The sequence below is a fragment of the Pleurodeles waltl genome, chromosome 5, assembly GCF_031143425.1.
Source record: "Pleurodeles waltl isolate 20211129_DDA chromosome 5, aPleWal1.hap1.20221129, whole genome shotgun sequence".
NCBI lineage: Eukaryota > Metazoa > Chordata > Amphibia > Caudata > Salamandridae > Pleurodeles > Pleurodeles waltl.
In genome coordinates this window covers 946,790,858-946,935,036 of record NC_090444.1, presented here as the reverse complement: position 1 = coordinate 946,935,036, position 144,179 = coordinate 946,790,858, and positions in this window count along the sequence as shown.

Sequence of the window (144,179 nt, the reverse complement as noted above, 5' to 3'; positions counted from 1 at the left end):
GCAGATCGCATTGCACCCTCATTGTGGTATGACAATGAGTTGTGTTTTGTGTCAATGTTCATCACCCTCATTCAGACTAGCTAGATGGCAGGTCACTTGGTCAGTAAAAAATAAAGTACAGACAAGATACTTATTTCAAGGAGGCGGGAGAACATCCCGTCTGGCTGAGGGGCCGGGCACAGAGGGCACAGCAGGGCTCGGAGCGCATAATGCGCAGAATGCAATTTTGAACAATAGCCACTTACCGGGGGGTCGGAGGAGGCGGCGTGACTGTAATTTCGACTGATGTTTTTTTCTTGTTTCTGAAGGCGGTGGGGGCACAGTGCATTTACAATCAGAAAGCGGGCGGTGCCCCTGCTGAGAGCTGGCTCGGAGGTGTTCAGGGGTAGGGAGGCAGTAGCAAGGATCCCATTCCAGGGGAGGTGTGGCAGAGTCAGCACCAGCTGCATTTGCAAAGGGAAAGGAAAAGACTTAGGGGAAGGTGAGAAGGTGTTTTCTACATTTGGGGCTGCAAGAAGTGAACAAGAACGCCAAAGGAGTGTGGGAGGTACTTTTTGTTTTATAGATATCAGACTGCAAGTAAGGAATAACGTTATTTCTCCGGCATTTCTAGGTCCCATGGTGGATAAGGCATAGGGGGTGGCTCTGACCCCGACCAGAAGAGGAGAAGGGAAGATAGGAGTTAGGGGTGGCAGAGGTGGGGTAGTCTATTCCCTACGGAGCGTGAAGGCGACGAAAAAGCAGATAGAAGTGGAAACCGGCTTCTCAAAGCAGACTATGGGGAGGAGTAAGGAAGAGCAAATTAATAATTTAGGTAAGAAGAAAAGTATTCTAAGTAACTTAGGTTCCGCTTAAATAGGAAAATAAAGGTCACCCCCTCATTAAGAATGTATTTTAGGGTGTTACCTGGAACCCTGAAAATGTCAAGTGTGCAAGGGACAGAGGCAGGACTGCCTGTGTTAGGAAGGGGGGAAATATCTATCTCAACAGTTAATGGGGACTCGACACAACAAAATATCCCTGGAACCCGCTTTGGGGAAGACTGATTTACTGGAGGAGGACAGGGGGTCAGTCAAGCTGACATACAGGCCGGAGGTGATCTCGATCCCTTGAATGGGGGTGGGGATGTAAATCTACCCAGTGACTCTGTTACAGATATGTTGAAGGCCCTAGCCATGGAATTGAAGGACGGTTTTAAAACGTCTAAATCTAATCAGAAGGAGATCAGGTATTTGTGTGAAGATCTTGGCAACAAAATAGACGATTTGGCAGGTCGGACAGCTGCCTTGGAGGAAGAGGTTGGCGATTTGAGGGCTGTTGTGGAGGAAAATAAACAGCAGATAAGAGGTTTGAAATCAGGAGAGACAGGGGTGTTGGCTAAGCTGGAATCCTTGGAAAAGAATCGATATATTGAGAAGACTTGGGGCAACAGCCCAATTAAGGTTCCCGGCATCCTTAAGAGTAATGGCAAATAATAAAATGTATAATTTCAATGATTGTAATGATGTTGATGACTTGATCAAGAAATTAGAGCAAGATTCTGGTGTAGTATAGGCCTCCTCCTCTAGCATTGGTTGGCTGGTTATGGTGCTATGAGGCTCTGAGCCCTGCATGATGACCCTTCATAGGCAGTAATGCTGGTCTATGAAGATAGGGAGGGTTCTCCTGGGGTTGGGAGGATGGGGGTGGGTTGGGGTGTGATGGGGACCACTGGGTGGAGTGTAGTATAGGGAAAAGGGAAAAAAAGGTCCTGGGTGTTGTGATGGATAGAGAGGAAGGTGGGGAAATACGAGGTCTAATAGGGGCAGTGGGTCCTTTGAGGGAGGAGGTCGAGGACTGATTTGAAGTTCCTGTCCTGGAACGTTAATGGCCTCCGAGTGAAGAGCAGGCAAAAGAGGATGGTACAATATTTGAAGGATGCTCAATTTGATGTGCTGATCTTGCAGGAAACCCATCTTTCTAAGGATGAGTGTGTGGAAGTTTTTTGACCATGTAGATGGGTGCAGCAGATAGCTAGTTCTAATCATGCGAGGATAGTAAGGGGATAGCCATCTTAATAAAACACCATGCTAATATATCTTTTGTTGAGGGTCTGGTGGATAAGTCTGGGAGATGGGTGGTGGGGAGATTAACGGTGCATGATTTTGCATTTACTCTAGTGGGGTATTACGGTCCTAATCGGGATGATATAGCTCCGTTGAGAGAAATTTCACTTTTTTTGCTCCAATATTGGGACCCTATTATAAGGGTGGGGGACTTCAATGTAGTGCTGAATTATGAGTTGGATAGGTCTTCACAGAGTAGGTCGAGAATGAACGAGAAAATGCATGCTCAGGTTCGGTTAATGATGTTACAATTTGGCTCATATGATGTTTGGAGAGAAAAGAATGGGCGTGCAAGAGGCTACACTTATAACAACAAAAAATATAGACATCAATCTAGGATTGATTATTTTCTAATTGATGAAAGTTTAAAAGAGGCTGTGGAAGAAGTTTTACACATTGGGGCTCATCTTCCGGATCATTCAGCAGTGACCTTAAAGCTCAATTGGTTTGGGGATAAAAGAGAGAGAAGGTGGACTCTGGATAGAACACTATTATTGGAAGATGAGGTTGTAGCAGAACTACGGAGAGGGACTGAAGAATACTTCTATCTTAATAAAGGGTCAGCCTCACTTGCAGTAGTTTGGGATGTGTTCAAAGCCTTTTTGAGGGAGAAGTTGATAAGCACAGCTGCATATAGAAGGAAAAAGTACTAAGAAGAAATAAGTAGGCTAGAAAATGTGATTCGGCTGGTTGAGCAGAGATTGGCAGCTATGGATTTGGAGGAGGAAGAAGTTAATCAGCTACATAAACAAGATCAAGAGGCTCGTTTGGATTTAGCAGCAGTTATAGATAATCAAATCAGAATGAGATGTGAGGCCAACAGGGTGTCTCCTTTTGAAAACGGTGAGAACAGCGGCAAACTGTTGGCCTGGAAGATTAAAACTGGTATATTTAGGAACCGGGTGGGAGAAATCCGGGATGGAATTTTGGGGGAGGTTAGGAAGAGTAAGAAAGAGGTGGAAGACACTTTCTTAAACATTTTTAAGGAGTTATACACTGAGGATTTAGAAGTTTCAGCAGACTCGGGGAAGGGATGGTAAGAGGGATTGGATTCGGCATCTCTAAGTGAGGAGGAGAATAAGGCGATAAATTAGCCAATTGATATGGTAGAGCTTGAGCATGCGATAAACTTGGGTAAATTAGGTAAGGCGGCAGGGCCTGATGGGTTGCCCGTCGAAGTTTATAGGGCTTTGGGCAGTAGTATTATGTTTTTTTTAGAGAACTTTTCAATAACATTCTTGTGACTGATGGGAGACCTCCCACCCCCCCTTGGGGGGAAGCTATTATCACACTAATTTTAAAACCAGGAAAGGACCCCAGGTGTTGTGAATAATATCGTTCAATATCCATCCTAAACTGTGACTATAAGATCTTTGCAAAAATTCTGGCAGACAGATTAGGGGGTGTTTTGGGGAAGCTGATACACATTGATCAGAAAGGGTTTTTGAAAGGACGACATATGCAGGATTTGACGCATGGGTTGGTAGCCTCGGTCGATTTGGCCACCACATGTCATTCCCCTCTAGCAGTTGTGATGGTTGATGCAACCAAAGCTTTTGATAGAGTTAACTGGGAATATTTAAAGATGGTATGTGAAGGTTATAATCTTGGGGGACACTTTATTAGGACGTTACAAAAAATTTATCTTGATCCCTGTGCAAGAATTCTGGTTAATGGTGATCTCACTTCCTCAATTAAGTTAGGAAAGGGCAAGCGGCAGGGGTGTCCGTTATCCCCGCTACTGTTTGACTTGTATATCGAGCCAGTTGATAGTAGAATTAGGAATGATCAGTGAATTCTCCCTTTTGTGCGTGGGAATTTTTCTATGAAAGTGTCCTTGTATGCAGATGACCTGATGATTTATACTTCTAATCTAACCCAGACTGATTTGGTATTGGAAGATCTGATGAGAGACTTTGGGAGTATTTCGGGGTATGCAGTTAATAATCGAAAGACAGAGGTGATGGTTTGGAATATGGATGTAGGTAGCCCTGTAATTAAGAAGGAGGAGGTTAAATATTTAGGGATTAATATTACACAGGATATAAATAAACTCGCAGAAACACATTTTAGGAAGGTAATGAGGGAGGTGGATATCCTATTGAAGAGATGGTTAAATTGACCTTTAACTATTATTGGTCGGGTTAATTTAATTAAGATGGTGATTGTCCCCAAGTTTACGTTTATTTTCAATTCGATACCATTAATGTTTAGCAAGGATTCTTTAAGGAAACTTCAAGGAAAAATTAGCAGCTTTATTTGGGCATCTACAGGTGTAAGTATTTCTTGGAAAAAACTGAGATGGAGGAAAGAAAAAGGAGGGTTGGCTGTGCCAGATATGCAATACTTCTTTTTGAAGAATGCTAGGGAGTTACAGGATTTATCGAGGATGTGGTATGCGATCAGGAGAGCCACGAAACTGTCGTATTATAGTAATAAGGCCCCTATTTGGGATTCCCCAGGGTCACCGGAGTGGACCAAGGATGCATTGGCAACCCCCTTAAAGGCTGCTCGGCGAAGGATTTAAAAGTGGAGCTGGGAGGCGCGAATGAGTTGGAAAATCAGTGGCACCTGGAAATCCTGTTGAAGAAGGAGGAGGCCAGATGGTATTGGCTAATTGTGGATATCGTGGATGGTGATTTCACCTTACCAGAGGAGTTGTGGGGAGAGTGCTTGCCGGAGCACCAGCACAAAGATTTATGGCAAGTATCTACTACACTTTTATATAATATTGTCAAGCCTGCCGCATTTGTTTTCAATTCACAGAGTTTTCTGGACACCAGCAACGCTTTCTAGAATGGATCAGGACAATATGGTCAGATGCATAAAGTGTGGGACCCTGGTGGTAGACGAGGTCCATATGTTCCTGGAATGCCCCAAGCTCAGCAAATTTTGGGTAGAGGTTGGTGATGCTATTAGTGAAATACTCTCTATAAGACTCAAGGTAAGCACCTTGCTTGTGTTTTTTGGATGTTTGATAGGACCTCAGCGGATAAGTAGGGATGGCTCTAAGCTGTTGTTTTATATGATGCTTGTGGCAAGGAGAGCGATTTAAAAAAAAATGATTTATGCCTCACCCCCAACGCTTACGGATTGGAAAGATGCTTTGATGTATAATTAAAAGTTGTACACGAGTAAGATTTGTAAAAAAAACAGATTTTGGAATCAATCGAAGCAGTGGTGGCGTTTGTCAGAGATGGGGGGAGGATAAGGGAGCACATTTTGATTTGGCACGGTCCAATGATTAAATATGCCTCCAACGTACTACCACTGGCCGTTGTTGGTAAGTGGAGTGGGTATAGCGAGGACATACTCCCAGGCAGGTAAAGGTCTGGCGGAGTTGGGCAGCGTTTGTTTATAGCACACTCTGTATTATTGACCACCCCGCCTTATTTCCTCTTGCGGTGAGGAAGGATGGTTTGAAATGAGGACCAAAAAAAAAAGATACTTATTTCAAAGGTGTTTGTCTTTGAGAATGTTGTACATAATGTCACAAGACAGGGTAACACCTAAAGGTTGGGAATGAGAAACAATTATTTGGCTTCCCAGTGCCTGAGTGCAACCACTGCTTGGTAGCAACAAAACCAATGAGTAAACTAAAACATTATTCACTGTTATTTTGCTGCTATTAAAAAGGACTGAACAGATTTACACTCACAACTTAACCCCTACTGCACCAATTCTATCATTGCCTGTGTGCAGGGAAATGTTGTGAACCCCCGTATGCCAGAGGATGGGCTGCTGTGAAGTGAGGATGACTGTTGCTGCACTGAATGGGTCATAGCCCATGTGCGGTATCAAGTTAATGACCTCTTATGCCAGGTGGGCCAGCCATTAAGCTTAATGATGATTGGGCCATAGACAGTGCACAGAGGAGGAACAGTGACCCCGTAAGCCAGGGGTCCATCAGGACAAAGCAAGAAATGTGGTCTAGTCGAGACCAACAATGGAGGCAGGAGGCTGCAGTGGTGACCTGCGTGGGCCCAAGCCATTATAAGGAACAGCAACCCCCATCCCTATCCTTGGGAAGGAACTTACCAAGCATCAGAGGAGCATCAAGAACTGCCCGGCTACTGCAGAACCGCATTTAAGGAACTTGAGAACACAGTCCTCCTGGGTGTGAGTTACTTACTAGAGGCAGCTGCTACAGCTTGAGTGCCCACTATAGAGGTGCTTAGAGACTTTGGTCGCTAGGATCCTGTTAGTGCTGGCAAGAACTATTTTTGAGTCAGACGGCTCCAGAAGAACTTGCAACAGCACTGCAACACATTTGACTTTAATCGAGAGTCAGAGTGGGACTTCTAAGGCTTTGGCTATTAGTGGATATTAACCTAAAAATCTTCTATAGTGAATGAGGAATTACTGCTACTGCAAGTTGAAGGGGACCCACCTATAAAATACTAGAGCCCTGACCTCAGGAGACTGTGTGTATTGTCTGTGAATGTCATATTTTACTTTGTTGTTTATTGTTAGACTTGTCAGCCAAGGGTGGTCTTCCCCCAAATGTTTGCCTGCATGTCTCCAATTTTTCTGAATTTGTTTTTGTTGGCCTCAGGACTCTGTGCACTTTACCACTACTAATTAGTGCCAAAGTGCTTGTACTCTCTCCCTAAAACACGGTTTGATTGGCATATACCCATTTGACATATTTAATTTACTTATAAGACCCTAGTAAAGTGCACTACATGTTCCCAGGGCCTGTAAATTAACTGCTACTAGTATGCCTGCAGTACTGACTGTGTCAACCACTTACGTAGCCGTTTAAATATGTCTCAGGCCTGAAATTGCAGAGCCTGTGGGTGCAGATTAAACTGCCATGTTGATCTGCCAAAATACCCATTTTGCAAGGAGTAAAACCTGCACACCAAGTTGTACTATAATACAAAAAAACTTTTGACACTGGTTTACAAAATATTGTTTGCTGCACAGGTAAGTGCCCTGCCAAATGCACGTGTCAATAGTGCAAACTGAATTTCTGACTACAATCGTGGTTAGGACCCAAAGTGCACAGCAGAAATGAAGGATTCTCAATTTTTAACAAAGTTTATAAAAAAGACATCAACATGCAATCACAAATCAGAAGTATATTCATAACCACACAATGTCTAACAAATTTACACAAATACATTAAATGTATACAAGTGTTGTTTCATCAACAATACAGTATGCTAAATGCTTGAATGTCCAATAATGTAAATTTCATCAGAAGAGCAGCATTCATGGTGAACAATGATATCCAATACATTTTGGGACACAAAGTCACTTTTTTGTGGGTAATCCTTCACAACATATAGATAAAGAAAGAAAACAAAAAGAGAGAAACAAAAAAGAAACAGGGGACAGAGAGAATTGTTAATCACAATGTCATCCATCCAACTGAGAAACCTCACCTAACCAACTTGTGACCCAACCAGATGCATGCAGTATTCATCATTGTGTTAGTTCCAAACCGCTAAGTGACTAACATTAATGCCCAAGAGCCAGTGGTACCACAACAGACTATGGCCCTCATTCTGACCCTGGCGGTCGGTGATAAAGCGGCGGCCAAGCCGCCAACAGGCCGGCGGTCTAAAATATGCAATTCTGACCCTGGCGGGAACCGCCAACACAGCCCGCCAACTTAACACTCCGACCGCCACAGCGGTACAAACAAACAGCGCGGCGGTTCCCGCAAACAGCCCGGCGGCAGACAAAGTACCGCCCACCCTATTACGACCCACCAATCTGCCACCTTTTCCGGGGCGGGAGCACCGCCGATAAGAACACGGCGGAAACAGACTACGAACGGGAAAACGCTCACCTCTACGCACTCCACGCGAGATTCCGGCAGTATGGAGCCAGAGTTGCAGGTCATCCCCGCACTCCTATTCCTCCTCATATACCAGGAGCACGCCCGGCGGCGCGGAAGACATCGGTGAGTACGGCACCTACGACACAGGGGAGGGAAAAGATTACCGGCACACACCCACCCACCCACACCCACTACAACACACACATCAATGCATTCCCACAGATCACTGTCACAACCCACAAACCACCCCCCTCCGAAATAATGCAAAGACCAAAAGAAGAGATCATAAACGGGCAGATATATTGAAATATGTACACCATTAGTCCCAATAAATAAATAAACTATGTACAAAATATATACAGCTACTAAATGTAGTCCAACCACTGTCCGTGGATCACAGGGGTCCTGTGCAAAGGGGCAAGGCCCAGTCCCACGACAAGAACTCCACGGAGAGAACACTGCAGGGGCATCAGAAAGAAAATAGGACAGGCACCTCAGGGGGAAGGGAAGGGGGGGCACCTCAGCCACTTGAGTACACGACGCCAGATCCACGAGGGGACTCCATGACCACTGGCCCATCCTGGGGAGAGCAAAGCCACAGTCCAAACAGTCCATACAGTGGGTGGCCTGCCCACTGGGCCATCCTGGGGAGAGCAAAGCCACAGTCCATACAGTGGGTGGCCTGCCCACTGGGCCATCCTGGGGAGAGCAAAGCCACAGTCCATACAGTGGGTGGCCTGCCCACTGGGCCATCCTGGGGAGAGCAAAGCCACAGTCCATACAGTCCATACAGTGGGTGGCCTGCCCACTGGGCCATCCTGGGGAGAGCAAAGCCACAGTCCATACAGTCCATACAGTGGGTGGCCTGCCCACTGGGCCATCCTGGGGAGAGCAAAGCCACAGTCCATACAGTCCATAACAGACCCCACTGCCACTGGAGGAGGCAAGTTGGCCAGAGGACATCCTGCAGCCCTGCCCGAGATAGATCCTGCCCTGCCACGTCTGCCAAAGGGCCAGCGGTTCTTGCCCTGAAGGGCCCAGTTCAGCGGTTCTTGAGACGGCGGGGCCCAGTTCAGCGGTTCTTGAGACGGCGGGGCCCAGTTCAGCGGTTCTTGAGACGGCGGGGCCCAGTTCAGCGCTTCTTGCCTTGAAGGGCCCAGTTCAGCGGTTCTTGAGACGGCGGGGCCCAGTTCAGCGGTTCTTGAGACGGCGGGGCCCAGTTCAGCGGTTCTTGAGACGGCGGGGCCCAGTTCAGCGGTTCTTGAGACGGCGGGGCCCAGTTCAGCGGTTCTTGAGACGGCGGGGCCCAGTTCAGCGCTTCTTGCCTTGAAGGGCCCAGTTCAGCGGTTCTTGAGACGGCGGGGCCCAGTTCAGCGGTTCTTGAGACGGCGGGGCCCAGTTCAGCGGTTCTTGAGACGGCGGGGCCCAGTTCAGCGGTTCTTGAGACGGCGGGGCCCAGTTCAGCGCTTCTTGAGACGGCGGGGCCCAGTTCAGCGGTTCTTGAGACGGCGGGGCCCAGTTCAGCGGTTCTTGAGACGGCGGACGGTCTATGGCCAACTGCTAATTGCCTGGTGGTGCCCTCCTGGGCAGCGGGGATGGTGCTCCTTCACTGCCCACCTGGGCTGTGGGTGGTGGGGCCCTCCTGGCCAGCTGGGCTGGGTCCTCCCTGGGCAGCGGCTATGGGGGTGGTGGGCTCTCCCGGGGCAGCTGTGCCGGTTCCTCCCGGGGCAGCGGCTATGGGGGTTGTGGGCTCCTCCTGGGCAGCAGGCCTGCTGCCTGACCTCTCCAACTTGCTGCCCTTGCCCTCCTTAGTCGTCGGCCTGTGGCCCTTTCCTCCCTTTGGAGCTGTGGCTGGTGACTGTCTCTGGGTGGTGTCCGGGGGGGATGTAGAAGGCGGGCTCCTGCGGCGCCCCTTCCGCCTTCTGCTCCTCTTCCCAGGGGGTGGGCTGGCTGTCCCCTTGCTGCTGGGCGAAGATCCAGACATGCGGGCTGGCGGGCTCCAATACCCCTGCACCCTTGTCAAGGGGGCTGCAGGGCTGGTGGTGGCTGAGGTGCTCTTCTTACCCCAACGAGAAGGAGGGGGGGGCTCAGGGTCAGGAAAGAAGTTAGTAGTGGCGAGGAAGAGCTTCTTGGGACAATGGAGAGTGGTAGGTACAGTGGGAATGGGAGTGGAGGGAGAGGATGTGGTTGTAGGTGAGTCACGTTTGCTGTCTTTGGGTGCAGGTGCAGGAGGGATAGGCTGTCGTGAGGTGGATGGCTGTTGGGTGGGTGGGTGGCTGCGTTTGTGTGGTGTGGAAGAGGGGGTGACAGACACAGTGGGAGAGGACACAGGGGACGTGTAAATGGCAGTGGGGGTGGTGACTGCACGTGTGCGGACTGGAGTGGAGGGTGTGCTGGTGATAGAAACACTGGCTGATGGTGAGGTGAATGGAGGTGTGAGTGTAGACGTCACAGGGAGGGAGGAGGGAGACGAGGAGGTGGTGGTCACAGAGGTGGTAGTGACTGTTGGCATGTCTGCATCGGAATGTTGCGTGTGTGAATGTCTGCGTGATCTGTGGTGCTTATGTTTGGATGAGCTTCTCTTGGGTGTTGAGGTGTGTGCAGGCTGGTCTGATGGTGTGGGTGGGACAGGCAGAGGAACAGGAGACTGGGAGGAGGGAGTTAGTAGAGGCAGGCAGGTGACAGGGACAATGGCTGCCGTCAGTGCTGAGGCCAGAGCCTGGAACGATCGCTGATGGGCAGCCTGACCCGAATGAATGCCCTCCAGGTACGCATTGCTGCGATGAACCTCCCTCTCCACCCCCTGGATGGCATTCAAAAGGGTAGTCTGCCCAACAATGAGCGTTCGGAGGAGGTCAATGACCTCCTCACTGAGGGCAGCGGGGGTAACAGGGGCAGGGCCTGAGGTGCCTGGGGCGAAGGAGATGCCCGGCTTCCTGGCAGAGCGGGCACGGGGCGAACGCGGAGGGGCTGCTGGGAGGGCGGAGATGGTGCGCTGGGTGGCGGCTGTACCTGTAATGGCGGGGGGCACGGATGGTGCCACCCCCGCAAGGGAGCCCCCTTCCGAGGACGTGTCCGTGTCGCTGCAGGCTCCAGTCGTCCCCGTCGTGGAGCTCCCCTCGCCCTCCGTCTCACTGGTCCAGTCTGACTCTGTGGCATGGCCCTCCTGGGCCATGTGAGATGCAGCTCCCTCCTGCCCCGATGCCACTTCTCCTCCGCCTGATGATGCTGATGCACACAAGCACAGAAAGACAAACAAAAAGGGGGGGGGGAGAGAGAAATAAAGGGATATTGAGTACATGGATCTCCGGTACAGTTAGCGGACATGACAGACACAGATGCCCCCTGCACTAAGTTGCGCACTTGGGGTACGCTACGCATTCCGTGGAACATGGCCTACACGCCTAGAGTTGACAACTGCACCCATGGATGACACGGCCCAGGGATGGCTGTACTGACAAACTACTGAGGGTGGTGGCTGGGGACACAGGGGCTTACGGGGGTGCCCAGCCTACAGATATCGCCCTGGCCTAGGGGGACCCCCAGCCCTCCTCCCCCACCCAGACACCTCCACTGCGCGACAACAGAGTAGATAATGCTTGTACTCACCCCCTTGTGTCTGCTGTGCTGCCCTCACGCGCCCATCCAATTCAGGGTAGGCCACCGCCAGGATCCGGAACATCAGGGGGCTCAGTTGACGGCAGGCACCCCGCCTACGTTGGGAGGCCATCCCCAGCAGAGACTCGGCGGTCTTCTTGGTCCCGCGGCGGATGTCCTCCCACCTCTTGCGGCAGTGGGTGCCCCGTCGATGGTGGACCCCCAGGGCCCGGACTTCCTTGGCGATGGCACGCCAAATCCCGATCTTCTCATGGGCGCGGACCTATGTGACACGTACAGGGAGGGAGAAATACCACGTTCAAGTTTCTCAGCATTTTCCTTTCCAGTGGCCCAACGCCCCCCATCCCCGCCAGGCCCCCCCCCATGCCCAACATGCCCCCCATCCCCGCCATGCCCCCCGCCATGCCCAACATGCCCCCCATCCCCGCCAGGCCCCCCGCCATGCCCAACATGCCCCCCATCCCCGCCATGCCCCCCGCCATGCCCAACATGCCCCTCATCCCCGCCATGCCCCCCGCCATGCCCAACATGCCCCCCATCCCCGCCAGGCCCCCCGCCAGGCCCCCCGCCATGCCCCCCGCCATGCCCAACATGCCCCCCATTCCCGCCAGGCCCCCAAGCCAGCCAGTGGCCCCAAATCCATACTGAATTAAACTCACTTGTTGGTCTGGAGGACCGTAGAGTAGCGCATACTGGGGGAGGACCCCATCCACAAGTTTCTCCAACTCCTCTCCAGTGAAGGCAGGGGCCCTTTCCCCAGTCGCAGCAGCCATTGTCCCTTCCAGACCGAGGTCACAGCAACACTTGCAGTATAGGTCCTCTCCTGTGAAAGTTCAAGTCGCAAGTGGATAAGTAGATAGAAAATGGCGGTCACGTCCGCGGCGGTGCGTACCGCGGCGGTGCGTCCCGCCACCGGCGGCGCCCTTCGCCATTGGCTCCTGAAACCCATAGGCTTCAATGTTAACCAATGCGGCTTCGCGCCGCGGTCTTCGCCCGCCGCCCGCCGCGGTGTGCCACGCCAGCGCATTGACCTCACATCCCATTGTCACACTTCACAGGTCAGGCAGCCGCCATTTCCAGGGCCCACATGGCTCAATTTCAACTGCGTCACACAGGCCTAGGCCTTGCATAGCCACTCAGACACGGCATTCACTGCATAGAGAATCGTATACTGTGCTAGCTGTGAGTACGTACCTGTGGGTTGCCTGACTGTGTGCTCCATGTTGTCCTTCCTAGGCACCGTCCGCTGGGTTGGGCGAGGAGACGGATGAATCCTCCCGTGTACCGACCGCTGGTGGACCTGTCGACAATGGAAGAACGCCACATTATCCTGACCTACCGTCTTAACCGTGCCACTATCCATGAACTGTGTGCCCAGCTGGAGCCCGACCTGATGTCCCCCATCCGCCAACCCACAGGGATTCCCCCTCTGGTGCAGGTCATGTCAGTACTACATTTCTTGGCAAGTGGGTCATTTCAGACAACCGTGGGAATTGCTTCCGGGATGTCTCAGCCCATGTTTTCGAAGGTGTTATCCAGAGTGTTGTCTGCCCTGATGAAATCCGTGAGGAACTATATCATTTTCCCTGAGGTGGGCGAATTGGCTACAGTGAAGGGTGATTTCTACGCCCTTGGACATATTCCCAACGTAATTGGTGCCATTGATGGGACCCATGTGGCTTTGGTTCCCCCAAGAGACAGGGAGCAGGTGTACAGGAACAGAAAAAGTTACCATTCAATGAACATCCAGGTGGTGTGTTTGGCTGACCAGTACATCTCGCATGTAAATGCCAAATTCCCAGGGTCAGTGCATGACGCCTACATCCTCAGGAATAGCAGCATCCCTTACGTGATGGAACAGCTACAGAGACACTGTGTATGGCTAGTGGGGGACTCTGGGTACCCCAACCTGTCGTGGCTACTGACCCCAGTAAGGAATCCCCGGACCAGGGCAGAGGAACGGTACAATGAGGCCCATGGGCGTACTAGGAGGGTGATCTAACGCACCTTTGGCCTCCTAAAGGCCAGGTTTAGGTGCCTGCATATGACCGGTGGATCCCTAATGTACTCACCTAAGAAGGTGTGTCACATCATCGTGGCCTGCTGCATGCTTCACAACCTGGCTTTGCGCCGCCAGGTGCCTTTCCTGCAGGAGGATGGTCGAGACGGTGGTGTTGTGGCAGCGGTGGAACCTGAGGAGAGTGACGAGGAGGAAGACGACGGGGCTGAAACAGACAACAGGGACAGAATCATTGAACAGTACTTCCAATAGGACACAGGTAACATTTCAAAGATAATTTAGTAAATGTTAACTACTCTGCAGCATCTCTGCTGCCTGTCTATTTGCCCCAGTGTATGATGACTGAGTTTTGGCTTTTCCCTCCCTATTTCAGATCTGGGGTCCCCACTACGAGTCCTGTGCTTCGTTTCCCCATGGACTACAGCTTTGTGGCAGCTGTTTGTTGACTTCACCATGTACAAGGACATATTTGCACTGTCATGTCAATTACAATCTATTGAAATCACAGCCAGACTCCTGATATTTTGGTGCAAAATAGGTGTTTATTGAAGTGCTCAAAATGGGATGGGTGGTTTCAAGTGGGTGGGGGCTATGGTGAAGGAATGTCCATGGCAGAGTCCAGAGTAACAGTCACACAGGTGCATTGTCCAGAGGCCTGTGGAGAGATGGAGCATGGGCAGTTCAAGGATGGACAGGGTGACAATGTGGGACAGTGGGATGACATCAGGTGGTATCCTTTGCTGGCGGGGGTCTTGACATCCTACTCTGTCTTCTTGCGAGATCTCAGGGCCCTCTTGCGGGGTGGTTCTTCTCCTGCAGGAGGTGGGGGTCTGGTGGGCTGCTGCTGTGCGGGGGCCTCCTGTCCACTAGCGCCGGCGGAGGTGGATGGCTGTTCTTGGTCCAGGCTAGTGGCAGGGGCCCTTGGGTGTTGTTCAGTGTCCGCCCTGCTGTTTACGAGGTCCTGCAGCAGCCCTACCATGGTAACCAGGGTGGTGTTGATGGCTCTGATGTCCTCCCTGTACCCCCGATAGTGTTCCTCCTGCAGCACCTGGATCTCCTGGAACCGGGCCAGTACCGTCGCCATCGTCTCCTGGGAGCGGTTGTATGCTCCCATGATGGTGGTGAGGACCTCGTGGAGAGTGGGTTCCCTGGGCCTCTCCTCCCCCCCCTGTCGCACAGCTGCCCGCCGAGTTGCCCTGTTTCCCTGGGCCTCTGCCCCCTGGCCGGTGTGCCCACTACCACTGCCCCCAGGTCCCTGTTGTTGTTGGGGTGGTGGGTTATCCTGGGTGCCCTGTAGTGGTAGACACACCGCAGATTGACGCGCCCTGGAGACAGAGGCATGGGCCCGCTGGGTGGGAGCTGTGCTGGTGTTCCCAGAGGGGTTAGGGTCTGTAGTGGCCTGTGCCTGTGTGAGGGGAACCGACTGTCCAGAGGTCCCCGATGGTCCGGGCTGGTCATCGGTGTCCAGATCGACAGAGCTGCTGTCATCGCTGACGGCCTCTTGGGTGGGGGGTGTGGATAATTCTGGCCCCTCCGCCGCGGTGTGTTGACGGTCGGGTCCTGCAGGGGTATAGAGGTATGGTTATAGTTTCAATGTGTGGCATATGGGTGTATCTGTGGGTTCTCGTGTCCCCAAGTGCTGGCATTCGTGTGTGGGGGTTTTGGTGAGGGTGGCTTGTGGGGGGGATGTGTATATGCATTGGGCATGCTTTGGTGATGGGTGTCCATGCTTAGTGGACGCATGCAGGCCTAGGTTTTGGGATGTGTGGGTTGTGATGGTGAGACATTGGCGGGGAATAGGTGTGCTGGGGGTGGGGGTGAGGATGGTGGTGGGGGTGAGGATGGTGGTGGGGGTGAGGGTGGGGGTGAGGATGGGGGTGGGGGTGAGGGTGGGGTTCGAGGATGGGGGTGAGGGTTGGGGTATGATTTGGCATGCAGGTGGGGGGGAAGCAGTGGTGAAGCTTCAACTTACCAGTATCCATTCCTCCGCCGACTCCTGCGAGGCCGTCAGGATGCAGGATGTTCAAGACTTCCTCCTCCCATGATGTGAATTGTGGGGGTTGAGGTGGGGGTCCTCCGCCAGTCTTCTGCACGGCGATGTTGTGCCTGGATACCATGGAACGCACCTTCCCCCGTAGGTCGTTCCATCGCTTCCTGATGTCTTCCCGATTTCTGGGGTGCTGTCCCACTGCGTTCACCCTGTCGACAATCCTCTGCCATAGCTCCGTCCTCCGGGCAATGCTGGTGTATTGTATCTGTGTGCCGAACAGCTGGGGCTCTACCCGAACGATTTCCTCCACCATGACCCTGAGTTCTTCGTCTGTGAAGCGGGGTTGTCTTTGGGGTGCCATGGGGTGGTGTGTATGATGTGTGGGGTGGAGTATGTGTATTTAAGTGAGTTGAGTGTGGTGGTGTGTGTTGTTTTGTGTGTGGATAGTGTGTGGGTGATGGTGTTGAGTGGCTGTGGCTGTTATGTTTTGGATGCTGGTGTCTCGCTCTTGTCTTCTTTACGAATTTTTAAGCGTAGGGGTTTGTGGGTGATGTGGGTGTGTGTTTTATATTGTATTGTGTGTGTGGGAGTGGTGTGTGTATGTGTATCAGGTGTGTGGGATTCAAATCGTCCAATGTGGCTGAGTTTTGTTCGTTTGTGTGTATTCTGACCGCGCCGGTGTGTCCCGCCAATGGAATACCGCGTTTGAATGACCGCCGCGTGGATTCGTTGGTCGTAATGGCATGGGCGTATTTCTGTTGGCGTGATGGTGGAGGTTTGGTCACCTCCACCTTTCCGCCGACCAGCGGTCTGTTGTGGCGGTCGGATTTTCGGAGGTTTGCCTTCTGCGGGTCAGAATGACCGTGGCGGGTTTCCGCGACCGCGGCGGGATTATGGAGGATTTCTGACCGGCGGTAGGCGCCTTTTACCGCCGAGGTCAGAATGACCACCTATGAGTGCCCTCTATGTGAGCACCCGCGTGCAACTACGTGATTAAAAGGAAGAATAACAGTGCTCAAAACAACCTGCTGTGCATAGCTACAACCAAACTAATGTGTATAAAAAACAGCATGCACAAAGGAGCTTACTTGCTCACTGTAGAAAAAAAATCTAACAACAGCATCAACAACCATCCAAAAGTGTTACGGTCCGACCTAACGAGAGAGCGAATAATACAAAAATGACCATAAAAACCAGTGAGTAAAGAAATTAAATAGTGAGCTAATCCAGGTACCTGATAGTCAGTCAGTCCAAATACGAGCGGTGTCGGCAAGGGAACCGGCTGACGATGCAGCAAAAAGCTAAACCACAAAATACCAAACCAGAGCTACACAGGCTGTCGAGCAAAACTCTCTTACGAGTACCAATGTAAAAATACATTTCCAAACTTACCCAGAGCAGCCACTTGTTGCTCCTCCACACCCAAACTCACGAACAACAACCGGCCGCCTTTCCTGGTATTGCATTTAAAGCCACCCGGCGGCCAGTCCCGCCGCTGGTTTCGAGAGTACGCAAACATATTTGATGGACTACCAGTGCCCGAGAAACAACTATACCATATCTCATGCACCCCAAATAGCCCTCACAAGTCCGAAACTTAAGAGCACACAAACTAGGTGACATAACAAGAATGATAGTGACCAGTGGTGGCTTGTTATTTTAGGAGGGAAGGGGCAGACGGAAAGCACACTCACACTCATTCATTCACACACACACACACACACACGCATATCCATTCACATCACTCATCAACATTCAAATATACACGCATCCACCAAACATTAATTTTTTTAAAAAACACACACACACACTTACCTTTAGCTCAGAGGCTCCAAGAGGGATGGGACTGCTGCCTTCCCCCACTGGCTGATGAGGGAAGGCAGCAGTCCCAACTTCGACCCAGAGTGGGATGGGGTCAGTGAGACTTCTGACTCCATCTCACTCTGTGATGAGGTGTCACTGATTGACACTCACCCTAGGCGCTTCAGGGCTTAAACCTGAAGCGCCCAGACTGGAGTCAATGGGTGACGCTTCCCCTCATCACTGAGGGGGAGGACCTCGAGGCACTTTTGCTGAGCCGAGGAAGTCACGCCCATAGGAGCTGTGACTTCTTCAGCCCAGAAATGTTCAGCTCAGGCAGACAGGAGGCTCTGCAAATCATGCATTTCTGACTCCTGGCTGCCTGAGCTGAACATGAAGAGTGTCTGTCAGGCTGAGCAAAGGTCAGCCTGACAGGCACTCTTCATGAGGGGCAAAAGGTAGGGGGGCACGTGGCCCCTCCGCCCTAAAGGACGGGCTGAAGCTGGTAGTGACCCATATCAAATGCATATCTTAAGCGCACCCGGAAACGATTAATTAGAAATATAAAAATCAAGAAGGAAACATGAAAAACACAAACACGCTTACATGCCACTTTTACTAATGCGACATTGACTTTGAGTAATTACAAACACTTTTAGATTTAAAAAAAAAGTCACATTTCATTGACTTAAAAACATCGACTTCCATGTAATTGTTAAATATTACCTCAAAAAGAAAACATACACACTAAAAAACCTGTATCTGTGCGGTGGAGAAAAACCCTAGTGAGATGACATACAGTCAGAAGTGGTCAATGGATGTTCAGAAGGTCAACAAAGGAAAAAAGGAAGAGTCCCTACCACTGCTGAATGTGTCAGAGAAAACACGATAATTCTAATTTATGGAGACCCCGTGAGGTCATGATTTCAAACCGTCTTATTCAAAATGATTCATGTTGTGATAACAATTTAGCGGCATCCTCTTCTGGGGTGGGTTTCACCACATCTACCACTTGGAAGCGCAACTGGGAAGTTTTATGCTTTGATTCTAAATAATGAGCTGCTAAGTTAGAGGTGATGTTTCTGCTTTGTATCACGCTTTTGTGTTCTGTAATGCAAATTTTAACCTTTATTTCTGTTTTTTCATTATAAGCCAAGCCACAAGGGTATTGATACAATGTATCAAACAAGAAGAATTACAGTCCACCGCATATTGCAATCTCACAGGTTTTCCTGTGATGGGATGGTTAATGGTATTCCCTGTGATCACGTTATTGCAGTGGATGCAATTATGACACTTCCTAGTCCCAGACCATGCAGTGGTGGAAATGTTAAGGGAAGTCAAAATTTCTTTCAGGTTTTATATGCAAACAATGGCTTTTCCTTGAAAATACCTTTTGAATTCAGTTCTGTTTGTAATATTCCCTATCGTTTACATATAATTGTTATGATCATTGCCAATTCTGTGAAGAATTTGGACAGAAAGATGTTTCGATCCATTTTCAAAGGTTGCTGTTTCTGCAATAGGATTTGGCATTCTTCAGAGTTAGCTTTGATCCCCATGTCCTCAAGAATATCATTGGGATGACCCCTCTCTAAAAAATCTGATTTGCATACTGCTAAAGCTTTGGTGCATGTGACTGGATTAGACGTGATTCTTTTAATTCTGAGAAATTATGAATATGGTAAATGATTTTTGAGAGAAGATGGATGTAATTTGTCAAATAACAGAGCGGTATTAGGATCAGTAGGTTTCCTGCAAATGCTGGTGCTAAGCCCCATTCATCCAAATTTAGCCAGACATCCAAAAAATGAAATGCTCCAGTCACTGATGGTACATGCAAAATGGCTATTAGTATTCCTGCTATTCAACTGCACTATCAGGTTCTCAAGGTTGTCTCTGGTGCTGCGCCATGGGAGAAAAATATAATCTATGTACGGAATGGACATCACCAAATTGTCACTCCAACTGACATCAGTGAGAATAAATTCCTCCTCAAATTTGGCTATGAAAAGGTTTACATACGAAGGTGCATCTGAAAAACCCATCGAGGTCTCTGACCTTTGTAAATTAAATTGATCATCCCACTTGAAAGAACTGTGACAGAGGCAAACATGAAGAATTTCCAATAGAAAAACTTTGTTTGCACGAACCTCTGGTGATTGCAACAAGGCCCTTTTTTACCGCTTCCAGGGCCTCTTGATGTGGGATGGAGGTCTACAGAGCAGTAACATCTATCATACACAACCATGAAGGAGAGTTAGCAACAAAAGCAAGATTCTGCAATGTTCTTAAAAGATAACCCTTTTGGCAGGCCCAAGCCTTCCTTTTTAAAGCATAAGTTACCCTTAACATAGGTCATAGACAGCTCCAAGGGCAGGATGCAGTGTATTTAAAGAGTTGCACATGTACTTTTAAGTTTATGTAAATTTGTTTCTCACTACTGCAAGGCCTTTCTCTTCTATAGGATAACATTGAAAGTACCTTATTATATGCCTATTTCCCAATCTGAAAGAGGTAAGTTTTTCGAGTCTGGTGTCTCTGGAATCAAACTTTTAAATCACAGCTTCTGACGAAGTCAGATTTTAAATTTTAAAATGTAATTCTGAAAATTACACTTTTAGAAAGTTGGTATTGTCTTACTTTAGCCATTTGGTGCCTGCTGTCTGTCTCTGATCGCTTGCCCGGGGTGGGTGACAGCTGATCTTTGCATTTTCCTTCTAGGCACCGCATACAACTGGTCTCCTAATATGAAGCCTCAGGGACATAAAAGACTTTCAAGCAACCCAAAGCTGCAACTGAATTCTGCCAGCTGTGATCCTGACCTGCCAAGTGGTGCCACCCAAGTCCGGGGCCTATGGAAGTAGATCTCATGGTGCTACTCCAGCAGAACCACTGCAGCTCCTCTCTTCCATGAATGAGACCCGTGCATCTCTGCCAAGGTTGGATAAAAACAGTGCATTCCTTTTGGAACCAGCGTTGCAGTGTTTCCCTTGGTGCAAGGCCATCTCCTTAAATGACAGCTTTGATGACGCTGCCAAACTCTGCATCACAGCCACTGTGTTCATCTGAATCAGCGCATTGCCTTGACATCGATGAAGCCAGCATCCGCACCAGAACTCGATCACACAGCTGCGTAGGGAACTTTGGTGGAAGGTCTTGACTGTGTGGGAAATATCAATGCATCTCCAGGACAGCATGGTTCTGAATCAGTGCAATGTTCCTGCAGTAGGATTTTAAGTACTTTGGTTCAGCGGGCCCGATGATGTCCCTGCATCTGGCACACGCTCCATCGAGGTATGCCTGAACTTTTGTCTTTGTCCCGGTCTGGCGAGATCAGACAGTCCCGGTTGGTGCTTTTTGCTTCTAATTGCTTTTCTGCAGTTTATTCTTTAAAAAATTCATAACTCAAGTTCTACTTATTTGTTTTTTTGTCGTTTTTGTCTTGTTTTATCCATTAAATGAATGATTTCTCTAATTAGGTATGGTCTCTTTTTGTATGGTGTTTACACTGTTTTAGTGTTGCACCAATATGCCTCTTAAGTTAAGCCTGACTGCTCTGAACCAAAGCTACTAGAGGGTGAGCACAGGTTAATTAGGGTATGTTTGTCACTTACCCTGACTAGGATTGTAGTTCCTGCTTGATCAGGGTGCATACCTCTGTCAACCAGAAACCCCGTTTCTAACATATACAAATATTTATTTTTCAGAAAAGCAGGTTTTTGGATCATCATTTATTGCTGCTGCTCATACTTTGTGTTATCAGCCTGTGTTTACTCCCTGTGGCTACCTCCCACAAGAGACGCCGTCTGCTGCTCGACCCACGCTACCACTGAGAGCCAAGTGCTGAATGGCCCAGTAGATCAAACTCCAAAGTAGGTCACACCCTGGGACATCAGGAGTAAAATGCCTCAACCCCAATGGTTGGGCTCAATCACTTCTGCCTTCCCCATGATCCTCTGTGAGAGGTTCCGACAGTCTTATTGCTGGTGGCCTAGTAAGAATAGCTGAAGATGTAACACAGAAAAGTGTATGGTCCCTTGTTGCACACCAGATAATTCAGTAAGTTATGGAAGATTCAATGGGCACAGTTTAGCACAAAGATCAATGAGTGAGCAATTTTCGAATCAGAGGGTGACATTGGGCAATTAACTATTCTAGATAAGTGCTTTCCAAGCGTTTTAAAACAACTGCCTTAATTTTTTGAACAACAATCTTTTGCCACCCACCTAGGTTTAATGTACATGATGTGGGTGATTTTTTTTAATGTAACTAAGTCATCGAGTGGTAGTGCACTGTCATGTACAGGCAACACATTTTCCATCAAAATCACCACTAAATTTGCACCGACATATAGTATTACTGATAGAACTATATTGTACACAAAGTGTGGGTATCTGGTTTCAGTGAATAGTTATCATTTGTGCATCACCAAGTAAAGTATCTTGATTGTTTTGCTCCTGCTAAAATCTTTGTTTCCATCACACTTCAGAATTAAAATGCCCTTCCTTTTCCTTTCCTAACTGCTGAATGTGTGCAGTTCATTTACAGACATTTACACTTTGTTGTGCATTACAAAAAATGACATCCTACAACCTTTCCTTTCACACTCCTTGTACTCAGCATGATTGCCACATAGTTCAGTTTATTTCCTTTCACTGACTGCAAAATGAGAGAAGATTGTGAGCACCAATGTCCATGTTAAAAAACGTAAGCAGCAATTTGTCAGAAGACATAGCCTGACATTTGACCTCTGTCTTTGAAGTGCAGCAAATGTGACAAGATAAATACAGAAAACACAAAATTTAAAGACATCTTTAATTTTTTCATGGGCTTTTGCGACCCACCACAAATTGGCTGGTTGCAGGGAAACGCTGTTCTAGATAATCCATCTAGTTATGGAGCCCCTATGTTGGACAGGAAAGCAGTTTTACATGGGCAAGTTTCCCGAATGTGTTAGAATACGTTATGTTTCCACAGCATCTTGCAAGCTTACCACAGTTTAAAGTGGGGTTTGGGTTATTAGTTGAGGGTGTTGGAAGCCCCACTCAGACAACAACCACAGTTCTTGTCAGGTTGAACCACAAGATGGCACTTATTTAATCTGTGCTTAACCCTCTGGTAGCTTTCCCCAAATCAGTCAGGCTTAACTTAAGACCAATGTGTAACATATTTATGCAGCACTCAAACAGTAATAAATTGAAAATATGATGCACAAAAAATCCCAAACTAATACAGAAGAGTTGAAAACATTTTAATAAATAAAATGATACCAGAATGACACAAATCCAATCGGTAGAAGTGAAGCTGTGCAATTTTAATTTAGCGAAAATAGCTCATAAAAACACAAAGTGTCATCTGGTCATGCTAGACCAGGAGCAAGTCACAAGTTCAGAACGCCCACAGTGGTGCACAGGGCGGACTTGGAAACCAGGTTAGTCCAGCTGAAAAATTACCTTTTAAGTTTGGCCCAAAGAGTTCTGTTTGTGTGGGAGGAGGCCATGAGGAGTAGGCAGGCAGCAGAGTCTAGGCTCAAACATGCACATTCAAGCCCAGACTTCAAAATGTTCACCTTTTGTTTTGAAGGGAGTGCACAGCGATGCCAACCAAGGGCCCAGGCCTGGGAAGGCACGTCTTGGGGAAATAGGCAAGTCCAATTGCAGGTCCATGCAGGTATGGTTTCAGCAGGTCAGCATGGCAGTTGTAAGAAAGCCCCTGGAGCTTGATATATCCCTGTGGCTACAACTGGAATTCAGACTAGGCAAGGTGCTTGAGTCTTTCTTCCCGGACGGTGTGGCAGTCCTCCAAGCAGCAAGACAGTCTTCTGGCAGCTGGGCAGCCTTTTTTGTGCAACTTCCAGAGGTCCAGAAATAATCTGAAGTGTGACTCTGGAGTTTCAATATTTATACCTGGTGTCAGCCTTTGTCTGGGGGAACTTCTTGTCCTATCTCCACATCTGGTTATGGAAATGTTTTCCCTTCTCCTGCCTAGGCTCCAAACTGTCTGGGGTGACAAAAGTCCGACAGGCCTGGTGTCAGGTTCCTTTGTGCATGCAGGAGGCAAAACATTTTGATATATAAGTGGGGCTGTGTACAGCTCCTCCCTCCAAGCATCCTGCCAGTATGCCCATCCTGTCCACACCTAAGCCCCCTTTGTGTTATATACACAAACATCAACAGCTGAGTCTTTCAGAGTCAAGTGACCTAGGCCCTGGCAGAAGGCAAATTGTTGAGACAAGGAAATACCAACTTTCTTAAAGTGGCATTTTCAGACATGTGACTTAAAATCTGAGTTTATCAGTAAAGAGGATTTTAAAGTACAATTCATTTAAGTGTAAATAGACTATCTCTGTCTGCTCCCAATTCAAAGTTAGCACTTTTGTAATGCAAGAAGATATCCAAGTGTTAGTCAATGGGCTAGATATGTCTTATAACAGTGAATAACAAACTTTAGGAATTTTTCACTGCTAGGACATCAATAACTAAGTAGACATGTACTTTTTAAATACTGTGTACGCTGCCCTATGAACCTTAAGGCCTACTTTAGAGATGACATATAAGTATTAAAAAGTAAGGTTTAGGCCTAACAAAATGTTTATTTTGTCAAGTTGAACCTGCAGTTTAAAACTTCACTGCAGGCTTTTGCAGAGTTGATGCCTTGCTCTTGAATGCGTAGAAAACTCATTTTGTGGGTGGAAGAACTGCAAGAAATCGAGAAATGGCCAGTTTTATAAGAAACCTATTCACAAAGCAGCCTGCTCTAAGTAGTTGGGAGCATGGTTTCAAGGTAATAGAGATTCATCAAGCTTCAATAAAACCTTAAAATATAACTCCAAATGTAGGTTTTCACCAGCTTTTTAAAAGACATCTGGCTCTTAACGTAAAACTACCGCTGGATGCACTGAAGGCAAAAAAGGTTTGCTGTTATTAACTGAGAGCAGTGAGTCGTTTCATGGAAATTGCATCCACGGTATGATTTAATGCAATACAACTTATTTAGACTGCTATTTCATCTCCTGAGTTCTCCATCAAAGGAGCAATAAATGCATTTCACTGATGGATGTGACCGTGTTCCGTATTCGGCCTGCTAACAAAACACTGAGGAAAGTTTCTTGGAGGGCTTTCTGTGGCTGAAATTGCAAAGTTTGTGCATTTCCAATAGTCCTCGGACAGGGATGGTGTTTAGGACAATGGCAACACTGGCCATGCGCCCATTTTGGCAGGGATTAATCGAGTTTTTATTATTTTTCTGACAAAACATCAGGAGATGTGAAGGTACGACAGTAAATCTATGCTTATTTATATGCATTACTATTGTAATAGTGGATACTTTGCCCATAGCATTTTGATAGGACGATATTTTTCTCTGTTTTCGGATAGGCAGCCTCGTGTGCATCATTCAAAGATTTATTGAATAAACAGATGAAATGAGTGAAAAAGTGTTATAGAAACGGAGAATTGCCTTGACGGGCATTAGTACTTTTATGCATGAAATTAAAAATCTTAAGTGTGAAAATCTACTCAAAATGAGGAATTACTGGGGAAAACCCAGAATTACCGATGATGCCAGTGAATCCTCATCTCTTAGTGGACCATCACTTGAATTTATCCAACCCTTAGAACTACTGGTAGTCCAGGATTTGGATTCATGAGGGGTGAGGAAATACCAGCTCATATGCCAGGTCTACTGGGACACGCGTCGGATGGGTAGATTCATTAACCTACGAACAGGACACTGATAATGTCAGTTCCATGTCCTGACATGCGATCCCTTTGAGCTCTATCCTGATATCGGGGATGGGCTACCTTTTTGACTTAGCAAGTAGATCAAAGTAAGTGACTGTTTTTTATCTTCCCATATTAGGGTTCCCTTTTGCTTAGAGTTTGGAGAAGTTTTTTCCTTTGGTCCTGATGAAGCGTCATTGGATCCAGCTGGACCACCAGACGCGAAACATGTAGACCTGATATCTAGAGGTACCATAATTGGCTTTATCCTCTTGTGCCCATATTGAGAGTAGGTGAACATTATCAATCACCCTTCTACTCCCATTCTGTTTTTAACCTTGGTCTCCATCACACTAACACTGATTAAATTCATGATTAACATGTTTTGATGGATAACCAATTTTAGCATTCTATTCTCTCCATCTTTTGCTCGGGTACTTGCAATTGGGTACCTTATCAACATGATTTGATTCTCATCTGCTACTATTTGAGCAATACGGTTAAGAGCCCCCCCTTGGGGAGCCCGTTAGGCATTGCAGCACCGGCCTGACGAGGAGCCTTCCCAATGATGAAGCCAGTCATCCAGTGTGATGCGTGAGGGTTCTCGCTCCTGTAGAATTAGGTTCGCTCTTGTTCTTTTTCCTTGGAACAGTGTACCTCTTTGTCTTTAAACATATTCCAGGCCAACCATATTAAGGACTTGAGAGGATAAGTATTAACTCACACAATTAGCTTTGTGGCCTTGTATTATGCTTTTAATAAATAAATAGTATTGTTCAGTAGAACTGTTATGGTGTTATATTTTATGTAGAAAAGTTGTGATGGTTTAAAATAATTCGACAATAATGTTATTTATTCAGATATTCATTCATGGAGGTTTTGGTCAAGGGTGTGTTTCATCTCTGAATGGTTCATGGGTTTTAAGCACGCAGTGTTCATTTCAATGTTTTTCATCCTTATATGTTAGATTGTGTTATGGTAAATCAATTTGTATGGCGCAATTTATCACCCTTGAGGGTATTAAAGTGCTGGAGCAGAAACGTAGGCAGGGCGAAGCTCCTAGCTGAACCTTAAGAATTTGAGGCAAGTGTCAAGTAATTATTTTAAATGTGCATGATGTTTAGATTATGAACCCCCGTGATTACAATTGAGGGAGTGTGATAGTGAATTTTAAATGAGTATATTATACATGTGAACCTAATTAAAGGGGTAAACCCAGGCACAGTTGACTTACTATGATTTAAAAAAAAAATAAACAATGGCCCACTACGCGGTCACTTTCAAGGTGCTAGATTAAGAATGAAGGTCTACGTTGAAAATTGTCCATATGGTTTCTAATTTACTGGTTGCTTTAAAATATTACATATATGACATGAGGGTATCAAAACCTAGGGCCATACCGATACAATAAAAAATATAAAATTCCTAGCCTGAAAACACCCATTTTCTAATACTTTGAAAATATGTAAGTGGAGTGGATTCTACAAAGTTTCACTTAAAGTCAGATTCAGGAATACTAGAACTGAACTGTAGGTGTAAAAAACTTATCTTACTAAATGCTGGTAATGTCCTATGATGTTTCCCCTTTCAACTAGTGGGCAATAGCTTTTTCTGGTTGTGGAGATGACTGTTCTGCATGTGCTCAATTCAATTGCATGGAGGACTATCCACACCAAAATCCACGGTTCTCTCTGAAAGGGAGTGGAATTGTGAAGTTTTGTCTTCTGCAGATGGTGGCACTCCACAGATTCAGTACCTACCAGTGATAGCAGGCAGGAGCTAAAGTAGATGGTGCACTTGTGCTAAGCATCTAATCACAAATGCATTTTGGAATTACGTGGAAGAAAGGACTCAGTGGTCTGTGAGTGAGCTGAGGATTGCACACTCACCTTCCCTCACCTTTATAATAGAGCCCTGGGTAAAAACCACGCTTCTCTGGCATACACGCAGTGTTACTGTGGGGTTTGCAATCCACGAACAATTACCACATTTCTTATGGTAAACTGCTAGGTGAGTAGCAAAGAACCACCTCATTAATATTAATGAGGTGGGTCGCAAATTGCGGCCCCATACCGACTATGGGTACTCGCAAACATGGAGGCCTGCTGTAGTCAGCAGACCTCCATGTTCGTGACTGCTTCTAAATAAAGCATTTTTTTTTTTTTTTAAGTGTAGCCCGTTTTCCTTAAAAGAAAACGAGCTGCACTTAAAAAAAAATCCGAAACCTTTAGTTTCGGTATTTTTTCAGGGCAGGTAGTGGCCCCTTGGACCACTACCTACCCTGAAAAAATAATTTGTGGTCCATTCACAAAGGGGAAGGGGTCCCATGGGGACCCCTTCCAATTTGCGAGTGGGTTACCATCCATTTCAAGTGGGTGGTAACTGCGACACAATTTGCGACCGCATATGCGGTCGCAAATGGTATTGCATACCACTGCGAATCGCAAATAGGAAGGGAACACCCCTTCCTATTTGCGATTCGGAAATGCATTTTGCGAGTCGGTCCCGACTCGCAAAATGCATTTCTGCATAGGAAAATGCAATTTGCGAGCCGCAAACGGCAAATTTTGCTGTTTGCGACTCGCAAATCCTTTCCTACATCTGGCCCTTAGTGTACAATCTAGGCATTATGTTGTACCTAGTACAAAGGGAACACCATTGGCATTTTCTTGTATTGTAGATATCAAAGTCATATGGTGACCCTGGCAATTGGAGGCCATACTTGGCATTCAGTGGGCATTCTATACGTTATTGTGAACAGAGAAGTTCCTGGCAAAAAGTGGCATCATTGGCGCATGCACTGTTCTTAGGCATTGTGTTACCATCATTGGCATATGCTTACCACTGATGTCTTTTAATGGGCATCTTACCAGTAAGTGAGAGTATGTTAGGGATCTTTTTTTGCACACAGTATGGCTGCAAGTGGGAACTCCACTTTAATGAGCATTAACCCAACACAAACTCCATCCCAAGATGACCACCAACATAAGGTACATTGCTAATTGACCACGCCCTTAACAGGGTCGAACTGGGACAGAATATAAGCCTACCCACCAAAATAAAAGTAGCCCCATTAGTGAATTAGAAAGCTAAAAAAGTCAAAGTGGGGCAGTTTTAAGTTTTAAACTTTTAACATATGCTGTATATGTGGTTTGCAAGGTATGGATGACTGCATCGATTTGCGGGTTGCTGCAGGCAGTGGATATTTTAATAGTAGGGAAATCAATAGCAAAAACAGCAGAGCTAACTACATAACAGGCTCACAAACATCAAAAAAATAGCCATACACTGACCTATCAGATCAGCCTGTTGGGCACTGCCTGTAAGCCCCATAGGCTAGTCTGACCCTGGTCCTTAATGTCACATAGATTCTTCTTGTTAGTTGGTTCCCTTTTCAGGGAACATCCTCTTCCTCTCAAGTGTTTCATTTCTGAGAACTGCCCGTCCTGTTCTGAGACCTGCCCTTTCTAGTCAGGTGGTTCTGTTCTCAAAGTATATGAAGGACTTTTTAGCAGTGCTGTGGTGTGCCATAAGTCCCCAGGTGTGCTCCTACAGTTGGATTCTCAATTCCTGCTCAAGCTCTTTCAGCTCTGCCCAAACCTTGTCAGCTATAGTGCTGCTCAATTCCTGCCAATTCCAGCTCTGCAGCAGGCCTGCTAGCTCTAGCTCTGCTCAAATTCAGCCAGATCTAGATCTACTCCTGCCCTTCCAGCTGCAGCTGTGTCTCAGTAGAGCTTGTACTATGTCTGCTCGATTTCAGCAAGCACCAGCTTTGCTCCAGTCCTGCCAGTATAGCTCTGCCCAGCTTCTGACGTCAACACTTCTGCCCAGGTTCTGCGAGCTACAGATCTGTGCCAGTGCTTCCATTTCCACCTCTGCTTTAGGACTGTCAGCTCCATCCTGCTGAACTACAAGCAGCTCCAGCTCTACTACAGTTCTGCCAGCTCCAGCACTGCCCCAGCCCTTTTAGATCCAGCTATGTTCCAGTGCATGTTTTTCCCCAATATTCTCCAGATCCAAAAGTTACAGTATTTCCCCAGTCCAGTCAGCTTGCTCCACTCCAGTTCAGTGTTCGCCAACGGTGCACTTATCCCAACATCTCCTGCACTGCGACAGTTGTGCCACCAATAGTCTTGCTCCAGGCCTTCTATCTTTCGCTCTGCAGCAGGCCTGCCAGATTCAACCCTGTTCAAGTTCAGAACTTTCCTACTTTCCTGCTCCAGCTCTGTTCCAATGCAGCTGGTGTCAGATCCGCCTCAGGTCTATATGCGCCTGTTCATCTCCAGTCCCAATGTTCATCTCCAGTCCTGACATTTCCTGCACTGCTGAAGTCCTGCCAGTAACATCTCTGCTTCACTCATTGCACCTTCAGCTCTGCGGCAATTCTGCCACCTACAGCCCCGCTCAAGTTCTGCAAGCTTCATCGCTACCCCTGTTCTACCAACTCTTGCTCTTCTCCAGCCCTTCCAGCTCTGATCCAGTTCAGATTTTCACAGATCAGCTCCAGAACTGTAATTCCAGCATTGTTCGTCGATCCAGTCATCTCACTCTACTTCAGTTGAACCTCAAGCAGCTCTGCTCCAGTTCGGCCTGCAACATTTCTGCTCCATTCAGATCGCTTTCTGATCCTCTTATGCCAGATATAGTCTACTGCTGTCCTAGTATTGCTCAAATCCAAACTTCAGCCTGGCAGTAACTGTCTTGCAAGTGGGACCCAGCATTTTGGAGGGGCATGTGTCTTTTGTTTTTTCCCTTCTATTGCTATCAGCCACTACTTTCCAGATTGTGGGGCAGATTTATGGAAAGTGGCGCTGCACTGAGTGCAGTGCCACTTTCCTCGGTGCAGCACCTCTTTCCCTGCGTCTCTTAGCACTCCCCAACAATCACCATGTGTGCGCCGTATTTAAAATACGGCGCACCATGGCGCAGAGTAGGGGGCAATAGCATAATGTCTTAAGGAGCTATTGATGTACTCTGCAGGAGTAGTGGCAAAATATTGGCGCTAATCCTGCAGAGCAAATAGGGCCCCATTCTAAAGAATGGAAGCCCCCTTTTAATGCCTGCTCCTGAGGAGGCGTTAAAAGTGCCTTAAAAAATAGTGCAAGAAAATCTCATAGATTTCCTTACGCCATTTTTCCAGCTCCCCTAAATGGGGAACACCCCCTTTGCATACATTATGCCTGGTGCAGGCATAATATAGTGCAAAGGGTTACAGCAGTGGTTCCCAAACTTTTTTGACCTGTGGCTCCCTTTATTTATTGGCTCCCAATTATGTTACTTTTATTTGGTGGGTGGGGGGATGTAATTCCGGCCTCAGGAGTACTTTCATTTTTCTCCCTGAAAATAACTGGGGGGAAGCCTGTGTTCTTGACCCCTGTCTGTGTACCCATACCTACCGTCTGTGTATTCCTGCCTACTGTCTTAGTGTCCTTGCCGCTTTTGTCCCGATGCCTCCTGTCTGTGTGTTCTTGCATCTTTCAGTGACCTGCCTCATCTGTGTATCTGAGTTGGCGAGAGGAAACAACAGAGACTCGAGGAGAAGGCTGTCTGGGTGTAAAATAGTTGCCTGCAATTTACGTGGAGGTTTGAAAATGCACATTGAGGAAGATGAATGTCCCCGAGTGACATGAATATATAATAAGTTTTAGGGTGGCCAAAAAGAATGGGGCGAGATAAAAGTTCATAGAAACATATGTATTGCCAGTTGACTATCCACGATTGGTATGAATATGATAAAGATGAGTGTGTGCCAGCTGTAGGTTTTACAGTACAGGAGGGTAGAGAAGTGTATGGAGCCAGGAGATTTTAGGGTTAGTAAATAGCGGCATTGGTATGTTCAAGGAAGTGGCTGAAGTGGTCGGGATCTGTAATGAACCACTTTCCTAATTTTTTATTTTATTTTACAGTAACAATTCCAATAGTTTTGTTGCAAAAAACAACTGTTTCAGAGATGTTAATGCCAACCTTCATTGCTGCACCCCAGAACACAGTTCCTATGTTTTTTAATCCACTTCAACCCCTGGTTTGGGCAGAGGAGCATGTGACCTTTAAATAGGAGAACCTGGCATAGGTTTATGTAGGTGGGAGGGGGTTGTGAATGCTTGGTGTGTGTGAATGCTTACATGTGTGAGTGCTGCAAGTAGTGTATTAATTTAAGTGCACAATGCCACTTCAACAACTGGGGTAGAGGGGCCAATGACAGTGACTCTCCGCAGTGGTTCCCGAACTCTGTCTTGTTTTAATGGCGCACAGTTTGTGAAACACTGGGTTACAGAGTGGCGCAATGCGTGCATTGCGCCGCCCTGTAAATATGGTGGGGGGATTTTGACCTTGTTGGGCCACATTAACGTAAAAAATAATAACGTTAATGTGGTGTAAAGTGGCACTAGTGATAGCGCGTCCAGTCTTTATAAATTACTTGTACCTGGACACGCCGGAGGTCGGTGAACCTTTTGACCGAGTTGGGTTCCCCTCATCCAAGAATAGTCAGATCACTCTAATCAATCATCAACAACCATTTATAATCAATGACCAATACTTAATTTATAGATCAAACAACAAATTAGTTAAACAGAAAATCAGTAATTAGACACACCATGACCTTTCAGTCATGAAAAACCACACCTGTTTATTATAGGTTAATGAGTTTATTTCCCTATATTAACAAAGCTAGCACAATATGCGTAAGTCTCAAAATCAAATGGTATACATATACGAACATTACTAGCTGACCATAGCGACGGAAGAAGCGCAATCTACGCAAAATCTGGATTATAATGCACTCGGTTATAGCAATACAAATCACTAATATAAGCAACTGAATTTGACTAATTGCATACATCGGTCAGCATAACAAGATTTCTATTTAGCATGGTGCATCAAATGAATACCTCAACTAACCTCTAATTAGCATTGGCATGTGGGGCTGCATGCAAAACCAATTTAGTCAACATAAATTTAGAAAAACTTCTAGCTTGGGCTCTGTCAAAATAAGCAGTTGGTACCTAAGAAGGAAAACACAATGCATAATACAATTATCCTTTTATAATTCCCAAATTCAATCAGCATTCAAGGAAACTCTTCGTCCTTCAGGTACCGGTTCGATCACCATGGGGCAGATTTCAAAGGGCAAAGTTAAAGCAAGTTTCCTTGCGGCAGCAAGGAAATTGGGACAAAAGTTATTGCATGGACAAGACGGGGGTAAAATTAAAGTTAAAGTCTCTAGGGTGAGAATTCTTAAAGTCTCTCTCTGCGACAGAGAAAAGGCATCAAAGTGTCATTTAAAATGGTGTCTTGAATCTGGCTTCAAAATGGCATCAAAGAAAATGTCTGACTTCTCTTTTTCTGATGGGTTTAAGTAAGAAACGTTCCAAATTCTTCAGGGTCTTCCATTGGAGGGTTCATAGGGTGGCTTCCTTTTGACCAATGAATAGGGTCTTTCTCTTAGTACTCATTTATGCATAAGGTGTCCTTGGAGCCTTGGAACACAAGTAGCAACAAAGTTTGCCAATTATTTCTGTATCAGAGTCTTTATTGTCTGCACCTGCAGAAACTGACCTTGCTTCAAAGGGGATGAACTAGCCTAGCACGAAACCTTGAGATAAGTGTATTAGTAATTTCTACTGGAAAAACATTTTTGTTAATACAAGTGAAAACCACACAGTTAAATTTGAGACCAGGCAAACTAGGCCAAAGCCTCTGCTAAATTTAAGCTAAGCATATAACAGTTTCAACAAGAAAATCATAGAATACATTTGCAATTATGACGGATTACTACATTGTCAATTCTTCATGATTAATTAAGCTAGTTTATAATAATGGCGAACTACCTCGTGGGCACAATTTCCCACGTACATTATTTTTCTTTGCTAAAATCAAACTACCTTATACGATTTTGTTACATGATATATGAATATTTGTTTCTTTCTTTTTCTGCTTCATCAATCCCTCCTCTGATGACTAATTATGTCATCACATTAAATCTTCCATCACAAATTTTATTTCATTAAAATTCTGTTTTAGTAATTTGGCACTTCAGTCAATTCTCTCTTCCTTTTTGTTCCCTTTGATTTTTCCCTGTATATTTCTACTATTTTATTTTGTTCTTTCTCTTCTCTTCTCCTTTTGCTTCTTGATTTCAATATTTTAATAGCTTTCCATATTCCCTAAATACCTAATAAGCAAATTAATATTATTAATATTCCTTTTACTATTTTCAGTAATATTCCGTTCCAAATGTTGCTGAGCCAATTTCCCACGGAATCAAATCCTTTTCCAACCTTTTCCCATACTCCTGGTTCTTTCAATTCTTTCAAGTCTGCACTCTCGTTAGTTAAATTTGTAAGCATTTTCCTAATTTGCCCACTGTTGTCCGGTATATAAGAACAACAGTGACGTGCACTAAGCATTTTGCAAACGCCGCCACTCTTTGCTAAAAGAATGTCTAAAGCAAGCCGATTTTGAAGAGTCATAGCTATTTCTGCAGCAAGTTCAACATCAATCAGGATCATGGCTCCTGAGAATTTTGTCAGCATGTTATCCACAATAGTAGACAACTTTCGTATTTTAATTGAATTCAATATAACTCTACGGAAGGAATCATTGCTCCAAATATATCTCCTACCACACCAGAAGCTGTCTCCCTTTTCTGAATACGATGTAATTCAGACAGCTTTGGAAATTTCTTTAAGTCGTCTAGTTGAAACATCTTTGGAAATACTATTCCCAAGTAACATCTCCCATACCATCCTTTTGGAAAGCGATAATAGGCATTGAGCCCACAAATATAGTATACTCCTGGAGTAGCTGGATCTAGGCCATTTAGCATGAACGTCCATTTAGCCTGAAATAAAAATGCATGTTCACATTCACTCGTTCCCACAAAGATTGTGTCATAATATGATTTAGGTCTATATATGCAAAGCTTTCCTACGTGTATTACATCTAAAGCTAATTTCCCTTGTGTCTTTATTGCAGCAAAAGCATTGTTATCTACAGATGTCCTTTTGTGTAATTCTCTTTCTAATTTCTCCTTTACCACTTTCCTTCTATCTTCAGTGTGATCTAAAAAACTTTTCTCTACCGGCGAAAGCAAGCATGTAAGGTTTTCTCTATGAGCTTGAGCTGTGGAAAAAGGTGATAGTGGTTCAAAGAAACCCCTAACTATTTTTATATAATAATCTCTTGCTACTTTACTCAAGTACTCTATTATGGGGACTTATGAAAACATGACATCATGATTGGAATAGAAGTATTGAATAGTCTCCTGGCCATAAAATCTGGTCAGTAACAAGCTACATGATATTCCATACGTAAGAAGCATGCTATGATATGTCACCCCTTCTATTACTTTCGCATCCATTGTCTCAACATACTCATTCAGCAAGCGATAGAAGACGTTGGAAGAAAGTTCTTTCTTGTCGTGTAAATATTTCTCGTCTTGCTCGAGTTTCTGCAAAGGAGTTAATTCAGTAGTAATTTTAGAAGTAGAAGCATCATTTGCGTCTCTCTCATTCTCTCCATGCATTCCAAGAACTATTGCTATAATTATTAGTACACATGCAGTTATTAGACCTATACACATATATTTACAACATTTCATTTTATGTGCCTTTGTAGTACTGCCTGGCATGATCTATATAGAATCAGAGAGTTGAAGACACCTTATCAAATCAGATTCGCAGATATATATATATATATATAAAGCTGAACGTGTTCAATGTTCACACGGTTTTCTTTAGCAGCTTGGTCGTTTATCGGTTTAGCAGCTTTGTCTCAAAATCGGTTTCAAAGTCAATCAAGTTATCAATGTCTTATCCGGTTCAAAAGTCTATCAGGTTGTCAATATCTTATTCGGAAATGTTCATGGAATTTCACTTTTCAAGTACCAAAGTGTTGTTCTGCTTCTTCGTTTTCAAGACTGAGAGATAGATATTTGTCTTACCAATCGTTAGTGGCTGTGTATGCCCACTCTGGACCAGAATATCTTCTGCTCGGTATTCTTTTCCTTTTCAATTTTGCATCTCCTTTTGATTCTCTCTCGCTTATGTCTTGTTCTTTGGCTGTGTCTTTTTCTTCACTCGGTGTTGTTATTAGGATAGACACTTCTTTTCTTTTCTCCTTCAATTTTGGCCCTTCATTTTCTTTTAATGTTTCTTTAGTCTTTGATTTCACTGGTGATATGCTTTGTCTCCGTTTCGCGCTGCTTTCACCTGATGGACCTGCAACCGGTTCTGGAAGAATTTGAACGATTTCACTCTGTTTTGTCTTATCTCCTTCCCCTAGGAGGTCAATCAGGTTTTCTCTTTCTTTTCCTGTATTGTCTGCTTCTGGGAAAGCCCTCCTCTGATTAGGCTCTCCTGCTTCTTCACCTGAGATAGGATCTTTGTCACCTAGAGGATCTTTGTCACTTCCTGAGGCCTCTTCTCTGTTATCCTCAAAAGGATCGACTGCGTCTTCCTCAGAGAATATTTCTTCTGCCTCTATTTCTTCCCGTTCGCTTTCAGTCTCTCTTCGTTCTGTCTTAGTGCCTGGTACTTTCCTGTCAGTTGCTGGTAATTTCAGCGCTTCAATTTTCTCTTCTGTGGGACACGTCACCCTTTTCGTGTGACTGGCGTGAATCCAGTTGGGAACTCCTGCACACTTCACAGCGGTGGTAGTTGTCAGAATCACTTGAAAAGGTCCTTTCCAACGGGGTTCCAGACACAACTTCCTCACATGCTTCTTTATCATGACCTAGTCACCTGCTTTCAGGGCGTGTCCTGGACCTTGGATCGGTGGCAAGGTGGTTGCCTCCACCTGGTGAGAAAAAGAGCGGACCACATCAGCCAGACCTTTGCAGTAGTCCAATACCATATCATCTGTAACATTTACAAGAGCATTTGCAGGAACTGCTGGAAGTCTCATGGCTCTGCCCATGAGGATTTCATGCGGTGATAGTCCAGTTTTTCTATCAGGTGTGTTTCTCATTGACATAAACACCAAGGGCAATGCGTCAGGCCATTTCAAGTTTGTGGATGCGCATATTTTCGCCATCCTTGATTTCAATGTGCCATTCATTTGCTCCACTAGTCCTGATGCTTCAGGGCAGTAGCTACAATGCAATTTTTGTTCAATGTTCAGTGCTGCACACAATAATTTGATTACTTCATTATTGAAGTGACTTCCCTTATCTGATTCTAAAGAGATCGGGAATCCGAAGCGTGGTATTAGTTCTCTCAAGAGTAGTTTTGCAACTGTGAGACTGTCATTTCTGCGTGTAGGGTAGGCTTCAATCCAGTGACTAAAAATACACACAATCACCAACACATATTTCAAGCCTCCATGCATAGGCATCTCAATTAAATCCATTTGCATCCTGCAAAATGGCCCACCTGCTCTTCCAATGTGGCTCAAATTTACTACTGTTCCCTTCCCTGCGTTCATTTGTTGGCAAATGACGCAACAATGGCAAACTGCTTCAGCAATTTGCTTCAGCAAATTGATGGAATTTGGGGTTAAACCAATCAATTTTGAATAGTCTAATCATGGCATACCTTCCAAGGCGGGCTTGTCCATGATACAACCTGGCTAATTGCGTCAAAAGACTGTCTGGCAAAACCAATTTCCCTTCGCTTGAAACCCACAAATCATCTGGTTTCTTTACGCATTGTAATTTACTCCATGAGAGTTTTTCATCCTTGCTAACATTATTTTGCAAGAACTTCAATTCTTCGAATGTATCTACAACTTTTAGAGCAAAGGCTTCACATGGTTCAAGTTCTGGCTCATTTATCAGGTTCCATTCGTCTCTGAGCAATATACAGTTCAGTGCGCAAAACCTTGCGACTTGATCTTCATATCCATTTCCCAAAGAAACGAAGTCTTGTGATTTCGAGTGTGCACTGCATTTTACCACTGCTACTTCTCCTGGTAACTGGATGGCATGTAACAATTCTCTTATTCTTTCACCATTTTTCACTGGCGATCCTGAAGAGGTCATGAAGCCTCTCTGTGACCACAATTGTCAAAAATCATGCACTATTCCAAATCTGTACTGACTGTCAGTGTAAATGGTGACTTTCATTAATGCGGAAAGTTGGCAAGCTCTAGTAAGGGCTACTAGTTCCGCCACCTGTGAAGAGTAAACTCCCTGAAGCCAAGATGCTTCCAGAACACCGGTTATTGTACATACAGCATATCCTGCTTTCAATATTCCTAGTGCATCTCTCAAACATGAACCATCAACAAAAATAATTTTATAATTTTCTTCCAATTGGGTGTCTTTGATATCAGGTCTTGGCTTAGTACAAAATTCAGTCACCTGAAGACAGTCTTGCTCGATGTCTTCAGCATTCTCAATTTCGACATTTTCACTGGGAAACAAAGTTGCTGGATTCAATGTAGTGCACCTTTTCAGCTGCACATTAGGTGATCCCAAAATTATTGTCTCGTACCTTGTAAGCCTAGCACCGGTCATGTGCTGTGTTCGGGAACGTGTCAAAAGTATTTCGACTGAGTGAGGGACCATAACTGTTAAAGGATGTCCCATCACTATTCCTTCACTCTGATTTAGGCTTATACCAACTGCTGCTACAGCACGCAAGCACCCTGTAAGGCTGCTGCAACTGGATCCAAAGTAGCTGAAAAATATGCTACTGGTCTGTTTACGCCACCATGGGCTTGAGTCAAGACAGACAAGGAACATGCATTACGTTTATGACAAAACAATGTGAACGGCTTTGTGTAATCAGGCATACCTAAAGCTGGAGCTCTGCACATGCATTCCTTTAATTCAATAAAGGCATCCATTTCATCTCTTTTCAACACTATTTCATCCGGTGCATCTTTCTGGGTCAGTTTCAATAAAGGTTTGGCTAGAGTTGAGAAATTGGGAATCCATTGGCGACAGTAGCTCACCATTCCCAAAAACTTTCTCACCTCTCTCCCCGTTTTGGGTGGACTCATTTAAAGTACACTCGTTATTCTTTCTTTCATTATTCTTCTCAACCCTTTTTCTATTTGGTGACCCAAATATTTAACTTTCTTCTGGCAGAATTGCAGTTTTGAAGGAGACACTTTGGGGGTCATTCTGACCCCGGCGGGTGGCGGATGCCGCCCGCCTGGCGGGAACCGCATTTTGGCCGTACCGCGGTCAAAAGACCGCTGCCGCCATTCCGACCTTCCCGCCGGCCCAGCGGGAAGGGGGCCTGCAACATTGAAGCCGGCTCCGAATGGAGCCGGCGGTGTTGCAGGTGTGCGACGGGTGCAGTTGCACCCGTCGCTTTTTTTACTGTCTGCTAGGCAGACAGTGAAAAGCAGGCTGGGGCCCTGTTAGGGGGCCCCTAGACGCCCGTTACCGCCAGCCTCTTCCTGGCGGTGTAAACCGCCAGAAACAGGCTGGCGGTAAGGGGGTCAGAATCCCAGCGCCGCCATGGAGGATTTGCCCAGCCGGGGTTTTCTGACCGCGGCTTTACCGCCGCGGTCAGAATGGGCAGGGAACCACCGCCAGCCTGTTGGCGGTGCTTCCGTCATTTTAGCCCTGGCGGTCTCGGACCGCCAGGGTTAGAATGACCCCCTTTGTGTCCATTCCTTCCCAAGTGGTTCAATAGGGCAATAGTGTCAACCGTACAGTCATTCTCTGTTTTGGATGCGATCAGCAAATTGTCAATATACTGTACTAAGGTTGATTCGAATGGCAATTCCAATGATTCCAAATCTTTCTTTAGAATCTGATTGAAAATTGATGGTGACTGCGAAAACCCTTGAGGAATTCGAAACCAACTGTAGACTCTCTCCAAGAATTTGAAGCAAAAGAGAAATTGTCTGTCCTCATGAAGAGGCACAGAAAAGAAAGCTTGAGTCGATGACTGAGCCTGATGATTCTGATGAGCCTGATGATGATTCTGCCTCACAGGGAATTTTAAACATTATCACAGCTGAATTTGGTACTACGGGACAACATTTGACTATTATGTCATTTATTTTTCTCAAATCTTGAACAATTCGGTCCCTTCCACTTGGTTTTATTAGTCCCATGATTGGTGAATTACATGGACTACTTAGTACTTCTTTCAGTACCCCCTGTTTCACAAACTCATCAATGAGTTGAGCGACTTTCATGAGAGTGTCTTGTGACATATGGTATTGTGGTGTCTGAGGAAAATTTACATTAGGTTTTACAGTCACTTTCACTGGTTCTGCTCCTTTAACCAACCCTACTTCTTTCCCTGTCATATCCCACACTTCTTTTTCAACTGTTTCCTGTAACTCAGCAGGAATATCTGCTTCAGTGAGCATTGGATAAAGAGTAATCAGGGGATACTCTTCATCGACAGTTTCCACTTCGTCCCCTCCTAAACTGTCCTCTTCTTCCTCATCACTGTCTGTCTGAATTTTAATTCCATTATTTGAGCACATAATCGAGCATCCCAATTTGCACAATAAATCTCTCCCTATTAGGGATATCAGACTTGAGTCACACACCACAAATTTATGTGACCCTTGAAAGTTGCCAATTCTGACTTGCACTGGATCTGTGATTGGGTTTGTCAGATACCTATTTGCTACTCCCACTACTTGAACTGTTCTCCCTGAAAGTGGCAAATTTGGTACTTCGATACTTCTGACTGTAGAGCGTGTAGCTCCTGTGTCAACCAAGAATGAAACGCTGTGACCCATAACTCTTCCTTTCACATACGGTCCCTTTTGATCAACTTCCAAAGATGCTGCAAGCATACAATTTCCCTCCTCATCTGAACTTTCACTCTCCCATACATCGTTTATTCCATTCTCACTGTGTAACGGTAATTGGTGTACTGTGTCATTTTGATTCATTCCTTGACCCGGGACCTGTTGAGGAAGCATTACTTGTTGCTGATTCATTGGTGCTAAGGGTATTTGCATTTGCTGATTAGGTACCATAGGAAACTGCTGTTGCATTGGCTGCGATTGTACCATTTGTACACAGGGCATTTGCACCTGCTGTTGTTGTATAGGTTGTAAACCCTGCATCTGATTCACATTATTTTGGAAATTTGGATTTGGACCTCTCAATTTTGGTCCTCTCATATTCTGAAATGTATTGACATCATTGTTTTGCTGACCTACACCTTCCTGCACCAACATTGGGCACTCCCGTTTCCAATGGCCGACAATTCCGCACCTGTGACATAGCATCACCTTCTTCATTGCCTGTATACCATTTGGAATCACAACAGTATTTAAATCAGGACCATTATTCACAAAACCTCCTCGGCCTCTGCCTCTCATCTGTGGCTGAAACATAGCATTTCCGTGCTGTTGCTGCTGCAGCAACTGTTGTTGGAAACCTTGCAAACCTTGCAAACCTGTCTGAGCTGCTCTAATCTGCATCACCATCACTTTTTCTTTCAACCTTTTCTGTTTTGTCTCAATCTCATCACTGCAGTATTTTGCATAGTTCAACACTTCATCGATCGATTTTGAGTGCCAACAAATCAAATGCATTTTAATCATCTGACTGATTTCGGGTCTCAATCCTTCCACAAATCTGAACACAAAATGGAGCATTTCCTTTGCCTCAATTGTTTCCGTGCCACTGTAATTTTTAAATGCTTTCAACAATCTCTCATAGTATGCATGTATCGACTCTTTAACTTCTTGTGCTGTTCTGTCAATTCTCTGCCAATCCAAATTTTTCGACGCAACTTTTGTTTTTAAATGCTCAATCACCTTATGGTATAAACTCTACCGTAGTCAATGGTGCACCTGTGTCCCTATCTCTTTCTGGTTCACTTGTTGGCCAACCTACAGCCCTTTTACAATCTTCCCACAAATCTGCCGGAACTACAATTTCGAATAAAGTATTCAGGTCTTCCCAAAGACATTTTGCGAGTTTCACAAATCTATCTGTTTGTTGATACCACTCGATCGGTTTCTCTCTTAACTTAGGGTAATCATCCGTAAAGGATTGAATATCGCACCTGTGCCATGGTGCCTGGATCAAGTATTCCCCCTGTCGTTTCTCTCATTGGTAACATGGTTATCAGATCATCATTCTGTTGTACTTTCTCGTTCCGGTCTGGGGTACTTTCTTTCTTCTTGTCCTTCTTCTTAACCCACCTTCTCTCCCATTTGTCTAGACATCTCCAAACCTGCGTGCTTTGCAGTATCTCTTTAAGGTGTGTTTTCATTCCTGCAGACCTCATGTGTTCAAAATCTTTTGTTTCAAAGTCTAACTTGTAACTTCTGCTCAAGTGTTTGGTTTTACTTATGTCTACTTTGTTTCTGTCTGCAATTTCTTGTAACCTCTTATGTATGCTGCTTACTTCTCTTATAATTCTAGGGCAAATGTGTCTCAGCTCTTCTTCTGTGTATGATTCTAACCTGTTCAGACCCATCGTTCCCTCTACTAGTTCATCTGCTTCCATGCCCAGTCTTATTCTATTCAAATATTCTTCTCCTTTCCCGCTGGGTGTACTCTGTGGGGAGTTCAGGCTGTTCAACCATTGTGTTAACTGTTGTTCAGTCCCATTAATGTGGCACTTACGTCTACTGCTACTGATGGTTTCTGTAACATTTCTGCTTTTGAAGTTAGCGGTACTATTAGTGGTGGACTTAACATTACCACAGTTGACGGAGCACAAATTGGAACTGGACTAAATTCCAACAAAGACCCAGATCTATTTGGCAGTGTTCCTACCGGAGTTGTTTCTTGAGTATTTTCTATGTATAGAAATGTCTAATTTTGTGTCATTACACCTTGATCGCATACATTTGGCTTTGCCTGTATATTTAATGGTACTGGCGGACCTACAGTGATAGGCAAAGATATTGCGTCCGGATTCTGTCTGTTCCCCAAGTTCTGTGGCATGTTAATTCCCACATTATGGTTCAGCTTTTTTTTTTTTTTTAATATTTATAACATCAGTACACAACAAGATACATTGTCACTTTCAGAAAATAAAACAAAAGAAAAAAAAGGATCAACCAAGCTTGTCTAAGAAATAATTTCCCCAGATTAGAGAGAACTTTTTAACATTACCTATTCTCCTAGCATATCTCATCTCCTGAAGTCTAACTTGAAGCTTCCTGTTATACCATCCTTGACTAGTAGGAGATAATTCAGACCGCCAGTTTCTCAGCAACAGTGACCTTGCCACCGCAGTGGCTATAAATACGAGCTTCTCCAATCGAGGGGAGAGTCTTGCCTCAGGATCATAGCCCAAGCTCAACAGGCGAATACTCGGAGATATGGGTACCAACACACTGGATGTTAAAATTGCAAAAACCCCTTCCCAGTATCTCTGTATACATCGGCATGTCGCCATCGTATGTATCCAGCCTGCCACCCCTATTTCCTTGCACCGAAAACACATATTTGGGTGGCCGATCCCCATACGAGATAGGGCTTGTGGGGTTCGATACAGCAAGCATTTACTAAAAAATATCATTCGATGTCAATTAGCCCCTCGTAGCACAGAGAGATTTAGGCGGTTAATAGTCTCCCAGTAATCACTTGAGACCACCATGCCCTCCTGACTATCCCATTTCTTCTGAGCTCTTATCCCCAGATCCACTTTAATCCTTTCTGCCAAGAGCCTTCTCCATGCCCCTGCATTCCCTATCCGCGAAGGTGTGACTAATTCTGATACCAATGATTGGGTATTAATGATAGAATTAATATCTAAGTCTTTAAAAACCTGCAGCAAAATATTATAGGATCTGAGCAGCAAAAGATCATTGTTGACTGTGATCATGATTTTCCATGGGGCTTCCCAGTTACCCTCAACACGAAAATCTCCAATTTTGCTAAATCCAGCGCGCTCCCACCTTTTCACCATGACTTCGTTAAGCTGAGTCCCTGAACCTAGAGAAATCTGTGAGAGTGGAGTGTCAAAATGTACAGAGGGGATTGAATATTTTCTAAAAAAATCCACTCTTCTCTTGAGAAACCATTTAAGAATTTTATAACAAACTTTTTTAGGCGATTTGGTCAACAAAAGGGCTGGGTTCCGAATATTATGCTCTCTGCATATTAGTACCCAAAAATCAGTAAAAAACTTGGAGCCCACGGAGTATTCTAATTTAAAGCTAGCATAATAGTGTGCAAAAAATGCATAATAATAATCTTTGAAATTGGGTAAGGCCAGTCCCCCCTTCTCCTTATCGGCGTACAGTATACTCAAGTGGCTCGAGCATTTCGGTTCTGCCAGATAAAGGAGTGAAATAGGGATTCCAGTTTTTAAAAAAAAGGTTGCGTTAAAAACACACGGAATAGCCGCAAACAAGAAATTGAAAAGTGGTAAAATTGACATTTTAATTAATGCAATGCGGCCTAATATAGAGAGAGGGAGGGGCCTCCAACGAGTCAGTAAAGCCTGAGTTTTCTGAAGTAAAGGAGCGAAATTCAGCTCATAGAGATCACTTATATTGGCCGAAAAATAAGCCCCCAAGTATCTTTTTGGGTTGGGATTTACGCATTCTCTTAATTCAGGAAGAAGACAATTAGGAGTAGTGCCACAAAGAATGATGTCGGTCTTGGTTCTATTAATCTTATAGCCACCGATTTGCTGAAATTCTTCAAATAAATTGAAGGCCGCTTCCTGATAAGAGTGTTTTATGTCCAAAAACAAAATAATATCATCTGCATAAAGTTTAATCTTTCCCATTGATTTTAACGGTGCCTGAATCTGACTATTCTGTCTAATTTTAATGGCAAGTGGTGCAATAAAGAGGGAAAATAAAATAGGGGATAACGGGCACCCTTGTCTAGTCCCTCGTTGTATTTGAAGCTGTCCAACAGACTTTGAGTTTATAATAATATTAGCCTCAGCGTTTGAGTACAGCCTTTGAATTAAAGAAATAACTTGAGTGGGTACCTTATAACTAGATAAAATTAAATAAAGCGTGTCCCAAACAACCAAATCAAAGGCTTCCTCTGCGTCCAGCAAAAGAATAATAGCAGGGATTTTATTAGTCGTGAAATAATCAAGAGCCTCTGCTAAATAGTGCGTGTTTGTAGCCAGTTGTCGACCAGCCACGAAACCGGTTCGATCGGGATGCACCAATTTATTATTTACCCCATTGAGCCTATTAGCCAATAGTTTTGTCATTATTTTATAGTCTGTGTTTAACAATGAAATTGGACGGTAAGCATTTGGATCCTCCCTATCTTTATTTTTCTTAGGAAAGCTAACCACATTCCCTGTGTGCCAAGTTCTGGCGATTTCCTCGCCCTATAATAAACCATTTAAAAGGGCTAAGAACTCCTCAGCAAATGCACTTATGAAAGTCTTATAGAACTCAGCCGGAAAGCCATCCGGACAGCAGGTTTTCCCTGTGGGGAGATTCTTAACTACGTCTAGAAGTTCCGGCTTTGCAAATGGTTGAGACAATTCCATACGGTCCTCATCTGAAAGAGAAGGAATATTAAGGCCCGTCAGGAACATCTCAATGGTCCTGGAATCTATAACTGAAGCGTCACTATAGATTTGTTTATAATGCTCCAGCATAATTTGGTCAAGGTCTCGGGGGTCAGTGTGCCTAACCCCAGTAATCGGGCATCTTAAAGCGTGTATAACATTCCCAGCGATACGATCTCTAGCTTGCCATGCCAAGAATTTTCCCGTAAAATTGCTTTCTTCATAACTTTTCTGTTTATAAGACCCATATTCTATATCAACTTTTTTTTTTTAAATCCCGCCAGCGCTTTCTTGGCAGCTTCAAAAGCCTTCCTATTAATATCCGAAGGGGCATTCAAATAGGTGACTAAACACTTATGAACTACGTCTTCCAATACCGCAGTTTGTTGTTTCAGAGCCCGTTTATCAGCTACTTCTTTAACGATTACCCAGCCCCTGAAGTAGGCCTTAAATGCATCCAAGACTATTGCTGGGGTTGAAGACCCCTGATTGCGTTGAAAAAAATCCCTTACTTCAACCTGTGAAGTTTGTATCCACCCTTCTTCCGATAAAAGGCGGAGATTAAAAATCCACCTTCTAATCTGAGGTAGTTGAACTGTAGAGTGGAGTGAAATTTCCAGCAGCAAAAGGGCATGGTCTGAGAGACCAGAATGCTGGACCGATTGAGATCGATAGCACAATGTTTCAGAGATCAAAAAAAAATCTATACGCGAGGAACTTTTATACCGTGAAGAGATACAGGTATATTCCCTCACATCAGGGGTATTTGTCCTCCAAGGATCACATAGTGCCAGCACCTTAACATAATCTCGAAATGTTTTTGCTACTGTCTCTTGCCTTTTACGGTAGTGTCTAGAGCTGGGTCCTGGAGAAAGTTGAAATCCCCCCCAATAATAATTTTCCCTGTCAGCTGCAAAAGAGAGTGAAACAAATCTATATACGGGGCCGGATCATCCGTCAGAGGGGCATATAAACTAACAAGAATGAATCTCTCCATTGCGACTGTACACTGAACCCAGCACCAACGCCCTTCAGGGTCGGAGAGAAAGTCCAGTGGTTGTGCATTCAGGGTTTTAGCTAAAAAAACTGCCACCCCTCTATGAGCCGCTGAGGCTGCCGCAAGTACTTTAAAATCAGCCATTTTTTAGAAACATTTGAAAACCCGAAACTTTATGAAATGGAATACGGGTTTCTTGAAGAAATATAACTGAGGGATTAAGATCAATTACCCTCTTTTCGATAGCTGACTTTTTCCTATGATTATTAATATTCCAGGATAGAAATCTTAATGGCAAAAGCGATTGTGTCATTTAATTAAATTTTGAGCTAGTGTGCCTGTAGCCTCCCTAAGTCTGGAGAAAAATACCCTAATCAATCGTAACGATCCTTTGCATTGACAAAACAGATCCTAATATCCATGGCTCTCCCCCCTCCCCCCCCTCCTCCCTTCAGTGGCCCACACCTGGAGCCCTCCTGCCTGGACGACCTGGGGCCACATCCCTCCCCCACCGTTTGTCCCACTTCTTCCCTAACAAGGTGCTTTGTCATAGCACCCTAGGCTAGAGGCTAGAGAGAGAAAATTAGAATAGTCTGTCCATACGCTGCAGCAAAAATAAATAAAAGGGGGGGCGGGCCTCTACTATGATACTGTCATTTCTAGTATTCAATATATCACCTTATAGTCTTTATTACGTTCTTCCCCCGCCCCCCCTTTCTCGTGCCGACTGTTCGGAGTTTTGAATTACATGCAACAAAGTTTTAGCAGCATCAACCGTATAAATGAAATTTGAATGACCCTGAAAGAAAACTTTAAGTTTTGATTGTTGCACGAGGCCTGCCTGCGCCCCTGCTCTTTGGAAAGCTGGAATCATGTCTTTTAGCTCTCTCCTTCGATGTGCTGCCACCACTGACATATTTGAGAAAATCTTGAATGCATAGTCCCCGGGAATCTGAAAAGTTTTGGTTCTGATTGCTTTCTGGAAAATCTGTTCTTTGATACGAAAGTCACCAAAATTCACTAGTATAGTTTGAAGATATTTAGAGTTTGACGGTTGGACTGCCGGGACCCGATGGGCCCTCATGATTGTTAGATCCGGATACTTATCCTCAGACCCTGTTAGAACATGACTTTTAATAAGATCTGTTACCAACTCCGTGACTGTCTGATCATTTTCACACCCTTCAGGGACTCCCGTAAATCGCAAATTGGATCTACGTGATCGATATTCAGCATCGTCCAGACGGATTTGTAGATCTAGCAGGTCAGCTTGGCACTTTGCCAGAGAATGTTCTACCATCACCCGAGTATCTTCAAGAACAGAGACTCGTTGTTCGATAACTGTAATTCGTGAGTTAAGTTGCTGGATGTTACTACAAATCAGGTTCAATTGAGATTCTGTTCTCTGATTTGCATCGTCCTGGGAGACTTTTAATGCTTTCAACTCACTTAGAATCTGCAGAAGTAAGTTGTCCGCAGGAACACTGGCATCTGCCATAACTATCACACCCTGTGTAGAGGCTTCACTTAGCACCTTAGGCCCGGCCGAATCAACAGAAGAAGCAATAGAGGAGAAAATGTGGGTAGAAGACTCAGTTACTGCGTTTGCCCCGTCTCTGTTGATCAGTTCTTGTGCAGACAGTGAAGCTGAGTCAACCAGCTGCGGAGAGGGAGTGTGGCTGATGCTTGAGACCGGATGATCTTCCTTACGATTCCTCCCACTTCCAAACAAAGGAAAAAGGGGTCTAGAAGCAGATCCAATGTTCACTGTTGGATCGCAGGCAGTCTCAGAGCTGCTGCCAGCGATTGGCCGAGTCAGTAATGGCGAACCCTTAAATAACCCCGGACTAGGATCCAGATCAGATGGGGGGGCCCTTGAATCATCAGATGGACAATCCAGGCTAAGGGAGGAGCTGGACGAATTGGCTTCTACGGGCAGAGGGCTGAGAGGGAAAGGTGAAACAAGACTAAAGACTGAATCCGTACCTAAGATTAAAGGAGGGGGGGCAGAATCCGGAGCTTTGTGCAAGTGATTATCCGAAGGTGCTGGTCGCTTCTGTTTGGTAGTACGAGTTGCCCATGGAACTCTGGCAGCAGAGCGACCTGCAAAATGTGGAGACCGCCGCATTTTTCCTCTTAAAAAAAAAAGAGGAATCGGATTACAATAGCAAAATTAAGTGTCCAGATAGGGAGTCTGCCAAGAACCCCACCTCTAGGTTCGTTTTTTTGCCATGTTTACGAAAGCCCCCCAAAAAAAAAAAAAGAGGATGAGACCTCGTTAAAAAAAAAAAAAAAAAGAGTCCTTTGCCAGCCTAAATACAGTCCTTTTTCCGAGCCCTTTCAACCCCAAATACTCTTTTGGGTAGCGCTGAATACCGCAAGAGAGAAAAAATAAATAAATTCAGGAACATTTTATAATCAGAACCACCAATGTTCTTCTTAACAAAAAACAAAAAAATAAAAAAAATAAAAAGATAAAGAAAAAGGGAGAAACAAAAGAAAATCTTGAATCAAAGACAAACGGAATTATGACTCTCTGCTTCACCGCACCTTAAAAAATGTCTTGGGCCGTTACCTCTCCCCTGAGAAAAAAAGTCCTGGAAAACCACCTCTGCTCCGTGCCTCCGATGTAGGTTTCTTGTAGTTTTCTTTCCAAGACTGGCCAGGACTCCCCCGATAGAGCTACACGTCTGTGCCTCCAGCAGCCCGGAATTCGACAAAGGAGTCACTTGGCAGGGCCTCCGCGTTGATGCAGCGAGAAACGCCTGGCTCAGCGTCCCTAGCAACCTTGCCCGGCTTCATTTTCAGCTCCGGGGCGGCTTCCGCATTCTGACATGAATGTCGGAGTTAATCCGGCAAGGAACGCCTGACTCAGCGCCCCTAGCAACCTAGCCCGGCTTCAATTACAGCTCCGGGGTGGCTTCCGCATTCCTCCAGCAAGCCGCAGCACGTCTTGTCTTGGCGTGCTCTCCCACCTACTGTCTCACAGCCTCAGCCGCAGAGCGTGATGGGAGCTCTCGCGGCCATCATCTACCGCCCGAACCTCACATTATGGTCCATCATAGCTGGCATGTCTGACTGGTTTTCTGCTGTTTGAATGTATTTTGGCACTTTTTGCATCTGCTTTTGAGGCATCAAAATTTGTGTTGATTCGGTTTGAATCAATGTCGGGCTTTGGTAATTCTGTCCTCCCTGCACCATTAAGTTAGAAGTCATTTCCAAATGATGCTCATCATAACAGCGCCTTTGAACCTGTGGCTGATAATCATTGACAGGTTTCAGTTTAGGCACATCAGGATATATTCTCTGAACTTGTGGTATTTCTGGTGTAAAAGGCACATCGGGACTACTTTGCCTCTGCAATATTCTCAAATTCGGGGCTACAGTATCCTGTATTGGTTCTGGAGGGGCAGTACTAGTGCTTGGGCCATTCTCGTTTTCCACATATGGTGGTGGACGGTCATTTAACAGCTGCAGAATGAATTCCTCATCGTCTGATTCATCTGACCTTTTTGAGTTTCTATTGTTTTCTCTATCTCTGGACTGACTCCTGTTTGTTTTATAGGTAGCTTTCCTTCCTTCCATCTCTGCTTCGTCAGTAATTGCTGGACACAATTTAATGCCCTGCAATACGTCTGAGCTCCAAACCTTTTGAGTACTTTCCCATCTAGCATCTGATAGTGTCTTTTCTACTTTTCTCACTCTTGTCTCAAATTTCTTTTGTAGTTGCCTTCTAGCCACTTGTTCCCAAATTGCTAATGCTTCAAACTGTGCTGGTCTTGGAGGTACTTTCATGTCATATAGCGCAAATCTTAGATTCTCCAAGATTCTTAGGTTAAATGTCCCATGGATGGGAAACGCTACGCTTCCATGCTTTTCTGTCAATTTACACCATTGCTTTAACCAAAGACATGGTGCAACACCCTTTTCTTCAATCATGATGTAAGCTGGTGTACCCTCAGGCGGTGTTTCTTCTCCCACATTTGCTTTAATATATACATCTCCCCTCAAGGCACTCTTAAGTGCTTTGAAAAATGTCATCTTTCCCTCTTTTATTTTCTTAAAAATGTAATCAATAAGTGACTTTAATTCGCGGAACACTCTTCGCTTGCCTTTCCCCACCAATTGCGCTTCACGGACTGCGTCCAATCCGTGCGCGACCCTTCTCACCAACCAACCTATCCCAGCGCGGCTCCTAGTGACGTCACACCCACACACTGCGGCTGACAAAGTCTTGCGGCTTGTCCTCCTTCATTCTGCTTCACTCAAAACTCATTTCTGCAATATATCGCGAGCACTAACCAAAAGAAGAAAACAAATCTGTCGGTTTTCTACAGGAAGGGTAATACAATCGCTTCAGAAACCTTAGGGATTTTTCACTAGCCTCTGCAGTTATTCCATCTTTCTCGGTTTCCCACTTTCCCAAGCAAAATTTGACCCGCAAACTTTACTCTCAACTGATCAATGAAATATTCTAGCGCGCCTTAGAATTTGTCAAACCTCAAAGTCGAAATTTTTCTTTTATTCCTCAACAATCTTTCTGGCAGAGTTGACCCTTATGCAGTCCCATTTGACCCAATCCACATTCAAATATCTGGATGTGCAGATGTATAGAGACCCTGGAGAATCTGTGAGGGCAATCTGGGCAGGGTGGTGTCCTCTCTTTGTTCATTGTCGGTGTTCTGGCTGAGGCATCCACTGTCACCTAAGGGTTGCATTGCACTGGCAAAGATGGTGGTCCTGCCACGACTTGTGCATTTGTATTCTAATGTCTCTTTGCAGCTGCCCCTCAGAGTGTTCTGAGATCTCCATGGCTGATTGGAACACGTGATGTACCCTGAGTATGTCCCGTATGTCATGATCCATTGTCTGACACTTTACCTCTTACACACAGTTTTTGTATGGAAGTGATTGATCATGTCCCCTCTGGACCCCAGCCTACTGTTTTTACGGTACATCATGCTATGAAACACTGTGCACTGCATTTCATATCCTAATTGCTGTTGTTCCTGGTACGCAAAACTTTCAATGGAGAGTAATTTAAAAAAAAAGTTCTGATGTTATTATAAATATAAAACTGCCTCCCAGTAAAGATAGTGAAGTAACAAATATTTTTGTTTCACAACTCAAAAAAAGTCCCTTTTGGTTTCTATGCATATGGTGTGAAAACAGCTTTTATTCGCAAAATTGAAGATATTCACGTAGCAAAAAATCTCTTGACATATATTTGCTCTTTGTATTTTTTTCACATGGAAGGGAAATGGAGCTGGAACTCAGTTGACTTCAACTAGCCTTGTTGGAGATCCATTCACTCCTCCAGCTAAGGACGATTGGTTCTGAAGTGAGTGATGCAACCCGTCATGCACTTCCCATAGGCAGGAAAATGCCACCTTTCATGTGATCACCCCCACTTTCTGCTAAGCTTCATTGCTGGTTTGGCTCCAAACTGTCTAGAGTGACAAAGACAAGGACATTTTTTGTGTCAGATTCCTTTATGTGTGCTGTAGGCAGGGTAATATGAAGTGTATTCAGGGCAGGGCATAGCTCCTCTGAACCACTGTGTCAGAAAGACCCACTCCTGCTACACCCAGGTCCATTTTATGTTATGTTACTGAATTAGTAAAGCGCGTGTACATTAAACGGTTTTATGGTGGCACCCACGTCTGAAAATAATACAGAATCCACATCAGGAGAGTCATTCACAGTCATGTGACCCTGGACCCTAGCAGAGATGCACACTTGGTTTAGGCAGAAAAAAAACAACTTTGTAAAAGTAACCTTTTCAGAATAGTAACTTAAAATTGGACTTTGCTATTGAATCCAAATCCACATCGATTTGTAGAGCCTGGCGTGTCACTCCAGGGGATTTCCAGGCACTGGGAGTCAAAGCTGTGAGCTGGTATGGTTATTCCTTAAAGAGCCATGCCTTGAGTTTTCTCCTGAATTCTTTGAGGGTGGGTGTGGTTCATAGGTGGGTGGGTAGGTCGTTCAAGTTCTTGGGGGCAATGTAGAAGAAGGCAGGGCCTCTGCTTTGGGTGTTACGATTTCTCAGGATTTGGGTAAAGTTAGCTGATGGAGCTCTCTGGTGGGTTTGTGGAAGGAAAGTCTGTGGTTGATGAGGTTGGATTCGGTATTGTGGGTGGCTTTGTAGGCAATAGTGAGCACCCTGAACTTTCATCTCTTGTGTATGGGCAGCCAGTGCAGGTCTTTGAGGTGCGGGGTCATGTGGGTTCTTCAGAGAAGATCCAGGCTGTTCTGGGTGGTCTGAATTCTGCAGAGGAGTTGTGTGAGGGGTCCCAGGTGTAGGGTGTTTCTGTAGTCCAGTCTGCTGGTGACGGTGGCCTGGGTTACTGCCTTTCTTGTCCCAGTGGAGATTTTAAAATTACAATTCAAACGAGAAGAAGCAATACTCTATCTGTTGCCAACCTGAAATTAGCAAGCATTAAGTGTAATATGGTAACCCGTTGTTAGTCTAGAGGAGAGACAGTCTTTTCACAGTGAAAAAAAGTATTTTGTATTTTTTCACTCTTAGTACATGTAAAACGTAAACAGACGTCCTACTTTTTAGAGCACCAGGCACACTACTCTAAGAGCCTTTAGAACCTAACTTTGAGGTAAGTATTAAGTATTAAAGACACGTTTTGTATTTGCAAAAGGTTTATTTTGCCAGGTGAAAATGGCAGTTCAAAATTGCACTACAAACTGCAGTAGTAGGCCTAACACATGTTTCAGAATGCTACTTTAGTGGATGCCCGGATGAGTGCTGCTGACCTCTTATAACATATATTATACAGGCCCGGGGTACATGTGATACCACTTACTAGAAGCATATAAATACATTATAAGTAAATTAAATGTGCCACTTGATGCACACAAATTTTACCATGTTTAAGGGAGAGAGCACAAGTCCTTCACCACTGGTTAGTAGGGGGAAAGAGCACTGAGTCCTAATGCCAACAAAAACAAGTTCGTCAAAAATGGGCTGTGGAGGAAAAACGTCTGGGGGGGATTTTAGGCTTCAAAGGTTAGTTGCTAAAAGGTGTCAATTAACTGTGACTTATTATCAAAAAGTACACATTTAACATCTATCAACTCATATCTGTGCGTGTGGTTAGTAATCATGTATTATTCAGATGGTGTTATTTTGGCAGCATGCATACCTGCAGTCTTCGAGCTAACTGAAAAGCAAACAATTCCACTGATGTTTTTCTCATTATTTCTTCTTCCACTGACCAAATTCCGCGTCTAGCTGCAGGAACCAAGCTTCAATTCCTATAAAGCCAAGTTGCTGATATATGCAGGAAGAGTGATCGTTTTTTAAAGAGTCTCTATAAACGTAATGACCGAACTTAAACCAATCAATCCGAATATGATAGACATAGCTGCCCTTCCCTATTTAACTAATACAGGCTTCCGCAAAGGGGCTACAAATTGCCCTCAACTTACTGTAATGAAGGTTTAAACACGATTTTAAAATAGCATAAAAGCAATCAAGGAGGCATGAAGATAATATGGCAGAATATACTGAAATAAGTGGGAACATGTATCGAATGGTCTATTATGGCATTATGAGACAATTTAAAGAGAAATAAATAATTTCTAACACTCATCTCTTCTAATGACTTTTCACGTATGATGATCCTGCCCATTGATGTGTTTCATTTATCGACAATTAGAAGGGCCATTTAAGTTAAAAGTGCACAATTTCCATTTAAATAACTAGATCAATATTAGATTTTTCAATACTTCATCTGTGCAAAGTGTCGCAAATGGGAACAGAGTGTTGATCAAGTGTATACTTTCCTCCACAAAACATTGTATGTACTGCAAAATAGTCTTAAAGTAAAGGAAAGAGTGTTTGTTTCTATTTTGTATCAAGGTAGCATTCCTTAAGCGGCACATAGGCATTTCCAATCTATCACCCATAGTTTTTGATGCACAGCAATACGCGCTAACATTAGTAAATATAGTTTTGCGCAAAAAATAAGTTCTCCTTGAGGGAGGCGCTAACACAGAGAAATGTTTTTATTTCTCCTAACATTTCAAACATTGAATGACGACTGCATTGTACAATGCACATAAAATGTTGAAAAAGTTTTAAAGGTAGTGTTAACCATAATATTTTGTACTTGAATATTATTATTCCAGTGAAAAAGCCTATGCCTGTAATCAAGCACACACCTTTGCAATATGTTGCAAAGGTATGTGCATGGCACTTTGCAGCTTGATTGTGTATGCTGCTCTGGGGAAGAGACCAGCACGGTCATATCATAGTAGACATGTAGCTATGTTAATAACTATCATAATCGGTAGAGGTGCGCAAAATTTAAGATGTATGTGCAAATTGTCTACACCTGTGCAAAAAAGCTTTACTAGGGGGTGCAGGACGTTTATCATGCCTAGGTGAATTGTTTTATGTCTACATAGAAAGTGTGAAATTTATCATTCCAAAATTATTGGTGACATTTTTTTATACAAAAGATTACTACATTTCGTGAGTGGACCTCATAGTGTGACCACCCCTATTTGTAATTAATAGATATACCACCACACCAACTGGTAAGACTAAGAACTGTTGGAGGCTGGCCTGGTTTGTAGTGGGTACCTTGGCACACCTTATTCCAGGTCCAGTTATCCCTTATTAGTGAAGTAGTAGTGTTCTAGCAGCTTAGGCTGATAGAGGTAGCTACAGCAGAGCAGCTTAGGCTGAACTAGGAGACATGCAAAGCTCATGCAATACCACTTATAGTTACACAGTACTCATACACAAGTAAAGACAATACTCAGTGTTACCAAAAATAAAGGTATTTATTTGGGTGACACAGTACCAAAACTATCTTAGAGACAATACTCCTTCTGGAGGTAAGTATTATACACAATATAAACACTAGACAACAAAAATAGACGAGTAAATAGTCATAGAACAGTGCAAACAGTAGGAAATCCTATAGCATACAAAGGGAGAGAATAGGTCTGGGGCAACACAATCCATATACTAAAAAAGTGGAATGTGAATCACAATTTCCCCCTAGACAAGTGCAGTGTGTGCAGAATTGCTGGGAGAGTAAGAATACAGTAAAGGTAAGTAAATTACCCCACCCCAGAGCCCAGAAAAGCAGGAGTAAAATACTGCAAGTTTCCTTAGGACACACTACACCTCGTTTTTGGGATGTTGCAGCAGCCAACCAAGTCTGCAAAGAACAACTGCTGGGTTATTGGACCTGAAGACCTGCAAAGGAAGGGGACCAAGTCTAGAAGTCGAAAGAAGTTCCAGGAAGGACAGGAGCCCCTACCAACCCAGAAGAGGGTGCAAAAGAAGAGTCCCCAGTTAGTAGAAGACTGCAGAAATGCACCCTAGGAAGATGCCAACAGGTTCCTGCATGATACAAAAGATGTTCCACAGTGTGAAGATCATTGCAGATGAGATTTTGTGTTGGAAGATGCCAACAAGCCTTGGCTACAGCAAAAGTGAATTTTTCATCAAAATGGCGCTGGATGGACCCAGGAGGGACCTGTGGGCGTCAACTCTGTGTGAGGAGGAAGAGGGGGCTCTCAGCACTTAAGAGAGCCCTTAGGATGCCAGCCAGCACCCCCAGAAGCCATAGGATCTGGGTTCAAAGGAGGTGAAAAATGCAGTTGATGCAGCACAACAAAAGAAGGTCCCACGTTGCCAGAGAACAACTCAGCAAGTTGAGCATCACAGGGTTGAGCGATGGGGACCTGGGCAAGGCTGTGCATGAAGGAATTTTGCAAAGAGTGCACAGAGTCCTCAGGAGGTGATGAAGACACAATACACAGGGGTACTGTTGTTCTCCAGGAAGGCAAGGTCTTACCTCCTCAAAATTGCGTCAACAGGACCTCAGGACAGTCTATGTTGATGATGTACACAGTCTGTATCCTTAAGAGCATGCTCGTTGCTGTGAGAGGAGTCCCACAGTACCGGTCATCACCTTGGAACGTGCCTGCTTGGAGCAGGGGAGTGATTCCATCACTCCACAGGAGATTTCTTTTGTTCTTCTGGTGCAGGATGAAGACGGGGAGTCCCTAGAGCATGCACACCATGGAAACTGTTGCAGTTGCTGACTTGAAGCTGAGGTTGCTGAAGAAAAGTGTCTCTTGTAGACACTTTGTTGCAGTTTCAGCATTTCTTGGAGCAGGCTTGGGTAGATCCGTGGTCAAAAGAGCCTGAAGTGGTTGCAGAGGATTCCTGAAGGAAACGTGCAAGCAGAATCTGAAGAGAACTCACATGAGAGACCCTAAATAGCCCTGAGACGGGGATTGGCTACCTTATCAGGTATGGACCTATCAGGAGGGGTCTCTGATGTCACCTGATGGGACTGGCCACTCAGAGCCCCCCGGAGTGCAGCCACATTTTGCAAAGCAAGATGGCTAAAGTCTGGGACACACTGGAGGAGCTCTGGGCACCACCCCTGGGGTGGTGATGGACAGGGGAGTGGTCACTCCCCTTTGTCCAGTTTCTCGCCAGAGCAGAGGAGAAAGGGTCCCTGAATCGGTGTAGACTGGTTTATGCAAGGAGGGCACTATCTGTGCCCTTAAAAGCATTTCCAGAGGCTGGGGGAGGCTACCCCTCCCCAGCCTGTAACACCTATTTCCAACGGTAGAGGGTGTAACACCCTGCTCTCAGAGGAAATGCTTTGTTCTGCCTTCCTGGGACTGGGCTGCCCAGACCCCAGGAGGGCAGAACCCTGCCTGTGAGGTGGCAGCGGTTGTAGCTGCAGTGCAAGCCTCAGTGAGCTGGTTTGGCAGAACTGGGGGTCCAAGGTGGAGCCCCCAGGATGCATGGAATTGGCTCCTCAATACCAAATTTGTAATGGGGGGACCATTCCATGATCTTAGACATGTTACATGGCCATATTTGGAGTTACCATTGTGAAGCTACATATAGGTATTGACCTGCATGTAGTGCATGTGTGTAATAGCGTCCCCACACTCACAAAGTCTGGGGAAATGGCCCTGAACTACCTGGTGGTACCTTGGCTAGTGCAAGGGTGCCCTCACACTTAGTAACTTTGAACCTAACCTTCAGCAAATGAAGGTTAGACAAATAGGTGACTACTAAGTTACTTAGGTGCAGTGAAAATGGCTGTGAAGTAGTGTGTGCACTATTTCAGGCAGGCTGCAATGGCAGTCCTGTGTAAGGGTTTTTCTGAGCTCCTTATGGGTGGCAAAAGAAATGCTGCAGCCCATATGGGTTTCCTGGAACCCCAATGCCCTGGGTACCTGTCTCACTGGGATCCTGCTAGCAAGGACACCAGTGCTCATAGTTTGTGGCCTAATATGTATGCCTGTGTAGTGCCTTACTGTGTCACTGAGGCTCTGCTAATCAGAACCTCAGTGCTTATGCTCTCTCTGCTTTTAAATTTGTCACTGTAGGCCAGTGACTTCATTTACCAATTTCCATTGGCACACTGGACCCCCCTTCGTGAGTGGACCTCATAGTGTGACCACCCCTATTTGTAATGAATAGATACACCACCATACCAACTGGTAAGACTAAGACCAGCATTGTGGTCTGGCATGCTGTTCCAGTGAGGGCTCATTTGAAATGTTTTCAGTTCCAGGACACCATAAGAGGGGATGCCTAAGAAGCGCCCTTCTGTCACTCTGGGTACCTAGGTTACAAGAAAGCCTAGTCATCTTCCCCCAATTACTTATAGTTATTGCTTCAGCTGGGCCCCCAAGCAGGGACCCCAAAACCAGTCTCTGTGCTTCAATCCTTGGCATCCCACAGCACCCAGAACGGATTTTAGCAAGCACAGCTTGGATTCCTGTATTTACACAAGATGGGAATATCTGATTAGGACCCAATCAGAGCTTCTTCTTGGGTCCCTGTACCTGTTAGAAGCCTGATTCCATGGTCAGGATCCAGATATTAGCCTGCATGTCCCTTTGTGCCTTGCTTGCCTCCCCCCACCCACCAAGTGCAAGCAGCAACTCCCCCTCATCTAACATTGGAATGTATAGTAAAGCCAGATGTCCAAATTTTGAGAATGACTAGCAATATGTGTGTCATGGGAAATTAATGGTATGACCAGATTGCTGGGCTGTTTTGGAAGCCAAAATGAGGGTTCTTCTGAGGTTTTTGCCCAGCCAGGGCTCCTGATACTTGGATACAGACACTCAAAAGCCTCAGTTAACCACGGATGGTACACAAATTTCACAAAAGCTTGGATATCCACCTCCAGTATAGTAGGAACAAAGTGCTCTGGCTCTGTTTGTATTCTGATTGCCATGCCTGTGCTGTGTATAGACTCTCACTACTCATGCAAGGGCCCAAAGTGTCCACTTCTTTGGCCAGCATCAAACCTTGTCCCAAGGTCTCAGGCTAATTACCATTCTATGAGCTTGCCGTCCTAGATAACAGGCAGGGTGGATGTCAAGGGGCCTGCTCTGGGGTGTTGCGCCGCGTGGTGCGGCGCGAGCCGAGCATTCGGCTCGCGCCGCGCAGCGCGTTCTCAAGACGCGGCGCGCCCCGAGTCTTCTTTGTACAGCGCGAGGCCCCAGATATTATTTTGGGCCTCGCTCTGCCTTCTGTTGTGTCCCTGTTCTCCCCTGACCCCTCCTTACCTGTTTCTTTTTCTTTCTTCTTCTTCTTTTTCTTCTTTACTTTTTCGAGGCATTTTTCTGTCCTTTCTTTATGTCTTTCCCCCTTCCCATGTTACCTTTTTCTTCCCAGCATTCCTTGGTCCCTATTTTCTATGGTTCCTGTTCTATTCTATCCTATGTACTTTTTCCCTATCTAAAATGGTGTCTTTTTACTTCCTGTTGGTCACTTCCTGTTTCTTGGTATATAAGGGCTCTGTTTTCTCCCTTTCCTTGCGCTGCATCACTTTCTGCTCAGATTGTGTCTTTGCTCCTGATTCTTAGCCTTCGTTTCTGAATCTTTTCCATTTTGCATTTACCTGCATTTTGTTCCTGTTTGATTCCTGGTTTTGTTTTCGTTTCAGGAATCCATTTTTTGGAGGTTTTTTCCCCTTTATTGGGTTTTTTTCCCTCTGGCACTAATTCTAAAGGGCACGGTCTGTTCTTGGCGTTTCCACTGCCTGCAGCACCGTGGCTACTAGAAAGAGTCGCCCTTTTCTGGGCCAAGGCCGAACCCTCAAGACCTACGACACTAGATCTGCGGTTTCCAGGCGCCAGCAGCACGTGAGTCGTGACAGAATGCAGCGCCAAACCATTCCGACATCTTCTGACACTATGGATGACACAGTGGCGGCGGCTGCAGATCCTGATTCATCTTTTTTGACTACTATTCAACAACAAGCTCAGGAATTGCAACAATTGCGCAACGAGAATGCGGTCTTAAGACAGGCTTTGGCCCTCCGCAGTGGCGATGTTCCGACTATCTCCGCCTCTACGCCTCGCTTCTCTGGTGAACCAACTAAACTGCGTGAATTCCTGGATGCATTAACGGTTTACTTCGCCTTCAGACCTACCCAATTCTCTCATGACAGGACAAAGGTGGGATATCTTATTAGTGCATTATCCGGTCCTGCCTTGGCCTGGGCAACCCCGATGGTGTCATCCAACGATCTAGTATTGTCGGACTATTCTGCCTTTGTGACCCGCTTCAAACAAATGTTTAGTCGCCCAGGATTGGAAGCCTCGGCAGAGGAAGCATTATGTGATATCCAGCAAGGTTCCCAGGATGTCCTCCGATATATTACACGTTTCCGTCAATTAGCGGCAGAGACCACTTGGGTGGAGCGTACCCTGGTAACTTTGTTTCGCAGACGACTTAAGGAAGAAATTAAGGATGAATTAGTACATTCCACCAGAGTTGAAGATCTTCGTGGCCTCATGGATCAAGCACTTTCCATCGAGTATCGTCTTCAAGAACGACGTATGGAGAAGAGAAGGAGTAGAGGATCGTCTCAGCCAAGCTCTTCACGGATGTATCCACCTCATCCTGAGGAATCTCGTCATCCTGCTAAAGATATAGAAGGGGAACCCATGCAAGTGGATACTACTCGAGGGCCACTCTCTGCTAGTGAGAAGGAAGACAGACGGAAGAAGGGATTGTGCCTCTACTGTGGTTCTGCTGGTCACATGCTTCGTACATGTCCTGTACGTCCACCTAGACCCTTGGGAAACGCCACCTCCCGTCCTCTGTAAGAAGGGAGGGGACGGGATCATCGGCTATACCTTCTATCAGCTCATTCAACGACAATACAACTTACTTGTTCGTGTTACCAGTCATATTACAACTACCTGATGGCCGCCAAGAAAGAACTATGGCATTATTGGATTGTGGTGCTAGTGGTATATACATGGATAAGACATGGGCCACTAATCTGCAAATTCCCACTCAACCCAAAGACATTCCTGAACAAGTACACACCGTGGATGGATCTTTAATATCCTCAGGTCCAGTCGATACTACGACCTTCATGTTAAATTTACAGTTTGGTAATCATCAAGAACACCTCTCTTTTGATCTCATTTCATCTCCCAACCATACCATTATTCTCGGAATTCCATGGTTTACTAGACATAACCCATATGTGAACTGGGTAACCCGGACAATTTCTTTATCCTCACAGTTTTGTCAAGAAAATTGCTTTGCTTCCGATAAATATTGGTCACCAAACAGATTAACACCTATGAAGAGTACTACGGAGTATTCCATCAACACTGTCCAAGGGGTTCCTGAACATTATTTAGAGTTCCAAGACGTGTTTCAAAAACCATCCAGACCTGTATTACCTCCACATCGAGAGTAAGATTGTGCTATTCCTTTGGAACCTGGAACAGTCGTTCCCTTTGGGAGGATGTATTCTCTCACGGAACCTGAAAAGGAAGTTCTTAAGGAGTATCTGGAGGAAAATGTACAGGGTGGTCTCATTGTTCCATCATCTTCTCCAGCAGGGGCTCCTCTCTTTTTTGTACCTAAGAAGACCAAAGATCTTCGTCCTTGCATAGACTTTCGAGGCCTAAACAAGATAACTATTAAGGATCGTTATCCTTTGCCCCTCATTAAGGATATTTTAGAGGCAGTCAGAGGGGCTCAACGTTTTACCAAGTTGGATCTTCGGGGAGCTTACCACCTTTTACGTATAAAAGAAGGAGACGAGTGGAAAACAGCATTCAGGACACCGTTCGGTCATTTTGAATATAAAGTCATGCCCTTTGGTCTTACGAACGCTCATGCTATATTTCAAAGGTTTATGGACTCAATATTTTCCGATCTCTTGAACCAGACACTCGTAATCTACTTGGACGACATCCTTATTTTTTCCAGACACCCCGAACTCCATTCTTCTCATGTAAAACAAGTCCTTCACAGACTCCGAGCACATCAACTATTCTGTAAACCCGAAAAGTGTGAGTTCGATAAGACGGAAGTCAAATATCTGGGTTATCATTTAAGTTCCACCGGCATAGCTATGGACCTAGAAAAGGTACAAGCAATTCTAGAGTGGCCTTCTCCCTCTTCTATCAAAGAAACACAATGTTTCCTAGGATTAGCAAATTTTTACCGACAGTTCATTCAAGACTTTGCTAAACAGACCAGCCATATAACCCATACCTTAAAGAAGGAAAATCTAAAACAGGGGTTTGTCTGGACCAAGGTGGCTGAAACAGCTTTTCAAGAATTAAAGAAGGCATTTACTCAAGCTCCCATCTTGAGACATCCAGATACCAATAAACAGTTTATCGTAGTTACCGATGCTTCCGAAAAAGCTATTGGAGCAGTCTTGCTTCAACTTCAAGAAGATGATGGTCTTGAACATCCTGTTTTCTATTTGTCCCATATTCTCTCTTCAGCTGAACAACATTACTCAGTACTAGAAAGAGAGTTGTTAGCTCTGAAGACAGCCTGCATCGAATGGAGACAGTTTCTGATGGGATCCAAGGAGCCTTTCGAGGCGAGAACAGATCACCGTAATCTGCAATGTCTACGTAATTTTGTATGCCAAAATAGTCGCCAGGCGCGTTGGGCCTTTTTCTTTAGTCAGTATGACTTTTACATCACCTATATTCCTGGATCTCAAAACATTCTGGCTGATGCTCTGTCTCGACGCTATCCAGATTGTACTCCTTCCCCATCTCAGTTTCTACTGGAGCCTAGTAAGATCATTGGAGTTGCTCAATCTTTTCTGGATGAGGTACAACTGGAGTATTCCAGCCTGTCTAATAGCGAAATAGAGAAATTAAGAACCTTTTTATGCAAGAAAGAAGGATTCTTTTTTCATCAGAAGCTGTTATTCCTCCCTACTAACAGAGTGCGAGACAAAGCATTACAGATGTGCCATGATTCACCGGTTGCTGGACATAGAGGTATTAAGGCCACACTAGAACTTCTTTCGCGATCTTTCTGGTGGCCTACCTGGAAATCAGATGTCGAAAGATATGTTCAGGCTTGTCCCATATGTGCCCAAGTCAAGATTCCCCGTAGCAGACCTGCAGGATTACTACAGCCTTTGCCAGTTCCACCAACGCCATGGCATACTATTTCCACTGACTTTATGTGTTCACTTCCGCCATCAGCTGGAAACCAGGTTATCATGGTCACTGTTGATTCTTTCACTAAGATGGCCCACTTTACTGCTCTAAAGAAATTACCAACATCCCAAGAATTGAGCCAGATATTTATCGACCATATTTTCCGTCTCCATGGACTTCCACATACCATTGTGTCTGACAGGGGTCTCCAGTATATTTCCCGGTTTTGGAAACATTTTTGCAAGACACTAAGGCCCATATTTATACTTTTTGACGCTAAACTGCGCTAACGCAGTTTAGCGTCAAAAAATTTTGCGCCGTCTGACGCCATTCTGAAGCGCCATGCGGGCACCGTATTTATGGAATGGCGTTAGCCGGCGCTAGCAGACCGGCGCTGCCTGGTGTGCGTGGAAAAAAAACACGTAGACCAGGCAGCGCCGGCGTAGGGGGAAAATGGCGTTAGGGCGTCTTAAAATGGGGCAAGTCAGGTTGAGGCAAAAAAATCGCCTCAACCCGATTTGCGCCAGTATTTTCGACGCCCAGACGCCATTTAAATGACTCCTGTCTTAGTAAAGACAGGAGTCATGCCCCCTTGCCCAATGGCCATGCCCAGGGGACTTATGTCCCCTGGGCATGGTCATTGGGCATAGTGGCATGTAGGGGGGCACAAACAAGGCCCCCCTATGCCACCCCAAAAAAATAAAAAAATATAAAAAATTATACTCACCTGAACTTAACTGAATGTCCCTGGGGTGGGTCCCTCCATCCTTGGGTGTCCTCCTGGGGTGGGCAGGGGTGGCAGGGGGGGTCCCTGGGTGCAGGGGAGGGCACCTGTGGGCTCATTTTGAGCCCACAGGCCCCTTAACGCCTACCCTGACCCAGGCGTTAAATAGTGGCACAAATGCGGGGTTTTTGGACCCGCCACCTCCCGGGCGTGATTTTTGCCCGGGAGTATAAATACGACGCATTTGCGTCGCCGTTATTTTTTTAGACGGGAACGCCTTCCTTGCATCTCATTAACGCAAGGAAGGCGTTCACGCCAAAAAATGACGCTATTTGCCCATACTTTGGCGCTAGACGCGTCTAACGCCAAAGTATAAATATGGCGTTAGTTTTGCGCCGAATTTGCGTCGAAAAAAACGACGCTAATTCGGCGCAAACGGAGTATAAATACGGGCCTAAATATCAATATAGCACTATCATCCGGTTTCCATCCTCAGACCAATGGACAAACTGAGCGTTTGAATCAAGGACAAGAACAATACCTTCGTTGTTTTTGTAATTCCACCCAAAGCAACTGGAACACTTATCTTCCTATTGCTGAATATTCCTACAACAATTCTGTCCATAGTGCCTCCAAGGTCACTCCCTTTTTCTGTTCCTATGGCTATCATCCGACCTCTTTTCCTACTGCTCCTCAATCTACCTCTCCTCTGCCTGCCATTACATCTTTTTCAAAACGTCTCCTGCAACTCCATAAGCTAATTAGATCTAATTTATTGCACACTAAGAGATATATGAAGAAGATCGCTGATAAGAAACGTGGACCCACTCCTGATTATCACCCTCAGGATAAAGTCTGGCTTTCTTCCAAATTCTTGCCCTCTCGCCTTTCTCTGAATAAGTTCACGCCTCGCTATTATGGGCCTTTTCGTATTCTTCAGTTGCTCAATCCTGTCACTGTTCGTCTTCGCTTGCCTCATACTTGGAAAATTCATCCGGTCTTTCATGTATCCCAACTCAAACCTTATGTCCCTGATCCTTTCTCTCGTCAGTTTCCTTGTCCTCCTCCTGTGTTGGTGAATGATGTCCCTGAATATGAGGTTCAAGAAATTTGTGACTCTCGCCTTTTTCACCGGCGTCTTCAGTATTTGATTCACTGGAAGGGTTATCCTCTTAGTGAATGCTCTTGGGAAGATGCTTCTTCTGTTCACGCCCCTCTTTTGATTTCTTGTTTTCATCGTTTGTTTCCCTTCAAACCTAGACCTTCGGGGGGGGGGACCTACTGTTGCGCCGCGTGGTGCGGCGCGAGCCGAGCATTCGGCTCGCGCCGCGCAGTGCGTTCTCAAGACGCGGCGCGCCCCGAGTCTTCTTTGTACAGCGCGAGGCCCCAGATATTATTTTGGGCCTCGCTCTGCCTTCTGTTGTGCCCCTGTTCTCCCCTGACCCCTCCTTACCTGTTTCTTTTTCTTTCTTCTTCTTCTTTTTCTTCTTTACTTTTTCGAGGCATTTTTCTGTCCTTTCTTTATGTCTTTCCCCCTTCCCATGTTACCTTTTTCTTCCCAGCATTCCTTGGTCCCTATTTTCTATGGTTCCTGTTCTATTCTATCCTATGTACTTTTTCCCTATCTAAAATTGTGTCTTTTTACTTCCTGTTGGTCACTTCCTGTTTCTTGGTATATAAGGGCTCTGTTCTCTCCCTTTCCTTGCGCTGCATCACTTTCTGCTCAGATTGTGTCTTCGCTCCTGATTCTTAGCCTTCGGTTCTGAATCTTTTCCATTTTGCATTTACCTGCATTTTGTTCCTGTTTGATTCCTGGTTTTGTTTTCGTTTCAGGAATCCATTTTTTGGAGGTTTTTTCCCCTTTATTGGGGTTTTTTCCCTCTGGCACTAATTCTAAAGGGCACGGTCTGTTCTTGGTGTTTCCACTGCCTGCAGCACCGTGGCTACTAGAAAGAGTCGCCCTTTTCTGGGCCAAGGCCGAACCCTCAAGACCTACGACACTAGATCTGCGGTTTCCAGGCGCCAGCAGCACGTGAGTCGTGACATGGGGTGGTCTTCTCATCTCTATACTCTCATCAGTTGGGCACTCTTGGTTCATTTAGGGATGCACTGCTTAAACAGAATCTGCTGTTGTTTCAAGAAAAAAAATTAACCACTCCTAGGGCTGTCCTAACTGTCATGAACCCCTCTTGTGCCCTCAGTGCTGTGGGTTTTATGCACAGGGCTTATGCTGTACTTCTCATATTGCACCTCACGACCTCCTGCAACCCATGGTCTCCCTCCCAGAGCTCTTGAAACCTTGACCCTCCTGTATCATTGCTTTCTCCGTTTACTCGCTTGTAAGAGAGCCGTGTGCTTTCCCATTAATTAGCACCTTCAGCCATGACCTATTGACTCAAACCATTATTGTTTTTGTGTTCCACCTGCCATGGTTAATGGGTTCCAACCATAACTTGCATCTACCATCAGCAAAGGTCATATCCATTATTCTATTATAAGATCTCTCCCTGATTTCCTTTGGAACTTTACAATCTTCCTTGTAAGCCATGTGCCTTTCTGAAAAAATCTCTCCAATTGAGTAAAAATACTACGTCCAAACCTGAGTTGGGCTTCACCCTCTCCAGTTGTGTGTAAGCATCTTCCCTGCACTCTCCTTCTGAGTCGCCCTGAAACATCCAGGACTCTAGTCTTCCAAGCCTTCTTGCTGATCCTTTGATCTGGTCTCCGTCTAAAGTTTCCAGTGTCTTTGAATCGAGTGCTATGGTTTCACCTCCTCTTGGGCTTCTTGCACCACAGCCTCAAGTCTTCCTCTGACTTCCAGTTGAAGAATTAAAAACAAGGCTAATTACTTTATTCTCAGGTTAGTGAGCAATAATCTTTAGATAAGTTTAAGATTAGCTCAAGGCTGAGTTTGTTGAAAGTGACAGCCCGTCCTTGGAAATCAGACTTTATTCTGATCTCCAAGTTTTTATAGGTCCTAGCGCTCCGGACACATGGGCACTCCGAACTTTAATTGCATCACAACTGAAGGTCCTCACATCAGTATTTCTTGCCCTGTGTTGTAACCAGAATATATAAGTTAAAACTGAACATTGTACGATTTGACATTTTTGGGAGTGCCAGAAAGTCCAGCTTACTTTTGAATTGTACCCACTTTAAGTTTAATGTAGTATTTTTGATAAAGCCTTTAAGTGTATATTATTGTAAATAACTGCTTTAACACTATATAATGAGAACTGTCATTAAACTATTCTTCGTATTGCTTCTAGTGCACCACATCTGCACTAAAAGGTCCCGGGAGTACAGATGCTCCTATGCGGTGTTGCAAGGCAGCAAAGCAGGCCCATTGACACAAGTCTATAATCTCTTGTTTTATCCGAACCCCCCGTCTCCTCGGGGGCAGTGCATGAATTAGGGTTGTTTATTACTTGTTTCATTGGCTGCCCTAGGCAGGATAAAATGTCCAACATCTTCTCCAAACTTGGAACCAGGTGAGTGTGTGACATCAAGTGTATGCCTTGTGATGACATTCCAGAGCCTTTTCTCTCAAGAAAGTAAAAGCGAGCAGTCTTGCAGCTCCCCCACTGAGTGGTCAGAGCAGAGCGGATGGGGTTGGGTGATGCTTACACCAGATGCTGCCTGGTGGTCTGATTGCCATAAGGCCAGGTTTTGATCTTCTTCAACCATGAAATGTCTTCATCTGCTCAGAAAACCATTATATTATTGTTCCACTATCCACACCAGTGGCAAGGCCATATCTCCTATATCTTTCTGAGGCTGTTGCTTGGCCTACTACTCCCATTCATCACTGTGGAGTAGGATGAGCTACTGGTACCAATATGTTCATCCAGCCCCTGCCAGGGCAGAAGGCTATTGAGATGTCTATGTCACTCCTCGAAATTCCAACAAAGGATCACCCTCATTAATCTCACTGAGGAGATGATTCAGTTATAAAGACTGAAGAAGGAGAGCATCCTGGAGTTGTTGAAGAACAACTCTCCAAGTCTTCAATTAGCAATTAGAAGGACCAATGCCATCCATGTCAAATTGTTGGCAGTCCTACACATTGGGTTCTGGCTCATTCCAGAAGACACCTGCGATTTTGGCTGGCAAATTGTAGAGTGTCTTTTCTGCATTCCTGTTATCTTTGTTGTATGTCATTATGAAACGTACACCCCAGTACCTGGCAGTTCCAAAAACAGTCAACAACAATTAGCCACCAAACAAGGATTTTATAACAATACAGGATTCCCTCGTGTACTTGGTGCAATAGTGTGCACACATGTGCAGATGGTGCCACCTGCAGTTACTGCGCTCATATTCAGAAATGGCAAGCAAAACTAATCAATGTGCAGGCAACTGTGGATCATCATGGACTGTTTACCAATGTCTTTGCATACTACAATGGAACTGCCTATGATGCCTATACATTCAGGCACAGTAGCATCAATGACCAATTTGAGAATGGAAGATATGGAAATGGGCTACTGATTGGTAAGTAAAAAAAAAAATAATAATAATAACCATGTTTCTCAATTTAAATGCATTTTATGATTCACAATGTTAGGGTAAATAAGTAGTTCAATATATACATAGTTGTTGCATACAAATATCAGATAACCAGTTGTCTACCATTGTGTCAAGTAAATGTCACAAGTCTTGCTGAACAACCAATAAATAATAACTGTGTGATGTCATAGTGTGAGAGGACACATCCTAAATATCTGTGTTGTTATTGGCTTTAACTCACAATCCATGTGGTGAATGACCGTGTAATGTCTACCAACAACACACCCACCCTTGCGACCTTGCGGAAAGGTGTATGTGTAATGTGGTGCAAGGGCAGCATAGACAGGAATTAACAAATAAAATTAAAGTAGTTAGAAATCTTTATCACCTTACCATGTGTGGTGCAGATGGTAGTACAGGCACACACAGATACTATGAGTACTAAATCCGTGCCTCAATCCAATATAAATGTCTGGCACAGAATGTAATACAGCAGTATAGTAAATAGCTACATCCACTATGCCAATTTGACTAATATTTTGAGGTAATGCAAGTAAATGTCCATGGTGCACCTATAGAGACATTAACATACACAAATGTAATGTAATGCAACATAAGAATGCTGCCTTGTGTGAATGTGAAACAAACAAAACACTAAGTTACCTTGTATATTTGCTTCTCTGGGGTGCAAACTAATGTATAACTATTTCTGATATACTCCTGTCACCGTGTGAGACACAAGCCAAAACTAAGGGCCTCATTATGAGTCTGGCGGTTTTCAGACCGCCAGACCCACGGTGGCGGTCGTACTGCCACATTATGACTGTAGCAGAGCCACCACGGTCTGACCGCTGACATCGTCAGGACCCGCCAGCTGGCAGCCTGACAGTCCCGGCAGTTGTAATATGCAAGGGGATTATGAGTTCCCATACTGCCAGCCTTTCCATGGCGGTTTACACCGCCATGGAAAGGCTGGTGGAATCGGGTATCGTGGGGCTCCCGGAGGCCCCTGCACTGCCCATGCACTTGGCATGGGTAGTGCAGGGACCACCGATGCACAGCCCCATCATGCATTCCCCTGCCTGAATTTCAGGCAGTGGAATGCACAATAGGTCCTGCTGCACCCGCTGCACTGCCACAGTGGCGCCGGCTCCATTAGGAGCTGGCGTCAATGTTAAGGCCCTGTGGTGAACTCTTAATAGTGCCAACAGTGTTGAGGCCGCACAGGCAGCCTGATGGAGGAATGAGTTTGGCAGGCGGCCTCAGCTGCCCGTCAAACTCGTAATGAGGCCCTAAATGTTCCATTCTCACATATAAGGCATCACATTTGTAGCATGGTTCCAATAAGGAACATACCATTGAAACAATGAATCATGACCTGCGCGTCATTGAAAAACAGGTACTTACACAAGTAAAACTTATACATACAGACAAACACAGTGATGAGGACATGTGTGTAGATGAATGCTATTTCATCAAGCATCAATTTGTATCACCAACTACTTTCTTATATTAACTTTCCAATTTTATCAGTATGTATTTTATCAAATATTTATCATATATAAACATAATGCAACTGTGTGAACAAACAAAATGGAATAAATATTCTGCATGGAAAATAACGGTTAATTGCTCTAAGGAATGACATATTTTAAATGACATATGTCTATCGAACCCAAAAATAATTAGCTATCAAAGTATGTATATGTGTTTAGATACATCTAGGCAATGCTTGTGTGAATGAGAATGTGTCTGTCACTGATACAAAAATAATGATTTGCCCTATGTAATGAATGTCATGTCAACAACAGACAAAATATAATCATTAATGTTTACATTTATGCTAATAACTTTAGTCATTATTTTAGTATGCAAAACATGCACAATTGTCTGTGGCAAATTTACCCTTGGATGTTAATTTGTACTAGACCTTACACTAATAAAAAACATTCCAGAGTACCATATATGTAAAACATTAATTATTGAAATGATTACCATCAAATTTACACTTGCCTCTTAGTTATTCAACATATATGATAACCACAGCATGTGAGTTTAAGTTCATAACTAGTTCTTATATATATTTCAAAATCTTATTTCAGTTTATCAAAACAATGGGCTGCAGTGATGGATTATAGTGCATTTTTTGTTGCTTAATTAACTAAAAGTTTCTCTAAATCCTTTTGAGAATTGTGCAATGTCAATAACCAAGAATTATTAAAATTAAGATATACAAAGTCATGGTGGTGTTTTTGTATGTATGTCAATATAGAGGTTGTTCAAATGTTACTTTGCAATATCTAACATCAGAATCACTAACAAGCACAAGTAATCTGTTGATGTATGGTTATGCAACAGCACAGGAATCTAATCACATCCACATGTATCTGTAGAAAGAATGTCTACATGTAATGCAATCACAGTAGTATAGCTGACATAGTGTCACACTGTTACCATCAAAATAGTTTGCCCATAATAGTAGTACACACTTCATGAAATCTGTACAAAATCCTTAACATTACAAAGGATGACAGCTGGTATTTGTGATCCTATACTTGGACTATAAGTAAAAAAGAAAAACACATACCAAAATGTGATACTCTTTATATTCTACTTACTCATAATTCAGTAAAAGTTTAATATAAGGGATCAATTTATCAGCTATTGATTAATTACACCTTATGTTAGAAATTGGGTCTCTAGTTGGCAGAGGTATGCACTCAGTCCAAGAAAGGACCATAGCCCTATTCAGGGTAAGTCACAACAGAACCCAAATTATCCTGTGCTCATCCTCTGGTAGTTTTGCACAGAGCAGGCAGGTTTAATTCGGAAGGCAATGTGTAAAGTATTTGTGCAGTATCTCATACAGTTTCGCAGTGAGAACACCATAAAACTACACCACACAGCTTTAGAAAAATAGATAATATTTATCTAAATAAAATAAGGTCAAAACGACAAAAATTCGATAAACACTATATCACTTTTAAAAGGTTTAAAAGAGTCTCATTTCTTGGGAATCAATGGTTGTATGTTTATATCATGCAGTACCTGGGATGCGTCAAAATAATGACGCTGAGGGGCCCCGGAGGAAGAGATGCTTGGAAAAATTAGGTGTTGCATTGGATTGTCCGGCGCAGCACAGATGATGCATTGTTTCTTTCCACGCTACAAGGCGATGGGTCAAATTTCAGGAGTGCAGCTTTGTTTCCTTACTGCAATGGGGTGCTATTTTGATGCTCAGGGATGATGCGTTGAAAATCCATGATGCGCTGGTAGAAGGAGCAGGCACTGCATCAATCTAGTAGACGATGTGGTGAAATTTCAGCCACGATGCGGGCGCTGCATTGATTTCTCTGAAATATACACAATGGTGCGTGGATTTCCTCTCACAGGTTACCAGCTTCCACTTGTAAGGGACCAGAGACTGGATTTGGCACCACTTAGCAAGTCAGGATTCTCAGTACAAGAGCCCAGGCACTCGCAAATTAAGTGTTTTTTTGTCCCTGAGACTTCAGAAGCCCTTGGAGAAACTTCACAAGCAGGATTTCAGAAATCAAAGTCCAGTCCTTTCCCTCTTCAGACAGAGGCAGCAACAGCAAGCCAGCACAGCAAAGCAACAGGCAGAGTGGCAGGTCCTCCTCAAGAATCAAGCTCTTCTCCTTGGCAGAGGTTCCTCTTGATCGAGAAGTAATCTAAAAATCTGGGGTTTTGGTTCCACTACTTATAATCATTTCTGCCTTTGAAGTAGGCAAACTTCAAAGGGAAGTCTTTGTAGTGCACACGACTGTAATTCAAGTGCCTCTTCCTTGCCCTGCCCCAGACACATACTACGGGGTTGGAGACTATGGGGGTCATTCAGACCTTGGCGGAGGCCGTCCGCCAAGGTACCGCCGACAAATGACCGCACCGCGGTCAAAAGACCGCGGCGGCCATTCAAACGTTTCCGCTGGGCCGGCGGGCGCTCTCCAAAAGAGCGCCCGCCGGCCCAGCGGAAATGCCCCTGCAACGAGGACGCCGGCTCAGAATTGAGCCGGCGTAGTTGCAGGGGTGCGACGGGTGCAGTTGCACCCGTCGCGTATTTCAGTGTCTGCAAAGCAGACACTGAAATTCTTTGTGGGGCCCCCAGGGGCCCCGCAGCACCCCCTACCGCCATCCTGTTCATGGCGGGTTTCCCGCCATGAACAGGATGGCGGTAGGGGGTGTCTGAATCCCCATGGCGGCGGTGCGCGCTCCGCCGCCATGGAGGATTCAATGGGGCAGCGGTAAACCGGCGGGAAACCGCCGGTTTACCCTTTCTGACCGCGGCTGAACCGCCGAGGTCAGAATGCCCTTGGGAGCACCGCCAGCCTGTTGGCGGTGCTCCCGTGGTCAGTGACCCTGGCGGTCACCGGCCGCCAGGGTCAGAATGACCCCCTATATTGTGAAAGGCCAGACACAGCCTTTTTAAGTGCAGATGACAGCTCCTCTCTCCCACTCTAGCCCAGGAAGACTCTTGAGGATATGCAGGACACATCTCAGCTCCCTTTGTGTCACTGTCTAGAGTGAATCCACAAACAGCCCAATTGTCAGTCTGACTTAGATATGTATACAGCAGCCAAGAAGAGGCACAGAATGTTTAAGCAAGACAATGCCTACTTTCTAAAAGTGCCATTTTAAGACAATCTAAAAAACAACTTAATTTTACCAAAAGATGGATTTGTAAATTGTGAATTCAGAGACTCCAAACTCCAAATCTCTATCTGCTTCTAATGGGAAATTTCAGGTATTTAAAGGCAGTCTCCATGTTAACCTATGGGAGAGATAGACCTAAGATAGCAGTATTTCACTATCAGGACATGTAAAACACATCAGTACATGTCCTACCTTCTAAATACACTGTTCCCTGCCCATGATGCTGTCTTGGGCCTACCTTAAGGGTCACTTACATGCAGTGAAAGGGGAAGTGTGGGCCTGGCAAGTACGTACACTTGCCAGGTCGAAATGACATTGCAAAACTGCACACACAGACACTGCAGTGGCAGGTCTCAGACATGTTTACAGAGCTACTTATGTGGGTGGCACAATCAGTGCTGCAGGCCCACTAGTAGCATTTGATTTAAAGGCCCTGGGCATCTGTAGTGAACTTTGCTAGGGGCTTACTAGTAAATCAAATATGCCAATCATGGAAAACCAATTACCAATATCATTTAGACACAGAGCACTTGCACTTTAACACTGGTTAGCAGTGGTAAAGTGTCCAGAGAATCAAAACCAGCAAAACAAATTACAGCACAGGATCCAAAAACAGGAGGTCAGAAGCAAAAATGTACAAGGAAACCATACCAAGAGCTGCCAGGTCTAATACAGTGCATCCTTGACACAGGAATCTGCAGCAACACAGCACAACACTTTCTCATGCAATGCTGCGCAACACAGAGTTGCATGTGAAATCTTAAATCTGGCCCTGAGTGTCTTGTAGAGCACCAACCTAAGCCTTCTTTGCAACCAAAGGGTTGAGTTAAAAATGTAAACATATGTTCCCATTAAAGCTTGTCATCTTTGAAATCATGTTTTGTCCAAACACCACCAATGATGTGTGCTGTAATTCCCATTCATTCCCAAGGCAGTGGTCAATAGGTGAGTTTCATCTCTGAGTTTCTGCCATGTACCATATGGTATTGTTGAGTACAAAGGATCACCAGTCAAGAGATAATAAATTCTGTCTACCACTTATAAAAGCACATGTTGTTTATTATTTGTTGTGCATAACACTTCCATCAAGAATATTGTTGTATTTCATATTTATTCATATGTTTATTCATTACATTTTTCCATTTACTTGCATGAACAATTATTTTCTTGGTATTGGTCACCCATCTTTATTGGTTATGCTGTTTGCCATTGTGTCTAACTTTTTGATGTACAAGATAACAGCTCAAATTTTCAGTCCAAGGGATTTCATATATATCCTAGGTTTGCAATTTGCTTTAGAAAGGTATAAGGATGTGATTGAAATATAACATGCATTATGTCACTAAATGTCGTGCACAAGGTCATTGTTTGACAGCCAATTTGTGCATATAGAGAATCTGCTGTCGGGTTCCACATTTATTGATTCAAAGAAATAAGGATGTAGAGCCCCAACCAGGTAGTAGTCTTTTAAAGCCGGCACTGCAGATGAAGATTTTATGGTCGATAAGTCTTGTTCCTTTGGGATGTCATTTAATGGTCTATTAATTGCTGTTTTTCAGGAATTATATGGAACTGTTTATGTCAGCTGAAGAGTTTTCCATTTAGTCTTCAGCACGTTATTTATTTGTATATACCAAGGGTTGCCTGAAGTTTCAAAAATAAATTTTAAGTGGCATTTTAGTGATTGCAAATTTGCATTCCTGAGCCTAATATAATACTTCAGAATAGATGCTTGAGAATCTAATTTCTGAGATACTAAGCCCAACTCTCATCTTAGCCAGGAGTGTCAGACATAGTTTGGTTGTTGTAACATTTTCTTATACACCCTACCTAGTGCTTGTTCCAAAGTTGCATCTGGGGTTTCAGGATATGTCAAGTGGCCATATTGCAGGGCAGGAAGAAGGGGCACCTTTGTTACCCTCAACATTGGGGCTGCCGATGCGCTTCTTAGTTGTTTATTAAGTTGGGCAAACCCATTTGTAATTGCAGCAGACTTGTTTTTAATTGCGCTTATCTGTATACCTATCTGGTTATTTTCACTGAACCACACACCGAGGTAGTTATACTTCCTTACTTCCTGGCTGTGCAGATAGTCTGACTTCCTAATTGCCAGGTCCTGATCTTGTTATTTTTGTACCTTCCAAATATGAGGACCTTTGTTTTTTCTTGATTTACTTTAAGCTGATTGGCTAAGTTAAGTGCATCCAGAATGTTTAGTGCCAACTGTAAGGCAATTCTTGTACAGTCCATTATCACAATGTCATCAGCGAATTGAATGATTTGAAGCTTGGTGGAACCGATCTTTGGTGGAACCAGTCCGCTAGCCTCCAAGCTTTTCCCAAAATCTGCTGTATACGGGTTAAACAACAGTGGGGTCAGTACACACCCCTGCTTTAGGCCCCTGTTGATTTCAATTCTCCGGGTCATTGTAGCAAGATCTTTAGTCACTTGAACCCATGTATCTGAGTACAGTGTGATGATGGCACTTAGGAGCTGTGCAGGGGTTACCCCATGCCGCCAGCTTCCTCCAAAATGTTACTCAGTCGACCCTATCAAGTGCCGCACTGTAATCCACAAAACAGTAGAATAACGGAAGATGATTGTATTTAGCCACTTGCTGTCTTAAGATTGATAGTGCTACAATGTTATCCACTGGTGATGCCCTGGGTCCGAAGCCATATTGATAAAACAGAAGGATTTGGTGCTCCTTGGACCAAGCCTCCAATTGGTCTAGCAATATGTGAGTGTGCATTTTAGCTTCTACAACCAAGAGAGCTATTAAATTAAAGTTTGAGACAAATGTACATATCCCCTTTCTGTAGATTCGACAGAGATTGGAACCTCTTCAGGAGTCCAGGACTTTAGCCAAATGGAATGCACTATTGAGGAGCAGACACAGCCTCTTTGCCCAGTCTGCCGAGGAACATTTAAACAGGGATGCTGGCTGACCATAAGGACCTGGGGCTTCATGATGTTTTCTATCTTCCTGGGGGAAATGTATTCAGGACCTGCATGTTTTAGTTTGTCAGAAACAACTAACCGCTCTGGCCCAGGGACTGCATTGTTCTCTACTCCTCCTTCTACCTCCATGATGAGAGTTTCATTGGAGGGAGAAGGAGAGCTTGGGATTGTCTCATTCCTCTTGCTGGTCATGCCCAAAACCAGCAGGTTGACCGTGTATAGATTTGTGACACGGATGACACACGCAGCCCCTGATATACCTTTCTCCCTTAGGACATTATAGTTCTTTAACTTATTTACATGTTCCCAGCAGCGCGCATGATTTGGGTCCATTAGTAACTGAAATAAGATTTCCCATTCTTTTTTATCTTTTGCCCCCTTACACGCTCAGATAATATTCTTAAGAGTTCTTCTATTATTTTTTAACTGGCCTGCAGAATCATTTGTTGTTTTTTGTTTATGCTCATGTTGTGCTCTGCTAAGTGCCCGTCTTGCCCTAACAACAGCTTTATCAAGTTGTAGAGCTGTACTTCTGACCAACCCAGGTTTAAATGGGTGAGTGCTGGAAGGTTTCCCTTGTAGGAGAGATATAAGATCATCCATGGTCTTCTCCCACCACTTAAAGGTCAAGTTTGTTTCAAGAGGCTGGGTGTTTAACCATGTGGCTATATGAAATTAATATTGTGATCTCCATTTGATTCTTCTTACTGAATGTGTCTTCTCTGTACCGGTAGATGCCCCCACGGAAATTCTCTTTTCTGGAGATTGAACATAGAGATCTATGATGCATTTTAACAGGTTATGGTCACTCTCCATTCTTTCGGAGACTTTAAAGTAAGCCCACTCCAAGGTCCGACCTTCTGACAGAAACATAGTCAATTCTTGAGCCTCCTTTAAAGGTAGGGAGAATGCACATTCCTTCTGTTTTATCAAAAACTCTTGTTGAGCTGATATTAATTTTTAGGATGGCGAGAAGTCCTGGATGAATTGCCACCCTCTAATTGATTGGTGACTTCTGGTGGGCTCCTTGCTGGCTTTCGTTTTTTTGGAGCGTTTCTACAGCTGTTAACCAATATCAAGTCTACTTTTTTGCAATCAATTTTCAGACATCTAATAGTGATTGCTTGGGCAATGCTACTGTTAATTAGAAGATTGGGGGCCACCAAATTGGCTGAGTGCTTAATAAAGATGGATAGACAACCAGAAGGGTGGCTGTAAATGCTTGGTTGTATTGCTGGCAAGAAGATCTCATAATAACCTAGCAGAAGAGATCAAACAAGTTCCCAGGTTTCTGGAAAGCAGATGGTATCATTATGCTCAACCATTACCATGTGCACAACGTTTCATGGCAAACTCAGAGGCAGATTTATACTTTTTGATGCAAAACTGCGCTAACACAGATTTGCGTAAAAAACGTTAGCACTGACTTGTGCCATTTTTTAACGCCACCCTGGCATCATATTTATACTATGACTCTGGGTGGTGCTACAAATTGTTTAGTTTCATTTTTTCCGACATTAACCATTGTGCCTTGTCGTAAGGCAAAATGACGTTAACGGAGGAAAAATGACTCTAATCCAGTTTACGACATGTAAAAACATTGCAAAATGGAAATGCACCATTTTTGGTCACAATAGCGTCACCTCTAAATTGCCAATTGGAAGCGGAGAAGCAATCTGGCAGCAGATTGTGGATAAGATTAACAGTGTGGCAGAGGTCCGAAGAACTGTAACTGAGTGCAAGAAATGCCAGCACGACTGCAAGCGAAGGACAAAGAAAAAAATGGCAGGGAACAGGAAGGCAGCACTGCAAACTGGAGGTGGGAGTCCAGCACCACAAGGGGACATGGACGAGATGGAGGAGATGGTTGCAGCGGTCATCCCGGAGGAAATCGTCACAGGAATACAAGGACAGTACGGCGCAGACTACCAGGAAACACCACAAATGCAGAGTGATTTGCATGAGGGAAATATATGCTAAAATGTCAAGTGCAAGAAGAACTCACACAATGCATGTCAAAGGAGCGCAGAGGTATACAATGCACACTAAGCAAGTTGCACCATATCAACGTAAGATGCACATGTATCTATGCCTTGGTAGTGTCATGAACCATGACACATAAACAACCTGGACATATTTGGAAAACCAGGCCTGAATACCTACATGTACATGTGCAGCACATGGGCTGGATTGCATGTATAATCACTGTGCCACTGGTTGTAACATCACAATATCCCCTGCATGTATTCATATCAACACCACCTACACAACCAAGACCCCAGAGACCAGGTATTCAGTCAACACCATTCCTGGGGTTACTTCATAGTGGTGTCCCTTGCAGTAACACCTTGCAACTGCCTTGCCTCATTGCCCAAATGCATGTGTGCTGCATCTCACAGCACACAAGTCATTGCAACTGTCCCAGCAGTACCCAGGCATGTGCCGGTAGCACCACCACTCAGCACATAGACAACACATTCACATGAGGCAGCCATTCCTACATTATGCTTTCAGGGTGCCCCTTGGTGCATGGAACAATAAACTGAACAGGCGCTGGGGGAATAGCAGGCTGGACATTTATCATTGGTAACATGCCACTATGCAGACCAACTAAACTGAAGTAGTGTTGAAACCACACATCGTGATGCTGAACTGAAATGTGCCACTACAGAAAATATGTACCACAGATAGCAAACAGTAGGTCACAACAGTCACAGAATGAGCCCACAACTAATCTACGCATGTCAGACACATGGGAATGGGGAAATAAACACACACATACAACACATGGGGTATGACTGTGAGCATAATGGCGGATAATTCCACATCAACGGGCGGCGGATGGTGCATGGGCACGCCCGGTGTTGGTAAGACTGCCAGTGCAGTGTACCCTTTGCACTTGGCAGTATGAGTCACACGTTGGGATGACGACTGGAAAGCTGTCTGCTCATGGTAGCACTGTGGGGCACTTAGTACAACATTATTGATTAATTAAATAGAGTCAGTGCCAGTTTTGAGCTGCATTGGGTGTAACAGGACACGCTGCACTCAGCCCTGCAAATCAGGCAGTGGAAAGGGCAAAGGGCCAGGGTATGAGACCCGCTGCATTGTCCATGCCAAGTGCATGAGCTGTGCAGGGGCACCTAGGGACACACAACGCCACTCCACCAACAACCATTTCATGGGGGTTACACCACCATGGAAAGGCTGGTGGAAATGCGGAAACAGAGCTGGAGGGTAGTATTGAACGTAACACTGGTCTGGTGTCACAGGACAGATGCCATAGCCAGTCTGTAAGCTGCTGGAAACCTGCCATGTCCAGGCCACTGGCACTTGGGGCATTGCACATTGACAACAGTTGTACTGTTGGGGGCGTTCAAATACACAATGGCAGTCAGGTGCCCTTTGGACTGATGCACATGAAATGAGAACTTGCTGCAGGCCCTGGTCTAACTACAGCCCCTGTTAAATGGCTATGTCCATAGACTCATTTACCATCAGGCGCTGTCACATACAGAATGATGTACACAGCAGAAATTTCATGCCAATACTGCCCATCCCTGGGTTCAACCCTGTGCTTGTGTCAAATGAGCTGCACAGTCACCATGCTGCACTCATGTATCAGAGTGCAAAGAGGGCTGCATTATGGGGGAGGACACAGGTGTTTAGTAAGGCAAACACGCCTACGCAGACCAGGATGAAACTGAACTCTGCCAGTTCCATGAATGCCATGCAATGTAGCACACAAACATAAACAGCAACATGAGGAGCCATCAATGTCAACACGAGAATAGTGTCCTGCCAATGCCATTCCTGGGGTGGTGCAAGGTCTCAGAACAGCAGGGTGTCTTTGAAACATGTAAGACTGTGACAGTTGAAAATTGCTATGAGCACAGCAACACCCATTGCAAGGCCTCAACATGCAAATGGATGCAAAGGGAGGGTAGAACATGAAAAGATGGCGTCAAGCCACAAAAAAGATAGACAACACACTTAGAATACATGACGCAGCCAATTGTGCCAACTGGGCTTCCAATCATGTGACATGCAAGTGGGGCATAGGGCTGTAGACTGCAGCTATGATGTACAGAAACACTCCTTTGGAACTAAGGGGTGCATCATAGTTGCCTAGTGCCACAGGAGCATGACTTTCAGTGACGCTCCTGATGCGCTAAGCACTGCGCCGTATTGACAAGGTGGCGTTAAGCCACTTTTTGTGGCTTAACCCCTTCGCTGCCAGGCCTTTTCCCCCTCCTGTGCCGAGCCTTTTTTTGGCTATTTGGAGCAGTTCGAGCTTAGGCCCTCATAACTTTTTGTTCACATAAGCTACCCAGGCCAAATTTGCGTCCTTTTTTTCCAACATCCTAGGGATTCTAGAGGTACCCAGACTTTGTGGGTTCCCCAGAAGGAGGCCAAGAAATTAGCCAAAAAACAGTGAAAATTTAGTTTTTTTCAAAAAAAATTGAAAAATGGGCTGCAGAAGAAGGCTTGTGTTTTTTTCCCTGAAAAGGGCATCAACAAAGGGTTTGCGGTGATAAAATCACCAGCTTCCCAGCTTTCAGGAACAGGCAGACTTGAATCAGAAAACCCAATTTTTCAACACAATTTTGGCATTTTACTGGGACATACCCCATTTTTTCAATTTTTTGTGCTTTCGGCCTGCTTCCAGTCAGTGACAGAAATGGGCATGAAACCAACGCTGGATCCCAGAAACCACAACATTTCTGAAAAGAAGACAAAATTCTGAATTCAGCAAGGGGTAATTTGTGTAGATCCTACAAGGGTTTCCTACAGAAAATAACAACTGAAAAAGAAAAATATTGAAATTGAGGTGAAAAAAACATCAATTTTTCTCTAGGTTTTACTCTGTAACTTTTTCCTGCAATGTCAGATTTTCGAAAGCAATATACCGTTACATCTGCTGGACTCTTCTGGTTGCGGGGATATATAGGGCTTGTAGGTTCATCAAGAACTCTAGGTACCCAGAGCCAATAAATGACCTGCACCCTGCAGTGGGTTTTCATTCTATGCCGGATATACAGCAATTCATTTGCTGAAATATAAAGAGTAAAAAATAGCTATCAAGAAAACCTTTGTAATTCCAAAATGGGCATAAGATAAGGTGTTGAGAAGCAGTGTTTATTTGCACATCTCTGAATTCCGGGGTGCCCATACTAGCATGTGAATTACAGGGCATTTCTCAAATAGACGTCTTTTTCACACACTGTCTTACATTTGGAAGGGAAAAATATAGAGTAAGACAAGGGGCAATAACACTTGTTTTGCTATTCTATGTTCCCCCAAGTCTCCCGATAAAAATGATACCTCACTTGTGTGGGTAGGCCTAGCGCCCGTGACAGGATATGCCCCAAAACACAACGTGGACACATCACAGAAAACAGAGCTGTTTTTAGCAAAGTGACTACCTGTAGATTTTGGCCTCTAGCTCAGCCGCCACCTAGGGAAACCTACCAAACCTGTGCATTTCTGAAAACTAGAGACCTAGGGGAATCCAAGATGGGGTGACTTGTGTGGCTCGAACCAGGTTCTGTTACCCAGAATCCTTTGCAAACCTCAAAATTTGGCTAAAAAAACACATGTTCCTCACATTTCTGTGGCAGAAAGTTCTGGAATCTGAGAGGAGCTACAAATTTCCTTCCACCCAGCGTTCCCCCAAGTCTCCCGATAAAAATGATACCTCACTTGTGTGGGTAGTCCTAGCGCCCGCAAAAGGAAACGCCCCAAAGCGCAACGTGGACACATCCAAATTTTTTCAAGGAAAACAGAGGTGTTTTTTGCAAAGTGCCTACCTGTAGATTTTGGCCTGTAACTCAGCCGCCACCTAGGGAAACCTACCAAACCTGTGCATTTCTGAAAACTAGAGACCTAGGGGAATCCAAGTTGGGGTGACTTGAGTGGCTCGGACCAGGTTCTGTTACCCAGAATCCTTTGCAAACCTCAAAATTTGGCTAAAAAAACACATGTTCCTCACATTTCTGTGGCAGAAAGTTCTGGAATCTGAGAGGAGCCACAAATTTCCTTCCACCCAGCATTCCCCCACGTCTCCCGATAAAAATGATACCTCACTTGTGTGGGTAGGCCTAGCGCCCGCGACAGGAAACGCCCCAAAGCGCAACGTGGACACAGCCAAATCTTTGAAGGAAAACAGAGGTGTTTTTTGCAAAGTGCCTACCTGTAGATTTTGGCCTGTAGCTCAGCCGCCACCTAGGGAAACCTACCAAACCTGTGCATTTCTGAAAACTAGAGACCTAGGGGAATCCAAGATGGGGTGACTTGTGTGGCTCGGACCAGGTTCTGCTACCCAGAATCCTTTGCAAACCTCAAAATTTGGCTAAAAAAACACATGTTCCTCACATTTCTGTGGCAGAAAGTTCTGGAATCTGAGAGGAGCCACAAATTTCCTTCCACCCAGCATTCCCCCACGTCTCCTGATAAAAATGATACCTCACTTGTGTGGGTAGGCTTAGCGCCCGCGACAGGAAACGCCCCAAAGCGCAACGTGGACACAGCCAAATTTTTGAAGGAAAACAGAGGTGTTTTTTGCAAAGTGCCTACCTGTAGATTTTGGCCTGTAGCTCAGCCGCCACCTAGGGAAACCTACCAAACCTGTGCATTTCTGAAAACTAGAGACCTAGGGGAATCCAAGATGGGGTGACTTGTGTGGCTCGGACCGGGTTCTGTTACCCAGAATCCATTGCAAACCTCAACATTTGGCTAAAAAAACACGTGTTCCTCACATTTCTGTGGCAGAAAGTTCTGGAATCTGAGAGGAGCCACAAATTTCCTTCCACCAAGCGTTCCCCCACGTCTCCCGATAAAAATGATACCGCACTTGTGTGGGTAGGCCTAGCGCCCGCGACAGGAAACGCCCCAAAGCGCAACGTGGACACATCCAAATTTTTGAAGGAAAACAGAGGTGTTTTTTGCAAAGTGCCTACCTGTAGATTTTGGCCTGTATCTCAGCCGCCACCTAGGGAAACCTACCAAACCTGTGCATTTCTGAAAACTAGAGACCTAGGGGAATCCAAGATGGGGTGACTTGTGTGGCTGGGACCAGGTTCTGTTACCCAGAATCCTTTGCAAACCTCAAAATTTGGCTAAAAAAACACATGTTCCTCACATTTCTGTGGCAGAAACTTCTGGAATCTGTGAGGAGCCACAAATTTCCTTCAACCCAGCGTTCCCCCTCGTCTCCCGATATAAATGATACCTCACTTGTGTGGGTAGGCCTAGCGCCCGCGACAGGAAACGACCCAAAGCGCAACGTGGACACAGCCACATTTTTTAAGGAAAACAGAGGTGTTTTTTGCAAAGTGCCTACCTGTAGATTTTGGCATGTAGCTCAGCCGCCACCTAGGGAAACCTACCAAACCTGTGCATTTCTGAAAACTAGAGACCTAGGGGAATCCACGATGGGGTGACTTGTGTGGCTCGGACCAGGTTCTGTTACCCAGAATCCATTGCAAACCTCAAAATTTGGCTAAAAAAACACATGTTCCTCACATTTCTGTGGCAGAAAGTTCTGGAATAAGAGAGGAGCCACTAATTTCCTTCCACCAAGCGCTCCCCCACGTCTCCCGATAAAAATGATACCTCACTTGTGTGGGTAGGCCTAGCGCCCGCTACAGGAAACGCCCCAAAGCGCAAGGTGGACACAGCCACATTTTTGAAGGAAAACAGAGGTGTTTTTTGCAAAGTGCCTACCTGTAGAGTTTGGCCTGTAGCTCAGCCGCCACCTAGGGAAACCTACCAAACCTGTGCATTTCTGAAAACTAAAGACCTAGGGGAATCCAAGATGGGGTGACTTGTGTGGCTCGGACCAGGTTCTGTTACCCAGAATCCATTGCAAACCTCAAAATTTGGCTAAAAAAACACATGTTCCTCACATTTCTGTGGCAGAAAGTTCTGGAATCTGAGAGGAGCCACAAATTTCCTTCCACCAAGCGTTCCCCCGCGTCTCCCGATAAAAATGATACCTCACTTGTGTGGGTAGGCCTAGCGCCCGCGATAGGAAACGCCCCAAAGCGCAACGTGGACACATCCAAATTTTTGAAGGAAAACAGAGGTGTTTTTTGCAAAGTGCCTACCTGTAGATTTTGGCCTGTATCTCAGCCGCCACCTAGGGAAACCTACCAAACCTGTGCATTTCTGAAAACTAGAGACCTCGGGGAATCCAAGATGGGACTGACTTGTGTGGCTGGGACGAGGTTCTGTTACCCAGAATCCTTTGCAAACCTCAAAATTTGGCTAAAAAAACACATGTTCCTCACATTTCTGTGGCAGAAAGTTCTGGAATCTGAGAGGAGCCACAAATTTCCTTCCACCCAGCATTCCCCCACGTCTCCCGATAAAAATGATACCTCACTTGTGTGGGTAGGCCTAGCGCCCGCGACAGGAAACGCCCCAAAGCGCAACGTGGACACAGCCAAATCTTTGAAGGAAAACAGAGGTGTTTTTTGCAAAGTGCCTACCTGTAGATTTTGGCCTGTAGCTCAGCCGCCACCTAGGGAAACCTACCAAACCTGTGCATTTCTGAAAACTAGAGACCTAGGGGAATCCAAGATGGGGTGACTTGTGTGGCTCGGACCAGGTTCTGCTACCCAGAATCCTTTGCAAACCTCAAAATTTGGCTAAAAAAACACATGTTCCTCACATTTCTGTGGCAGAAAGTTCTGGAATCTGAGAGGAGCCACAAATTTCCTTCCACCCAGCATTCCCCCACGTCTCCTGATAAAAATGATACCTCACTTGTGTGGGTAGGCTTAGCGCCCGCGACAGGAAACGCCCCAAAGCGCAACGTGGACACAGCCAAATTTTTGAAGGAAAACAGAGGTGTTTTTTGCAAAGTGCCTACCTGTAGATTTTGGCCTGTAGCTCAGCCGCCACCTAGGGAAACCTACCAAACCTGTGCATTTCTGAAAACTAGAGACCTAGGGGAATCCAAGATGGGGTGACTTGTGTGGCTCGGACCGGGTTCTGTTACCCAGAATCCATTGCAAACCTCAACATTTGGCTAAAAAAACACATGTTCCTCACATTTCTGTGGCAGAAAGTTCTGGAATCTGAGAGGAGCCACAAATTTCCTTCCACCAAGCGTTCCCCCACGTCTCCCGATAAAAATGATACCGCACTTGTGTGGGTAGGCCTAGCGCCCGCGACAGGAAACGCCCCAAAGCGCAACGTGGACACATCCAAATTTTTGAAGGAAAACAGAGGTGTTTTTTGCAAAGTGCCTACCTGTAGATTTTGGCCTGTATCTCAGCCGCCACCTAGGGAAACCTACCAAACCTGTGCATTTCTGAAAACTAGAGACCTAGGGGAATCCAAGATGGGGTGACTTGTGTGGCTGGGACCAGGTTCTATTACCCAGAATCCTTTGCAAACCTCAACATTTGGCTAAAAAAACACATGTTCCTCACATTTCTGTGGCAGAAAGTTCTGGAATCTGTGAGGAGCCACAAATTTCCTTCAACCCAGCGTTCCCCCACGTCTCCCGATATAAATGATACCTCACTTGTGTGGGTAGGCCTAGCGCCCGCGACAGGAAACGACCCAAAGCGCAACGTGGACACAGCCACATTTTTGAAGGAAAACAGAGGTGTTTTTTGCAAAGTGCCTACCTGTAGATTTTGGCATGTAGCTCAGCCGCCACCTAGGGAAACCTACCAAACCTGTGCATTTCTGAAAACTAGAGACCTAGGGGAATCCACGATGGGTGACTTGTGTGGCTCGGACCAGGTTCTGTTACCCAGAATCCATTGCAAACCTCAAAATTTGGCAAAAAAAACACATGTTCCTCACATTTCTGTGCCAGAAAGTTCTGGAATAAGAGAGGAGCCACAAATTTCCTTCCACCAAGCGCTCCCCCACGTCTCCCGATAAAAATGATACCTCACTTGTGTGGGTAGGCCTAGCGCCCGCTACAGGAAACGCCCCAAAGCGCAAGGTGGACACAGCCACATTTTTGAAGGAAAACAGAGGTGTTTTTTGCAAAGTGCCTACCTGTAGAGTTTGGCCTGTAGCTCAGCCGCCACCTAGGGAAACCTACCAAACCTGTGCATTTCTGAAAACTAAAGACCTAGGGGAATCCAAGATGGGGTGACTTGTGTGGCTCGGACCAGGTTCTGTTACCCAGAATCCATTGCAAACCTCAAAATTTGCCTAAAAAAACACATGTTCCTCACATTTCTGTGGCAGAAAGTTCTGGAATCTGAGAGGAGCCAGAAATTTCCTTCCACCAAGCGTTCCCCTGCGTCTCCCGATAAAAATGATACCTCACTTGTGTGGGTAGGCCTAGCGCCCGCGACAGGAAACGCCCCAAAGCGCAACGTGGACACAGCCAAATTTTTGAAGGAAAAAAGAGGTGTTTTTTGCAAAGTGCCTACCTGTAGATTTTGGCCTGTATCTCAGCCGCCACCTAGGGAAACCTACCAAACCTGTGCATTTCTGAAAACTAGAGACCTCGGGGAATCCAAGATGGGACTGACTTGTGTGGCTGGGACCAGGTTCTGTTACCCAGAATCCATTGCAAACCTCAAAATTTGGCAAAAAAAACACATGTTCCTCACATTTCTGTGCCAGAAAGTTCTGGAATAAGAGAGGAGCCACAAATTTCCTTCCACCAAGCGCTCCCCCACGTCTCCCGATAAAAATGATACCTCACTTGTGTGGGTAGGCCTAGCGCCCGCTACAGGAAACGCCCCAAAGCGCAAGGTGGACACACCCACATTTTTGAAGGAAAACAGAGGTGTTTTTTGCAAAGTGCCTACCTGTAGAGTTTGGCCTGTAGCTCAGCCGCCACCTAGGGAAACCTACCAAACCTGTGCATTTCTGAAAACTAAAGACCTAGGGGAATCCAAGATGGGGTGACTTGTGTGGCTCGGACCAGGTTCTGTTACCCAGAATCCATTGCAAACCTCAAAATTTGGCTAAAAAAACACATGTTCCTCACATTTCTGTGGCAGAAAGTTCTGGAATCTGAGAGGAGCCAGAAATTTCCTTCCACCAAGCGTTCCCCTGCGTCTCCCGATAAAAATGATACCTCACTTGTGTGGGTAGGCCTAGCGCCCGCGACAGGAAACGCCCCAAAGCGCAACGTGGACACAGCCAAATTTTTGAAGGAAAACAGAGGTGTTTTTTGCAAAGTGCCTACCTGTAGATTTTGGCCTGTATCTCAGCCGCCACCTAGGGAAACCTACCAAACCTGTGCATTTCTGAAAACTAGAGACCTCGGGGAATCCAAGATGGGACTGACTTGTGTGGCTGGGACCAGGTTCTGTTACCCAGAATCCTTTGCAAACCTCAAAATTTGGCTAAAAAAACCATTGTTCCTCACATTTCTGTGGCAGAAAGTTCTGGAATCTGAGAGGAGCCACAAATTTCCTTCCACCCAGCGTTCCCCCACGTCTCCCGATATAAATGATACCTCACTTGTGTGGGTAGGCCTAGCGCCCGCGACAGGAAACGCCCCAAAACGCAACGTGGACACAGCCAAATTTTTGAAGGAAAACAGAGGTGTTTTTTGCAAAGTGCCAACCTGTAGATTTTGGCATGTAGCTCAGCCGCCACCTAGGGAAACCTACCAAACCTGTGCATTTCTGAAAACTAGAGACCTACGGGAATCCAAGATGGGGTGACTTGAGTGGCTCGGAACAGGTTCTGTTACCCAGAATCCTTTGCAAACCTCAAAATTTGGCTAAAAAAACACATGTTCCTCACATTTCTGTGGCAGAAAGTTCTGGAATCTGAGAGGAGCCACAAATTTCCTTCAACCCAGCGTTCCCCCACGTCTCCCGATATAAATGATACCTCACTTGTGTGGGTAGGCCTAGCGCCCGCGACAGGAAACGACCCAAAGCGCAACGTGGACACAGCCAAATTTTTGAAGCAAAACAGAGGTGTTTTTTGCAAAGTGCCTACCTGTAGATTTTGGCATGTAGCTCAGCCGCCACCTAGGGAAACCTACCAAACCTGTGCATTTCTGAAAACTAGAGACCTAGGGGAATCCACGATGGGTGACTTGTGTGGCTCGGACCAGGTTCTGTTACCCAGAATCCATTGCAAACCTCAAAATTTGGCTAAAAAAACACATGTTCCTCACATTTCTGTGGCAGAAAGTTCTGGAATAAGAGAGGAGCCACAAATTTCCTTCCACCAAGCGCTCCCCCACGTCTCCCGATAAAAATGATACCTCACTTGTGTGGGTAGGCCTAGCGCCCGCTACAGGAAACGCCCCAAAGCGCAAGGTGGACACAGCCACATTTTTGAAGGAAAACAGAGGTGTTTTTTGCAAAGTGCCTACCTGTAGAGTTTGGCCTGTAGCTCAGCCGCCACCTAGGGAAACCTACCAAACCTGTGCATTTCTGAAAACTAAAGACCTAGGGGAATCCAAGATGGGGTGACTTGTGTGGCTCGGACCAGGTTCTGTTACCCAGAATCCATTGCAAACCTCAAAATTTGGCTAAAAAAACACATGTTCCTCACATTTCTGTGGCAGAAAGTTCTGGAATCTGAGAGGAGCCACAAATTTCCTTCCACCAAGCGTTCCCCCGCGTCTCCCGATAAAAATGATACCTCACTTGTGTGGGTAGGCCTAGCGCCCGCGACAGGAAACGCCCCAAAGCGCAACGTGGACACATCCAAATTTTTGAAGGAAAACAGAGGTGTTTTTTGCAAAGTGCCTACCTGTAGATTTTGGCCTGTATCTCAGCCGCCACCTAGGGAAACCTACCAAACCTGTGCATTTCTGAAAACTAGAGACCTAGGGGAATCCAAGATGGGGTGACTTGTGTGGCTGGGACCAGGTTCTATTACCCAGAATCCTTTGCAAACCTCAACATTTGGCTAAAAAAACACATGTTCCTCACATTTCTGTGGCAGAAAGTTCTGGAATCTGTGAGGAGCCACAAATTTCCTTCAACCCAGCGTTCCCCCACGTCTCCCGATATAAATGATACCTCACTTGTGTGGGTAGGCCTAGCGCCCGCGACAGGAAACGACCCAAAGCGCAACGTGGACACAGCCACATTTTTGAAGGAAAACAGAGGTGTTTTTTGCAAAGTGCCTACCTGTAGATTTTGGCATGTAGCTCAGCCGCCACCTAGGGAAACCTACCAAACCTGTGCATTTCTGAAAACTAGAGACCTAGGGGAATCCACGATGGGTGACTTGTGTGGCTCGGACCAGGTTCTGTTACCCAGAATCCATTGCAAACCTCAAAATTTGGCAAAAAAAACACATGTTCCTCACATTTCTGTGCCAGAAAGTTCTGGAATAAGAGAGGAGCCACAAATTTCCTTCCACCAAGCGCTCCCCCACGTCTCCCGATAGAAATGATACCTCACTTGTGTGGGTAGGCCTAGCGCCCGCTACAGGAAACGCCCCAAAGCGCAAGGTGGACACAGCCACATTTTTGAAGGAAAACAGAGGTGTTTTTTGCAAAGTGCCTACCTGTAGAGTTTGGCCTGTAGCTCAGCCGCTACCTAGGGAAACCTACCAAACCTGTGCATTTCTGAAAACTAAAGACCTAGGGGAATCCAAGATGGGGTGACTTGTGTGGCTCGGACCAGGTTCTGTTACCCAGAATCCATTGCAAACCTCAAAATTTGCCTAAAAAAACACATGTTCCTCACATTTCTGTGGCAGAAAGTTCTGGAATCTGAGAGGAGCCAGAAATTTCCTTCCACCAAGCGTTCCCCTGCGTCTCCCGATAAAAATGATACCTCACTTGTGTGGGTAGGCCTAGCGCCCGCGACAGGAAACGCCCCAAAGCGCAACGTGGACACAGCCAAATTTTTGAAGGAAAAAAGAGGTGTTTTTTGCAAAGTGCCTACCTGTAGATTTTGGCCTGTATCTCAGCCGCCACCTAGGGAAACCTACCAAACCTGTGCATTTCTGAAAACTAGAGACCTCGGGGAATCCAAGATGGGACTGACTTGTGTGGCTGGGACCAGGTTCTGTTACCCAGAATCCATTGCAAACCTCAAAATTTGGCAAAAAAAACACATGTTCCTCACATTTCTGTGCCAGAAAGTTCTGGAATAAGAGAGGAGCCACAAATTTCCTTCCACCAAGCGCTCCCCCACGTCTCCCGATAAAAATGATACCTCACTTGTGTGGGTAGGCCTAGCGCCCGCTACAGGAAACGCCCCAAAGCGCAAGGTGGACACACCCACATTTTTGAAGGAAAACAGAGGTGTTTTTTGCAAAGTGCCTACCTGTAGAGTTTGGCCTGTAGCTCAGCCGCCACCTAGGGAAACCTACCAAACCTGTGCATTTCTGAAAACTAAAGACCTAGGGGAATCCAAGATGGGGTGACTTGTGTGGCTCGGACCAGGTTCTGTTACCCAGAATCCATTGCAAACCTCAAAATTTGGCTAAAAAAACACATGTTCCTCACATTTCTGTGGCAGAAAGTTCTGGAATCTGAGAGGAGCCAGAAATTTCCTTCCACCAAGCGTTCCCCTGCGTCTCCCGATAAAAATGATACCTCACTTGTGTGGGTAGGCCTAGCGCCCGCGACAGGAAACGCCCCAAAGCGCAACGTGGACACAGCCAAATTTTTGAAGGAAAACAGAGGTGTTTTTTGCAAAGTGCCTACCTGTAGATTTTGGCCTGTATCTCAGCCGCCACCTAGGGAAACCTACCAAACCTGTGCATTTCTGAAAACTAGAGACCTCGGGGAATCCAAGATGGGACTGACTTGTGTGGCTGGGACCAGGTTCTGTTACCCAGAATCCTTTGCAAACCTCAAAATTTGGCTAAAAAAACCATTGTTCCTCACATTTCTGTGGCAGAAAGTTCTGGAATCTGAGAGGAGCCACAAATGTCCTTCCACCCAGCGTTCCCCCACGTCTCCCGATATAAATGATACCTCACTTGTGTGGGTAGGCCTAGCGCCCGCGACAGGAAACGCCCCAAAACGCAACGTGGACACAGCCAAATTTTTGAAGGAAAACAGAGGTGTTTTTTGCAAAGTGCCAACCTGTAGATTTTGGCATGTAGCTCAGCCGCCACCTAGGGAAACCTACCAAACCTGTGCATTTCTGAAAACTAGAGACCTACGGGAATCCAAGATGGGGTGACTTGAGTGGCTCGGAACAGGTTCTGTTACCCAGAATCCTTTGCAAACCTCAAAATTTGGCTAAAAAAACACATGTTCCTCACATTTCTGTGGCAGAAAGTTCTGGAATCTGAGAGGAGCCACAAATTTCCTTCAACCCAGCGTTCCCCCACGTCTCCCGATATAAATGATACCTCACTTGTGTGGGTAGGCCTAGCGCCCGCGACAGGAAACGACCCAAAGCGCAACGTGGACACAGCCAAATTTTTGAAGCAAAACAGAGGTGTTTTTTGCAAAGTGCCTACCTGTAGATTTTGGCATGTAGCTCAGCCGCCACCTAGGGAAACCTACCAAACCTGTGCATTTCTGAAAACTAGAGACCTAGGGGAATCCACGATGGGTGACTTGTGTGGCTCGGACCAGGTTCTGTTACCCAGAATCCATTGCAAACCTCAAAATTTGGCTAAAAAAACACATGTTCCTCACATTTCTGTGGCAGAAAGTTCTGGAATAAGAGAGGAGCCACAAATTTCCTTCCACCAAGCGCTCCCCCACGTCTCCCGATAAAAATGATACCTCACTTGTGTGGGTAGGCCTAGCGCCCGCTACAGGAAACGCCCCAAAGCGCAAGGTGGACACAGCCACATTTTTGAAGGAAAACAGAGGTGTTTTTTGCAAAGTGCCTACCTGTAGAGTTTGGCCTGTAGCTCAGCCGCCACCTAGGAAAACCTACCAAACCTGTGCATTTCTGAAAACTAAAGACCTAGGGGAATCCAAGATGGGGTGACTTGTGTGGCTCGGACCAGGTTCTGTTACCCAGAATCCATTGCAAACCTCAAAATTTGGCTAAAAAAACACATGTTCCTCACATTTCTGTGGCAGAAAGTTCTGGAATCTGAGAGGAGCCACAAATTTCCTTCCACCAAGCGTTCCCCCGCGTCTCCCGATAAAAATGATACCTCACTTGTGTGGGTAGGCCTAGCGCCCGCGACAGGAAACGCCCCAAAGCGCAACGTGGACACATCCAAATTTTTGAAGGAAAACAGAGGTGTTTTTTGCAAAGTGCCTACCTGTAGATTTTGGCCTGTATCTCAGCCGTCACCTAGGGAAACCTACCAAACCTGTGCATTTCTGAAAACTAGAGACCTCGGGGAATCCAAGATGGGACTGACTTGTGTGGCTGGGACCAGGTTCTGTTACCCAGAATCCTTTGCAAACCTCAAAATTTGGCTAAAAAAACACATGTTCCTCACATTTCTGTGGCAGAAAGTTCTGGAATCTGAGAGGAGCCACAAATTTCCTTCCACCCAGCGTTCCCCCACGTCTCCCGATATAAATGATACCTCACTTGTGTGGGTAGGCCTAGCGCCCGCGACAGGAAACGCCCCAAAGCGCAACGTGGACACAGCCAAATTTTTGAAGGAAAACAGAGGTGTTTTTTGCAAAGTGCCTACCTGTAGATTTTGGCATGTAGCTCAGCCGCCACCTAGGGAAACCTACCAAACCTGTGCATTTCTGAAAACTAGAGACCTACAGGAATCCAAGATGGGGTGACTTGAGTGGCTTGGAACAGGTTCTGTTACCCAGAATCCTTTGCAAACCTCAAAATTTGGATAAAAAAACACATGTTCCTCACATTTCTGTGGCAGAAAGTTCTGGAATCTGAGAGGAGCCACAAATTTCCTTCCACCCAGCATTCCCCCACGTCTCCCGATAAAAATGATACCTCACTTGTGTGGGTAGGCCTAGCGCCCGTGACAGGAAACGCCCCAAAGCGCAACGTGGACACAGCCAAATTTTTGAAGGAAAACAGAGGTGTTTTTTGCAAACTGCCTACCTGCAGATTTTGGCCTGTAGCTCAGCCGCCACTTAGGGAAACCTACCAAACCTGTGCATTTCTGAAAACTAGAGACCTAGGGGAATCCAAGATGGGGTGACTTGTGTGGCTCGGACCAGGTTCTGTTACCCAGAATCCATTGCAAACCTCAAAATTTGGCTAAAAAAACACATGTTCCTCACATTTCTGTGGCAGAAAGTTCTGGAATCTGAGAGGAGCCACAAATTTCCTTCCACCAAGCGTTCCCCCGCGTCTCCCGATAAAAATGATACCTCACTTGTGTGGGTAGGCCTAGCGCCCGCGACAGGAAACGCCCCAAAGCGCAACGTGGACACATCCAAATTTTTGAAGGAAAACAGAGGTGTTTTTTGCAAAGTGCCTACCTGTAGATTTTGGCCTGTATCTCAGCCGTCACCTAGGGAAACCTACCAAACCTGTGCATTTCTGAAAACTAGAGACCTCGGGGAATCCAAGATGGGACTGACTTGTGTGGCTGGGACCAGGTTCTGTTACCCAGAATCCTTTGCAAACCTCAAAATTTGGCTAAAAAAACACATGTTCCTCACATTTCTGTGGCAGAAAGTTCTGGAATCTGAGAGGAGCCACAAATTTCCTTCCACCCAGCGTTCCCCCACGTCTCCCGATATAAATGACACCTCACTTGTGTGGGTAGGCCTAGCGCCCGCGACAGGAAACGCCCCAAAGCGCAACGTGGACACAGCCACATTTTTGAAGGAAAACAGAGGTGTTTTTTGCAAAGTGCCTACCTGTAGAGTTTGGCCTGTAGCTCAGCCGCCACCTAGGGAAACCTACCAAACCTGTGCATTTCTGAAAACTAGAGACCTCGGGGAATCCAAGATGGGGTGACTTGTGTGGCTCGGACCAGGTTCTGTTACCCAGAATCCTTTGCAAACCTCAAAATTTGGCTAAAAAAACACATGTTCCTCACATTTCTGTGGCAGAAAGTTCTGGAATCTGAGAGGAGCCACAAATTTCCTTCCACCCAGCGTTCCCCCACGTCTCCCGATATAAATGATACCTCACTTGTGTGGGTAGGCCTAGCGCCCGCGACAGGAAACGCCCCAAAGCGCAAGGTGGACACAGCCACATTTTTGAAGGAAAACAGAGGTGTTTTTTGCAAAGTGCCTACCTGTAGAGTTTGGCCTGTAGCTCAGCCGCCACCTAGGGAAACCTACCAAACCTGTGCATTTCTGAAAACTAAAGACCTAGGGGAATCCAAGATGGGGTGACTTGTGTGGCTCGGACCAGGTTCTGTTACCCAGAATCCATTGCAAACCTCAAAATTTGGCTAAAAAAACACATGTTCCTCACATTTCTGTGGCAGAAAGTTCTGGAATCTGAGAGGAGCCACAAATTTCCTTCCACCAAGCGTTCCCCCGCGTCTCCCGATAAAAATGATACCTCACTTGTGTGGGTAGGCCTAGCGCCCGCGACAGGAAACGCCCCAAAGCGCAACGTGGACACATCCAAATTTTTGAAGGAAAACAGAGGTGTTTTTTGCAAAGTGCCTACCTGTAGATTTTGGCCTGTATCTCAGCCGTCACCTAGGGAAACCTACCAAACCTGTGCATTTCTGAAAACTAGAGACCTCGGGGAATCCAAGATGGGACTGACTTGTGTGGCTGGGACCAGGTTCTGTTACCCAGAATCCTTTGCAAACCTCAAAATTTGGCTAAAAAAACACATGTTCCTCACATTTCTGTGGCAGAAAGTTCTGGAATCTGAGAGGAGCCACAAATTTCCTTCCACCCAGCGTTCCCCCACGTCTCCCGATATAAATGATACCTCACTTGTGTGGGTAGGCCTAGCGCCCGCGACAGGAAACGCCCCAAAGCGCAACGTGGACACAGCCAAATTTTTGAAGGAAAACAGAGGTGTTTTTTGCAAAGTGCCTACCTGTAGATTTTGGCATGTAGCTCAGCCGCCACCTAGGGAAACCTACCAAACCTGTGCATTTCTGAAAACTAGAGACCTACGGGAATCCAAGATGGGGTGACTTGAGTGGCTTGGAACAGGTTCTGTTACCCAGAATCCTTTGCAAACCTCAAAATTTGGATAAAAAAACACATGTTCCTCACATTTCTGTGGCAGAAAGTTCTGGAATCTGAGAGGAGCCACAAATTTCCTTCCACCCAGCATTCCCCCACGTCTCCCGATAAAAATGATACCTCACTTGTGTGGGTAGGCCTAGCGCCCGTGACAGGAAACGCCCCAAAGCGCAACGTGGACACAGCCAAATTTTTGAAGGAAAACAGAGGTGTTTTTTGCAAACTGCCTACCTGCAGATTTTGGCCTGTAGCTCAGCCGCCACTTAGGGAAACCTACCAAACCTGTGCATTTCTGAAAACTAGAGACCTAGGGGAATCCAAGATGGGGTGACTTGTGTGGCTCGGACCAGGTTCTGTTACCCAGAATCCATTGCAAACCTCAAAATTTGGCTAAAAAAACACATGTTCCTCACATTTCTGTGGCAGAAAGTTCTGGAATCTGAGAGGAGCCACAAATTTCCTTCCACCAAGCGTTCCCCCGCGTCTCCCGATAAAAATGATACCTCACTTGTGTGGGTAGGCCTAGCGCCCGCGACAGGAAACGCCCCAAAGCGCAACGTGGACACATCCAAATTTTTGAAGGAAAACAGAGGTGTTTTTTGCAAAGTGCCTACCTGTAGATTTTGGCCTGTATCTCAGCCGTCACCTAGGGAAACCTACCAAACCTGTGCATTTCTGAAAACTAGAGACCTCGGGGAATCCAAGATGGGACTGACTTGTGTGGCTGGGACCAGGTTCTGTTACCCAGAATCCTTTGCAAACCTCAAAATTTGGCTAAAAAAACACATGTTCCTCACATTTCTGTGGCAGAAAGTTCTGGAATCTGAGAGGAGCCACAAATTTCCTTCCACCCAGCGTTCCCCCACGTCTCCCGATATAAATGATACCTCACTTGTGTGGGTAGGCCTAGCGCCCGCGACAGGAAACGCCCCAAAGCGCAACGTGGACACAGCCACATTTTTGAAGGAAAACAGAGGTGTTTTTTGCAAAGTGCCTACCTGTAGAGTTTGGCCTGTAGCTCAGCCGCCACCTAGGGAAACCTACCAAACCTGTGCATTTCTGAAAACTAGAGACCTCGGGGAATCCAAGATGGGGTGACTTGTGTGGCTCGGACCAGGTTCTGTTACCCAGAATCCTTTGCAAACCTCAAAATTTGGCTAAAAAAACACATGTTCCTCACATTTCTGTGGCAGAAAGTTCTGGAATCTGAGAGGAACCACAAATTTCCTTCCACCCAGCGTTCCCCCACGTCTCCCGATATAAATGATACCTCACTTGTGTGGGTAGGCCTAGCGCCCGCGACAGGAAACGCCCCAAAGCGCAACGTGGACACAGCCACATTTTTGAAGGAAAACAGAGGTGTTTTTTGCAAAGTGCCTACCTGTAGAGTTTGGCCTGTAGCTCAGCCGCCACCTAGGGAAACCTACCAAACCTGTGCATTTCTGAAAACTAAAGACCTAGGGGAATCCAAGATGGGGTGACTTGTGTGGCTCGGACCAGGTTCTGTTACCCAGAATCCATTGCAAACCTCAAAATTTGGCTAAAAAAACACATGTTCCTCACATTTCTGTGGCAGAAAGTTCTGGAATCTGAGAGGAGCCACAAATTTCCTTCCACCAAGCGTTCCCCCGCGTCTCCCGATTAAAATGATACCTCACTTGTGTGGGTAGGCCTAGCGCCTGCGACAGGAAACGCCCCAAAGCGCAACGTTGACACATCCAAATTTTTGAAGGAAAACAGAGGTGTTTTTTGCAAAGTGCCTACCTGTAGATTTTGGCCTGTATCTCAGCCGTCACCTAGGGAAACCTACCAAACCTGTGCATTTCTGAAAACTAGAGACCTCGGGGAATCCAAGATGGGACTGACTTGTGTGGCTGGGACCAGGTTCTGTTACCCAGAATCCTTTGCAAACCTCAAAATTTGGCTAAAAAAACACATGTTCCTCACATTTCTGTGGCAGAAAGTTCTGGAATCTGAGAGGAGCCACAAATTTCCTTCCACCCAGCGTTCCCCCACGTCTCCCGATATAAATGATACCTCACTTGTGTGGGTAGGCCTAGCGCCCGCGACAGGAAACGCCCCAAAGCGCAACGTGGACACAGCCAAATTTTTGAAGGAAAACAGAGGTGTTTTTTGCAAAGTGCCTACCTGTAGATTTTGGCATGTAGCTCAGCCGCCACCTAGGGAAACCTACCAAACCTGTGCATTTCTGAAAACTAGAGACCTACGGGAATCCAAGATGGGGTGACTTGAGTGGTTTGGAACAGGTTCTGTTACCCAGAATCCTTTGCAAACCTCAAAATTTGGATAAAAAAACACATGTTCCTCACATTTCTGTGGCAGAAAGTTCTGGAATCTGAGAGGAGCCACAAATTTCCTTCCACCCAGCATTCCCCCACGTCTCCCGATAAAAATGATACCTCACTTGTGTGGGTAGGCCTAGCGCCCGTGACAGGAAACGCCCCAAAGCGCAACGTGGACACAGCCAAATTTTTGAAGGAAAACAGAGGTGTTTTTTGCAAACTGCCTACCTGCAGATTTTGGCCTGTAGCTCAGCCGCCACTTAGGGAAACCTACCAAACCTGTGCATTTCTGAAAACTAGAGACCTAGGGGAATCCAAGATGGGGTGACTTGTGTGGCTCGGACCAGGTTCTGTTACCCAGAATCCATTGCAAACCTCAAAATTTGGCTAAAAAAACACATGTTCCTCAAATTTCTGTGGCAGAAAGTTCTGGAATCTGAGAGGAGCCACAAATTTCCTTCCACCCAGCGTTCCCCCACGTCTCCCGATAAAAATGATACCTCACTTGTGTGGGTAGGCCTAGCGCCCGCGACAGGAAACGCCCCAAAGCGCAACGTGGACACAGCCAAATTTTTGAAGCAAAACAGAGGTGTTTTTTGCAAAGTGCCTACCTGTAGATTTTGGCATGTAGCTCAGCCGCCACCTAGGGAAACCTACCAAACCTGTGCATTTCTGAAAACTAGAGACCTAGGGGAATCCACGATGGGTGACTTGTGTGGCTCGGACCATGTTCTGTTACCCAGAATCCATTGCAAACCTCAAAATTTGGCTAAAAAAACACATGTTCCTCACATTTCTGTGGCAGAAAGTTCTGGAATAAGAGAGGAGCCACAAATTTCCTTCCACCAAGCGCTCCCCCACGTCTCCCGATAAAAATGATACCTCACTTGTGTGGGTAGGCCTAGCGCCCGCTACAGGAAACGCCCCAAAGCGCAAGGTGGACACAGCCACATTTTTGAAGGAAAACAGAGGTGTTTTTTGCAAAGTGCCTACCTGTAGAGTTTGGCCTGTAGCTCAGCCGCCACCTAGGGAAACCTACCAAACCTGTGCATTTCTGAAAACTAAAGACCTAGGGGAATCCAAGATGGGGTGACTTGTGTGGCTCGGACCAGGTTCTGTTACCCAGAATCCATTGCAAACCTCAAAATTTGGCTAAAAAAACACATGTTCCTCACATTTCTGTGGCAGAAAGTTCTGGAATCTGAGAGGAGCCACAAATTTCCTTCCACCAAGCGTTCCCCCGCGTCTCCCGATAAAAATGATACCTCACTTGTGTGGGTAGGCCTAGCGCCCGCGACAGGAAACGCCCCAAAGCGCAACGTGGACACATCCAAATTTTTGAAGGAAAACAGAGGTGTTTTTTGCAAAGTGCCTACCTGTAGATTTTGGCCTGTATCTCAGCCGTCACCTAGGGAAACCTACCAAACCTGTGCATTTCTGAAAACTAGAGACCTCGGGGAATCCAAGATGGGACTGACTTGTGTGGCTGGGACCAGGTTCTGTTACCCAGAATCCTTTGCAAACCTCAAAATTTGGCTAAAAAAAACACATGTTCCTCACATTTCTGTGGCAGAAAGTTCTGGAATCTGAGAGGAGCCACAAATTTCCTTCCACCCAGCATTCCCCCACGTCTCCCGATAAAAATGATACCTCACTTGTGTGGGTAGGCCTAGCGCCCGCGACAGGAAACGCCCCAAAGCGCAACGTGGACACAGCCAAATCTTTGAAGGAAAACAGAGGTGTTTTTTGCAAAGTGCCTACCTGTAGATTTTGGCCTGTAGCTCAGCCGCCACCTAGGGAAACCTACCAAACCTGTGCATTTCTGAAAACTAGAGACCTAGGGGAATCCAAGATGGGGTGACTTGTGTGGCTCGGACCAGGTTCTGTTACCCAGAATCCATTGCAAACCTCAAAATTTGGCTAAAAAAACACATGTTCCTCACATTTCTGTGGCAGAAAGTTCTGGAATCTGAGAGGAGCCACAAATTTCCTTCCACCAAGCGTTCCCCCGCGTCTCCCGATAAAAATGATACCTCACTTGTGTGGGTAGGCCTAGCGCCCGCGACAGGAAACGCCCCAAAGCGCAACGTGGACACATCCAAATTTTTGAAGGAAAACAGAGGTGTTTTTTGCAAAGTGCCTACCTGTAGATTTTGGCCTGTATCTCAGCCGTCACCTAGGGAAACCTACCAAACCTGTGCATTTCTGAAAACTAGAGACCTCGGGGAATCCAAGATGGGACTGACTTGTGTGGCTGGGACCAGGTTCTGTTACCCAGAATCCTTTGCAAACCTCAAAATTTGGCTAAAAAAACACATGTTCCTCACATTTCTGTGGCAGAAAGTTCTGGAATCTGAGAGGAGCCACAAATTTCCTTCCACCCAGCGTTCCCCCACGTCTCCCGATATAAATGACACCTCACTTGTGTGGGTAGGCCTAGCGCCCGCGACAGGAAACGCCCCAAAGCGCAACGTGGACACAGCCACATTTTTGAAGGAAAACAGAGGTGTTTTTTGCAAAGTGCCTACCTGTAGAGTTTGGCCTGTAGCTCAGCCGCCACCTAGGGAAACCTACCAAACCTGTGCATTTCTGAAAACTAGAGACCTCGGGGAATCCAAGATGGGGTGACTTGTGTGGCTCGGACCAGGTTCTGTTACCCAGAATCCTTTGCAAACCTCAAAATTTGGCTAAAAAAACACATGTTCCTCACATTTCTGTGGCAGAAAGTTCTGGAATCTGAGAGGAGCCACAAATTTCCTTCCACCCAGCGTTCCCCCACGTCTCCCGATATAAATGATACCTCACTTGTGTGGGTAGGCCTAGCGCCCGCGACAGGAAACGCCCCAAAGCGCAAGGTGGACACAGCCACATTTTTGAAGGAAAACAGAGGTGTTTTTTGCAAAGTGCCTACCTGTAGAGTTTGGCCTGTAGCTCAGCCGCCACCTAGGGAAACCTACCAAACCTGTGCATTTCTGAAAACTAAAGACCTAGGGGAATCCAAGATGGGGTGACTTGTGTGGCTCGGACCAGGTTCTGTTACCCAGAATCCATTGCAAACCTCAAAATTTGGCTAAAAAAACACATGTTCCTCACATTTCTGTGGCAGAAAGTTCTGGAATCTGAGAGGAGCCACAAATTTCCTTCCACCAAGCGTTCCCCCGCGTCTCCCGATAAAAATGATACCTCACTTGTGTGGGTAGGCCTAGCGCCCGCGACAGGAAACGCCCCAAAGCGCAACGTGGACACATCCAAATTTTTGAAGGAAAACAGAGGTGTTTTTTGCAAAGTGCCTACCTGTAGATTTTGGCCTGTATCTCAGCCGTCACCTAGGGAAACCTACCAAACCTGTGCATTTCTGAAAACTAGAGACCTCGGGGAATCCAAGATGGGACTGACTTGTGTGGCTGGGACCAGGTTCTGTTACCCAGAATCCTTTGCAAACCTCAAAATTTGGCTAAAAAAACACATGTTCCTCACATTTCTGTGGCAGAAAGTTCTGGAATCTGAGAGGAGCCACAAATTTCCTTCCACCCAGCGTTCCCCCACGTCTCCCGATATAAATGATACCTCACTTGTGTGGGTAGGCCTAGCGCCCGCGACAGGAAACGCCCCAAAGCGCAACGTGGACACAGCCAAATTTTTGAAGGAAAACAGAGGTGTTTTTTGCAAAGTGCCTACCTGTAGATTTTGGCATGTAGCTCAGCCGCCACCTAGGGAAACCTACCAAACCTGTGCATTTCTGAAAACTAGAGACCTACGGGAATCCAAGATGGGGTGACTTGAGTGGCTTGGAACAGGTTCTGTTACCCAGAATCCTTTGCAAACCTCAAAATTTGGATAAAAAAACACATGTTCCTCACATTTCTGTGGCAGAAAGTTCTGGAATCTGAGAGGAGCCACAAATTTCCTTCCACCCAGCATTCCCCCACGTCTCCCGATAAAAATGATACCTCACTTGTGTGGGTAGGCCTAGCGCCCGTGACAGGAAACGCCCCAAAGCGCAACGTGGACACAGCCAAATTTTTGAAGGAAAACAGAGGTGTTTTTTGCAAACTGCCTACCTGCAGATTTTGGCCTGTAGCTCAGCCGCCACTTAGGGAAACCTACCAAACCTGTGCATTTCTGAAAACTAGAGACCTAGGGGAATCCAAGATGGGGTGACTTGTGTGGCTCGGACCAGGTTCTGTTACCCAGAATCCATTGCAAACCTCAAAATTTGGCTAAAAAAACACATGTTCCTCACATTTCTGTGGCAGAAAGTTCTGGAATCTGAGAGGAGCCACAAATTTCCTTCCACCAAGCGTTCCCCCGCGTCTCCCGATAAAAATGATACCTCACTTGTGTGGGTAGGCCTAGCGCCCGCGACAGGAAACGCCCCAAAGCGCAACGTGGACACATCCAAATTTTTGAAGGAAAACAGAGGTGTTTTTTGCAAAGTGCCTACCTGTAGATTTTGGCCTGTATCTCAGCCGTCACCTAGGGAAACCTACCAAACCTGTGCATTTCTGAAAACTAGAGACCTCGGGGAATCCAAGATGGGACTGACTTGTGTGGCTGGGACCAGGTTCTGTTACCCAGAATCCTTTGCAAACCTCAAAATTTGGCTAAAAAAACACATGTTCCTCACATTTCTGTGGCAGAAAGTTCTGGAATCTGAGAGGAGCCACAAATTTCCTTCCACCCAGCGTTCCCCCACGTCTCCCGATATAAATGATACCTCACTTGTGTGGGTAGGCCTAGCGCCCGCGACAGGAAACGCCCCAAAGCGCAACGTGGACACAGCCACATTTTTGAAGGAAAACAGAGGTGTTTTTTGCAAAGTGCCTACCTGTAGAGTTTGGCCTGTAGCTCAGCCGCCACCTAGGGAAACCTACCAAACCTGTGCATTTCTGAAAACTAGAGACCTCGGGGAATCCAAGATGGGGTGACTTGTGTGGCTCGGACCAGGTTCTGTTACCCAGAATCCTTTGCAAACCTCAAAATTTGGCTAAAAAAACACATGTTCCTCACATTTCTGTGGCAGAAAGTTCTGGAATCTGAGAGGAACCACAAATTTCCTTCCACCCAGCGTTCCCCCACGTCTCCCGATATAAATGATACCTCACTTGTGTGGGTAGGCCTAGCGCCCGCGACAGGAAACGCCCCAAAGCGCAACGTGGACACAGCCACATTTTTGAAGGAAAACAGAGGTGTTTTTTGCAAAGTGCCTACCTGTAGAGTTTGGCCTGTAGCTCAGCCGCCACCTAGGGAAACCTACCAAACCTGTGCATTTCTGAAAACTAAAGACCTAGGGGAATCCAAGATGGGGTGACTTGTGTGGCTCGGACCAGGTTCTGTTACCCAGAATCCATTGCAAACCTCAAAATTTGGCTAAAAAAACACATGTTCCTCACATTTCTGTGGCAGAAAGTTCTGGAATCTGAGAGGAGCCACAAATTTCCTTCCACCAAGCGTTCCCCCGCGTCTCCCGATTAAAATGATACCTCACTTGTGTGGGTAGGCCTAGCGCCTGCGACAGGAAACGCCCCAAAGCGCAACGTTGACACATCCAAATTTTTGAAGGAAAACAGAGGTGTTTTTTGCAAAGTGCCTACCTGTAGATTTTGGCCTGTATCTCAGCCGTCACCTAGGGAAACCTACCAAACCTGTGCATTTCTGAAAACTAGAGACCTCGGGGAATCCAAGATGGGACTGACTTGTGTGGCTGGGACCAGGTTCTGTTACCCAGAATCCTTTGCAAACCTCAAAATTTGGCTAAAAAAAACACATGTTCCTCACATTTCTGTGGCAGAAAGTTCTGGAATCTGAGAGGAGCCACAAATTTCCTTCCACCCAGCGTTCCCCCACGTCTCCCGATATAAATGATACCTCACTTGTGTGGGTAGGCCTAGCGCCCGCGACAGGAAACGCCCCAAAGCGCAACGTGGACACAGCCAAATTTTTGAAGGAAAACAGAGGTGTTTTTTGCAAAGTGCCTACCTGTAGATTTTGGCATGTAGCTCAGCCGCCACCTAGGGAAACCTACCAAACCTGTGCATTTCTGAAAACTAGAGACCTACGGGAATCCAAGATGGGGTGACTTGAGTGGTTTGGAACAGGTTCTGTTACCCAGAATCCTTTGCAAACCTCAAAATTTGGATAAAAAAACACATGTTCCTCACATTTCTGTGGCAGAAAGTTCTGGAATCTGAGAGGAGCCACAAATTTCCTTCCACCCAGCATTCCCCCACGTCTCCCGATAAAAATGATACCTCACTTGTGTGGGTAGGCCTAGCGCCCGTGACAGGAAACGCCCCAAAGCGCAACGTGGACACAGCCAAATTTTTGAAGGAAAACAGAGGTGTTTTTTGCAAACTGCCTACCTGCAGATTTTGGCCTGTAGCTCAGCCGCCACTTAGGGAAACCTACCAAACCTGTGCATTTCTGAAAACTAGAGACCTAGGGGAATCCAAGATGGGGTGACTTGTGTGGCTCGGACCAGGTTCTGTTACCCAGAATCCATTGCAAACCTCAAAATTTGGCTAAAAAAACACATGTTCCTCAAATTTCTGTGGCAGAAAGTTCTGGAATCTGAGAGGAGCCACAAATTTCCTTCCACCCAGCGTTCCCCCACGTCTCCCGATAAAAATGATACCTCACTTGTGTGGGTAGGCCTAGCGCCCGCGACAGGAAACGCCCCAAAGCGCAACGTGGACACAGCCAAATTTTTGAAGCAAAACAGAGGTGTTTTTTGCAAAGTGCCTACCTGTAGATTTTGGCATGTAGCTCAGCCGCCACCTAGGGAAACCTACCAAACCTGTGCATTTCTGAAAACTAGAGACCTAGGGGAATCCACGATGGGTGACTTGTGTGGCTCGGACCATGTTCTGTTACCCAGAATCCATTGCAAACCTCAAAATTTGGCTAAAAAAACACATGTTCCTCACATTTCTGTGGCAGAAAGTTCTGGAATAAGAGAGGAGCCACAAATTTCCTTCCACCAAGCGCTCCCCCACGTCTCCCGATAAAAATGATACCTCACTTGTGTGGGTAGGCCTAGCGCCCGCTACAGGAAACGCCCCAAAGCGCAAGGTGGACACAGCCACATTTTTGAAGGAAAACAGAGGTGTTTTTTGCAAAGTGCCTACCTGTAGAGTTTGGCCTGTAGCTCAGCCGCCACCTAGGGAAACCTACCAAACCTGTGCATTTCTGAAAACTAAAGACCTAGGGGAATCCAAGATGGGGTGACTTGTGTGGCTCGGACCAGGTTCTGTTACCCAGAATCCATTGCAAACCTCAAAATTTGGCTAAAAAAACACATGTTCCTCACATTTCTGTGGCAGAAAGTTCTGGAATCTGAGAGGAGCCACAAATTTCCTTCCACCAAGCGTTCCCCCGCGTCTCCCGATAAAAATGATACCTCACTTGTGTGGGTAGGCCTAGCGCCCGCGACAGGAAACGCCCCAAAGCGCAACGTGGACACATCCAAATTTTTGAAGGAAAACAGAGGTGTTTTTTGCAAAGTGCCTACCTGTAGATTTTGGCCTGTATCTCAGCCGTCACCTAGGGAAACCTACCAAACCTGTGCATTTCTGAAAACTAGAGACCTCGGGGAATCCAAGATGGGACTGACTTGTGTGGCTGGGACCAGGTTCTGTTACCCAGAATCCTTTGCAAACCTCAAAATTTGGCTAAAAAAACACATGTTCCTCACATTTCTGTGGCAGAAAGTTCTGGAATCTGAGAGGAGCCACAAATTTCCTTCCACCCAGCATTCCCCCACGTCTCCCGATAAAAATGATACCTCACTTGTGTGGGTAGGCCTAGCGCCCGCGACAGGAAACGCCCCAAAGCGCAACGTGGACACAGCCAAATCTTTGAAGGAAAACAGAGGTGTTTTTTGCAAAGTGCCTACCTGTAGATTTTGGCCTGTAGCTCAGCCGCCACCTAGGGAAACCTACCAAACCTGTGCATTTCTGAAAACTAGAGACCTAGGGGAATCCAAGATGGGGTGACTTGTGTGGCTCGGACCAGGTTCTGCTACCCAGAATCCTTTGCAAACCTCAAAATTTGGCTAAAAAAACACATGTTCCTCACATTTCTGTGGCAGAAAGTTCTGGAATCTGAGAGGAGCCACAAATTTCCTTCCACCCAGCATTCCCCCACGTCTCCTGATAAAAATGATACCTCACTTGTGTGGGTAGGCTTAGCGCCCGCGACAGGAAACGCCCCAAAGCGCAACGTGGACACAGCCAAATTTTTGAAGGAAAACAGAGGTGTTTTTTGCAAAGTGCCTACCTGTAGATTTTGGCCTGTAGCTCAGCCGCCACCTAGGGAAACCTACCAAACCTGTGCATTTCTGAAAACTAGAGACCTAGGGGAATCCAAGATGGGGTGACTTGTGTGGCTCGGACCGGGTTCTGTTACCCAGAATCCATTGCAAACCTCAACATTTGGCTAAAAAAACACATGTTCCTCACATTTCTGTGGCAGAAAGTTCTGGAATCTGAGAGGAGCCACAAATTTCCTTCCACCAAGCGTTCCCCCACGTCTCCCGATAAAAATGATACCGCACTTGTGTGGGTAGGCCTAGCGCCCGCGACAGGAAACGCCCCAAAGCGCAACGTGGACACATCCAAATTTTTGAAGGAAAACAGAGGTGTTTTTTGCAAAGTGCCTACCTGTAGATTTTGGCCTGTATCTCAGCCGCCACCTAGGGAAACCTACCAAACCTGTGCATTTCTGAAAACTAGAGACCTAGGGGAATCCAAGATGGGGTGACTTGTGTGGCTGGGACCAGGTTCTATTACCCAGAATCCTTTGCAAACCTCAACATTTGGCTAAAAAAACACATGTTCCTCACATTTCTGTGGCAGAAAGTTCTGGAATCTGTGAGGAGCCACAAATTTCCTTCAACCCAGCGTTCCCCCACGTCTCCCGATATAAATGATACCTCACTTGTGTGGGTAGGCCTAGCGCCCGCGACAGGAAACGACCCAAAGCGCAACGTGGACACAGCCACATTTTTGAAGGAAAACAGAGGTGTTTTTTGCAAAGTGCCTACCTGTAGATTTTGGCATGTAGCTCAGCCGCCACCTAGGGAAACCTACCAAACCTGTGCATTTCTGAAAACTAGAGACCTAGGGGAATCCACGATGGGTGACTTGTGTGGCTCGGACCAGGTTCTGTTACCCAGAATCCATTGCAAACCTCAAAATTTGGCAAAAAAAACACATGTTCCTCACATTTCTGTGCCAGAAAGTTCTGGAATAAGAGAGGAGCCACAAATTTCCTTCCACCAAGCGCTCCCCCACGTCTCCCGATAAAAATGATACCTCACTTGTGTGGGTAGGCCTAGCGCCCGCTACAGGAAACGCCCCAAAGCGCAAGGTGGACACAGCCACATTTTTGAAGGAAAACAGAGGTGTTTTTTGCAAAGTGCCTACCTGTAGAGTTTGGCCTGTAGCTCAGCCGCCACCTAGGGAAACCTACCAAACCTGTGCATTTCTGAAAACTAAAGACCTAGGGGAATCCAAGATGGGGTGACTTGTGTGGCTCGGACCAGGTTCTGTTACCCAGAATCCATTGCAAACCTCAAAATTTGCCTAAAAAAACACATGTTCCTCACATTTCTGTGGCAGAAAGTTCTGGAATCTGAGAGGAGCCAGAAATTTCCTTCCACCAAGCGTTCCCCTGCGTCTCCCGATAAAAATGATACCTCACTTGTGTGGGTAGGCCTAGCGCCCGCGACAGGAAACGCCCCAAAGCGCAACGTGGACACAGCCAAATTTTTGAAGGAAAAAAGAGGTGTTTTTTGCAAAGTGCCTACCTGTAGATTTTGGCCTGTATCTCAGCCGCCACCTAGGGAAACCTACCAAACCTGTGCATTTCTGAAAACTAGAGACCTCGGGGAATCCAAGATGGGACTGACTTGTGTGGCTGGGACCAGGTTCTGTTACCCAGAATCCATTGCAAACCTCAAAATTTGGCAAAAAAAAACACATGTTCCTCACATTTCTGTGCCAGAAAGTTCTGGAATAAGAGAGGAGCCACAAATTTCCTTCCACCAAGCGCTCCCCCACGTCTCCCGATAAAAATGATACCTCACTTGTGTGGGTAGGCCTAGCGCCCGCTACAGGAAACTCCCCAAAGCGCAAGGTGGACACACCCACATTTTTGAAGGAAAACAGAGGTGTTTTTTGCAAAGTGCCTACCTGTAGAGTTTGGCCTGTAGCTCAGCCGCCACCTAGGGAAACCTACCAAACCTGTGCATTTCTGAAAACTAAAGACCTAGGGGAATCCAAGATGGGGTGACTTGTGTGGCTCGGACCAGGTTCTGTTACCCAGAATCCATTGCAAACCTCAAAATTTGGCTAAAAAAACACATGTTCCTCACATTTCTGTGGCAGAAAGTTCTGGAATCTGAGAGGAGCCAGAAATTTCCTTCCACCAAGCGTTCCCCTGCGTCTCCCGATAAAAATGATACCTCACTTGTGTGGGTAGGCCTAGCGCCCGCGACAGGAAACGCCCCAAAGCGCAACGTGGACACAGCCAAATTTTTGAAGGAAAACAGAGGTGTTTTTTGCAAAGTGCCTACCTGTAGATTTTGGCCTGTATCTCAGCCGCCACCTAGGGAAACCTACCAAACCTGTGCATTTCTGAAAACTAGAGACCTCGGGGAATCCAAGATGGGACTGACTTGTGTGGCTGGGACCAGGTTCTGTTACCCAGAATCCTTTGCAAACCTCAAAATTTGGCTAAAAAAACCATTGTTCCTCACATTTCTGTGGCAGAAAGTTCTGGAATCTGAGAGGAGCCACAAATTTCCTTCCACCCAGCGTTCCCCCACGTCTCCCGATATAAATGATACCTCACTTGTGTGGGTAGGCCTAGCGCCCGCGACAGGAAACGCCCCAAAACGCAACGTGGACACAGCCAAATTTTTGAAGGAAAACAGAGGTGTTTTTTGCAAAGTGCCAACCTGTAGATTTTGGCATGTAGCTCAGCCGCCACCTAGGGAAACCTACCAAACCTGTGCATTTCTGAAAACTAGAGACCTACGGGAATCCAAGATGGGGTGACTTGAGTGGCTCGGAACAGGTTCTGTTACCCAGAATCCTTTGCAAACCTCAAAATTTGGCTAAAAAAACACATGTTCCTCACATTTCTGTGGCAGAAAGTTCTGGAATCTGAGAGGAGCCACAAATTTCCTTCAACCCAGCGTTCCCCCACGTCTCCCGATATAAATGATACCTCACTTGTGTGGGTAGGCCTAGCGCCCGCGACAGGAAACGACCCAAAGCGCAACGTGGACACAGCCAAATTTTTGAAGCAAAACAGAGGTGTTTTTTGCAAAGTGCCTACCTGTAGATTTTGGCATGTAGCTCAGCCGCCACCTAGGGAAACCTACCAAACCTGTGCATTTCTGAAAACTAGAGACCTAGGGGAATCCACGATGGGTGACTTGTGTGGCTCGGACCAGGTTCTGTTACCCAGAATCCATTGCAAACCTCAAAATTTGGCTAAAAAAACACATGTTCCTCACATTTCTGTGGCAGAAAGTTCTGGAATAAGAGAGGAGCCACAAATTTCCTTCCACCAAGCGCTCCCCCACGTCTCCCGATAAAAATGATACCTCACTTGTGTGGGTAGGCCTAGCGCCCGCTACAGGAAACGCCCCAAAGCGCAAGGTGGACACAGCCACATTTTTGAAGGAAAACAGAGGTGTTTTTTGCAAAGTGCCTACCTGTAGAGTTTGGCCTGTAGCTCAGCCGCCACCTAGGGAAACCTACCAAACCTGTGCATTTCTGAAAACTAAAGACCTAGGGGAATCCAAGATGGGGTGACTTGTGTGGCTCGGACCAGGTTCTGTTACCCAGAATCCATTGCAAACCTCAAAATTTGGCTAAAAAAACACATGTTCCTCACATTTCTGTGGCAGAAAGTTCTGGAATCTGAGAGGAGCCACAAATTTCCTTCCACCAAGCGTTCCCCCGCGTCTCCCGATAAAAATGATACCTCACTTGTGTGGGTAGGCCTAGCGCCCGCGACAGGAAACGCCCCAAAGCGCAACGTGGACACATCCAAATTTTTGAAGGAAAACAGAGGTGTTTTTTGCAAAGTGCCTACCTGTAGATTTTGGCCTGTATCTCAGCCGTCACCTAGGGAAACCTACCAAACCTGTGCATTTCTGAAAACTAGAGACCTCGGGGAATCCAAGATGGGACTGACTTGTGTGGCTGGGACCAGGTTCTGTTACCCAGAATCCTTTGCAAACCTCAAAATTTGGCTAAAAAAACACATGTTCCTCACATTTCTGTGGCAGAAAGTTCTGGAATCTGAGAGGAGCCACAAATTTCCTTCCACCCAGCGTTCCCCCACGTCTCCCGATATAAATGATACCTCACTTGTGTGGGTAGGCCTAGCGCCCGCGACAGGAAACGCCCCAAAGCGCAACGTGGACACAGCCAAATTTTTGAAGGAAAACAGAGGTGTTTTTTGCAAAGTGCCTACCTGTAGATTTTGGCATGTAGCTCAGCCGCCACCTAGGGAAACCTACCAAACCTGTGAATTTCTGAAAACTAGAGACCTACGGGAATCCAAGATGGGGTGACTTGAGTGGCTTGGAACAGGTTCTGTTACCCAGAATCCTTTGCAAACCTCAAAATTTGGATAAAAAAACACATGTTCCTCACATTTCTGTGGCAGAAAGTTCTGGAATCTGAGAGGAGCCACAAATTTCCTTCCACCCAGCATTCCCCCACGTCTCCCGATAAAAATGATACCTCACTTGTGTGGGTAGGCCTAGCGCCCGTGACAGGAAACGCCCCAAAGCGCAACGTGGACACAGCCAAATTTTTGAAGGAAAACAGAGGTGTTTTTTGCAAACTGCCTACCTGCAGATTTTGGCCTGTAGCTCAGCCGCCACTTAGGGAAACCTACCAAACCTGTGCATTTCTGAAAACTAGAGACCTAGGGGAATCCAAGATGGGGTGACTTGTGTGGCTCGGACCAGGTTCTGTTACCCAGAATCCATTGCAAACCTCAAAATTTGGCTAAAAAAACACATGTTCCTCACATTTCTGTGGCAGAAAGTTCTGGAATCTGAGAGGAGCCACAAATTTCCTTCCACCAAGCGTTCCCCCGCGTCTCCCGATAAAAATGATACCTCACTTGTGTGGGTAGGCCTAGCGCCCGCGACAGGAAACGCCCCAAAGCGCAACGTGGACACATCCAAATTTTTGAAGGAAAACAGAGGTGTTTTTTGCAAAGTGCCTACCTGTAGATTTTGGCCTGTATCTCAGCCGTCACCTAGGGAAACCTACCAAACCTGTGCATTTCTGAAAACTAGAGACCTCGGGGAATCCAAGATGGGACTGACTTGTGTGGCTGGGACCAGGTTCTGTTACCCAGAATCCTTTGCAAACCTCAAAATTTGGCTAAAAAAACACATGTTCCTCACATTTCTGTGGCAGAAAGTTCTGGAATCTGAGAGGAGCCACAAATTTCCTTCCACCCAGCGTTCCCCCACGTCTCCCGATATAAATGACACCTCACTTGTGTGGGTAGGCCTAGCGCCCGCGACAGGAAACGCCCCAAAGCGCAACGTGGACACAGCCACATTTTTGAAGGAAAACAGAGGTGTTTTTTGCAAAGTGCCTACCTGTAGAGTTTGGCCTGTAGCTCAGCCGCCACCTAGGGAAACCTACCAAACCTGTGCATTTCTGAAAACTAGAGACCTCGGGGAATCCAAGATGGGGTGACTTGTGTGGCTCGGACCAGGTTCTGTTACCCAGAATCCTTTGCAAACCTCAAAATTTGGCTAAAAAAACACATGTTCCTCACATTTCTGTGGCAGAAAGTTCTGGAATCTGAGAGGAGCCACAAATTTCCTTCCACCCAGCGTTCCCCCACGTCTCCCGATATAAATGATACCTCACTTGTGTGGGTAGGCCTAGCGCCCGCGACAGGAAACGCCCCAAAGCGCAAGGTGGACACAGCCACATTTTTGAAGGAAAACAGAGGTGTTTTTTGCAAAGTGCCTACCTGTAGAGTTTGGCCTGTAGCTCAGCCGCCACCTAGGGAAACCTACCAAACCTGTGCATTTCTGAAAACTAAAGACCTAGGGGAATCCAAGATGGGGTGACTTGTGTGGCTCGGACCAGGTTCTGTTACCCAGAATCCATTGCAAACCTCAAAATTTGGCTAAAAAAACACATGTTCCTCACATTTCTGTGGCAGAAAGTTCTGGAATCTGAGAGGAGCCACAAATTTCCTTCCACCAAGCGTTCCCCCGCGTCTCCCGATAAAAATGATACCTCACTTGTGTGGGTAGGCCTAGCGCCCGCGACAGGAAACGCCCCAAAGCGCAACGTGGACACATCCAAATTTTTGAAGGAAAACAGAGGTGTTTTTTGCAAAGTGCCTACCTGTAGATTTTGGCCTGTATCTCAGCCGTCACCTAGGGAAACCTACCAAACCTGTGCATTTCTGAAAACTAGAGACCTCGGGGAATCCAAGATGGGACTGACTTGTGTGGCTGGGACCAGGTTCTGTTACCCAGAATCCTTTGCAAACCTCAAAATTTGGCTAAAAAAACACATGTTCCTCACATTTCTGTGGCAGAAAGTTCTGGAATCTGAGAGGAGCCACAAATTTCCTTCCACCCAGCGTTCCCCCACGTCTCCCGATATAAATGATACCTCACTTGTGTGGGTAGGCCTAGCGCCCGCGACAGGAAACGCCCCAAAGCGCAACGTGGACACAGCCAAATTTTTGAAGGAAAACAGAGGTGTTTTTTGCAAAGTGCCTACCTGTAGATTTTGGCATGTAGCTCAGCCGCCACCTAGGGAAACCTACCAAACCTGTGCATTTCTGAAAACTAGAGACCTACGGGAATCCAAGATGGGGTGACTTGAGTGGCTTGGAACAGGTTCTGTTACCCAGAATCCTTTGCAAACCTCAAAATTTGGATAAAAAAACACATGTTCCTCACATTTCTGTGGCAGAAAGTTCTGGAATCTGAGAGGAGCCACAAATTTCCTTCCACCCAGCATTCCCCCACGTCTCCCGATAAAAATGATACCTCACTTGTGTGGGTAGGCCTAGCGCCCGTGACAGGAAACGCCCCAAAGCGCAACGTGGACACAGCCAAATTTTTGAAGGAAAACAGAGGTGTTTTTTGCAAACTGCCTACCTGCAGATTTTGGCCTGTAGCTCAGCCGCCACTTAGGGAAACCTACCAAACCTGTGCATTTCTGAAAACTAGAGACCTAGGGGAATCCAAGATGGGGTGACTTGTGTGGCTCGGACCAGGTTCTGTTACCCAGAATCCATTGCAAACCTCAAAATTTGGCTAAAAAAACACATGTTCCTCACATTTCTGTGGCAGAAAGTTCTGGAATCTGAGAGGAGCCACAAATTTCCTTCCACCAAGCGTTCCCCCGCGTCTCCCGATAAAAATGATACCTCACTTGTGTGGGTAGGCCTAGCGCCCGCGACAGGAAACGCCCCAAAGCGCAACGTGGACACATCCAAATTTTTGAAGGAAAACAGAGGTGTTTTTTGCAAAGTGCCTACCTGTAGATTTTGGCCTGTATCTCAGCCGTCACCTAGGGAAACCTACCAAACCTGTGCATTTCTGAAAACTAGAGACCTCGGGGAATCCAAGATGGGACTGACTTGTGTGGCTGGGACCAGGTTCTGTTACCCAGAATCCTTTGCAAACCTCAAAATTTGGCTAAAAAAACACATGTTCCTCACATTTCTGTGGCAGAAAGTTCTGGAATCTGAGAGGAGCCACAAATTTCCTTCCACCCAGCGTTCCCCCACGTCTCCCGATATAAATGATACCTCACTTGTGTGGGTAGGCCTAGCGCCCGCGACAGGAAACGCCCCAAAGCGCAACGTGGACACAGCCACATTTTTGAAGGAAAACAGAGGTGTTTTTTGCAAAGTGCCTACCTGTAGAGTTTGGCCTGTAGCTCAGCCGCCACCTAGGGAAACCTACCAAACCTGTGCATTTCTGAAAACTAGAGACCTCGGGGAATCCAAGATGGGGTGACTTGTGTGGCTCGGACCAGGTTCTGTTACCCAGAATCCTTTGCAAACCTCAAAATTTGGCTAAAAAAACACATGTTCCTCACATTTCTGTGGCAGAAAGTTCTGGAATCTGAGAGGAACCACAAATTTCCTTCCACCCAGCGTTCCCCCACGTCTCCCGATATAAATGATACCTCACTTGTGTGGGTAGGCCTAGCGCCCGCGACAGGAAACGCCCCAAAGCGCAACGTGGACACAGCCACATTTTTGAAGGAAAACAGAGGTGTTTTTTGCAAAGTGCCTACCTGTAGAGTTTGGCCTGTAGCTCAGCCGCCACCTAGGGAAACCTACCAAACCTGTGCATTTCTGAAAACTAAAGACCTAGGGGAATCCAAGATGGGGTGACTTGTGTGGCTCGGACCAGGTTCTGTTACCCAGAATCCATTGCAAACCTCAAAATTTGGCTAAAAAAACACATGTTCCTCACATTTCTGTGGCAGAAAGTTCTGGAATCTGAGAGGAGCCACAAATTTCCTTCCACCAAGCGTTCCCCCGCGTCTCCCGATAAAAATGATACCTCACTTGTGTGGGTAGGCCTAGCGCCTGCGACAGGAAACGCCCCAAAGCGCAACGTGGACACATCCAAATTTTTGAAGGAAAACAGAGGTGTTTTTTGCAAAGTGCCTACCTGTAGATTTTGGCCTGTATCTCAGCCGTCACCTAGGGAAACCTACCAAACCTGTGCATTTCTGAAAACTAGAGACCTCGGGGAATCCAAGATGGGACTGACTTGTGTGGCTGGGACCAGGTTCTGTTACCCAGAATCCTTTGCAAACCTCAAAATTTGGCTAAAAAAACACATGTTCCTCACATTTCTGTGGCAGAAAGTTCTGGAATCTGAGAGGAGCCACAAATTTCCTTCCACCCAGCGTTCCCCCACGTCTCCCGATATAAATGATACCTCACTTGTGTGGGTAGGCCTAGCGCCCGCGACAGGAAACGCCCCAAAGCGCAACGTGGACACAGCCAAATTTTTGAAGGAAAACAGAGGTGTTTTTTGCAAAGTGCCTACCTGTAGATTTTGGCATGTAGCTCAGCCGCCACCTAGGGAAACCTACCAAACCTGTGCATTTCTGAAAACTAGAGACCTACGGGAATCCAAGATGGGGTGACTTGAGTGGTTTGGAACAGGTTCTGTTACCCAGAATCCTTTGCAAACCTCAAAATTTGGATAAAAAAACACATGTTCCTCACATTTCTGTGGCAGAAAGTTCTGGAATCTGAGAGGAGCCACAAATTTCCTTCCACCCAGCATTCCCCCACGTCTCCCGATAAAAATGATACCTCACTTGTGTGGGTAGGCCTAGCGCCCGTGACAGGAAACGCCCCAAAGCGCAACGTGGACACAGCCAAATTTTTGAAGGAAAACAGAGGTGTTTTTTGCAAACTGCCTACCTGCAGATTTTGGCCTGTAGCTCAGCCGCCACTTAGGGAAACCTACCAAACCTGTGCATTTCTGAAAACTAGAGACCTAGGGGAATCCAAGATGGGGTGACTTGTGTGGCTCGGACCAGGTTCTGTTACCCAGAATCCATTGCAAACCTCAAAATTTGGCTAAAAAAACACATGTTCCTCAAATTTCTGTGGCAGAAAGTTCTGGAATCTGAGAGGAGCCACAAATTTCCTTCCACCCAGCGTTCCCCCACGTCTCCCGATAAAAATGATACCTCATTTGTGTGGGTAGGCCTAGCGCCCGCGACAGGAAACGCCCCAAAGCGCAACGTGGACACAGCCAAATTTTTGAAGGAAAACAGAGGTGTTTTTTGCAAAGTGCCTACCTGTAGATTTTGGCATGTAGCTCAGCCGCCACCTAGGGAAACCTACCAAACCTGTGCATTTCTGAAAACTAGAGACCTAGGGGAATCCAAGATGGGGTGACTTGTGTGGCTCGGACCAGGTTCTGTTACCCAGAATCCTTTGCAAACCTCAAAATTTGGCTAAAAATACACATGTTCCTCACATTTCTGTGGCAGAAAGTTCTGGAATCTGAGAGGAGCCACAAATTTCCTTCCACCCGGCGTTCCCCCACGTCTCCCGATAAAAATGATACCTCACTTGTGTGGGTAGGCCTAGCGCCTGCGACAGGAAACACCCCAAAGTGCAACGTGGACACAGCCAAATTTTTGAAGGAAAACAGAGGTGTTTTTTGCAAAGTGCCTACCTGCAGATTTTGGCCTGTAGCTCAGCCGCCACCTAGGGAAACCTACCATACCTGTGCATTTCTGAAAACTAGAGACCTAGGGGAATCCAAGATGGGGTTACTTGTGTGGCTCGGACCAGGTTCTGTTACCCAGAATCCTTTGCAAACCTCAAAATTTGGCTAAAAAAAACCCTTTTCCTCACATTTCTGTGGCAGAAAGTTCTGGAATCTGAGAGGAGCCACAAATTTCCTTCCACCCGGCGTTCCCCCTCGTCTCCCGATAAAAATGATACCTCACTTGTGTGGGTAGGCCTAGCGCCTGCGACAGGAAACACCCCAAAGTGCAACGTGGACACAGCCAAATTTTTGAAGGAAAACAGAGGTGTTTTTTGCAAAGTGCCTACCTGTAGAGTTTGGCCTGTAGCTCAGCCGCCACCTAGGGAAACCTACCAAACCTGTGCATTTCTGAAAACTAGAGACCTAGGGCAATCCAAGATGGAGTGACTTGTGTGACACGGACCAGGTTCTGTTACCCAGAATCCATTGCAAACCTCAAAATATGGCTAAAAAAACACGTGTTCCTCACATTTCTGTGGCAGAAAGTTCTGGAATCTGAGAGGAGCCACAACTTTCCTTCCACCCAGCCTTCCCCCACGTCTCCCGATAAAAATTATACCTCACTTGTGTGGGTAGGCCTAGCACCCCCGACAGGAAACACCCCAAAGCGCAACGTGGACACATCCAAATTTTTGAAGGAAAACAGAGGTGTTTTTTGCAAAGTGCCTACCTGTAGATTTTGGCCTGTAGCTCAGCCGCCACCTAGGGAAACCTACCAAACCTGTGCATTTCTGAAAACAAGAGACCTAGGGGAATCCAAGATGGGGTGACTTGTGTGGCTGGGACCAGGTTCTGTTACCCAGAATCCTTTGCAAACCTCAAAATTTGGCTAAAAAAACACATGTTCCTCACATTTATGTGGCAGAAAGTTCTGGAATCTGAGAGGAGCCACAAATTTCCTTCCACCCAGCGTTCCCCCACGTCTCCCGATAAAAATGATACCTCACTTGTGTGGGTAGGCCTAGCGCCCGCGACAGGAAACGACCCAAAGCGCAACGTGGACACAGCCAAATTTTTGAAGGAAAACAGAGGTGTTTTTTGCAAAGTGCCTACCTGTAGAGTTTGGCCTGTAGCTCAGCCGCCACCTAGGGAAACCTACCAAACCTGTGCATTTCTGAACACTAGAGACCTAGGGCAATCCAAGATGGGGTGACTTGTGTGGCACGGACCAGGTTCTGTTACCCAGAATCCATTGCAAACCTCAAAATATGGCTAAAAAAACACGTGTTCCTCACATTTCTGTGGCAGATAGTTCTGGAATCTGAGAGGAGCCACAACTTTCCTTCCACCCAGCGTTCCCCCACGTCTCCCAATATAAATGATACCTCACTTGTGTGGGTAGGCCTAGCGCCCGCGACAGGAAACGCCCCAAAGCGCAACGTGGACACATCCAAATTTTTGAAGGAAAACAGAGGTGTTTTTTGCAAAGTGCCTACCTGTAGATTTTGGCCTGTATCTCAGCCGCCACCTAGGGAAACCTACCAAACCTGTGCATTTCTGAAAACTAGAGACCTAGGGGAATCCAAGATGGGGTGACTTGTGTGGCTGGGACCAGGTTCTGTTACCCAGAATCCTTTGCAAACCTCAAAATTTGGCTAAAAAAACACATGTTCCTCACATTTCTGTGGCAGAAACTTCTGGAATCTGTGAGGAGCCACAAATTTCCTTCAACCCAGCGTTCCCCCACGTCTCCCGATATAAATGATACCTCACTTGTGTGGGTAGGCCTAGCGCCCGCGACAGGAAACGACCCAAAGCGCAACGTGGACACAGCCACATTTTTTAAGGAAAACAGAGGTGTTTTTTGCAAAGTGCCTACCTGTAGATTTTGGCATGTAGCTCAGCCGCCACCTAGGGAAACCTACCAAACCTGTGCATTTCTGAAAACTAGAGACCTAGGGGAATCCACGATGGGGTGACTTGTGTGGCTCGGACCAGGTTCTGTTACCCAGAATCCATTGCAAACCTCAAAATTTGGCTAAAAAAACACATGTTCCTCACATTTCTGTGGCAGAAAGTTCTGGAATAAGAGAGGAGCCACTAATTTCCTTCCACCAAGCGCTCCCCCACGTCTCCCGATAAAAATGATACCTCACTTGTGTGGGTAGGCCTAGCGCCCGCTACAGGAAACGCCCCAAAGCGCAAGGTGGACACAGCCACATTTTTGAAGGAAAACAGAGGTGTTTTTTGCAAAGTGCCTACCTGTAGAGTTTGGCCTGTAGCTCAGCCGCCACCTAGGGAAACCTACCAAACCTGTGCATTTCTGAAAACTAAAGACCTAGGGGAATCCAAGATGGGGTGACTTGTGTGGCTCGGACCAGGTTCTGTTACCCAGAATCCATTGCAAACCTCAAAATTTGGCTAAAAAAACACATGTTCCTCACATTTCTGTGGCAGAAAGTTCTGGAATCTGAGAGGAGCCACAAATTTCCTTCCACCAAGCGTTCCCCCGCGTCTCCCGATAAAAATGATACCTCACTTGTGTGGGTAGGCCTTGCGCCCGCGATAGGAAACGCCCCAAAGCGCAACGTGGACACATCCAAATTTTTGAATGAAAACAGAGGTGTTTTTTGCAAAGTGCCTACCTGTAGATTTTGGCCTGTATCTCAGCCGCCACCTAGGGAAACCTACCAAACCTGTGCATTTCTGAAAACTAGAGACCTCGGGAATCCAAGATGGGACTGACTTGTGTGGCTGGGACGAGGTTCTGTTACCCAGAATCCTTTGCAAACCTCAAAATTTGGCTAAAAAAACACATGTTCCTCACATTTCTGTGGCAGAAAGTTCTGGAATCTGAGAGGAGCCACAAATTTCCTTCCACCCAGCATTCCCCCACGTCTCCCGATAAAAATGATACCTCACTTGTGTGGGTAGGCCTAGCGCCCGCGACAGGAAACGCCCCAAAGCGCAACGTGGACACAGCCAAATCTTTGAAGGAAAACAGAGGTGTTTTTTGCAAAGTGCCTACCTGTAGATTTTGGCCTGTAGCTCAGCCGCCACCTAGGGAAACCTACCAAACCTGTGCATTTCTGAAAACTAGAGACCTAGGGGAATCCAAGATGGGGTGACTTGTGTGGCTCGGACCAGGTTCTGCTACCCAGAATCCTTTGCAAACCTCAAAATTTGGCTAAAAAAACACATGTTCCTCACATTTCTGTGGCAGAAAGTTCTGGAATCTGAGAGGAGCCACAAATTTCCTTCCACCCAGCATTCCCCCACGTCTCCTGATAAAAATGATACCTCACTTGTGTGGGTAGGCTTAGCGCCCGCGACAGGAAACGCCCCAAAGCGCAACGTGGACACAGCCAAATTTTTGAAGGAAAACAGAGGTGTTTTTTGCAAAGTGCCTACCTGTAGATTTTGGCCTGTAGCTCAGCCGCCACCTAGGGAAACCTACCAAACCTGTGCATTTCTGAAAACTAGAGACCTAGGGGAATCCAAGATGGGGTGACTTGTGTGGCTCGGACCGGGTTCTGTTACCCAGAATCCATTGCAAACCTCAACATTTGGCTAAAAAAACACATGTTCCTCACATTTCTGTGGCAGAAAGTTCTGGAATCTGAGAGGAGCCACAAATTTCCTTCCACCAAGCGTTCCCCCACGTCTCCCGATAAAAATGATACCGCACTTGTGTGGGTAGGCCTAGCGCCCGCGACAGGAAACGCCCCAAAGCGCAACGTGGACACATCCAAATTTTTGAAGGAAAACAGAGGTGTTTTTTGCAAAGTGCCTACCTGTAGATTTTGGCCTGTATCTCAGCCGCCACCTAGGGAAACCTACCAAACCTGTGCATTTCTGAAAACTAGAGACCTAGGGGAATCCAAGATGGGGTGACTTGTGTGGCTGGGACCAGGTTCTATTACCCAGAATCCTTTGCAAACCTCAACATTTGGCTAAAAAAACACATGTTCCTCACATTTCTGTGGCAGAAAGTTCTGGAATCTGTGAGGAGCCACAAATTTCCTTCAACCCAGCGTTCCCCCACGTCTCCCGATATAAATGATACCTCACTTGTGTGGGTAGGCCTAGCGCCCGCGACAGGAAACGACCCAAAGCGCAACGTGGACACAGCCACATTTTTGAAGGAAAACAGAGGTGTTTTTTGCAAAGTGCCTACCTGTAGATTTTGGCATGTAGCTCAGCCGCCACCTAGGGAAACCTACCAAACCTGTGCATTTCTGAAAACTAGAGACCTAGGGGAATCCACGATGGGTGACTTGTGTGTCTCGGACCAGGTTCTGTTACCCAGAATCCATTGCAAACCTCAAAATTTGGCAAAAAAAACACATGTTCCTCACATTTCTGTGCCAGAAAGTTCTGGAATAAGAGAGGAGCCACAAATTTCCTTCCACCAAGCGCTCCCCCACGTCTCCCGATAAAAATGATACCTCACTTGTGTGGGTAGGCCTAGCGCCCGCTACAGGAAACGCCCCAAAGCGCAAGGTGGACACAGCCACATTTTTGAAGGAAAACAGAGGTGTTTTTTGCAAAGTGCCTACCTGTAGAGTTTGGCCTGTAGCTCAGCCGCCACCTAGGGAAACCTACCAAACCTGTGCATTTCTGAAAACTAAAGACCTAGGGGAATCCAAGATGGGGTGACTTGTGTGGCTCGGACCAGGTTCTGTTACCCAGAATCCATTGCAAACCTCAAAATTTGCCTAAAAAAACACATGTTCCTCACATTTCTGTGGCAGAAAGTTCTGGAATCTGAGAGGAGCCAGAAATTTCCTTCCACCAAGCGTTCCCCTGCGTCTCCCGATAAAAATGATACCTCACTTGTGTGGGTAGGCCTAGCGCCCGCGACAGGAAACGCCCCAAAGCGCAACGTGGACACAGCCAAATTTTTGAAGGAAAAAAGAGGTGTTTTTTGCAAAGTGCCTACCTGTAGATTTTGGCCTGTATCTCAGCCGCCACCTAGGGAAACCTACCAAACCTGTGCATTTCTGAAAACTAGAGACCTCGGGGAATCCAAGATGGGACTGACTTGTGTGGCTGGGACCAGGTTCTGTTACCCAGAATCCATTGCAAACCTCAAAATTTGGCAAAAAAAACACATGTTCCTCACATTTCTGTGCCAGAAAGTTCTGGAATAAGAGAGGAGCCACAAATTTCCTTCCACCAAGCGCTCCCCCACGTCTCCCGATAAAAATGATACCTCACTTGTGTGGGTAGGCCTAGCGCCCGCTACAGGAAACGCCCCAAAGCGCAAGGTGGACACACCCACATTTTTGAAGGAAAACAGAGGTGTTTTTTGCAAAGTGCCTACCTGTAGAGTTTGGCCTGTAGCTCAGCCGCCACCTAGGGAAACATACCAAACCTGTGCATTTCTGAAAACTAAAGACCTAGGGGAATCCAAGATGGGGTGACTTGTGTGGCTCGGACCAGGTTCTGTTACCCAGAATCCATTGCAAACCTCAAAATTTGGCTAAAAAAACACATGTTCCTCACATTTCTGTGGCAGAAAGTTCTGGAATCTGAGAGGAGCCAGAAATTTCCTTCCACCAAGCGTTCCCCTGCGTCTCCCGATAAAAATGATACCTCACTTGTGTGGGTAGGCCTAGCGCCCGCGACAGGAAACGCCCCAAAGCGCAACGTGGACACAGCCAAATTTTTGAAGGAAAACAGAGGTGTTTTTTGCAAAGTGCCTACCTGTAGATTTTGGCCTGTATCTCAGCCGCCACCTAGGGAAACCTACCAAACCTGTGCATTTCTGAAAACTAGAGACCTCGGGGAATCCAAGATGGGACTGACTTGTGTGGCTGGGACCAGGTTCTGTTACCCAGAATCCTTTGCAAACCTCAAAATTTGGCTAAAAAAACCATTGTTCCTCACATTTCTGTGGCAGAAAGTTCTGGAATCTGAGAGGAGCCACAAATTTCCTTCCACCCAGCGTTCCCCCACGTCTCCCGATATAAATGATACCTCACTTGTGTGGGTAGGCCTAGCGCCCGCGACAGGAAACGCCCCAAAACGCAACGTGGACACAGCCAAATTTTTGAAGGAAAACAGAGGTGTTTTTTGCAAAGTGCCAACCTGTAGATTTTGGCATGTAGCTCAGCCGCCACCTAGGGAAACCTACCAAACCTGTGCATTTCTGAAAACTAGAGACCTACGGGAATCCAAGATGGGGTGACTTGAGTGGCTCGGAACAGGTTCTGTTACCCAGAATCCTTTGCAAACCTCAAAATTTGGCTAAAAAAACACATGTTCCTCACATTTCTGTGGCAGAAAGTTCTGGAATCTGAGAGGAGCCACAAATTTCCTTCAACCCAGCGTTCCCCCACGTCTCCCGATATAAATGATACCTCACTTGTGTGGGTAGGCCTAGCGCCCGCGACAGGAAACGACCCAAAGCGCAACGTGGACACAGCCAAATTTTTGAAGCAAAACAGAGGTGTTTTTTGCAAAGTGCCTACCTGTAGATTTTGGCATGTAGCTCAGCCGCCACCTAGGGAAACCTACCAAACCTGTGCATTTCTGAAAACTAGAGACCTAGGGGAATCCACGATGGGTGACTTGTGTGGCTCGGACCAGGTTCTGTTACCCAGAATCCATTGCAAACCTCAAAATTTGGCTAAAAAAACACATGTTCCTCACATTTCTGTGGCAGAAAGTTCTGGAATAAGAGAGGAGCCACAAATTTCCTTCCACCAAGCGCTCCCCCACGTCTCCCGATAAAAATGATACCTCACTTGTGTGGGTAGGCCTAGCGCCCGCTACAGGAAACGCCCCAAAGCGCAAGGTGGACACAGCCACATTTTTGAAGGAAAACAGAGGTGTTTTTTGCAAAGTGCCTACCTGTAGAGTTTGGCCTGTAGCTCAGCCGCCACCTAGGGAAACCTACCAAACCTGTGCATTTCTGAAAACTAAAGACCTAGGGGAATCCAAGATGGGGTGACTTGTGTGGCTCGGACCAGGTTCTGTTACCCAGAATCCATTGCAAACCTCAAAATTTGGCTAAAAAAACACATGTTCCTCACATTTCTGTGGCAGAAAGTTCTGGAATCTGAGAGGAGCCACAAATTTCCTTCCACCAAGCGTTCCCCCGCGTCTCCCGATAAAAATGATACCTCACTTGTGTGGGTAGGCCTAGCGCCCGCGACAGGAAACGCCCCAAAGCGCAACGTGGACACATCCAAATTTTTGAAGGAAAACAGAGGTGTTTTTTGCAAAGTGCCTACCTGTAGATTTTGGCCTGTATCTCAGCCGTCACCTAGGGAAACCTACCAAACCTGTGCATTTCTGAAAACTAGAGACCTCGGGGAATCCAAGATGGGACTGACTTGTGTGGCTGGGACCAGGTTCTGTTACCCAGAATCCTTTGCAAACCTCAAAATTTGGCTAAAAAAACACATGTTCCTCTCATTTCTGTGGCAGAAAGTTCTGGAATCTGAGAGGAGCCACAAATTTCCTTCCACCCAGCGTTCCCCCACGTCTCCCGATATAAATGATACCTCACTTGTGTGGGTAGGCCTAGCGCCCGCGACAGGAAACGCCCCAAAGCGCAACGTGGACACAGCCAAATTTTTGAAGGAAAACAGAGGTGTTTTTTGCAAAGTGCCTACCTGTAGATTTTGGCCTGTAGCTCAGCCGCCACCTAGGGAAACCTACCAAACCTGTGCATTTCTGAAAACTAGAGACCTACGGGAATCCAAGATGGGGTGACTTGAGTGGCTTGGAACAGGTTCTGTTACCCAGAATCCTTTGCAAACCTCAAAATTTGGATAAAAAAACACATGTTCCTCACATTTCTGTGGCAGAAAGTTCTGGAATCTGAGAGGAGCCACAAATTTCCTTCCACCCAGCATTCCCCCACGTCTCCCGATAAAAATGATACCTCACTTGTGTGGGTAGGCCTAGCGCCCGTGACAGGAAACGCCCCAAAGCGCAACGTGGACACAGCCAAATTTTTGAAGGAAAACAGAGGTGTTTTTTGCAAACTGCCTACCTGCAGATTTTGGCCTGTAGCTCAGCCGCCACTTAGGGAAACCTACCAAACCTGTGCATTTCTGAAAACTAGAGACCTACGGGAATCCAAGATGGGGTGACTTGAGTGGCTCGGAACAGGTTCTGTTACCCAGAATCCTTTGCAAACCTCAAAATTTGGCTAAAAAAACACATGTTCCTCACATTTCTGTGGCAGAAAGTTCTGGAATCTGAGAGGAGCCACAAATTTCCTTCAACCCAGCGTTCCCCCACGTCTCCCGATATAAATTATACCTCACTTGTGTGGGTAGGCCTAGCGCCCGCGACAGGAAACGACCCAAAGCGCAACGTGGACACAGCCAAATTTTTGAAGCAAAACAGAGGTGTTTTTTGCAAAGTGCCTACCTGTAGATTTTGGCATGTAGCTCAGCCGCCACCTAGGGAAACCTACCAAACCTGTGCATTTCTGAAAACTAGAGACCTAGGGGAATCCACGATGGGTGACTTGTGTGGCTCGGACCAGGTTCTGTTACCCAGAATCCATTGCAAACCTCAAAATTTGGCTAAAAAAACACATGTTCCTCACATTTCTGTGGCAGAAAGTTCTGGAATAAGAGAGGAGCCACAAATTTCCTTCCACCAAGCGCTCCCCCACGTCTCCCGATAAAAATGATACCTCACTTGTGTGGGTAGGCCTAGCGCCCGCTACAGGAAACGCCCCAAAGCGCAAGGTGGACACAGCCACATTTTTGAAGGAAAACAGAGGTGTTTTTTGCAAAGTGCCTACCTGTAGAGTTTGGCCTGTAGCTCAGCCGCCACCTAGGGAAACCTACCAAACCTGTGCATTTCTGAAAACTAAAGACCTAGGGGAATCCAAGATGGGGTGACTTGTGTGGCTCGGACCAGGTTCTGTTACCCAGAATCCATTGCAAACCTCAAAATTTGGCTAAAAAAACACATGTTCCTCACATTTCTGTGGCAGAAAGTTCTGGAATCTGAGAGGAGCCACAAATTTCCTTCCACCAAGCGTTCCCCCGCGTCTCCCGATAAAAATGATACCTCACTTGTGTGGGTAGGCCTAGCGCCCGCGACAGGAAACGCCCCAAAGCGCAACGTGGACACATCCAAATTTTTGAAGGAAAACAGAGGTGTTTTTTGCAAAGTGCCTACCTGTAGATTTTGGCCTGTATCTCAGCCGTCACCTAGGGAAACCTACCAAACCTGTGCATTTCTGAAAACTAGAGACCTCGGGGAATCCAAGATGGGACTGACTTGTGTGGCTGGGACCAGGTTCTGTTACCCAGAATCCTTTGCAAACCTCAAAATTTGGCTAAAAAAACACATGTTCCTCTCATTTCTGTGGCAGAAAGTTCTGGAATCTGAGAGGAGCCACAAATTTCCTTCCACCCAGCGTTCCCCCACGTCTCCCGATATAAATGATACCTCACTTGTGTGGGTAGGCCTAGCGCCCGCGACAGGAAACGCCCCAAAGCGCAACGTGGACACAGCCAAATTTTTGAAGGAAAACAGAGGTGTTTTTTGCAAAGTGCCTACCTGTAGATTTTGGCATGTAGCTCAGCCGCCACCTAGGGAAACCTACCAAACCTGTGCATTTCTGAAAACTAGAGACCTACGGGAATCCAAGATGGGGTGACTTGAGTGGCTTGGAACAGGTTCTGTTACCCAGAATCCTTTGCAAACCTCAAAATTTGGATAAAAAAACACATGTTCCTCACATTTCTGTGGCAGAAAGTTCTGGAATCTGAGAGGAGCCACAAATTTCCTTCCACCCAGCATTCCCCCACGTCTCCCGATAAAAATGATACCTCACTTGTGTGGGTAGGCCTAGCGCCCGTGACAGGAAACGCCCCAAAGCGCAACGTGGACACAGCCAAATTTTTGAAGGAAAACAGAGGTGTTTTTTGCAAACTGCCTACCTGCAGATTTTGGCCTGTAGCTCAGCCGCCACTTAGGGAAACCTACCAAACCTGTGCATTTCTGAAAACTAGAGACCTAGGGGAATCCAAGATGGGGTGACTTGTGTGGCTCGGACCAGGTTCTGTTACCCAGAATCCATTGCAAACCTCAAAATTTGGCTAAAAAAACACATGTTCCTCACATTTCTGTGGCAGAAAGTTCTGGAATCTGAGAGGAGCCACAAATTTCCTTCCACCAAGCGTTCCCCCGCGTCTCCCGATAAAAATGATACCTCACTTGTGTGGGTAGGCCTAGCGCCCGCGACAGGAAACGCCCCAAAGCGCAACGTGGACACATCCAAATTTTTGAAGGAAAACAGAGGTGTTTTTTGCAAAGTGCCTACCTGTAGATTTTGGCCTGTATCTCAGCCGTCACCTAGGGAAACCTACCAAACCTGTGCATTTCTGAAAACTAGAGACCTCGGGGAATCCAAGATGGGGTGACTTGTGTGGCTCGGACCAGGTTCTGTTACCCAGAATCCTTTGCAAACCTCAAAATTTGGCTAAAAAAACACATGTTCCTCACATTTCTGTGGCAGAAAGTTCTGGAATCTGAGAGGAGCCACAAATTTCCTTCCACCCAGCGTTCCCCCACGTCTCCCGATATAAATGATACCTCACTTGTGTGGGTAGGCCTAGCGCCCGCGACAGGAAACGCCCCAAAGCGCAAGGTGGACACAGCCACATTTTTGAAGGAAAACAGAGGTGTTTTTTGCAAAGTGCCTACCTGTAGAGTTTGGCCTGTAGCTCAGCCGCCACCTAGGGAAACCTACCAAACCTGTGCATTTCTGAAAACTAAAGACCTAGGGGAATCCAAGATGGGGTGACTTGTGTGGCTCGGACCAGGTTCTGTTACCCAGAATCCATTGCAAACCTCAAAATTTGGCTAAAAAAACACATGTTCCTCACATTTCTGTGGCAGAAAGTTCTGGAATCTGAGAGGAGCCACAAATTTCCTTCCACCAAGCGTTCCCCCGCGTCTCCCGATAAAAATGATACCTCACTTGTGTGGGTAGGCCTAGCGCCCGCGACAGGAAACGCCCCAAAGCGCAACGTGGACACATCCAAATTTTTGAAGGAAAACAGAGGTGTTTTTTGCAAAGTGCCTACCTGTAGATTTTGGCCTGTATCTCAGCCGTCACCTAGGGAAACCTACCAAACCTGTGCATTTCTGAAAACTAGAGACCTCGGGGAATCCAAGATGGGACTGACTTGTGTGGCTGGGACCAGGTTCTGTTACCCAGAATCCTTTGCAAACCTCAAAATTTGGCTAAAAAAACACATGTTCCTCACATTTCTGTGGCAGAAAGTTCTGGAATCTGAGAGGAGCCACAAATTTCCTTCCACCCAGCGTTCCCCCACGTCTCCCGATATAAATGATACCTCACTTGTGTGGGTAGGCCTAGCGCCCGCGACAGGAAACGCCCCAAAGCGCAACGTGGACACAGCCAAATTTTTGAAGGAAAACAGAGGTGTTTTTTGCAAAGTGCCTACCTGTAGATTTTGGCATGTAGCTCAGCCGCCACCTAGGGAAACCTACCAAACCTGTGCATTTCTGAAAAATAGAGACCTACCGGAATCCAAGATGGGGTGACTTGAGTGGCTTGGAACAGGTTCTGTTACCCAGAATCCTTTGCAAACCTCAAAATTTGGATAAAAAAACACATGTTCCTCACATTTCTGTGGCAGAAAGTTCTGGAATCTGAGAGGAGCCACAAATTTCCTTCCACCCAGCATTCCCCCACGTCTCCCGATAAAAATGATACCTCACTTGTGTGGGTAGGCCTAGCGCCCGTGACAGGAAACGCCCCAAAGCGCAACGTGGACACAGCCAAATTTTTGAAGGAAAACAGAGGTGTTTTTTGCAAACTGCCTACCTGCAGATTTTGGCCTGTAGCTCAGCCGCCACTTAGGGAAACCTACCAAACCTGTGCATTTCTGAAAACTAGAGACCTAGGGGAATCCAAGATGGGGTGACTTGTGTGGCTCGGACCAGGTTCTGTTACCCAGAATCCATTGCAAACCTCAAAATTTGGCTAAAAAAACACATGTTCCTCACATTTCTGTGGCAGAAAGTTCTGGAATCTGAGAGGAGCCACAAATTTCCTTCCACCAAGCGTTCCCCCGCGTCTCCCGATAAAAATGATACCTCACTTGTGTGGGTAGGCCTAGCGCCCGCGACAGGAAACGCCCCAAAGCGCAACGTGGACACATCCAAATTTTTGAAGGAAAACAGAGGTGTTTTTTGCAAAGTGCCTACCTCTAGATTTTGGCCTGTATCTCAGCCGTCACCTAGGGAAACCTACCAAACCTGTGCATTTCTGAAAACTAGAGACCTCGGGGAATCCAAGATGGGACTGACTTGTGTGGCTGGGACCAGGTTCTGTTACCCAGAATCCTTTGCAAACCTCAAAATTTGGCTAAAAAAACACATGTTCCTCACATTTCTGTGGCAGAAAGTTCTGGAATCTGAGAGGAGCCACAAATTTCCTCCCACCCAGCGTTCCCCCACGTCTCCCGATATAAATGATACCTCACTTGTGTGGGTAGGCCTAGCGCCCGCGACAGGAAACGCCCCAAAGCGCAACGTGGACACAGCCACATTTTTGAAGGAAAACAGAGGTGTTTTTTGCAAAGTGCCTACCTGTAGAGTTTGGCCTGTAGCTCAGCCGCCACCTAGGGAAACCTACCAAACCTGTGCATTTCTGAAAACTAGAGACCTCGGGGAATCCAAGATGGGGTGACTTGTGTGGCTCGGACCAGGTTCTGTTACCCAGAATCCTTTGCAAACCTCAAAATTTGGCTAAAAAAACACATGTTCCTCACATTTCTGTGGCAGAAAGTTCTGGAATCTGAGAGGAACCACAAATTTCCTTCCACCCAGCGTTCCCCCACGTCTCCCGATATAAATGATACCTCACTTGTGTGGGTAGGCCTAGCGCCCGCGACAGGAAACGCCCCAAAGCGCAACGTGGACACAGCCACATTTTTGAAGGAAAACAGAGGTGTTTTTTGCAAAGTGCCTACCTGTAGAGTTTGGCCTGTAGCTCAGCCGCCACCTAGGGAAACCTACCAAACCTGTGCATTTCTGAAAACTAAAGACCTAGGGGAATCCAAGATGGGGTGACTTGTGTGGCTCGGACCAGGTTCTGTTACCCAGAATCCATTGCAAACCTCAAAATTTGGCTAAAAAAACACATGTTCCTCACATTTCTGTGGCAGAAAGTTCTGGAATCTGAGAGGAGCCACAAATTTCCTTCCACCAAGCGTTCCCCCGCGTCTCCCGATAAAAATGATACCTCACTTGTGTGGGTAGGCCTAGCGCCCGCGACAGGAAACGCCCCAAAGCGCAACGTGGACACATCCAAATTTTTGAAGGAAAACAGAGGTGTTTTTTGCAAAGTGCCTACCTGTAGATTTTGGCCTGTATCTCAGCCGTCACCTAGGGAAACCTACCAAACCTGTGCATTTCTGAAAACTAGAGACCTCGGGGAATCCAAGATGGGATTGACTTGTGTGGCTGGGACCAGGTTCTGTTACCCAGAATCCTTTGCAAACCTCAAAATTTGGCTAAAAAAACACATGTTCCTCACATTTCTGTGGCAGAAAGTTCTGGAATCTGAGAGGAGCCACAAATTTCCTTCCACCCAGCGTTCCCCCACGTCTCCCGATATAAATGATACCTCACTTGTGTGGGTAGGCCTAGCGCCCGCGACAGGAAACGCCCCAAAGCGCAACGTGGACACAGCCAAATTTTTGAAGGAAAACAGAGGTGTTTTTTGCAAAGTGCCTACCTGTAGATTTTGGCATGTAGCTCAGCCGCCACCTAGGGAAACCTACCAAACCTGTGCATTTCTGAAAACTAGAGACCTACGGGAATCAAAGATGGGGTGACTTGAGTGGTTTGGAACAGGTTCTGTTACCCAGAATCCTTTGCAAACCTCAAAATTTGGATAAAAAAACAAATGTTCCTCACATTTCTGTGGCAGAAAGTTCTGGAATCTGAGAGGAGCCACAAATTTCCTTCCACCCAGCATTCCCCCACGTCTCCCGATAAAAATGATACCTCACTTGTGTGGGTAGGCCTAGCGCCCGTGACAGGAAACGCCCCAAAGCGCAACGTGGACACAGCCAAATTTTTGAAGGAAAACAGAGGTGTTTTTTGCAAACTGCCTACCTGCAGATTTTGGCCTGTAGCTCAGCCGCCACTTAGGGAAACCTACCAAACCTGTGCATTTCTGAAAACTAGAGACCTAGGGGAATCCAAGATGGGGTGACTTGTGTGGCTCGGACCAGGTTCTGTTACCCAGAATCCATTGCAAACCTCAAAATTTGGCTAAAAAAACACATGTTCCTCAAATTTCTGTGGCAGAAAGTTCTGGAATCTGAGAGGAGCCACAACTTTCCTTCCACCCAGCGTTCCCCCACGTCTCCCGATAAAAATGATACCTCACTTGTGTGGGTAGGCCTAGCGCCCGCGACAGGAAACGCCCCAAAGCGCAACGTGGACACAGCCAAATTTTTGAAGGAAAACAGAGGTGTTTTTTGCAAAGTGCCTACCTGTAGAGTTTGGCCTGTAGCTCAGCCGCCACCTAGGGAAACCTACCAAACCTGTGCATTTCTGAAAACTAAAGACCTAGGGGAATCCAAGATGGGGTGACTTGTGTGGCTCGGACCAGGTTCTGTTACCCAGAATCCATTGCAAACCTCAAAATTTGGCTAAAAAAACACATGTTCCTCACATTTCTGTGGCAGAAAGTTCTGGAATCTGTGAGGAGGCACAAATTTCCTTCCACCCAGCGTTCCCCCACTTCTCCCAATATAAATGATACCTCACTTGTGTGGGTAGGCCTAGCGCCCGCGACAGGAGACGCCCCAAAGCGCAACGTGGACACAGCCAAATTTTTGAAGGAAAACAGAGGTGTTTTTTGCAAAGTGCCTACCTGTAGATTTTGGCATGTAGCTCAGCTGCCACCTAGGGAAACCTACCAAACCTGTGCATTTCTGAAAACTAGAGACCTCGGGGAATCCAAGATGGGACTGACTTGTGTGGCTGGGACCAGGTTCTGTTACCCAGAATCCTTTGCAAACCTCAAAATTTGGCTAAAAAAACACATGTTCCTCACATTTCTGTGGCAGAAAGTTCTGGAATCTGAGAGGAGCCACAAATTTCCTTCAACCCAGCGTTCCCCCACGTCTCCCGATATAAATGATACCTCACTTGTGTGGGTAGGCCTAGCGCCCGCGACAGGAAACGACCCAAAGCGCAACGTGGACACAGCCAAATTTTTGAAGCAAAACAGAGGTGTTTTTTGCAAAGTGCCTACCTGTAGATTTTGGCATGTAGCTCAGCCGCCACCTAGGGAAACCTACCAAACCTGTGCATTTCTGAAAACTAGAGACCTAGGGGAATCCACGATGGGTGACTTGTGTGGCTCGGACCAGGTTCTGTTACCCAGAATCCATTGCAAACCTCAAAATTTGGCTAAAAAAACACATGTTCCTCACATTTCTGTGGCAGAAAGTTCTGGAATAAGAGAGGAGCCACAAATTTCCTTCCACCAAGCGCTCCCCCACGTCTCCCGATAAAAATGATACCTCACTTGTGTGGGTAGGCCTAGCGCCCGCTACAGGAAACGCCCCAAAGCGCAAGGTGGACACAGCCACATTTTTGAAGGAAAACAGAGGTGTTTTTTGCAAAGTGCCTACCTGTAGAGTTTGGCCTGTAGCTCAGCCGCCACCTAGGGAAACCTACCAAACCTGTGCATTTCTGAAAACTAAAGACCTAGGGGAATCCAAGATGGGGTGACTTGTGTGGCTCGGACCAGGTTCTGTTACCCAGAATCCATTGCAAACCTCAAAATTTGGCTAAAAAAACACATGTTCCTCACATTTCTGTGGCAGAAAGTTCTGGAATCTGAGAGGAGCCACAAATTTCCTTCCACCAAGCGTTCCCCCGCGTCTCCCGATAAAAATGATACCTCACTTGTGTGGGTAGGCCTAGCGCCCGCGACAGGAAACGCCCCAAAGCGCAACGTGGACACATCCAAATTTTTGAAGGAAAACAGAGGTGTTTTTTGCAAAGTGCCTACCTGTAGATTTTGGCCTGTATCTCAGCCGTCACCTAGGGAAACCTACCAAACCTGTGCATTTCTGAAAACTAGAGACCTCGGGGAATCCAAGATGGGACTGACTTGTGTGGCTGGGACCAGGTTCTGTTACCCAGAATCCTTTGCAAACCTCAAAATTTGGCAAAAAAAAACATGTTCCTCTCATTTCTGTGGCAGAAAGTTCTGGAATCTGAGAGGAGCCACAAATTTCCTTCCACCCAGCGTTCCCCCACGTCTCCCGATATAAATGATACCTCACTTGTGTGGGTAGGCCTAGCGCCCGCGACAGGAAACGCCCCAAAGCGCAACGTGGACACAGCCAAATTTTTGAAGGAAAACAGAGGTGTTTTTTGCAAAGTGCCTACCTGTAGATTTTGGCCTGTAGCTCAGCCGCCACCTAGGGAAACCTACCAAACCTGTGCATTTCTGAAAACTAGAGACCTACGGGAATCCAAGATGGGGTGACTTGAGTGGCTTGGAACAGGTTCTGTTACCCAGAATCCTTTGCAAACCTCAAAATTTGGATAAAAAAACACATGTTCCTCACATTTCTGTGGCAGAAAGTTCTGGAATCTGAGAGGAGCCACAAATTTCCTTCCACCCAGCATTCCCCCACGTCTCCCGATAAAAATGATACCTCACTTGTGTGGGTAGGCCTAGCGCCCGTGACAGGAAACGCCCCAAAGCGCAACGTGGACACAGCCAAATTTTTGAAGGAAAACAGAGGTGTTTTTTGCAAACTGCCTACCTGCAGATTTTGGCCTGTAGCTCAGCCGCCACTTAGGGAAACCTACCAAACCTGTGCATTTCTGAAAACTAGAGACCTAGGGGAATCCAAGATGGGGTGACTTGTGTGGCACGGACCAGGTTCTGTTACCCAGAATCCATTGCAAACCTCAAAATATGGCTAAAAAAACACGTGTTCCTCACATTTCTGTGGCAGATAGTTCTGGAATCTGAGAGGAGCCACAACTTTCCTTCCACCCAGCGTTCCCCCACGTCTCCCAATATAAATGATACCTCACTTGTGTGGGTAGGCCTAGCGCCCGCGACAGGAGACGCCCCAAAGCGCAACGTGGACACAGCCAAATTTTTGAAGGAAAACAGAGGTGTTTTTTGCAAAGTGCCTACCTGTAGATTTTGGCATGTAGCTCAGCCGCCACCTAGGGAAACCTACCAAACCTGTGCATTTCTGAAAACTAGAGACCTAGGGGAATCCAAGATGGGGTGACTTGTGTGGCTCGGACCAGGTTCTGTTACCCAGAATCCTTTGCAAACCTCAAAATTTGGCTAAAAATACACATGTTCCTCACATTTCTGTGGCAGAAAGTTCTGGAATCTGAGAGGAGCCACAAATTTCCTTCCACCCGGCGTTCCCCCACGTCTCCCGATAAAAATGATACCTCACTTGTGTGGGTAGGCCTAGCGCCTGCGACAGGAAACACCCCAAAGTGCAACGTGGACACAGCCACATTTTTGAAGGAAAACAGAGGTGTTTTTTGCAAAGTGCCTACCTGCAGATTTTGGCCTGTAGCTCAGCCGCCACCTAGGGAAACCTACCATACCTGTGCATTTCTAAAAACTAGAGACCTAGGGGAATCCAAGATGGGGTGACTTGTGTGGCTCGGACCAGGTTCTGTTACCCAGATTCCTTTGCAAACCTCAAAATTTGGCTAAAAAAAACCCTTTTCCTCACATTTCTGTGGCAGAAAGTTCTGGAATCTGAGAGGAGCCACAAATTTCCTTCCACCCGGCGTTCCCCCTCGTCTCCCGATAAAAATGATACCTCACTTGTGTGGGTAGGCCTAGCGCCTGCGACAGGAAACACCCCAAAGTGCAACGTGGACACAGCCAAATTTTTGAAGGAAAACAGAGGTGTTTTTTGCAAAGTGCCTACCTGTAGAGTTTGGCCTGTAGCTCAGCCGCCACCTAGGGAAACCTACCAAGCCTGTGCATTTCTGAAAACTAGAGACCTAGGGCAATCCAAGATGGGGTGACTTGTGTGGCACGGACCAGGTTCTGTTACCCAGAATCCATTGCAAACCTCAAAATATGGCTAAAAAAACACGTGTTCCTCACATTTCTGTGGCAGAACGTTCTGGAATCTGAGAGGAGCCACAACTTTCCTTCCACCCAGCGTTCCCCCACGTCTCCCGATAAAAATTATACCTCACTTGTGTGGGTAGGCCTAGCACCCCGACAGGAAACACCCCAAAGCGCAACGTGGACACATCCAAATTTTTGAAGGAAAACAGAGGTGTTTTTGCAAAGTGCCTACCTGTAGATTTTGGCCTGTAGCTCAGCCGCCACCTAGGGAAACCTACCAAACCTGTGCATTTCTGAAAACTAGAGACCTAGGGGAATCCAAGATGGGGTGACTTGTGTGGCTGGGACCAGGTTCTGTTACCCAGAATCCTTTGCAAACCTCAAAATTTGGCTAAAAAAACACATGTTCCTCACATTTATGTGGCAGAAAGTTCTGGAATCTGAGAGGAGCCTCAAATTTCCTTCCACCCAGCGTTCCCCCACGTCTCCCGATAAAAATGATACCTCACTTGTGTGGGTAGGCCTAGCGCCCGCGACAGGAAACGACCCAAAGCGCAACGTGGACACAGCCAAATTTTTGAAGGAAAACAGAGGTGTTTTTTGCAAAGTGCCTACCTGTAGATTTTGGCCTGTAGCTCAGCCGCCACCTAGGGAAACCTACCAAACCTGTGCATTTCTGAAAACTAGAGACCTAGGGGAATCCAAGATGGGGTGACATGTGTGGCTGGGACCAGGTTCTGTTACCCAGAATCCTTTGCAAACCTCAAAATTTGGCTAAAAAAACACATGTTACTCACATTTATGTGGCAGAAAGTTCTGGAATCTGAGAGGAGCCACCAATTTCCTTCCACCCAGCGTTCCCCCACGTCTCCCGATAAAAATGATACCTCACTTGTGTGGGTAGGCCTAGCCCCCGCGACAGGAAACGACCCAAAGCGCAACGTGGACACAGCCAAATTTTTGAAGGAAAACAGAGGTGTTTTTTGCAATGTGCCTACCTGTAGATTTTGGCCTGTAGCTCAGCCACCACCTAGGGAAACCTACCAAACCTGTGCATTTCTGAAAACTAGAGACCTAGGGGAATCCAAGATGGGGTGACTTGTGTGGCTCGGATCAGGTTCTGTTACCCAGAATCCTTTGCAAACCTCAAAATGTGGTTAAAAAAAAACATGTTCCTCACATTTCTGTGGCAGAAAGTTCTGGAATCTGAGAGGAGCCACAAATTTCCTTCCACCCAGCGTTCCCCCACATCTCCCGATAAAAATGATACACCAATTGTGTGGGTAGGCCTAGCGCCCGCGACAGGAAACGCCCCAAAGCGCAACGTGGACACAGCCACATTTTTGAAGGAAAACAGAGGTGTTTTTTGCAAAGTGCCTACCTGTAGAGTTTGGCCTGTAGCTCAGCCGCCACCTAGGGAAACCTACCAAACCTGTGCATTTCTGAACACTAGAGACCTAGGGCAATCCAAGATGGGGTGACTTGTGTGGCACGGACCAGGTTCTGTTACCCAGAATCCATTGCAAACCTCAAAATATGGCTAAAAAAACACGTGTTCCTCACATTTCTGTGGCAGAAAGTTCTGGAATCTGAGAGGAGCCACAAATTTCCTTCCACCCAGCGTTCCCCCACGTCTCCCGATAAAAATGATACCTCACTTGTGTGGGTAGGCCTAGCGCCCGCGACAGGAAACGACCCAAAGCGCAACGTGGACACAGCCAAATTTTTGAAGGAAAACAGAGGTGTTTTTTGCAAAGTGCCTACCTGTAGATTTTGGCCTGTAGCTCAGCCGCCACCTAGGGAAACCTACCAAACCTGTGCATTTCTGAAAACTAGAGACCTAGGGGAATCCAAGATGGGGTGACATGTGTGGCTGGGACCAGGTTCTGTTACCCAGAATCCTTTGCAAACCTCAAAATTTGGCTAAAAAAACACATGTTCCTCACATTTATGTGGCAGAAAGTTCTGGAATCTGAGAGGAGCCACCAATTTCCTTCCACCCAGCGTTCCCCCACGTCTCCCGATAAAAATGATACCTCACTTGTGTGGGTAGGCCTAGCCCCCGCGACAGGAAACGACCCAAAGCGCAACGTGGACACAGCCAAATTTTTGAAGGAAAACAGAGGTGTTTTTTGCAATGTGCCTACCTGTAGATTTTGGCCTGTAGCTCAGCCGCCACCTAGGGAAACCTACCAAACCTGTGCATTTCTGAAAACTAGAGACCTAGGGGAATCCAAGATGGGGTGACTTGTGTGGCTCGGATCAGGTTCTGTTACCCAGAATCCTTTGCAAACCTCAAAATGTGGTTAAAAAAAAACATGTTCCTCACATTTCTGTGGCAGAAAGTTCTGGAATCTGAGAGGAGCCACAAATTTCCTTCCACCCAGCGTTCCCCCACATCTCCCGATAAAAATGATACACCAATTGTGTGGGTAGGCCTAGCGCCCGCGACAGGAAACGCCCCAAAGCGCAACGTGGACACAGCCAAATTTTTGAAGGAAAACAGAGGTGTTTTTTGCAAAGTGCCTACCTGTAGAGTTTGGCCTGTAGCTCAGCCGCCACCTAGGGAAACCTACCAAACCTGTGCATTTCTGAACACTAGAGACCTAGGGCAATCCAAGATGGGGTGACTTGTGTGGCACGGACCAGGTTCTGTTACCCAGAATCCATTGCAAACCTCAAAATATGGCTAAAAAAACACGTGTTCCTCACATTTCTGTGGCAGAAAGTTCTGGAATCTGAGAGGAGCCACAACTTTCCTTCCACCCAGCGTTCCCCCACGTCTCCCGATAAAAATGATACCTCACTTGTGTGGGTAGGCCTAGCACCCGCGACAGGAAACACCCCAAAGCGCAACGTGGACACATCCATATTTTTGAAGGAAAACAGAGGTGTTTTTTGCAAAGTGCCTACCTGTAGATTTTGGCCTGTAGCTCAGCCGCCACCTAGGGAAACCTACCAAACCTGTGCATTTCTGAAAACTAGAGACCTAGGGGAATCCAAGATGGGGTGACATGTGTGGCTGGGACCAGGTTCTGTTACCCAGAATCCTTTGCAAACCTCAAAATTTGGCTAAAAAAACACATGTTCCTCACATTTATGTGGCAGAAAGTTCTGGAATCTGAGAGGAGCCACCAATTTCCTTCCACCCAGCGTTCCCCCACGTCTCCCGATAAAAATGATACCTCACTTGTGTGGGTAGGCCTAGCCCCCGCGACAGGAAACGACCCAAAGCGCAACGTGGACACAGCCAAATTTTTGAAGGAAAACAGAGGTGTTTTTTGCAATGTGCCTACCTGTAGATTTTGGCCTGTAGCTCAGCCGCCACCTAGGGAAACCTCCCAAACCTGTGCATTTCTGAAAACTAGAGACCTAGGGGAATCCAAGATGGGGTGACTTGTGTGGCTCGGACCAGGTTCTGTTACCTAGAATCCTTTGCAAACCTCAAAATTTGGCTAAAAAAACACATGTTCCTCACATTTCTGTGGCAGAAAGTTCTGGAATCTGAGAGGAGCCACAAATTTCCTTCCACCCAGCGTTCCCCCACGTCTCCCCATAAAAATGATACCTCACTTGTGTGGGTAGGCCTAGCGCCCGCGACAGGAAACGCCCCAAAGCGCAACGTGGACACAGCCAAATTTTTGAAGGAAAACAGAGGTGTTTTTTGCAAAGTGCCTACCTGTAGATTTTGGCCTGTAGCTCAGCCGCCACCTAGGGAAACCTACCAAACCTGTGCATTTCTGAAAACTAGAGACCTAGGGGAATCCAAGATGGGGTGACTTGTGTGGCTCGGACCAGGTTCTGTTACCCAGAATCCTTTGCAAACCTCAAAATTTGGATAAAAAAACACATGTTCCTCACATTTCTGTGGCAGAAAGATCTGGAATCTGAGAGGAGCCACAAATTTCCTTCCACCCAGCGTTCCCCCACGTCTCCCGATAAAAATGATACCTCACTTGTGTGGGTAGGCCTAGCGCCCGCGACAGGAAACGCCCCAAAGCGCAACGTGGACACAGCCAAATTTTTGAAGGAAAACAGAGGTGTTTTTTGCAAAGAGCCTACCTGTAGATTGTGGCCTGTAGCTCAGCCGCCACCTAGGGAAACCTACCAAACCTGTGCATTTCTGAAAATTAGAGACCTAGGGGAATCCAAGATGGGGTGACTTGTGTGGCTCGGACCGGGTTCTGTTACCCAGAATCCTTTGCAAACCTCAAAATTTGGCTAAAAAAACACATGTTCCTCACATTTCTGTGGCAGAAAGTTCTGGAATCTGAGAGGAGCCACAAATTTCCTTCCACCCAGCGTTCCCCCACGTCTCCCAATAAAAATGATACCTCACTTGTGTGGGTAGGCCTAGCGCCCGCAACAGGAAACGCCCCAAAGCGCAACGTGGACACAGCCAAATTTTTGAAGTAAAACAGAGGTGTTTTTTGCAAAGTGCCTACCTGTAGATTTTGGCCTATAGCTCAGCCGCCACCTAGGGAAACCTACCAAACCTGTGCATTTCTGAAAACTAGAGACCTAGGGGAATCCAAGATGGGGTGACTTGTGTGGCTCGGACCAGGTTCTGTTACCCAGAATCCTTTGCAAACCTCAAAATTTGGCTACAAAAACACATGTTCCTCACATTTCTGTGGCAGAAAGTTCTGGAATCTGAGAGGAGCCACAAATTTCCTTCCACCCAGCGTTCCCCCACGTCTCCCGATAAAAATGATACACCACTTGTGTGGGTAGGCCTAGCGCCCGCGACAGGAAACGCCCCAAAGCGCAACGTGGACACAGCCAAATTTTTGAAGGAAAACAGAGGTGTTTTTTGCAAAGTGCCTACCTGTAGAGTTTGGCCTGTAGCTCAGCCGCCACCTAGGGAAACCTACCAAACCTGTGCATTTCTGAAAACTAGAGACCTAGGGCAATCCAAGATGGGGTGACTTGTGTGGCACGGACCAGGTTCTGTTACCCAGAATCCATTGCAAACCTCAAAATATGGCTAAAAAAACACGTGTTCCTCACATTTCTGTGGCAGAAAGTTGTGGAATCTGAGAGGAGCCACAACTTTCCTTCCACACAGCGTTCCCCCACGTCTCCCGATAAAAATTATACCTCACTTGTGTGGGTAGGCCTAGCACCCGCAACAGGAAACACCCCAAAGCGCAACGTGGACACATCCAAATTTTTGAAGGAAAACAGAGGTGTTTTTTGCAAAGTGCCTACCTGTAGATTTTGGCCTGTAGCTCAGCCGCCACCTAGGGAAACCTACCAAACCTGTGCATTTCTGAAAACTAGAGACCTAGGGGAATCCAAGATGGGGTGACTTGTGTGGCTGGGACCAGGTTCTGTTACCCAGAATCCTTTGCAAACCTCAAAATTTGGCTAAAAAAACACATGTTCCTCACATTTCTGTGGCAGAAAGTTCTGGAATCTGAGAGGAGCCACAAATTTCCTTCCACCCAGCGTTCCCCCACGTCTCCCGATAAAAATGATACCTCACTTGTGTGGGTAGGCCTAGCGGCCGCGACAGGAAACGACCCAAAGCGCAACGTGGACACAGCCAAATTTTTGAAGGAAAACAGAGGTGTTTTTTGCTAAGTGCCTACCTGTAGATTTTGGCCTGTAGCTCAGCCGCCACCTAGGGAAACCTACCAAACCTGTGCATTTCTGAAAACTAGAGACCTAGGGGAATCCAAGATGGGGTGACTTGTGTGGCTCGGACCGGGTTCTGTTACCCAGAATCCATTGCAAACCTCAACATTTGGCTAAAAAAACACGTGTTCCTCACATTTCTGTGGCAGAAAGTTCTGGAATCTGAGAGGAGCCACACATTTCCTTCCACCAAGCGTTCCCCCACGTCTCCCGATAAAAATGATACCGCACTTGTGTGGGTAGGCCTAGCGCCCGCGACAGGAAACGCCCCAAAGCACAACGTGGACACATCCAAATTTTTGAAGGAAAACAGAGGTGTTTTTTGCAAAGTGCCTACCTGTAGATTTTGGCCTGTATCTCAGCCGCCACCTAGGGAAACCTACCAAACCTGTGCATTTCTGAAAACTAGAGACCTAGGGGAATCCAAGATGGGGTGACTTGTGTGGCTGGGACCAGGTTCTGTTACCCAGAATCCTTTGCAAACCTCAAGATTTGGCTAAAAAAACACATGTTCCTCACATTTCTGTGGCAGAAACTTCTGGAATCTGTGAGGAGCCACAAATTTCCTTCAACCCAGCGTTCCCCCACGTCTCCCGATATAAATGATACCTCACTTGTGTGGGTAGGCCTAGCGCCCGCGACAGGAAACGACCCAAAGCGCAACGTGGACACAGCCACATTTTTTAAGGAAAACAGAGGTGTTTTTTGCAAAGTGCCTACCTGTAGATTTTGGCATGTAGCTCAGCCGCCACCTAGGGAAACCTACCAAACCTGTGCATTTCTGAAAACTAGAGACCTAGGGGAATCCACGATGGGGTGACTTGTGTGGCTCGGATCAGGTTCTGTTACCCAGAATCCATTGCAAACCTCAAAATTTGGCTAAAAAAACACATGTTCCTCACATTTCTGTGGCAGAAAGTTCTGGAATCTGAGAGGAGCCACTAATTTCCTTCCACCAAGCGCTCCCACACGTCTCCCGATAAAAATGATACCTCACTTGTGTGGGTAGGCCTAGCGCCCGCTACAGGAAACGCCCCAAAGCGCAAGGTGGACACAGCCACATTTTTGAAGGAAAACAGAGGTGTTTTTTGCAAAGTGCCTACCTGTAGAGTTTGGCCTGTAGCTCAGCCGCCACCTAGGGAAACCTACCAAACCTGTGCATTTCTGAAAACTAAAGACCTAGGGGTATCCAAGATGGGGTGACTTGTGTGGCTCGGACCAGGTTCTGTTACCCAGAATCCATTGCAAACCTTAAAATTTGGCTAAAAAAACACATGTTCCTCACATTTCTGTGGCAGAAAGTTCTGGAATCTGAGAGGAGCCACAAATTTCCTTCCACCAAGCGTTCCCCCGCGTCTCCCGATAAAAATGATACCTCACTTGTGTGGGTAGGCCTAGCGCCCGCGATAGGAAACGCCCCAAAGCGCAACGTGGACACATCCAAATTTTTGAAGGAAAACAGAGGTGTTTTTTGCAAAGTGCCTACCTGTAGATTTTGGCCTGTATCTCAGCCGCCACCTAGGGAAACCTACCAAACCTGTGCATTTCTGAAAACTAGAGACCTCGGGGAATCCAAGATGGGACTGACTTGTGTGGCTGGGACCAGGTTCTGTTACCCAGAATCCTTTGCAAACCTCAAAATTTGGCTAAAAAAACACATGTTCCTCACATTTCTGTGGCAGAAAGTTCTGGAATCTGAGAGGAGCCACAAATTTCCTTCCACCCAGCATTCCCCCACGTCTCCCGATAAAAATGATACCTCACTTGTGTGGGTAGGCCTAGCGCCCGCGACAGGAAACGCCCCAAAGCGCAACGTGGACACAGCCAAATCTTTGAAGGAAAACAGAGGTGTTTTTTGCAAAGAGCCTACCTGTAGATTTTGGCCTGTAGCTCAGCCGCCACCTAGGGAAACCTACCAAACCTGTGCATTTCTGAAAACTAGAGACCTAGGGGAATCCAAGATGGGGTGACTTGTGTGGCTCGGACCAGGTTCTGCTACCCCGAATCCTTTGCAAACCTCAAAATTTGGCTAAAAAAACACATGTTCCTCACATTTCTGTGGCAGAAAGTTCTGGAATCTGAGAGGAGCCACAAATTTCCTTTCACCCAGCATTCCCCCACGTCTCCTGATAAAAATGATACCTCACTTGTGTGGGTAGGCTTAGCGCCCGTGACAGGAAACGCCCCAAAGCGCAACGTGGACACAGCCACATTTTTGAAGGAAAACAGAGGTGTTTTTTGCAAAGTGCCTACCTGTAGATTTTGGCCTGTAGCTCAGCCGCCACCTAGGGAAACCTACCAAACCTGTGCATTTCTGAAAACTAGAGACCTAGGGGAATCCAAGATGGGGTGACTTGTGTGGCTCGGACCGGGTTCTGTTACCCAGAATCCATTGCAAACCTCAACATTTGGCTAAAAAAACACATGTTCCTCACATTTCTGTGGCAGAAAGTTCTGGAATCTGAGAGGAGCCACAAATTTCCTTCCACCAAGCGTTCCCCCACGTCTCCCGATAAAAATGATACCGCACTTGTGTGGGTAGGCCTAGCGCCCGCGACAGGAAACGCCCCAAAGCGCAACGTGGACACATCCAAATTTTTGAAGGAAAACAGAGGTGTTTTTTGCAAAGTGCCTACCTGTAGATTTTGGCCTGTATCTCAGCCGCCACCTAGGGAAACCTACCAAACCTGTGCTTTTCTGAAAACTAGAGACCTAGGGGAATCCAAGATGAGGTGACTTGTGTGGCTGGGACCAGGTTCTATTACCCAGAATCCTTTGCAAACCTCAACATTTGGCTAAAAAAACACATGTTCCTCACATTTCTGTGGCAGAAAGTTCTGGAATCTGTGAGGAGCCACAAATTTCCTTCAACCCAGCGTTCCCCCACGTCTCCCGATATAAATGATACCTCACTTGTGTGGGTAGGCCTAGCGCCCGCGACAGGAAACGACCCAAAGCGCAACGTGGACACAGCCACATTTTTGAAGGAAAACAGAGGTGTTTTTTGCAAAGTGCCTACCTGTAGATTTTGGCATGTAGCTCAGCCGCCACCTAGGGAAACCTACCAAACCTGTGCATTTCTGAAAACTAGAGACCTAGGGGAATCCACGATGGGTGACTTGTGTGGCTCAGACCAGGTTCTGTTACCCAGAATCCATTGCAAACCTCAAAATTTGGCAAAAAAAACATATGTTCCTCACATTTCTGTGCCAGAAAGTTCTGGAATAAGAGAGGAGCCACAAATTTCTTTCCACCAAGCGCTCCCCCACGTCTCCCGATAAAAATGATACCTCACTTGTGTGGGTAGGCCTAGCGCCCGCTACAGGAAACGCCCCAAAGCGCAAGGTGGACACAGCCACATTTTTGAAGGAAAACAGAGGTGTTTTTTGCAAAGTGCCTACCTGTAGAGTTTGGCCTGTAGCTCAGCCGCCACCTAGGGAAACCTACCAAACCTGTGCATTTCTGAAAACTAAAGACCTAGGGGAATCCAAGATGGGGTGACTTGTGTGGCTGGGACCAGGTTCTGTTACCCAGAATCCTTTGCAAACCTCAAAATTTGGCTAAAAAAACCATTGTTCCTCACATTTCTGTGGCAGAAAGTTCTGGAATCTGAGAGGAGCCACAAATTTCCTTCCACCCAGCGTTCCCCCACGTCTCCCGATATAAATGATACCTCACTTGTGTGGGTAGGCCTAGCGCCCGCGACAGGAAACGCCCCAAAACGCAACGTGGACACAGCCAAATTTTTGAAGGAAAACAGAGGTGTTTTTTGCAAAGTGCCAACCTGTAGATTTTGGCATGTAGCTCAGCCGCCACCTAGGGAAACCTACCAAACCTGTGCATTTCTGAAAACTAGAGACCTACGGGAATCCAAGATGGGGTGACTTGAGTGGCTCGGAACAGGTTCTGTTACCCAGAATCCTTTGCAAACCTCAAAATTTGGCTAAAAAAACACATGTTCCTCACATTTCTGTGGCAGAAAGTTCTGGAATCTGTGAGGAGCCACAAATTTCCTTCAACCCAGCGTTCCCCCACGTCTCCCGATATAAATGATACCTCACTTGAGTGGGTAGGCCTAGCGCCCGCGACAGGAAACGACCCAAAGCGCAACGTGGACACAGCCAAATTTTTGAAGCAAAACAGAGGTGTTTTTTGCAAAGTGCCTACCTGTAGATTTTGGCATGTAGCTCAGCCGCCACCTAGGGAAACCTACCAAACCTGTGCATTTCTGAAAACTAGAGACCTAGGGGAATCCACGATGGGTGACTTGTGTGGCTCGGACCAGGTTCTGTTACCCAGAATCCATTGCAAACCTCAAAATTTGGCTAAAAAAACACATGTTCCTCACATTTCTGTGGCAGAAAGTTCTGGAATAAGAGAGGAGCCACAAATTTCCTTCCACCAAGCGCTCCCCCACGTCTCCCGATAAAAATGATACCTCACTTGTGTGGGTAGGCCTAGCGCCCGCTACAGGAAACGCCCCAAAGCGCAAGGTGGACACAGCCACATTTTTGAAGGAAAACAGAGGTGTTTTTTGCAAAGTGCCTACCTGTAGAGTTTGGCCTGTAGCTCAGCCGCCACCTAGGGAAACCTACCAAACCTGTGCATTTCTGAAAACTAAAGACCTAGGGGAATCCAAGATGGGGTGACTTGTGTGGCTCGGACCAGGTTCTGTTACCCAGAATCCATTGCAAACCTCAAAATTTGGCTAAAAAAACACATGTTCCTCACATTTCTGTGGCAGAAAGTTCTGGAATCTGAGAGGAGCCACAAATTTCCTTCCACCAAGCGTTCCCCCGCGTCTCCCGATAAAAATGATACCTCACTTGTGTGGGTAGGCCTAGCGCCCGCGACAGGAAACGCCCCAAAGCGCAACGTGGACACATCCAAATTTTTGAAGGAAAACAGAGGTGTTTTTTGCAAAGTGCCTACCTGTAGATTTTGGCCTGTATCTCAGCCGTCACCTAGGGAAACCTACCAAACCTGTGCATTTCTGAAAACTAGAGACCTCGGGGAATCCAAGATGGGACTGACTTGTGAGGCTGGGACCAGGTTCTGTTACCCAGAATCCTTTGCAAACCTCAAAATTTGGCTAAAAAAACACATGTTCCTCACATTTCTGTGGCAGAAAGTTCTGGAATCTGAGAGGAGCCACAAATTTCCTTCCACCCAGCGTTCCCCCACGTCTCCCGATATAAATGATACCTCACTTGTGTGGGTAGGCCTAGCGCCCGCGACAGGAAACGCCCCAAAGCGCAACGTGGACACAGCCACATTTTTGAAGGAAAACAGAGGTGTTTTTTGCAAAGTGCCTACCTGTAGATTTTGGCATGTAGCTCAGCCGCCACCTAGGGAAACCTACCAAACCTGTGCATTTCTGAAAACTAGAGACCTACGGGAATCCAAGATGGGGTGACTTGAGTGGCTCGGAACAGGTTCTGTTACCCAGAATCCTTTGCAAACCTCAAAATTTGGATAAAAAAACACATGTTCCTCACATTTCTGTGGCAGAAAGTTCTGGAATCTGAGAGGAGCCACAAATTTCCTTCCACCCAGCATTCCCCCACGTCTCCCGATAAAAATGATACCTCACTTGTGTGGGTAGGCCTAGCGCCCGTGACAGGAAACGCCCCAAAGCGCAACGTGGACACAGCCAAATTTTTGAAGGAAAACAGAGGTGTTTTTTGCAAACTGCCTACCTGCAGATTTTGGCCTGTAGCTCAGCCGCCACTTAGGGAAACCTACCAAACCTGTGCATTTCTGAAAACTAGAGACCTAGGGGAATCCAAGATGGGGTGACTTGTGTGGCTCGGACCAGGTTCTGTTACCCAGAATCCATTGCAAACCTCAAAATTTGGCTAAAAAAACACATGTTCCTCAAATTTCTGTGGCAGAAAGTTCTGGAATCTGAGAGGAGCCACAAATTTCCTTCCACCCAGCGTTCCCCCACGTCTCCCGATAAAAATGATACCTCACTTGTGTGGGTAGGCCTAGCGCCCGCGACAGGAAACGCCCCAAAGCGCAACGTGGACACAGCCAAATTTTTGAAGGAAAACAGAGGTGTTTTTTGCAAAGTGCCTACCTGTAGAGTTTG